The sequence below is a fragment of the Danio rerio genome, chromosome 6 (genome assembly GCF_049306965.1).
Source record: "Danio rerio strain Tuebingen ecotype United States chromosome 6, GRCz12tu, whole genome shotgun sequence".
Lineage (NCBI taxonomy): Eukaryota > Metazoa > Chordata > Actinopteri > Cypriniformes > Danionidae > Danio > Danio rerio.
This window is the reverse complement of record NC_133181.1, coordinates 9,690,135-9,834,313: the sequence shown is the minus strand read 5'-3', so window position 1 is coordinate 9,834,313 and position 144,179 is coordinate 9,690,135. Positions and strand designations below refer to the sequence as shown.

Genomic DNA, 144,179 nt, shown 5'->3' with positions numbered 1-144,179 from the left:
CATGTTGAATTTTATGTATAACAGTGCAGTGCTACTGCTCCAGATTTTATAATTGAATGCATCATAATACAAAGTTCTGTCTTGAAATTATAAACAGTTGTATGCTCTGCTTTTTAGCAATAATAATACATATTAAAACAAGCTTCATGTTTAACAACCATGAAGGAATAAATACTGTCTGAACTGATTGCTAGAAATATTATAATTAATATTATATCTAAAACATTAAAAATAGGCACATTTCTTACATAAACATCCAACTGAAAAAAATAGGCAAAATCATTTTAAAAGAGTTTATTATATCTGAGTGGTTCAACACTTTTTGCCAAGATTGCTACTTGATCAAACATAAAAAGAGGACTTGATTCACACTCAAGGACTTGATCTGCTGCAGTTCAAACTGAGCACCAGAATGGGAAGAAAAGTCATTTAAGTGACTTTGAATGTGGCATGGTTGTTGGTGCCAGACGGGCTGGTCTGAGTATTTCAGACACTGCTGATCTACTGGGATTTTCACGAACACCCATCCATAGGGTTTACAGAGAATGGTCTGAAAAAGAGAAAATCTCCAGTGAGCGGCAGTTTTGTGGGTGCAAATGCCTTGTTGATGCCAGAGGTCAGAGGAGAATGGCCAGACTGGTTCAAGCTGATAGAAAGGCAACAGTAACTCAAATAACCACCTGTTATAACCAAGGCCTGCAGAAGAGCATCTCTGAACACACAACACAATAAACCTTAAGGTGGGTGGGCTACAGCAGCAGAAGACCACAACGGATGCCAATCCTGTCAGCTAAGATCAGAAAACGGAGGCTACAATTTGCACAGGCTCACCAAAATTGGACAATAGAAGATTGGAAAAACGTTGCCTGGTCTGATGAGCCTCGATTTCTGCTGCAACATTCGGTGGGGTTAGAATTTGGCGTCAACAACATGAAAGCATGAATCCATCCTGTCTTGTATTAATGGTGCAGGCTGGCGGTGGTGTAATAGTGGAGGGGATATTTTCTTGGCATACTTTAGGCTTATTAGTACCAATTAAGCATCATGTTAATGCCACAGCCTACTTGATATTGATGCTCACCATGTCCATCTTTTTATAACCACAGTGTACGCATCTTCTCATTGCTACTTCCAGCAGGATATCATGCCATGTCATAAAGCGCTATTCATCTCAAACTGGTTTCTTGAACATGACAATAAATTCACTGTACTAAAAAGGCCTCCACAGAAACCAGATCTCAATCCAATAGAGCACCTTTGGGATGTGGTGGAAGGGGAGATTCGCATTATGGATATGCAGCCGACAAATCTGCAGCAACTGCGTGATGATATCATATCAATATGGACCAAAATCTCAGGAATATTTCCAGTACCTTGTTGAATCTATGCCACAAAGGATTAAGGCAGTTCAGAAGGCAATAGTGGGTCAAACCCGGTACTAGTAAGGTGTGCCTAATAAAGTGGCCAGTGAGTGTATTTGCAGTATAAGGTATCACTGAGGGTTAAAATATTTATAGTTTGTTTGTTTTTTAATGTATATATATTTTTACTATAATATATATTTATTAACTACAATACAGAAAAATTTGTTTCAACACAAAGATTGTGCTGGAAATTAAGCTTCCCAAAAATAATCCAACTGCAAACCTCTGAATGAGCGTGTGAATACAATATTTGACGCCCATGTCATGTAAATGCTCATTTCAGATTATTACCACAGCCCACCTGCACTGGGGCTTTAATCTTTTATAAGCCTGATTGAAATGAAATTGTTTAGCAGACCAGAATTGTCTTAATTAAATTAAGTGTGTGTTTATTCAAGTGTCTGATGTGGATCGTAATAAAGAAAACAGTAGAAACACTTTTGAAGCTTGGCTTTCCATTAAGCTATCCTAGCAGCGGGTACAAACTAAGATAGCGTCCATTTAATGTACTTGGCCATTTTGTCACCATATTACTTAAGCTGTTGAGTTAGAGCCAAAGGCAACCTCCATCTTTGTCTAGCGAGCTCAGCTGGTAGTGAAGCAAGCTAATGCAATTATGAACTCAATTAAGTCTCTGTAATAGAGTTTCCGTTCTTAATCCTTGACTGAAGTGTCTGATAGTTGAGCCCAGTACACTGAAAAAGTGAATTGATACTTGGTGTTATTTCCTATATAACAATGTACAGTGTATACAGATACAAACAACATTACTAGCCCTCCTTTAAAATTTTTATTATTTTTTTTATTTCTAATATAATATAATAATTTCTAATAACTGATTTCTTTTATCTTTGCCATGATGACAGTACAAATCATTTTTATAGGTATTTTTTTACATACTAGTATTGAGCTTAAAGTTACATTTAAAGGCTTAACTAGGTTAATTAGGTTAAAACTAGGTTGATATTGACCTTATTTATTTTCCAAACTAAAAAATAGAAGACTTTCTCCAGATGAAAAGGAAAAAATAAATACCAAAATGCTGTAAAAATGTCCTTGCTCTGTTAAACATCCCTTTAAAAAGAATAATAATTTCACCAATCATTTTGTTTTCAATTCCATATGTATTTCTGTGTGCAACCTGTGCAAAAATGTTAATATTTGGCTTTGTTTAAATTAATTCTAATGTGTAAACACAACTAACTACCAGGGGAAAATGAGCTAAAAAAATTTGCTAAGTAATATACAATGCAGTTAACGATATAGTACAGTAATATGGGGTGGGGGGTTGTTCTGAGAAAAATATTCTATAGGAGCTGTTGACATGGAATTGACATGTAATTAAACCATTTCGGTAAACAATACAAAGATAAAAATATACCAAGACAAAAAAAAAATGTGTGTAATAACAACGGAACGACACAAGCAGAAAGTACTAAAGTACAGAAATGTATTTAATACTTTATATAAAAGGCTTTTTTGGTGATGACAGCTTAAAGACGCCTCTCAATCCTATATGGAGAATGAAGTCCCTCATTGCTCAGGTGTGATTTTTTTTCAGACTCCAACAAACAGACTTTAAAAAACTTACTAGTTTTGTGGGTCTCGTCTATCAAATCTCATCTTAAATTTTTAGGTAATTGACTGGGCCATTCTACAGCTTGATTTTCTTTCTCTGAAAACATTTGAGAGTTTCCTTGGCTGTGTTTTGGATCATTGTCTTGCTGAAATCTCCACCCTGGTTTCATCTTTATCATCCTGATAATGCAGATGTTGGACTGAAGCAGCAAATATTATTTTACACTGATGAAGGGTAGAGGATTGCTGAATAACCACTGAGAGATCTCAGCTGCTGTCTAGGCTTTCACTGGCTTTCAACACCTGCCTTTCTTCATGTGCTCAATACCTTTTCCCTGCGTCATTTCATTTTATTACACATAAACTAATTTGTAAATTATTAATATTAGTTTAATAATAATAATAATATTGTTTTCTTTTCAAATATGTGATTCTTTGTTTATAATTAACATCTGGTGAAAGTTTAAAGTCAACAGTACTTTTAGAAATATGTTTTCTGAGGAAAATGGTGACGTGTATATATATATATATATATATATATATATATATATATATATATATATATATATATATATATATATATATATATATATATATATATAGTCAGAATTATTAGCCCCCCTTTGAATTTGTTTTTGCGATAATCTACAGAACAAACCATCGTTAAACATTAACTTGAATAATTACCCTAACCTGCCTAGTTAACCTAATTAACCTAGTTAAGCCTTTAAATGTCACTTTAAGCTGTATAGAAGTGTTACATACAATAAGTGTTATTAGCCCTCCTGAATAATTAGCTCTCTGTATAATTTTTTCAACACATTTCTAATCATATTAGTTATTATAATAATTCATTTCTAATAGCTCATTTCTTTTATCTTTGCCATAATGACAGTACATCATATCTTACTAGAATTTTTTTAAAATACTAGTATTTAGCTTAAAATGCTATTTAAAGGCTTAACTAGGTTAATTATGTATTTTAGGATAATTAGGCAAGTCACTGTACAACAGGGGTTTGTTCTTTAGACAATTGAAAACATATATAGGTTAAGGGGGCTAAAAATATTGACCTTAAAATGTTTTTTTAAATGTAAAACTGCTTTTATTCTAGCCTAAATAAAACAGATAAGACTTTCTCCAGAAAAAAACGTATATTATCGAAAATACTGTGGAAAAAATTCCTTGCTCTGTTAAACATCATTTGGGAAATATTTGAAAAAGAAAAAATATTCACAGGAATGCTAATAATTTTGACTATATATTGCTAAACTACTGTTATAGTTTTTATTGCATTTGATAAGTAATAGGCCATGCAGTTAACCAACCAATAGGCTTTTACAGTCAATATTTTCCTACTTTTTTATGTAATTAAACTGTCTTTTAGTGTCATCTTATATCAAACACAACTGAAACAGCTGGAGAGAAAAGTTTGAAAAAGATTTTTTAGGCTCCCCTTCATATCTACATCTAGAAAACAAAGCAGATGTGACAAATGCAATAGGGCGCTTTGATGAAGCGCTCAGCTAGCAGACAGCTACTGCTATTGTTTATCCGTCCTCACATCATCAAATCAAGGCCTTGCTTAAAATACTGCAATTTAGGAGACGTGAGAATTAAACCACATCAAACACAGCAGTTTCCCCTCAAACTCCCAAAGATCTAAGAATAGAGATCGGCGAAGGGAGAAACACAGAGCAAATCTTCATACCCATTTCCTCAAAATGAACGAGACCCCCGGTGCTTTTACAGAGTGGAACAAATAGGTTACTCTATAGCCTCCGGAAATCTCCCATCAGACACCTCTCCCTTGGAGCGGATCACATGATTGGCCACATCTATCACAACGACTATGTTTGTGGGCACAGAAATAGCAGTTTGGCTTAATACAATTCAGACCTTTCAGAGAAGGAACAGAAGATGCACATGCTCACTTACGCACAGGAAAATGTACAAATGCCTCTACGCTAGCGCAAAAAGGCCGTCACGGGACTGAACTTCACAACTTGGAGACTGCAATAAGGAATTCAGAGCAGTGAAAACACTGAAAAGCCAAGAGTCACCAATGTTTGGCTGGTTAGCATGACCTCATTATCTCTGGCTGGCAGATAACATTGCCACACGTTTGGCCATATTATGCTGGGTAATAATTTTATCTCCTAGAATAAGTTTACATCCATCCAAGGTTTTCAAACATATACTGTATAAACTTGAATATATTTGTTACGATCATCTAGCCTGTGCAAATTGCTGGAGAACTATCTGCCACTATATGAAATACAACTCCCAGAAGACTTTGCACTCACACACCAGTTCCTGATTCCCAGATTACACACTTGGAAGCTCGTTATGGACTGATTACTAGGAATATAAAGATGCCTCATTCACACACACTCTTTGTTGAGTCTAGTAAGTGAGCATTTTGTAAGTGTTTCCTTGTTTTGCCTTGTCGTGCTTTGACCTTTGCTTTGTTTTACTGTTTACTTTGTTTTGCCGCCTGTCCCGACCATTAACCTTTACTCTGACTACACTTTTGGATTCTCTGCATGCTCCTGTCTGTCCCTGTTTTGACCTTTTGGCTGCCTGAGGACTCTTAATAAACTGCATTTGGATCCTTAACTCTGTTGTCCTTGACCGCTACATTACAATTGCAGGTAAACCTGACTCCTCTGACCTCTAAAGGGGCTCTAGTGACAGACGCTAGAGGCCATGGTCTTTACCCTCCTGGTTAAGCAACCGATTCCCATACAAAGAATCTGAGCTCAGAGTGGGTTGGGTGCAGTAGGACCAGTGGGTTAAACGTGAGGGCTCGTCCAGGATGGGAGTAAGGTTTAGTGGGGTGAGTGTAAAAGGAGCCCAGGTACCGAAGTGCTATGTACAGTATGTAAACCTCACTAATGACCTCTAAAGGTGCTCTAGCGACAAATGCTAGAGGCCATGGTCTATATCCTACTTGTTAGAGCAGCCCACTCCCATACAAAGAATCGCTGGTTCGATCCCAGCTCACAGTGGGTTGGGTGCAGCAGGACCGTGGATTACACGTGGGGGCTCGTCCGGGATAGGAGTGAAGTTTAGGGGGGTGAGTGTAAAGGAGGCCAGCTAGCAAAGTGCCATGCAGGTAAGCCTAACTTCTCTGATCTCTAAAGTTGCTCTAGTAACATGCTAGAGGCCATAATCTTTAGCCTCCTTGTTAGAGCAACCGACTCCCATAGAAAGAATTGCCAGTTCGATCCTAGCTCAGAGTTAGTTGGGTGCAGTAGGACCAGTGTGTTAAATATGGGGGCTCATCTGGGAAAAGAGTGAGGTCTAGGGGGATAAGTGTAAAGGAGGCAAGTTACCAAAGTGCTATGCAGGTAAATCTCACTCCTCTGACCTCTAAAGGTGCTCTTGCGACAGATGCTAGAAGCCATGGTCTTTAGCCTCCTTGTTAGAGCAATCGACTCCCATACAAAGAATCTCCGGTTTGATCCCAGCTCAACGTGAAGTAGGACCCGTGGGGGCTTGTCCGGGATGGCAGTAAGGTTTAGGAGGTGAGTGTAAAGGAGGCCAGCTAGCAAAGTGCAAGGCAGGTAAACCTCAATCCTCAATAATAAGTTAAAGGATCAAGTCTCACCGAGTCATTCCTTTACAAGTCCTAGCTCTTCTCTAATTGGTCAGATAGCCCATAGTGTTGTGATTGGCCGACTTCTTACTGTGCGTGTCAGAAACAAATGGACATCATCACCTTAAATACTTGAATGTTCTGAATATTTTGTTTTAAAAAAAAGTATATACATTCTATAAATCTAAACCTAAGAATGTTATCATCCTTTGTGTTAACATCCTGTAAACTTTGTTTAATCCTGTGTTTCATTTTTTGCATCAAACTAAATAAATTTGTTACTTCTTAAGCGTCTATGTAAGTTTGACATTTTTCTTCTTTCGTCGTTATTAGTCTCACACAAGTTATTTTTTCCTTAAGTCGTGATAACCCAATTGCTGAGTTCTTTTATTTTTTGAGCAAATAGGAACGCAAAAAAATTTTTTTTTGTTGTACTCTACTATTTACTGCGCTCTAAGTTTACTCAACTATGACGACTTCTGCTGCTGAGAAACCCGGCAATGTGAAAAGGGTCTATTACTATATATATAAGCCTGGAGGCTTCCTCGGCTCTTGTAAACAAAGTGATAAGAACAGTAATGATGAAAGAATGTTTCACTGCATCAATTTAAAACTGTGTCCTCATGCTTTGGAAGTGCAGATAAAGTTGGTTTCACATCAAAATATATGAGAAAAGTGGAACAGTGTGATGCTCTGATCAATATTATGTTCTGATAATTGTTGACTATACTGTGCTGGACTTTAAATAAAGGTTACTTGGAGTGTCAAATTCCAGAGCTCAGGCTTATTTCCATCTAAATGATTTCTTCACTGGTGGTTAGTTAGTTAGTTAGTTAGTTAGTTAGTTAGTTAGTTAGTTAGTTAGTTAGTTAGTTAGTTAGTTAGTTAGTTAGTCTGAAACTGAAAATTCATGAGCGACCATTAATATCGTAAAATTATTTTGTAATAATAATTGACTATTTTAGGAAATTATATAAAATAATTTTGTTAGACTAACAGATTTTAACACCACAAGACAAAATAATTCAGCTACATTTTTGTTGATTATTTTAGTCCATCCCCAATTTTGATCATATTGTCAGACTAAGTCCCAAAACGCACTTGCAGCCAACCAGCAGTAATGTCTAGTAATTATATCAGAGATATTGAATCAAAATGGGTTGAGGTCATTTTGGTGTAAAGGCATGTTTGTATTTGTGCTTTCAAATATCAGTATTGTGTGTTAGAGTTTGCTTAGTATAACTTTTTAAGTTATTATTAGCAAGTCAGAACTTTGTTTGCAAGCACAGCACATCACAAATCAATTTCAATACATTTGTTTCTCTCCTTTTAATTTTTTCTCCATTATCAAATTAGATGCTTACTGTAACTACAGTAGCCAACATTTGAAATTATTCAAACTCTTTCATCACAGTTGGAATTAAAGGTCACACTTTACAATAAGGTTCATTAGTTAATGTTAAGTGAAGCATTTACTAACATGAACAAACAATGAACAATACATTTGCTACAGCATTTATTCACGTTAATAATGAAAATAATGAATCACGTTAGTAATGAAAATACAGTAGTTCATTGTTAGTTCATGTTAACTCATGGTGCATTAACTAATGTTAACAAGCATGGACTTGAATGTTAATAATGCATTAGTAAATGTTCAATTATGATTAATAAATGTTGTACAAGTGTTGTTCATGATTTGTTCATGTTAGTAAATGCATTAACTAATGAACCTTATTGTAAAGTGTTACCAAATTAAAATATATAACAATACAATACCTGTCACATTCGGATGTGAAAATAAGGGATACTCCATGCTTGGTGTAAAACAATCCTTGTTTATTATGTATTAATTAATGTTGTATTAATGTTATAATCTAATTACAAGATTAAGAAGCCTTGTTTAATTTAAAAATGCAATTCCGGTCCAAATTTGTGTCTTAAGACATGACAACAGGCAATTAAATATATATTTTCCTTTTTGTCTGCTCAGCGCTCTTGGAAATTTAGTTTTTAGCCAGGGAATGTCAGGGAAAAGTCAGGGAATTTGAAATTTGAACAAAAGTGAGAAACCCTATATTAAAAACAACATCTTCTCAACATGTCGACAACTCAAACTGAACACAGGCCTTAGTTACAACTCCACTGCTTGTGGTTCCAAGTAAGTGTTGTTTGTTGGCAGCTAATAAAGACATTTAGACTAGAATTACTCAAGCCACAAATTTGAACGTGAAGCAATGCTAGTGATTCCTTTCCGGCCGTTCAAGAATCAATTATTTTGGCAAACAATGGCTCCATTTATTGTGCTCTTTGATCTTTTACAGTCACTGAAAAAAAATCATTGAAAGCATGATAAATCTCATTAGAATGCTCTTGCAAATTTCACAGTAATGAAAAGTGTACAATACAAATGCACATTATATGTTGGAGCTGTGTTTGATCAAAACATGTAAAGGAACATTGTGTTCATGAAGCATCTTTAAATCTGACCTTCTGTTTTCTCACGCTCTAGTTAGTTTACTGTTTGTTACTTTCCTGCAAATTAAAGGCAAGCATTCCAGAAGATGAATCAAATAAATAAAACGCTAATCACAAAAAAACACCCCTAAATATAACAGCATCGCTAGCTTTGAAAATAATACAGAATCCTCAAGAGAGGCAATTTATTTTACAGTGATCAGGCACTCATCTCGGGAGGCACAGGGAAATGTCAAACCCATCAGAAACGAAAAGGCAACACAATAAAAATAAATAATAATACATTAACCATCTGGAATAATCGGTGAACCAGAGAGTTTGACTGCTTAGTTTCCTTAATACAGCCCTTATTTATTATCTTTTTGGAGACTAATTACAGTTTCACCATCTCATGAGGACCAAAAGGACAAAAGATGTGTTTCCTATTATTGTTTCGCAGTTGTTTTTTTATCACTAACACAAGGGACTGAATAGACTTTTCCAGTTTACCAATGTCACGCATGGGATTCCAGACTTTTCCATCATTCAGAGTCACAATAGACTGTCATCTAACACCTGATCAACAGCATACAACATTTAAAGGTGCCCAACAATGAAAATCTGGGTCTATCAAGGCATAGTAGAATGAAAAACATCAGTATATGGAAATGGTCATACTGTGAGTTTCAGACACCACTGTTTCCTTGTTTTCGAGCCAATCAGAAGACAAAACAAACAGTGACGAAACTCACCGGCAATGCCCCGCTTTATTTGCATGTATATCTACTTTAGGTTGTTCATCCGGACCTGACGAGCAGCCACAACATCAAGAGAACACGACCCATATGCAGCTTTGAGAGCATAATAAAAGCTCTGAAATCATTATTATGCATGCCTCAGGCAGCATTGGATAAGTGAAACGTTTTTTTAGTGATACAACAGTGATAATTATCCTTACTTAATTATTCTAAGTGTATATTTTACTCACTACGCATATGGGACTTTTATTTTGAAAACATGTTTACTGTAAGTTACTGGGCAATGACAGCATTAGACATGTTTCAAACTCGGATCAGGATGCAAAATGCAAGCTTTACAGATTACACTTATTCATCTCCACTGCGAAGAGGCATAATATTTAGGTACATATTTTGTTAATTTATCATGTTTATTCTCAAATTTGACGTATGTTTCAACAAACACAAGTATGTTTATGTTGAGGTTGATACTGATTCCTGTGCTTTCTTTGACTGTAGCTTCAAAATAAAATGCGATACAGTACATCTCTCATTAATATTCACTACACAAACCATGTATGGTCAATCATGGACCTTCTGATTCTAGGAGTATTTTATGGAGCGATAAATGAGCTTAAAAAAACATTGGTTTTGGAACTTACATAAGCAATAAACCTACTATTTAGATATCAGAGAACAATTAAACGTATTAAATCAATGCAGCATATGATACCAATAATAAAATACTCTCAATTTAACGTGTACATGAAAACAGTTTATAATTGCAGACTGGCATGTATCATTTTTCAATGCTAATTGTAGATTGTTAAACCCTAAAGGTCGCAGATAAGCCTAAAAATGCAATTACTGCTCAGCCATAATTAAATGTTCACATTCAATTATTAATTTTCAATAGTTTTTTTTTGTAATCAATTATAATTCCTGGTTCTGGAATCAGTTCCTCAGTGCTCTCTTGGTCAAGGATATCATTTGTGCATGCATGGATCAAGAACATATTAAGCAACATCTAAGCGTTTAAGGCACATAACTAATGCGCTCTGCGCTGGACTTTAGACCTGCTTTTAGTTGGTCTATTACACAGTCTATTTAAGTTTCTCAAAATAGCAATGTGTCAACACTGCGCCTCAACACACCTCTTTTCTAGACTGGAACACCCATGAGTCCACAAAGTGGCGCAATTGGATTTGCTATTTAAACAATGTGGTGGAAAACAAGAAAATTAAGGTTATGTTGGTCTGAAAATAGCAACAAGTCAGGGCAAACACCTAATTGCGCCGGGTGTTGAAATTCAGTCGCAGACGCATACTTTTAGAGCCTTCATGGCTGAATAAATAAAATACGCTGTTTTCCACCAAGCCAACACAGGCTACTAAAATATAATTGGCTAATCTGGTATTGGGCAGGTTAAAGGCACCAAAACAAAAACAGCCATTCCGACATGGAATGCACATTTGCAAAGCAAAATATCTGACTTTAGCACTTTTTTCAAATAAATAAATAAGTCCACTTCACATGTTTCTTAAATATCTGCAAACTTATTACGATATTATTATGCTTTAGATGAAACTTACATACAGCATATTTAAACAGTTGTAGCATGTCACACTGAACAAACATGGCTCCCATGTCACACTGTAAGATCTGCTGTTGTATTGTAATGTCAGACTGAACGACAATGCAGATGCGCCAAACCTAAACATGCAAAAAAAAAACGTTTAGTTTTATTATTCCATGTTCTGACATTATACATGACATATGTTTTAATAATAAAATAAAATAAAAAGTTGTTGTTGCGCTGATTGCATCATCAGATTTAGCACTCCTAATGGTTCTGGGTCTTGTGAACTCTTCTAAAGCTAACAGAACTTTATTAGAGGGAAGATTTGGTCACAACTGCCATTAACTGCTATTGGTGAACATGTGCTGTACAACCAACGATCAAAAAATCCAGATTTTTGCCTAGGATTACAGACATCTTTTAGAATTTCCCAAAAAATATCTCAGATGACCAAATTGTGGCTGAAATTGTACAAGTCTGCTTCACAGCCTGCTTACCAAATTTAATGGCACCCTGAGGTGGAGGATTCATCTTAAAATGCAGTAAATTAGATTTTAGGCATTCCTTTATATTATGTATCCATTGTTATTCTCAAGGAGGGGGCGGGGGATTCTATTTAAGTCCTGTTTCCAAGAAATCTCATGAATATTCTTTTCAATTAAAACACACTCCAAACTATCCTCATAGTTCCAGAAGAAAGGCTCTGAGTGGACCCAATTTCCACACAAGTTCAAATAGCAAAAAAAAAAAAAAAACGTACATTTAAATAACTAAGACTGCAACTTCTTCTGAGTTCTCATACTGCCGTAACGGATATTATAGCCTATTATTTCATTTTATTCTCCCTGAGCCAATCAATAAATACACGCTCTATTTTATGAACCAAAATGAAAAATGTTTTTCATCTGTAACAATGGATAAACCACGACATTACTCCCTGATTCCAGACATTAATACAAAACTAAGTGACAACTCTGTCTCTCTCTCTCTTTTCTCCCCTAACACGCTTTCTGTTACTCCATAGATGGATGAGACTCTCATTTGTAAGCCCCCCAAAAAAGTATGCTTTTGTCTATGAATGACAGTGATATTATTTTCTCCGGGTCTGTGTCCTGCATGCTCTATTCTGCCTTGCCTCTCGGAATTGATTTATTCAGATGTGTATCAAGCTGAGCCATTTTGAACACTTCAGTATTATTTTGTGTTCCTTCACCTCCCTCCGCATCTTCTCTTGTTTTTCTCTTTGTTTTATTCATGGGCGAAATCAGTAGCAGTCATGATCTCAGCATAAACGCGTGGCTTATTCTTCCACCTGCTATTTAATGTTTTTTTTCCTTCTCTCTTATATCTCCATTTTATGCCTGACCTGCTTTTGTGCAGGAACACCAGAGATCTGGATTTGCATTCAGCTTTGACAAGTACCCGTGAAATCTACTATGGCCTTCAAAATCTCATCTTTTTATGTGCTTCAACCTCACACATGAGTTTCAAAAGATGAATGTGGATAAATAAAAGACTGTGTTGTGCTTTTGACTGCAAAAGGCTTCTTCTGATCCGTCCACAATGGGTATCACTGATGTCTTTGCACTTTTACAACTCTATACTCTGAAAAAATGCATTTATCTGAACTTACAGTAGTTTAATTAAGGACAGTAAGTGAACAAATCAAATAACACTTCAGTTATATATATATACCAGAGGTCGCGTTAGACTTTCTAATTGTCCGACATTTTGACGGAGAGTGTTGTAAAAATTCCGTCAAAACCTATAACTATGTCATTTAATTTGCATATTTTCTAGTCACTTATTTTCATTCATATTTTAATAATGAACTTGCACGAGGAGAATATACTGTAGGCTAAATTATTATTATTAGCACTCATATCACCGAAAAAAATACTGCAACACGCGCTCCTTCTGCACCAATCTGCGTTCGGTAGTGCCCACAACACACTCCAAAGCACCTGACCTCCTTGCTGCCGCTTGGTTGGCCGTAACAGCTGTCGGCGACTGAGGATTTTTGTCTGTTTGTTCTTCATCATCCACTGTATCACTTCCTCTTTTTTTCACCTTTATTATTAATATTACAACTATTTGTCTGTTTAAAGAAACTTCTCACACTTTTTGCAACTGCACACAGCGGTGACAAAGAGGAGACAAAACAAGGGCAATCGCCATCAGCTGGACAGGAGTGGGAATTACAGTTAGGTACAAACCACAATAGATCACCCTCAGCATATTCTGTCAAAATGACGGATCACCTTCTGGTGGAATACGGAAAATATTCGGTTAATGCGACCTCTGATATATATATTCACACACAGAGAGAGCTTATTATAAATGAGTACACTCATTTAGAGAATGAATTTTTCCATTTCTCAGTGAATATAGATACTATATTTTGGTTCATTTAAACAAAATTGTCAATAAATCGTTAAAATAAGAATGTGGTCACCTTTAGGAACAGAAAGATAATATATTTCAATTTGAATGAGGTATTGCAAAAAATAATATAGTATAGTAATATAGAAATTGTTACACTGTGATCTGATCTTAAGTTGTGTTATTTTATTTCCAATTTTGGCTTTGGTACTATCTAATCTAATGTACATAGACAAATATCTTATTGTAACATGTTAAAGAAGAGATCTATAAGAGGTGTATTCATTTATGCTGGGCACTGTATAGAAAGATACATACATGTATACTGTACATAAATTCATACATACAGTTGAAGTCAAAATAGTTTGCCCAGCTTTGATTTTATTTATTTATTTTATTTGTTCTTTTTTCAAATATTTCCTAAAGGAAGTTTAATACAGCAATGACTTTTTCACAGTATGTCCTATAATATTTTTTTCTTCAGGAGAAAGTCTCATTTGTTTTATTTGGGTTAGAATGAAAGCAGTTTTTGATTTCTTTAAAACCATTTTAAGGTCAATATTATTTTAATTCTTTTCGATTGTTTACAGAACATTTCCCAGTGATAGGTTGCAGCTGGAAGGGCATCCGCTGCGTAAAACATATGCTGGAAAAGTTGGCGGTTCATTTCACTGTGGCATCCCCAGATTATAAAGGGGCTAAGCTGAAAAGAAAATGAATGAATGAATGTCTACAAAATAAAGCACTGTTATTCTAAAGAGTTAGGATGCAACGGAGCTGAGGTTCCAAGTGCAGTTTATTAAGAATCGTTAGGCAGGCAATATTCAAAACAGGCACAGACAGGAGTATGCAGGCAATCCAAAAACATAGAGTACAGGCAAATGGTTGGGACAGAGGGCAAAACAACACAAAACAATAAACAAAGCAAAGGTCAAAAAAATGGTAGGCTGGACAAGGAAACGCTTTGAAATGATCTCTTATGCTGCTTTTACACGAATGAAGTGTCAAGCGTGAGTGATTTACATGTTAAGTCAATGCAAAGATGCACCCTGCTTTGCTATACGCGCGAATGAGGCAAAGCGAATGGCACGATTTGTGCGAATGAATCGACGTGAGTTGAGTATTTCGCGCGTTTGACGTGCTTAGCATCTGTTGTTGGTGTCCTGAAGGAAAATTCTTTTACCGACACCAGATAACAGTTCATCAAACTGGGCTCAGTTCAGTCCGAAGCACTGCTGAAAGCCTCTATTAACCAGGTATAATTTTTGGAAGAGTTGATGAACTTACAGTGCTAGGTGCTCCACTGAAATGATCTGGTGGACTCGGACATGGCGTAGAAAGAATATATGCTGTTTTTCAGCCTTTATAAAGTACATAAAGAACAGATACTATAGCAATAAAAACCATGCTAGCCATTTAGCAAGCTAGAGTCACAGTGAATGAAGCGAGCACATTAAAAATGTTCACGAGTCTATTTTAGCGTGAATAATATGATCTATCCATGCGTGCCGCGTCTGGTGTGAACAGCATTATGCGCAAGAGAAAGCTCCTGATTGGTTAATGTGACATGAATGTCCGCATAAGTTTAGATTTTTCAACTCCAGCGATTCGCACAAAACGCAAGTCAAATGTACAAAACACTTAACTCGCGCCACTTCAGTTGCGTAATTCGTGCCGCCTCATTCAAGCATGTTGTGCCGCAGGATGTCTATTCGCATCTTTGCATTGACTTAACATAAGCATTAACTTAAATCACTTGGCGTTTCATCCGCATCTGGGGTGAACGCAGCATTACAGATAAATAAGACTCAGCAATGATGTGTGTGTTTTTTGTTTATAGTTCATCTGATTAGTCCTGAACAGCTTCAGCTGTTGTGTGTTTGCAGTCAAGGAAAATTTGTGCCAGGTGTTTGAGTGAAGTGCATGATGGGATCTGTAGTTCATTGAAGTGGCAGATTTGTAGTTTTTCAGTGATCTGCAAATGCTAGATCGCTGGTGATCGTGAGTTATATAATGACTTGCCTAATTACTCTAACTTGCCTAGTTAACCTAGTTACGCCTTTATATTTAATATTTAAATTAATATACAGGGGGGCTAATAAATCAGGAGACCTAATAATTCTGTCTGTACATTCATACGTGTATTTAATGTATATCTATACTGTACTTGCCAATCTAGTTGTCTGTGCAGATCATCCATTCCATACAGTTAGCAGGTGAATATTTGAGTAGACCCACTCTCTGTTGTCTGATTTGCCCTTGCCTGGATCTGTTCCTACCCTAAATCATTCATATTTTGTCCTGAAGAGGGAAAGTAAAGGGTGATGGACGGATAAAGACAACCCCTGAGGTCTACAGGCATGACGAAGTCAAGATTTATAGTTAAACAAGAGCTATATAAAACTCAATAGTCACAGCCGGGTCAAGTTGACAGATGAGAACACAGACACGCAGAATCAGGTTAGATATACCTTGAGGGAGTCATCAGATGGGTTTGTCTGTTATTGCTGTCCTGAACACAGGCAGAGCTAGGACAAACCACAGATGCACTCTTGTGGTTTGGAGGAGCATGGCCCGTCTGTACAACTGCAACACAATCTACTGCTCTCGTCTCAAGGGCGGACTCCAAATTTTTCCTGGAAGGGTACATTCAACGTATTCATATAAAACCATCTTGGCAAAGGAGACTGTGATTTATGGTTTTTGAAATGTATTTATGACATGTTTACTTTTAGAAGTAATGTATCTGCTCCAAGACAATGTGTCAAAATGATGCTTTATATTTGAGGGGTTATTTATACTATGCAGTAAATTCTTGTGTTATATTAAACTCATGTTTTTTTATATGTATAATAATGGTAATTCATTTAGATCAGTAGTTCTCAAACTCTTTTCATCAAGTACCACCTCGGAAACAATTGTCTCTCCAAGTACCATCATAATGAGCAGTATTGAAATAGAGTAGCGTAGTAGGCCCAAAGCAGCTACAGCTCTGTTCATTTCCAAAACGAGCCAGATAAATTCCTACTATTTTATTGTTTTAATTCCTATTCATTTTTGTCAGGCACTTTACTTGTTATGAATAGTTTGAATATTAACCTTGTATTTAAAAAAAAAAAAAATTAAAATAACGAAAAAAAAATAAAAACATCAAAATTAAAATGAAAATGTGCTTTTAAACGTTAAAAATAATTGGTTACTGTTTTTAAAAGCTAAAAAAAAATTCTGTACTTATATGTAAAGTATTAACATGTAGTAGCCTATTTATCAACAGCTGGAAATGTTGCCTGGACCTTATATATATATATATATATATAGGCTATATGTCATCATATTCATATATAAAATAATTTTTTATAGATTTTTTAAATATATATAGCATGTACATATAATATATTTAATTCCTCCACGTACCACTAGAAGGACCACAGTTTGAGAACCACTGATTTAGATCATTTTAGTCACTAGTTAATTTTTTTTCATCACATTATCTTTCAGAAGTAATTCTAGGCTTATATGGTACAATTCCTAATATTAATTAATGCTGGAAAGTTTTATTTCCATTTTCCCCTTTTTGCAGAGTGATTTTTATGAACAAACATTAGCCTCACCGGCCCTTTTATTAGGTACACCTTACTAATACTTGTTCGACCCTCCTTTTGCCTTCAGAACTGCCTTAATCCTTCATGGCATAGATTCAACAAGGTACTGAAAATGATCCTTAGAGATTTTGGTCCATATTGACATGATTACGCAGTTGCTGCAGATTTGTCAGCTGCACATCCATGATGTTAACCTCCTGTTCCATCACATCCCAAAGGTGCTCTCTTGGGGACTGTGGAGGCCATTTGAGTTCAGTGAACTCATTGTCATGTTCAAGAAACCAGTCTGAGATGATTCACGCTTTATGACATGACGCGTTATCCTGCTGTAAGTAGCCATCAGAAGATGAGTACACTGTGGTCAAAAAGGAATGGACATAGTCAGCAACAATACTCAGGTAGGTTGTGGCCAGCTCAAGGAAAAGTCCTGGTGGTTCCAAACATCTTCCACTTACAGATGATGGAGGCCACTGTGCTCATTGGAACTTTCAGAGCAGCAGAAATGTTTCTGTAACCTTCCCCAGCCTTGTGCCTTAAGACAATCCTGTCTCAGAGGTCTAAAGACAATTCCTTTGTCTTCATGCTTAGTTTGTGCTTTGACATGAACTGTCAACCCTGGGACCTTATATAGACAGGTGTATGCCTTTTTAAATCATTATATAGACAAATCATGCCTTTTCAAATCATTAAATGAATTTAATCCATTTTAGAATAAGGCTGTAACATAAAAATATGTGTAAAGTTGAAGCGCTATGAATACTTTCCAGATGCACTGTATATTAATTAATTACCTTTTATCTTTGGTGAAATATTGCCAGGGTCATGAATCAAATAGTCCTGCAAATTTTGTTCCATTCAGCCTCTGATAACCTTCACTTCTGCTCAAAATCATACATATTGAAGGCACCTAGGACAAAGACTCTACATGCCAATTTTCAAGTGAATCAGACAAAAGTTTGCAAAGTTCCAGTCATTTTTGTGTTTTTTTCCCCTCTATTAAAGCATCATCTTGTGCCAAACTTAGATTGACCTTATTCACGTCTACCAAACTTGTTGAAAATATCTCAGTCAGTTCGATAGTTAAAGCCAATTTAGCCAACGTGGCCCCATGCACTTAATTACTGACATTATGAATTATTGATATGCAAAAGTATGTCAAAAAGTTTGAAAATATGACCTATATGGTGTTTCATAAATTAGGATTAATCTCATCTTGAACCAATCATTCCAGCCACATAAAACATTGAGTCTATTCTAATTTGCATTCAAGTTTTGAGAGATTTAATTTCAGAACTTTAATTGCTGTAGCACCATTATCAGGCTGATCGGGCCGAGCCTTGATGACACTGCATATTGAGTGTTCTGCTTTATGTTGGTCAGCCCGATCACTTTTATGGCAGAATGCTTTTCTTCGAAAATCATTAAAGGTGCAGTAGGTGATTGTCTTCAGAAACATTTCTTGTTGTGCTGGTTTAAAGTCTCTTCACAATCCAAACTTAACGATTAAAGTAAATGATCTAAATGTATTTATATGTATTTTTACATTCTGGGTAAGGGATAAGACAAAAAATGTTCATCCAATTAAAATTTGTCTGGATGATAACTAGTAGCAAAAGATTGATAAAAGATTGACTGGATGATAATTCCCATAATTCTGATAAGTAGCCCAAACTGTCTGTCAATAAATGTAGATTTGTACATCTCGTATTTAAACAATGACAACCTGTGATGCAATTCCTATATTATTTACCATGCTACTCTAAATATTCGGTCTGAAATAGCATGTCAGTATGGCTTAGTAATAAAAGTAATCACTGCACGCCGCTGGCCATCAACTAATAGTCGCTTTAGAACAAAGCGCATGAGAGAGATTGATGATCAGCGATCCTTGCATGCATGAAATATTGCACATTATGACAAGTTTTGCTTGTTACACAACTGAAAACGTGCTAGACATAATACAGTTTTTCAGAATTGTAGTATTGTAAAGTACTATAAAGTTTTCTAACTGGCGAATGACATGATCTAGTGGGTTGTCTGCTGTCATCTTTACGGTGCACGTTCGTGTTTTTAGGAGGCGTGGCTTAGGATGGCAGGGGAGGGACTGTGTTTTCAAAGCTATTATACTAACAGTTATCATTTTGGCAAAATCACCTACTGCACCTTTAAGGGTTTTAGAGTTACACTTTTGAATGTGTCCAGCATTTACATCTATTAATCTGGCCAGGATGCCAAATAAATTGAAATCTGATTTCAAAATAATAATATTCAATGATGTGATTTGTGCACCAGATATGCCTATGAGCAACTTTTGTAATACCTCATGGCAGACATCAATGTTAGATTTTCCAATGTTATCTTACGGCAATTCGGAACTTTTTTTATTTAGTGGCTAATTTGTGTGAATTTGTACAACCTCATTTGTATAATTTAGTACAATTTGCGTATCGCCCAGTGACGGTTGGCTTTAGCAGTGGGGTTTGAATACAGCATATGCATATGGCATTTTAATTTTTAGTCATCCAGCCCAAGCACTTCCTTTGAACTGTCAAGCCATAACAAAATCGCCACTTTAAGATCTGACTTCTTTAAAAATCTGCGATCTTCACTGCCTGATTTATGTACAATATAAAGTGGGTATCAGAGCGGACAAGATGCACTACTTTAAATTCTATTTTTCCGCACCATGTCTATTTTACCACAGAATTTTCAATGGAGTTTCTGAGCTAGCCTGCTGCTACTGATGTGCTTGTGTTTACACGGCCGTTCACCTCATTTTATGCTTGAACAACTAAGTGAAGTTTATTTGTAAACTAACTTTGAGAGGATCAAGTGCTTATGATTGACCACGACTGGTCCCGCATTAGCTAACGCATGATTAACCAATCGAATGATTCCTAACTCACTATTAATAACCAAAGTTTCTCACCTCATCTATATCTTGAAAAATCACCCCTACTCCTCCTCCATTTTCCTTGATAGAGAATGCCATTAGTTCAAATCTCTAACTGGCCAGTCAACATTTCTATGCGGAGTTTACATGTTCTCCCTGTGCTCGCGTGGCCTTCCCCTGGGTTCTCTGGTTTCCTCCCACAGTCCAAACAAATGCGACACTGACCAAAACAAACTGGCACCATAGATGAGCTCTTAATGAGCAGGATATCTCTCCATAGCAATCTATAATTTGTCATTAGACGTAAAAAAGTAGGGGAGTTCTCGAGATCTACCTGAGCTCAAACTCCCCTCTCACCCTGCAAACACCCTGTCACACTTTATAAGTAACTATCAGCTAAGTGTGAACTCTTGAAATGGACTTAAAGGAATATTATTAAACTGAAAATAGTCACATAAACCTTTAACCGGAAGTTCATCATTGGCTGAAAAACACTAGCTATGTATATACTCCATTAGCCACAACTGACACAATGTAAAATAGCTACATTTCCTCGTGATATCCAGCTGAATTTGCATTAACTTTTGGCCCTTCATAGCTTTCGTTCACACCTCACACTTACAGTAAGTAAATACAGTCAATCCTAATCACTTTGTGAATATGTCAGTGCAGCCGAGCGTTTCCTTTTGTAAAAATTACAGTTCAGAAAGTACCGCATAATAGAAGCGGCCCTGTAAATATTCCTTTTAATTCCACCAGATAACATTAATCGTTTTGTTCTACAGCTCACACAAGCATGCTTCCCAGAAAGCCTTTGTGCATGTGCATCTTCCTGCACTTTTCCAAAAGTTTTCAATTAACCACACGGCTCTAAATAAGCACTTCAAAAGGTCAAGTTCATCCAACCAAACTCATTCCAGTAATGAAAGAAAATATCTTCCCAGTGAAATGAAACAGATCTAGAGGAAAGCTCAATTAAAAGAGCTCATCTGAAGAGCACAATAGGAGTGTCGGCGGTGTGAGATGAGGACACCGGGGCTCTGCATGCGAAAAGACAAAGGCCTTTTTAGCCAGGCTTAGAATGTGGCCATCTTAGAGAATTAGTAGAGGAGAATCTTTTAACTGACTACATTCTCCTGCTGGCAGTCATATTAGTGCTGTAACAAAGACAGTCTTGGGAGCCCTATTTTCAGTCCGTTAATTGAATTGTGTGGGAATTGTTGCTCTGAAATGGCCCTGAAATAGCGACTGGCAGCATTGGACACTAACAGGCATGTGAGTTGACACTACAGATTACACAACAAAAGAATTCACAATAAAAACACATTTTTTTTGGCTCTCACAAGACATTTGTGCTTTTCTACACTGAAAAAAAGTTAAACTACTGTGTCTTTCATTTAAAGTACATATTTATACTGGATTAAGTGAAAAATTATGAATTATGATTGTTTTATTCAATGTGCCTTAAAACAAAAAACAACCCCCTAGGTAAACTTAAAAACATTTGTTTTTCTCAAATATAATATATTTTTTCTTTCAAGCAGAAATTTTCTACTTTGTATTAAAGTAAAAAAAAAATATTTAGTGTCTCTATACCAAAAATTTTTACTTTGTGAGAATGTACAGTTGAAATCAAAATTATTAGCCCCTCATTTTATTTATTTATTATTATTATTTTTTTATATTTTGCAAATGATGTTTAACAGAGCAAGGAAATTTTCACAGTATGTCTGATAATATTTTTTCTTCTGGAGAAAGTCTTATTTGTTTTATTTCGGCTAGAATAAAAGCAGTTTTTAATTTTTTACCATTTTAAGGCCAATATTATTAGCCCCTTTAAGCCATATATTTTTTCGATAGTCTACAGAACAAACCGTCGATATACAATAAATTGCCTAATTACCCTAACCTGCCTATTTAACCTAATTAAGCCTTTAAATGTCACTTTAAGCTGTATAGAAGTGTTTTGAAAAATATCTAGTCAAATATTATTTACTGTCATCATGGCAAAGATAAAATAAGTCAGTTTTTAAAAACGAGTTAGTAAAACTATTATGTTTAGAAATGTGTTGAATAGAATTTTTACATTTTATTGTGATTCATGTTTTTATTTTTTTCATGTTTATTTATTCTTTTGAAATGCATTATAGGACCTTGATCTTTCTCCCAGCAAACGTAAATAAACAGAAAACACAAAATACATAATCATTTTTTACTGTGAAGCTTGCAGGTTTCTTGCCATGCTGTTATAATACAATATTTACATTTATGAATTATGTTTTGAATTTACGAATTATTTTTGCACATTTATGAATTGTGTTATGAATTTACGAATTATTTTTACACATTTATGAATTGTGTTTTGAATTCACGAATTGGTTTTGCACATTAATGAATAATGTTTTAAATTTACGAATTAATTTAGAACATTTATAAATTGTTTTGTGATTTTACTAATTGTTTTTGCACATTTACGAATTGTGTTTTGAATTTCCGAATTGGATTTTTTGCACACTTATAAATTGTGTTTGAATTTTCAAATTGGTTTTGCACATTTATAAACTGTGTTTTGAATTTCCAAATTCGTTTTGTACACTAACGAATTGTGTTTTAAATTTCCGAATCAGATTTAGACATTTATGAATAGTGTTTTAAATTTCCAAATTGGTTTTGCACATTTACGAATTGTGTTTTGAAATTACGAATTGGTTTTAAACATTTATTAATTTTGTTTTGAAGTTACAATTTAGTTTTGCACATATACTAATTTTGTGGTTTTTGTAAATGTGATAGTGCTTCGCACGTATTAATTTTGTTTTTGTAAATTACTATTGAGACTGATCCTGCTCCATAAATAAAGCATATTAGGAATCAATAGGCTTTTTTTCATACATACGACATATATCTTCATATTGCACATCTCTACTTACATACATTCACTCATCTGTGTAAACACTGATTAGTTTAACCCCTTGTCCTTTCTTTGTCTTTACCTTTGAGCTGTCGGAAAAAACAGCAGATTCCACTCCTCACCGAAGAGCCTTCTAAAATCTCAAAAATCCCGCTGCTGTTGATCTGAGCGCCGTTTCGATCCCTCAAGCTCTGAAATGAATCACTGCACAGCTGGACAGAGAACAGGGCTGTAACAGGACGTGCTATTGACCTAGTCTGAGCTGCGAGCCTGAAACATCTACAAAAAGAAAAGAGAGGGAATGTGAGTGAGTCTGGGGATTAATACTGATGAAGGATTATATGTCACTATTGACTGCTGTTAAATTAATGAGAAAAAGTCAAACCAAAGTGCAACTGTAATCTAATAAAGTAATGTCAACGTTACTGCCTGTTTTAATGGAAACTTTTACAATCCAGGATCTCTGAAATTTAGTCAGGTTAAAGGAATAGTTCACCCCATTTACCTATTTTAGTGTTTTCAAACCTTTTTGAGTTTTTTTTTTTTATTATTTGTTTGAACACTGAATATCTTGAAGAAAGCTGAAAATCTGAAACTATTAACTTTCATAGAAGGAAAAACAAATATGATGGGAGTCATGGGTTTCAGGTTTCCAGCTTTCTTTAAAATATCTTCTTTGGTGTTCAACAAAACACAGAAACTTAATTATGTCTGAAAGCAAGTAAAGGAGTAAACGATGACAGAATCTCAGTTTAGGGTAATCTATCCTATTAAGTTAGTCATATAAAAATGTCTGAAATAAAACTAGTTTTTTCAAATAGTTTTATTTAGACAATCCAGACTGATTTTGCGGAATATTTTGCAAATATTTAGCAATTTATACAACTTACACACACACACCATGTATTTTACATAATTATTTATCACACATATATATGAGCAATATCACACTCGTAGCAGTGTGATATGGCTGTATGTCAGCACTGGTGTGAGGCGTGCGTTGGCACCAGGCAGCAGGCCGAGTGCCTTAGTGCCCCAACTAGTGCCGATATACAGCCATATCGCACTGCTACGAGTGTGATATTGCGTTTATACAACAGTTTGACTGCACAATTGTGTATATAAAATCAAAATCAAACATGGAGAGTCCAAAAACCCTTTTGTATGAGGAACTACTTTCTTCCACATTGGATTCAAATCATAAGCTGACAGTTAAACAGTTGAGCAAGCATCTTTTAAACTGTTGATCTGTAGTGTCTGCTTTTTGCTGCCTGTATGTGGGCGGAGTAATACACAAGGGTAAAGAGGCTGTACGGGTGCTGATATTACGGAAATATATCACGGCTATCAGCCAATCAGATTCGAGAACCAGACAGAACTGCTGTATATGTGTGTGTGTGTGTGTGTGTGTGTTTGTGTGTGTGTGTGTGTATATATATATATATATATATATATATATATATATATATATATCAGAATTCTGACTTTCTTGACTTTATTACTCACAATTGTGAGTTTATATCTATAGCAATTCTGAAAAGAAAAAGTTGCTTTGGGCTTCCAATGAAGAATGCAATAAAGGCTGTTTAAAAAAAACTTCGCATCAATTAAATAAATTACATTTTTTAAAATACGAAAGTTAAATAATAATAATAAAAAATGACTATACTGTTTTCATTGCACTAGGCGAAAATATGATTTGTCTCCTACTAATTTCTTAAAATCTTAATTATTTATTTAATTATTTATTTTTACTGGTAATGAAGGTTTCAGGTTTGCCCAGATTTGAAATTTAACATACTACTGTGCTGGTATTAGTGGTTGCCAAATAAAAAAAAAGTTTAAGAATCACTCTACATGAGCGTTTAGCTCTTCTGTAATATCCATTTGAAAGTAACCAGGAGTAGCCTATGTCAAACGGGTTATTGAAAACAGAACTGAAGAAAAATGTGGAGAATGTAAAATGTGAACAGGCTTGTAATTAGTGGAAATCGATTGAGTTTAACTGACCTTAAAGGTCTGACAGACTCTTATTCTGAGAACAAGCATAAACTGGGTGTGACAGCAGAGGAGAGTTGTGTGAACACTGTGTGCTTTGCTTTTTCTGCACTCGAGCTGACGGCAGATAATTATGAATGACACGCTGCTTCACTCAGCACACACGCTCGTGAAATGAAACAAGGAGAAGCACACAAGCTCATGCGAGGCAACTCATTTCGGTGTCTGATGGGATACAGGGAGTGAGAGAATAAAAGTGCCAAAGCATCATTCCCTTTCGAGGCAGAATCCGCACTGGCTTATAATCAAGAGCTCGGTAGTGCGTAAGTGAATGTTGCACAGTGACCTTCTGATGCACAACAAAACAAACAAACCAGCAAAAACAACAACCACAACTACAACACTTAAGCTGCAATACAGCTGAATAGTGGGAATTAATACAGGAAGGGGTTATAAATATTTTAGGTAGACCTCTAAATATTCCTTGTGGACATCCACCCTAATTTACAAAGAGGTTTGTTTGTTTGTTTAATCTATTTTTATTTACTCTATTTTTATTTATTTATTTCTATTTGTTTATGCATTTATTTATGTATTGATTTATTTACTTATTTGTTTGTTTATTTACTTATTTATTGATATTTATGTATTTATTTATTTAATTATTTATTTATGTTTTTATATGTTTATTTACTTTTATTCTTATTTATATTTGTATCTATTTATTTATTTATTATTATTATTTTATATTTTATGTATTTGTTTGTGTATTTATTTATTGTTTTTTTATTTATATTTGTATATATTTATGTATTTATTTATTTGCTTGGTTATTTATTTAGATTTTTATTTATTTGTTTATTTATGTATTTATTTACTTTTTATTTACTTATGTTTTTATGTATTTATCTTTGCATTTATTTATATTTATTTACTTATTTGATTGTTTATTTACTTATTTATTTATATTTTATGTATTCATGTATGCATTTATTTGTTTATTTACTTATTTATTCATATTTTTATCTATTTATTTACATATATTTTTTTATTTACTTATTTATTCATATTTTATAAATTTATTTATCTAGTTATTTATTTACTTATTTTTTTCTGTTAATATATTTATTTATTTACAAATGTATTTATTTTTATTTATGTATATATGTATTTATTTTTAATTACTTATTTACTTATTTATTTCTATTTCTTTTTTATGTACATATTTTTTTTCCTATTTATTTGTTTATTTATGTATTTATTTAATTATTATTAATTAATTATATTATTATTATTATTATTACTAACTTTAATAATATTTTAATCAATAATATTTTTTTTCATTCATTTACTTGTCGGCTTAGTCGCTGTATTAATCCGGGGTCGCCACAGCGGAATGAACCGCCAACTTCTCCAGCAAGTTTTTACGCAACGCATGTCCTTCCAGCCGCAACCCATCTCTGGGAAACATACACACACTCATTCACACACACACTAATACACTACGGACAATTTAGCCTGCCCAATTCACCTGGAAACTGGAGCACCAGGAGGGAAACCCACGCGAACGCAGTGAGAACATGCAAACTCCACACAGAAACGCCAACTGAGCAGAGGCTCGAACCAGCGACCTTCTTGCTGTGAGGCGACAGCACTTCCTACTGCGCCACTGCTTGGCCCTAATATTTTTATTTATTTATTTTACACATAAATATATATTAATATATTTATTTTTTGTAATTATTTATTTATCCATTGATTTTTGTCATTTTAATTCAACGTAATTTATTGATTTCTGTATTAACTCTGTAAATGTTTTGATTATTTTAAACATTGTTTTGTTTATTTGTGTCTTTTAATGTGTGTTTATTTATTTACCTTGAAAAAGCTTATTTTCATTTTTATTTCATCAATAAAATGTATAAGTTAAGTGTACGTGTAAAAATCTACATTTGATAATGATTTTTCTCGAAATATCTCTTGTGTTTGGATAATGCACACTGGTTGCGTTTTCATTAAAAACACCTCACATGCAATGGGCTATTAGTCATAAATATATATGCATGCATTGCAGCTGCAGATTTTATAATTAGTAAAGCTTACTAAGGCAATTATCATTATTAGCTTTGCTTATCCCTGGTGAATAACCTCCCTGTAAACAGCATAATGAGTTAAAAACCACTGTGAACATCTTAGCAACCACACAGAAACACGTTCCCAGAACACTGACGCATCATTGAGATATTGTTTAAAATATGGGTTCATATTTTGTACATCTATAAATCTCAATTTTAAAATATATGATGTTTTCACATTTTATAAGGTTGACAATTCATCTCACATGTTCCAATGTGCCTCTGTTGTTGTGTTTAATTCCGCTTAGCGATTGACAAAAAGTCAGAATCACCTGTGCGAACGTGAAGACTGTAGTAGAAAAAGAAATGACTCAAATGATTCATTCAAATCAGTTCTCGCTTATATAGCAGCCTAATTTTGTGTGTGTGTGTGTGTGTGTGTGTGTGTGTGTGTGTGTGTGTGTGTGTGTGTGTGTGCGTGTGTCTCATATCAGAACACAAATGTGTATAACGACATGAGTGTTACACAGGTATTACAAGGAGGTGGTGAATTATGAGGACATTGCTGATGTCCTCTTTTCTCAAAATCATACTGAATTTTTTTTTTTCTTCAGAAAGTACAACACTTTCCTTTGAGGATAACTTGGTTCAGGGGACATGTTAGGGAAATAAGTAAGTAAGTAAGCAAGCAAGTAATAAGTAAGTAAATAAATAAACAAAATAAATAAATATTTCCCAGTTCTGGGTTGCGGCTGGAAGGGCAGTTGGCAGTTAATTCCGTTGTGGCTGTTGGCAGTTCGTTGGCAGTTCATTCCACTGTGGCAACCCCTGATAAATGAAAGACTAAGCCAAATGAAATAAATAAATAAATAAATATATATATATATATATATATATATATATATATATATATATATATATATATATATATATATATATATATATATATATATATATATTTCCCATCTCTGGGTTGCGGATGGAAGGGCATCTGCTGCATGAAATAAATGCTGAAATAGTTAGTGGTTAAATACGCTGTGGTGACCCCTGATAAATAAGAAACTAAGCCGAAGGAAAATGAAATAAATAAATAAATAAATACATACTGAAGCTTACACAAGCATTCCATTGGGCTTTTTGTATGATTTGATTCAGAATCGCTTTTCAAACAAAAGTGACAAAAGATTTGACTCAATTGAGCCATTCACATTCATTCGCGGATCAGACATCCTCATCTGCTTACATTTGAAGGTGTTGTTCATTTGCTAAAGTAACCAAAAATAAATAAATAAATAAATATTTCCCAGTTCTGGGTTGTGGCTGTAAAGGCATCTGCGGCATAAAACATATGTTGGAATAGTTGGCGGTTCATTCCGCTGTGGTGAGAGCTGATAAATAAGGGACTAAGCAGAAGGGAAATTAAATAAATAAATAAATAAAAATTCAATCTTACACAAGCATTCTATTGGGTTCTTATGATTTGATTCAGAATCGCTATGACAAAAGTGACAAAAGATTCACATAATTCATTTGCGGATCCGACATTCTCGTCAGCTTACATTTGAAGTGTTCAATCGCAAAAGTAACCAAAAATAAATAAATAAATAAACGCAGGCCACCAAATAACAATACAGAACTCTTAACAGCAACATTTCTCTAATAAAGTGAACGCTAAGCGCTATTTCCCTCATCGCCCGTGGTGCAGAAAGTGTCACTTTGCACTCTTGATCTGTGCCTGTGATGCTGTATTTACACGGCTCGGTACCCGCTACACCCGCTATAGCCAATCCGCGCCGCCGAAGCGTGTGCCCACCTCTCACCTTCATCATCACCATCATCATCATCCTCAGTTCCTCACAGTCAGAGCCAGACACCAGCCGAACAAGACACTCTCAGACAGACCGCACATGAGAAAGAGAGAGACACTAGCCTACTTAAGCCAGAGCTTCAGCGTTATTTCTCTTTCAGAATGGAGTCCTTAACATGATCAACTAGTGGATCCGGACAGCTGTTTCAGGTCCCTGCTTGGATTTTTATCTCTTTTTATCTCATCTTTGAGTTTCAGCACTGCGCCCGGACACTTTCACTTGTTAAGACTGTGCAACCGCGCCGGTTTCAGAGCACACGCACATTGATGGGGATGATCGCAGCATTGCCCGGAAGATGTGTATCCCTGGTCCGCGGCTGAGATCTGTGTCGCCGGCGCTCGTCGTGGGGTCGGATCCCTCGGTTCACGTCCCCGTGTCATTCCCTGTGAACTGAGATGGCTCTTTGCGCTGTGCTGCGACAGACACGCAGACCGCCGCGGCAGGAGAATCGGACACATGTAGTTTTAATCACGACCTATTGCTTTTTTTGTATATCACCGCTGAAACAACTTTGCGCGTTTCCATCTTCGTTGAGCGACTGTCAAACACCCACCGGGTGGAACTGCTCCGGTAAGAGACATGGACGCGCTTTAACTCTCTCCAGCGCTCGTGCACCTTTCATATGCAAGTTTGTCTGTTTTTGTAAAAGTGATACTAATAATAACAGAGCTGCTGCTTGTTTCTGAGTAAACTTGTTATACGGTTTGATTTTGGGTCACCAAGAAAATGGTCTAGTAGTTCTAGTTTGTGGTTTGTATTGAACGCAATGAGATAAGAGAGCGCGCAAAACATGGTCGAGTTCTCCTCACAGGCGTCACACAAAAACAAACATTGTAATGCCACCAGTGTAGTGACTATTTGAATGATTCGTTCAGACTTGGTGATATCACGAGTTAAGGATTTGGCTTAGCACGAGTAAACTTACTAAATTCTGCCTAGCAGGTATTGAATTAAGGTTAGACTGACTCACTCAAATGATTTTGGAAGCCAGTTAAGATTCGTGCAAATCAGTATCATTAACGTTGTAGAAAGGCTACGTAGAGGTTCTTGTAGGTTCTGTTATAAAGTATATATGATAATGTACAATTGAAGTCAGAATTATTAACCCCCTGATTTATTAGCCCCCTGTTTATTATTTCCCAAATCTTTGTTTAACGGAGAGAAGATTTATTCAACACATTTGTAAACATAATAGTTTGAATGTTTTTTTTTTCTAATAACTGACTTATTTTATCTTTGCCATGATGACAGTAAACAATATTTTACTAGATTTCTTCAAGACACTTCTATACAGCTTAAAGTGACATTTAAAGGCTTAACTAGGTTAATTAGGTTAACTAAGCAGGATAGGGGAATTAGTAAGTTAAGTTATTGTATAAGGATGGTTTGTTCTGTAGACTATCGAAAAACATATAGCTTAAAGGGACTAATACTTTTGACCTTACAATGGTTTTTAACAAAAATAAAAATTGCTTTTATTCTAGCTGAAATAAGTAAGATATTCTCCAGAAGAAAAAATATTATCAGGCACACTACGAAAATCTCCATGCTCTATTAAACATCATTTGGGAAAGATTCTTAAAAAATGTAATTAAAATTATATATATTTTAAAATCGAATGGGGTTCAATAACTTTGATTTCAACTATATGTTATAATAATAGAGAATTATAAATCATTTAAACATATAGATTTAAATGATTCTGTAGGAAACTCTGTGATATTAAAGTCCTGAAAATCTGAATTTAGATGTTCTGCTATTATTATCTATTACATTTGAGCACATATTAATGACCAATGCTGTCAAAAAATTGCCCCTCAAAAATTTGTAATAAAAAAATAATAATTACTTGTTGCTAGGTCTGTATTCTACGCATACATACGTACCTGTTGAACACTATATACTTTAACTACATTTAGAATACTGCACATTAATGAGCTAATATGCATCTTTTGATAGGTTGATACTAGAGACAATTTTCAAGGTATACCGCGGTCTGGAAAGTCAAGGTTTTAAAACTGCCAAAAATGTCTGCTATACCATTCTTGTAAGGTATGTGTTAGATTTTGTTCTTTACTTTTTTTAGTTTATAGGAAAACAGTTATTGTTTTTTTAATCCAGACATTTAAAAAGAACATATCTTAGAGCAGTAATCACAATACCCTGAAACCGTGACGTTTTTATCCAAGGTTATACTGTCAGAATCTTATTGATAAGCCTATTGCCTATTGATACTGTAATGCACAAAGGTGTACCATTGAGAATGTTGCCCATCTAGATCTACTAGGTACACACTCCTGAAAATGAAGGTTCATTATTGGCATTGGTGGTTCTATAAAGAACTTTCAGCACCTGCACTCTTAAAAATAAAGGTTGAATTTGAGTTCCAAGAAGAACCGTCATCATACATACTTTTAAAAATAAAGTTTTTTTTTTTTTTGGCATCAATGGTTTTACTAAGAAATTTTAACATTCATAGAAACTTTGTGTGGTATATTGGGTAAATGGTTTAGTGGCCATGATGTCTTTTTGAGCCTTCTTTTTGGACAGGATGTCAGTGCCTCTCTGAGCGGATTTTGCATGTTCTCCTCATGTTTGTGTGGGTTTTATTTGTGTGTCTTGGTTACCCCAAACAGGCCCGTAGGCAGGGGAGGTTTGGGTGTTTCATTTGTCCCATTCATGAGCTCATTTGTCCTTTTTTTGGACTGCTATGCCATCATAAATAGTAAAACTAACCCATCGAAAATTGCTTTAAGACCAAGCGGAATCCTGGTGTGACTTCATCTAATCAGTTTTGTCCAATGCAAAGGTTTATCTTTTAAGAGTCCAAAATCCAGCAGTGCAAGAAAACATCTGACATAAGTGAAGTCATCTTTCGCTACTGTACTGTTTTTAAATAGAGAAAATGTTTGACAAGTAACTTTTATTCAATAAATTTTGGACCTAATTCTTGAAAGAAAAAAAGACCAATAAAAAAGTGTGAAGCACCAAAAGCGGCCAATATTAAAATGAATTTGAACACTATTTTGGCTATTGTTGTTATCCAATAATTTTTAAATGTGCTTTTTTACAAGAAAGGCAAGAAAAAGTGTGAAGCTTTACATTATCAATATTCTTCTTCTTCTTCTTCTTATTATTATTATTATTATTACTATTATTATTATTATGTTTTAATAATTTTTTTATTTTTTTTATTCACATGGCCAAATTCTGAGAAAAGTTGAATGTTATTTGCCTAAAAAATAATACAAGGCTACAGTTTTTGATTTAAAACTTAACACTGTAATACATTTGTATTTTAAAAATAAACATTTTTATATTTCTTTATTCTAAATATTTAGGAAAAATTCTTGGTATATCAAAAGTGTGGTTATAATGGCCATCTGACGAGCTAATCCAGCTTAAAATAGTGCTTAAAATTTTCATTCATTCATTTTCTTGCCGGCTTAGTCCTTTTATTAATCCGGGGTCGCCACAGCGGAATGAACCACCAACTTATCCAGCAAGTTTTTACACAGCGGATGCCCTTCCAGCCGCAACCCATCTCTGGGAAACATCCACACACACACTCATACACTACGGACAATTTAGCCTATCCAATTCACTTGTACCGCATGTCTTTGGACTGTGGGGGAAACCGGAGCACCCGGAGGAAACCCACGCGAAGGCTGGGAGAACATGCAAACTCCACATAGAAACGCCAACTGAGCCGAGGCTCGAACCAGCGACCCAGCAACCTTCTTGCTGTGAGGCGACAGCACTACCTACTGCGCCACTGCCCAGTGCTTAAAATGTCACCTAAATTCAGAATCTCATTAAATCTCATAAATAGAAAATGAAGAGAATAACTGCAAAAGGGTCCAAAAAGAACCAAAAATCAAAACACTACAGTATACTGTACAGTTAGTCAGAATTATTAGCCCCCCTTTTAAATATTTCCCAAATGATGTTTAACAGAGCAAAGAAATTTTCACAGTATGTCTGATAATATTTTGTTTTCTAAAGAAAGTCTTATTTTCTTTATTTTGGCTAGAATAAAAACAGTTCTAAATTTTTAAAAACCATTTTAATGTCAATACTATTAGCCCCGTTAAGCTATATATTTTTCCGTTAGTCTACAAAACAAACCATCGTTTTACAATAACTTGCCTAATTACCCTTTAAATGTGAAGCCTTTAAATGTCACTTTAAGTCATCATGGCAAAGATAAAATAAATCAGTTATTAGAAATGAGTTATTAAAACTATTATATTTAGAAATGTGTTCAAAAAAATCTTATCTTTGTTAAACAGAAATTGGGGAAAAAAAATAAACAGGGGGGCTAATAATTTAGGAGGGCTTATAATTCTGATTGCAACTGTGGGTGAATTAGACAAAGCCAAGAGTGTATGGATGATTCCCAGCACCAGAGGTTGTACAAGTTTGTGCGTTCTGGTTTGTGGCAGGAAGGGCATCTGCTGGTAAAATGTGCCAAAGTTATGAGAGGGGTCTGGATGCAGACCTGGTGCAGTGCAATCTGAGCTGCATCCAATGCTTTTTAATAGGCTCGCCTAACCCTACCCCTCACAGTGACGTCACTCGTTACATTTGTGCATTGCGTCTGACACTGTATCGCTGAGTGACGCAATCTCAGCTTGCATCATAAAGGCTGCATCCAGATACTATATTGGCTGTTTACTCCACTGTGGCGACCCCTGATAGAGAAGGGAATATACTGAAGGGAAGTGACTGAAAACCTTCACATGCTACAAAAATAAATTTGATTAAATAATAAAAGTTCTTTTAGAGAACTGTTCAATGAAAGGTAATTTGTGGAACCAAAAATGACATCACTTCAAAATAAAATAAAAAGTGATGAATTTTCTGCACAAATATTCCATTAAAGTACAAAAAGGTTTATAAATATGATTTATTTATTTATTAAATAGTCTTCACATTGGATTCCAAAAATAGATAAAGGTATACGCCAAATAAAAGGTTTATACTAGAAAGATTTAATGCTTTCGTTTCAACAATTAATGAAAAGATTTATATCCCCAGAAACATGTTTAAATATCTACAGGTAAGAAGTTTTATACATTCAGAAATCAAACACATTCAAAAATATCATTGTCTGTCATAGAAGATCACACTTTAAACATTTAAGAGATAGGGGTAATCTATCAATGTTTTATAATATACTCTTAAAAGGATTCAAAGATAACTCCTTATTCTACTTATCAGCAAATGATCTTCAAGAAGACATATCTAAAGAAGCATGGAGAGATTCTTGTTTATTTGCTCAAAATAATAGCATTAACACAAGTTGTAAATTACTTTAATATAAATGGCTCCTATGAACTTACTTTACACCAGCTAAACTGCATAGATTTAACTCAAATATTCCTGATAGTTGTACAAAATGCAATGAAGAATCACTGCCTTTATCATTGTGTATGGGAGTGCATTGAAAGCCAAAATTTTTGGAAAGAGATTTGTATCATGATTGGTGAATTAAATGAAGATGATGTACATTTGGTTCCCAAATTATTACTTCATATATACCCTGTAAACCTGGATCTGAACACAAGCAAACGCAAACTATTAGATTTTAGTTTGCTCCAAGCGAAGCGTGTTACCGCTTTAAATTGGAAAAAAGGCCATCCTCTGTCCAGTGGATTAAAGAAATGACTAGCAATCTTGTTCTGGAGAAGCTGATATATGAACAATATGAGATTTTTATAAAATCCTTTCAACGCTTTTCGAACCAGGTGGACCATGCAACATTTTTTGATGTTTGAGCTTTCAAACCCTTGTTGGTGTCTTTTTGTACTGTTCAGATGTCTTAAATTTCAGCAACAATTAACACATTTGTTTAACCAGTAACACTGGAAAGCTGTGGAACACAAGATACAAATACGCACTGAACTTTGTTATTATTTATTTATTTTTAATTATATACTGTTATTATTTGAATTTAAGTAATTTATTTACATATTTATGTTCACATTTTTGGGCGACGCAGTGGCGCAGTAGGTAGTGCTGTCGCCTCACAGCAAGAAGGTCGCTGGTTCGAGCCTCGGCTGGGTCAGTTGGCGTTTCTGTGTGGAGTTTGCATGTTCTCCCTGCGCTCGCGTGGGTTTCCTCCAGGTGCTCCGGTTTCCCCCACAGTCCAAAGACATGCGGTACAGGGGAATTAGGCAAGCTAAATTGTCTATAGTGTATGAGTGTGTGTGGATGTTTCCCAGAGATAAGTTCCAGCTGGAACGGCATCCGCTGTGTAAAACATATGCTGGATAAGTTGGCGGTTCATTCCGATGTGGCAACCCCGGATTGATAAAGGGACTAAGCCGAAAAGAAAATGAATGAATGAATGAATGTTCACAGTTTTTAACCATTTGTTCTTTCACTTTTTGTTCTTATTTATTTATTTACATTTACATTTAGTCATTTAGCAGACGCTTTTATCCAAAGCGACTTACAAATGAGGACAAGGAAGCAATTTACACAACTAAGAGCAACAATAAATAAGTGCTATAGGCAAGTTTCAGGTCTGTAAAGTCTTATTTGAATGTATTTTTTCTGTAGTTCAAACAAAATCCAATAAATATATTTTATTCACACACAAAAAAAAGTCCACAAAAAGCTCCCAAAAGTGGTTCTTTATGGCGCTTTTGTGAAAACACCATTTAAAAGAGTGCAGGTATGGCTTTAGACTGGTCATCATGAGTCATGGCTCAGATTTTCAGGACACCTGCAACTATTGAGTTACCAGCAAAAATGTGAACCGCAATGTTTAACTATAGGCATTTGCGCATGTGAAATCTGTGAGGGCAATCATCTGGCCCCACACAAGTACATCTGGTGCTGCTTTACTCTATATATCGGTGGAGTAAATGTGGCACTGAAAAAGAGCGCTTGTCAGAGATACTTTGGGAACAAAGGGCCCCGCTGTGCAATTATCTCCTCTTTAAATAGCTGTAGGGGGGCAACGGTCTACAAGAAATCTATCTGTTGCACAGACCTATGGTGGCCTGTGTGAGATGATTCAGGATCTGTTTTTGTAAAGCAGTTCTTATAGCCACGCCTTTAAGGCGTATCATTAAAGTGCAGGAGAACTGTTAATTTGTTGTTGACATGTCCCTCTCTCTCATTGTGTACTGTATATATGCGCTGGGATGGGATTTGTCGTATCGATTCCTTCCCATCACGTAACCCCACTACAGTGCTGTCACACGTGTTGAAAGCAGAGCTTGATAAAATAAGCTGTCAGATAGACAAGGTGCCAGATGGCTGTTTTTCAATACAGATCTATGAGAGTCCATTACACTACAGAGCTTTTTGTTGTAAGCTTCTTTTCTTTTTGGCAGCCTTACACAGTCATGCACATGAGTTTAGGCTGGTCACTCCGCTGGTGTAATATTAGGAACCTCGAGGAACTAATAAAGTCAACGTGTTAGGCTTGTTTTGGCACAAACAGAATCATGCTTTTTTAAAGCATGTTTCAGTCTTGTTTTTCAGTAAAAGGATGCTTTAAAAAAGATCAATTTGGTTAGGAAATATATTAAGAAAGCTTGCTTTCAGATTAAATTATGTTTTTTACCCCATTGGCATGGTGAAAATCTGACCACATAAGAATATTTTTAAAACAAGACAAAACTATTTGCCAAAGGGAAAGAAAAAGGAAACTAATTTGACATAAAAAAAGAGTCTGATAGTCTGCACTGAAAATGTGGGATTCCTCTTGGGATCATTCTCAAATAATTCTGGATATCTGCATGTTTTCACTAAACTGTAGAGTTCTTGGAGACAAAAAATCAAAAGATGCTTTTACCCCATTGGCATGGTGTAAATCTGACCACATAAGGTTGTTCTTAAAACAAGATAGAACCATTTGCTCAAGGGTAGAACAAAAATATTTGACATAAAACAGAGTCTGATAGTCTACATGGAAAATGTGGGATTCTTAAATAAATGTTTTTTCTCTTGGGATCATTCTCAAATTATTCTGGACATCTGCATGTTTTCACTAACGTGTTAAGTTCTTTGAGAAAAATCAATTTCAAATAATGTTTTTTACCCCATTGGCATGGTGTAAATCTGACCACATAAGGATATTCTTAAAACAAGACAGAACTATTTGCCAAAGGGAAAAAGGAAACTAATTAAAAAAAAACAGGTCTGATAGTCTGCACTGAAAATATGGCATTCATAAATCGAGTTATCTCTTTGGATCATTCTCAAATAATTCTGGACATCTGCATGTTTTCACTAAACTGTAGAGTTCTTGGAGATGAATCAAATTCGAATTCTTTAGCTGAAGTCAGAATTATTAGCCCCCCTGAATTATTAGCCCCCCCCTGTTTATCGCCCCCAAATTCCCTTGCTCTGTTAAACATTATTTGGGAAATATAAAAAAATAAAAATAATTTAAAGAGGGGCTAATAATTTTGACTTTAACTGATTATCTTTTTTAAATCTCTCTCTATACATTTTATGTTTCTTTTATTAAACCTTTCACCTATTTGCTTGGCTCTCACACAGCAAATCAAATAAATTTATTGAGTCCTAAACTCAATTTGCCTTAGGGGAAAAAAAGAAAAACTTGATTCAAGATGGAAAGGAGTCCGAGATGTACTTTCGGATTGAAAATCTAATGACATTTTTGGACTGAAAATGGAGCGATGTCTTGGGTTCATTCTCAATTATACAATAACAATTTATCAAAAGAAATTTTTTGTTCCTTATTTATAGTTTTGTAAATATTAAACTGTTTTAAATTCAAAATTGTAATATCTACATCAGTGTAAAACCCATGACAGGTGGAAAAACATATTCTGCAGTTGTGTACCTGGGTCTGGCCTCTTTTGGTTTTAGCAAACGAATCCCTCTTTTTAACAAAAACTTTCCTCCTTTCCCACGGCTGTTGCAATTTCTAGTCAGAAAATATTGATGATCTGGTTATTTCTATGATCACGGATCATAAAGATGTCTTCACACGCGTACCTGTTTCAGACAAATTCTCTTAAAAGTGTTTCATACTCAACTCAAATCAAATGCAGCGCCACGCGAACTGTTTTTGTCGACTCAAAAAAAAAAAAAAAAATGCGCTCCGCCAACCGAAATCATGTCTCGCGCACCCAAATCGAACCTCCACAAACACAGCGATGACGTCAAATTTTTCTGTGCACACTTAAGTGAACTAGCAGACGTGTTGAGTACAAACCAAGCTTGATATTGCAAGTCATACCCCCCGGCCCCTAATTTGGGATGCTTTTTTGGCCCCCATGACACACTAATTGAATAGCCCTGCAATATAGAGTTATTATTTTTTTATTTGAAGAATGTGGGTATCAAGAAAGTCCCCATTCCACCATAGTTTTATTTCTTTTCTCCTGAAGTAGAAAAAAAACTGTAATGCAGGTTTTGAACCATGTTGAGTCATTAATGACAGATTTTTCATTTACATTCTTTTTTTAACCAGTGCACTTTTGTACCCCATTCAAAACCAAGCCTCATTATCTTCGAAATTCCATGCGCTCATGCAAATGTATCTTGTTTTAATGATGCTTATATATATATCTACACCAAAACAAAAGAAGAAGAATGTGTTTGCGCTCTAAAACTAGACATGCGTAACTTTCATGCCGAGCACCTGACTTTTTGTGGGCCTTTCATCTGCAAATTTCTCTCTCCTTCAGACTGTGAAAAGACCACAGGGATTAGTCTAATCCTGCACCTCAGCGCTTTATTCCTCATACCTTAGACACTCCAGTACGTTAGAGACTATTTTGATTGTATGCGTGTGCGTAAAGAGAGAAAGAAATAGCAAGATTATGAGAGGGGAAGGTCTACAGGGAGAGCTTGTCTGAGCTCCTGGGCTAATGAGGAAGTTGTGGTGCCCTATTTTAGGTTTCTTGGGGTTTTCCGCTCGCCTCTCTCGTTTTCATCCCTCCTTTAATGCCATTATTGAGATTTAATCCAGTAGAGCACAGGAAGGATGCCACGACTCAGTCAAGAAAAAGGAGGAGGAAGAGAGATCTCGCCTGTATTTATCCGTTCTGCCATCATTAGTTGGCTCGGAGGAGGTATGACTAATGTATGCCACCGGGAAGATGTTGCAGGGCTAATTGAATGGCTAACGCAAGAGTGTTTGTGATAAAATAATAATGGCGCTTGGCTCGATCGGAGAGAACGAGCGAGTTGGTATTGAATGGTGGAGTGTGAGTTGTGTACCTGTAGGTGAGCGGGAGAAATAAAGGACAGTAATCGGAGACGTTCCCCCCAGAGTGCACACTCATAAAGCTGAGTGCTTAGAAAGAGCAGCGTGTTTAAATATGCATGATGGCAGATGTTTCTGTTTTTCCTTCTCAACATTGTTATTTCCTCTGTTCTACAATTCCGAAACACTGAAAACAGGCCGTGGTTTACATGCGCGCTCACTTGAACAACGTACAAGCAGAGAAATCTAGACATTACCAGAGATTTGGAATCTAAACTGGTAAATACGCTTCAGTCTAGAAGCTGTGAAAAAAACAATTCATAGTGTAAACCACTTATATTTAGTTACTTTACTTTCAGAAAAGTGAGTAAACCCATTGTTTTAAAAGCGACAAGTTGACTTTACCTAAAAAAGTGAGTAAACCAAAGACTTTTTGTTATGAGGGGACAAAAACCAAACATGATTGACGCTAGTGGACCAATGGTAAATATAGTGCCATGGGTAACTTTATTCATCATGGGTCCCGGCAGCTGAATGAACCGCCAACTTATCCAGCATAAGTTTTACACAGTTGATGCCCTTCCAGCTGCAACCCAGTACTGGAAAACATCCATACACATTCATTCACACACATACACTTAATCCAATTTAGTTTATTCAATTTACCTATAGGACAGGGAAAAAATGGCACCTGGAGGAAAGTCAAACATACAAAGGGAGAACATGCAAACTCCACACAGAAATGCCAACTGACCCAGCCGGGTCTCGAACCAGCGACCTTCTTGCTGTTAAGTGACAGTGCTAACCACTGAGCCACCGTGTCACCCCCTAATTTCTCTAATAATATTTTAAAATAACTAGAAACCATGTCTTTATATTAAATTAATATTATTTTTACATTTTATAATGAACTTTTTACAGTAAAAACTAAAATATAATTTATAACAGAATGGAGTTACACTAGTTTTTACCTTGATTTGCTCACCGATGTCTTCTGCAAAGTCCTGCATTTCCGTCGAGTAACATTATTTACAGTATTTAAAAAAAAATCTGACATTTAATTGAAATATTTAATTTCAGTTTGCCTATTTTGTAGCTTTAGAAAAAAAAGGTTATTTTAAAGGTTTTTGCCTTAACCCTCTCCATCCTTTTTACTCTCTTCTTAGATGGGTTGGTGGGCCAAATCATAGATTACAATGGGCCAATTTTGGTCCCCGGGCCCTACTTTGAGCATCTCTGGTCTAAGTAGATAACTTCAAAGATAACGATAAAGGTAGAGTTTTAAAAATGTATAATCTAAAAGTTCTGAAGGTAAAACAGCAGCAGAGTTCAGATCACAAATGTATCAATAAAGATGTAGACAAACAATACCATTGGTATCACTTTCAGAAAGACAGCCAGTCAAAATCCATTGGAAATAAAGGGCTATTGCAATTTAAAGCTACAGATAACTTAGTAGAGAAGCTTTGTAGGAAAAAATTGTAAAAAACAAAACAAAAAAACATGGAAGTGATGCAAGCCAGGCTGGCAAATTGAAGTAAAAATAAATAAATAAATGTCTCAGGTAGGGTTGGGCCGATAGACGATGTCATCGTCCATCGCCGATGGCCAATAGACAACATGTTGCTAAGCCGGCGTCGCTGATCCTCCGCCCCGCCCCTTGTCGCAAACCCACTCGCGAAAAATACACAATCAGGCCCCATTTACACGAATACGTCTTAAAGAGTTAAAATGGCATTTTAAAACAAAAATGATCCACATCCACATCATGTTTTACCTAGCATTTCTGAGCAGCCCTCCGTCCGCTGAAAACGCACATCCCGTGACCACACACACTTTAACTTTCCGGATGATAACATTATGAAGTTTCTCTCAATCTCATAGTTTCAGCTCCTAGACATATATTTTTAAGAACCAACTATGATTAGTATTCTGTGAAATAAGTAGATGTTTTTGATCACAGAATTCTTCAAAAACTTTCATACTGGTTGCATCAGTTTTATGACTCTCCTTTTGACTAGATTCTGTTTGGGCCCAAAGCCACGGCTTTATGTTGTTTAAATAATGACACAACTATCTGATGCATTTGCATCCAACAGCAGCCAATTATGAAATATATCCTAAGGGTGCAAAAGATTTAGAATGCAGCCCACAAATCTGGAGGGGGCTGGAGTGGACAGCTGCGCAGAAACAAACATCAAATTCAATGTTTGAACAATGATCCCCACACACAATATGCAATGAATTTACACTGTTGTGCAATGTTGGTATATTTCAAAGTTATAAAGTTTATATAGAAATGAGAGAACATTTTAACGTTGAAGTCAAAATTACTAATATTACTAGTGGTGTTATTTTTAAATATTTCCCAAACTATGTTTAACAGAGCAAGCCAAATCAGCGACCACTCAAAGTGATTTTAAAACTTATTTCAAGCGATCTGATGGCAAAACAAGGTAAACAGAAGCTGGAGATATATTTCCAGAGATCCATACGTTTACACATAAAAATGTAAACTATCTATAAAATCACTTTTTAGCAAGACATGTCATACTCTTTGTGTTTTTAAACTTGTGTTTAGAAACCCAAGTAAAATAAACTTAAGTCATACATTTAAACCGGAGTTTTCTTTTAAAAGAGAGAATGCAGCCTCTGAAATGACACAGCTTATGGAAGTTGATGTGAGCATATTTCTAAATATTTTCTATTGTGTTCGACAAGAGAAAGAAAATCATGCATGAGGGAGAATAAATGATGAAATAATTACATTTTTGGTTGAGCTGTCCTATTAAAGATCTTCAGAGGAGAAGATTCACAGCTTCAGTGAGATTATTTTGGCGGTTTAAGTTTAGTCTCGGTGAGATCTGATGCGTGGCATAGGTTTTAAAACGCAGTAAACTGTCAAATCACTTACCTTGCGTAGTGTTATTCTCAATGGCTCACACATTGCATAGTGAAGAAAAAAGGGGCTGCTTGGCATAAGCTACTGGCAAAGCTCTTGAGTAGAATTTGTGGAGATATAAAGATTTCTTTAAGGTTTATTGTATGCATGTCCACAAAAATGATATAATAAAAATCACTTGTGAAAGTATATTGTTGAAGTACATGATGTGACTGAAAATATGAATTATTGCTTTGGTCAGATATAATAAGAGCATGTAAATAAATACTATTTAAAAAAAATAAAAAATAAAGAGAACACCTAAACAACAAAATGTAACTCCAAGTGTTCCCTTAATTTTTTGAGCAGTATATAAGATAGGCAGGACAAGAATTATGTAATGTAATGTGTATTTATGTAGCGCACTTATCACATAAGGCCATACACCCAAAGTGCTTTACAATCATGAGAGGGGGATATGTCTCTTCACACCACCACCAGTGTGCAGCATCCATTTGGAAGATGTGATGGCAGCCACAGGAGTAAGGCACCAGTGCACTCACCACACACCAGCTATTGGTGGAGTGGAGAGACAGTGATACAGCCAATCCGGTAGATGGGGATGATTGGGAGGTCATGATGGGTAAGGGCCGATAGACAAATTTGGCTAGGACACTGGGGATATACCCTTACTCTTTATGAGGAATGTGATGGGAATTAGCCGGCTTCTGGAAAATGACTGAAAACTATTTTATTATACTGATAAGCTATTAGCAGGGCCAGACGGAATCTGCGGACGTTTTTTGCTATTTCTGCAGAGAATTTTGGTAAAAATCTGCAGATTTCTGCTAAATTATTTTGGGAGTATCCAGCGAGGAATTATAACTAAAACCTTAATTTATTAAATAAAAATTAATACATTACTGAATAAAAACTGAATAAATTCAGATTTACACATTTACTCAAGTAAATAAACAGAATTAATGATGGGCAAAAAATCTGCAGAAATCTGCGGAATTCTGCGTGTGCCTAGCTATTAGGTACTGTTACTATTAGCTTGATTACATTCACCAAAATTTACTAAACAAACAAAGATTTAGGAACATATAGAACTTTCTGATCAATGTACACTTAGATTTTGCGACATTAAATGTGGAACTAATTATATCAGGCAAACCAAATTGAATGTGTTATCACAACCTAGAGTTCTGTTTTAGATATAAGCACCTTATATAGTGTAAAACATATATTTATATATAGATAGTGCTGTGTTATATCTAGTCAATTCCACAATGTTAAGCGGTTGAAAAACAAAACCTCAAACTTTCCTAAAAATGGACAGATTTAACCTTGTGTAATTTATTGGAAAATTTTATATCCATAATAAAGTCAGAATTATTAGCCCCCCTGAGAGACAATTTTCTTTTCAACACATTTCTAAACATAATAGTTTTAATAACTCATTTCTAATAACTGATTTATTTTATCTTTGCCACGATAACAGTAAATAATATTTGACTAGATATTTTTCAAGACATTTCTATACAGCTTAAAGTGACATTTTAAGGTGGTTAGGTTAATTAGTATAACTAGGCAGGTTTGGGTTATTAAGCAAGTTATTATATAACGATGGTTTGGTATGTAAAAATTATAGCTTAAAGGGGCCAATACTTTTGACCTTAAAATGGTTTTTAAAAAATGAAAAACTGCTTTTATTCTAGCCGAAATAAAACAAATAAGACTTTCACCAGAAGAAAAAATATTATTAGACATACTGTGAAAAATTCCTTGCTCTGGTCAACATCATTAGAAAATATTTAAAAAACGAAAAATAAATTTGAAGGGGGGCTAATAATTCTGCCCTCAAATGGATTCATTCAAAAAATCATAATAATAACAGAATTGAAGGATTCCAGAGGTACAAAAGCAATAAATACCGCACATTTGCAAAACACATGACATCTTAAAGGGTAACCAATGTCAATGCTCCATTTTCGAAGTGTTAAAAAGGTTGCTCTTCTTTGGAGAGTGTGGAATTCATGCAGAGTCCATAATTGTTAAATCAGTAATAGAATTTTCTGCATTCCAGTACAGGGGTTATGCCCTTGAACCATTTCAGATATTACCGTGTACATTTTTGTCACCGTGAACTCTCTGCCAGCCAAACTCACAATGTGGCGTGATTCTCCAGATAAAATCTTGAGCGAATGTGATTTGTCTGGCTGCGCGAGACAGACAGGAAACACTGTTCATTCGATCGGTACTTATGGCCAGCTGTCGCACACACACACACACAGCCATATGGTAGTGAAACAGAGCTGGATACTCAGGGGTCTACAAGGGGCTTCATCCTCCACAGGTGTACAGGAGTTCAGTCCTTATTAACCTTGTGCACGCAGACATAATATTCCAAGGGTACCTCCAAAAAAGTCACAGACAGAGAGCTGCGTCCTTCGTATAACACGGGGTTATGTTCCTGCTTGTCTATTTTTGAAAATGAAAGCCAACGAGCTCAATGGTAGATTAATGATGAGTGTATAAATACTACGCTAATGGCCAGGCTATTCTTACTGGACCATCTGTTATGAGAGACAGAGTAGTGCTCACTTACATGCATTTGTTACCAGCGTGGCTATAGCATCAACAAACATCCATGACTGAACCCAGGAGGTGTGACGGAGCCTACAAATCACGACACAAATACTGAAATTGTAGTAATTGAAATTGTAGTAAAAGAAACTAAACTAAAGTCTGACATTTTCATATGGATTTTATTTTCTGTATTTGTATCTGAAAAAATACGTCCCACGTAGAAACCTGGAGTGCAATGCATATTAATAATTGTGGAAAAAAACAACTGCCTCAAAAGAATTCAGAATAGATTTAAGGAGTAATGCTTTGTTTTACTTTCTCTCTTTTTTTTCTTTCTTTTTTTTTTAAGAAAGAGGAAATATTGTGTAAATCCAATCCATTGCATGGAGAGGAATGAGAGCTCGCCTCCTTATCAAAGAGATGTGCAGGATTATGCTGAAATATAAAGTTTATTTCAGGAAATCAGAGACAGTTTGATATTTTGCTTGCAATACTGCAGCCACATAACACAAATTTACGTAAATGAATCCTGAACAGAGACTGAAAGCAGTCAAAAGTATATACACACATAGACACATACAGTTGAAGTCAGAATTATTAGCCCCACCCCCCTGAATCTTTAGCCCCTGTTTATTTTTTTCCTCAGTTTCTATTTAACAAATAGTTTTTTGTAACCATTTTATAAACATAATAGTTGTAATAACTCATCTCTAATAACTGATTTATTTTATCTTTGCCATGATAACAATACATAATATTTGACTAGATATTTTTCAAGACACTTCTATACAGCTTAAAGTGATATTTTAAGACTTAACTAGGTTAATTAGGTTAACTAGGCAGGTTAGGGTAATTAGGGAAGTCATTGTATATTGATGGTTTGTTCAGTAGACTACTGAAAAATATATAGCTTAAAGGGGCTAATAATTCTGACTTTAAATGTTTTTAAAAAATGAAAACTGCTTTTATTCTAGCCAAAATAAAAGAAATAAGACTTTCTCCAGTAGAAAAAATATAATCAGAAATACTGTGAAAAATTCCTTGCCTTATTAAACATAATAACTAATAATTCTGACTTCAACTGTACACTCTCAAGCATGGGACAGGGGCACGGCAGGCATTGAAACCAGCACATAGTGCTTAGAATAAAAAAATGAAGATTTATTTTCTGAGGTTACAGCCAGAAGTCAATTTAATTAATTTGATTGACGTATGATTATCAGGTTATTTAGAGTTCTGACAATTATAAAGTTCTTAAAACCTAATTAAAATAAGTACAGGTTACATATAAAGCAACATGTAAATACAAGTTGATTCAAGTAATTTTAAAACTTTTTTTTTGCCTTTGTTTTAAGCAATGTTAGAATTTACTCAACTTAGTGGTCGATCACACCGAACGCGCTTTATACGTTGAGAGGCGCCTTTTTTGAATAGTTTACTAATGTCCGCAAGTTTGCTTATGCGCCCTGTGCGCCTCGCATTTTAACCACCTGCTGCGCTCGTAGTTGAAAAAAGTAAACTCTGAGCACGTTACGTCACTCGCGTCCAATCAAATGAAGGCAGAGGCGGGGTTTCCGCTGAGGCACCTGCAATGTTTGTGTTGTCAAAACGACTACAGAGACTTTTGAAGGTGGAGGAGAGACTTGTGATTGCTGTTTTGAGTTTTGAGGCGCTGTATGACTTCACAAATCTTAAATATCACAATATTATTAAATATTAAAATTATATTAATATCAACAGCAACACTCTGCACATTACCCAGCTGATTCAGTCGTTGCCTAAAAAAATGCACCGTGGTGGGGTCAACTTTTTTCCGGTTAAAAAACAACATAATATTTGGGACAACTTTCCCTTTAAGGTCTGTAACTTTGTTTTATAAAGAACACATCTTATAGTAGGAAAAAGTAAGAATGAACAATCTGGGTCAGGTGGACTCGAAACTTACATCATTGTTCAGGGTTTGGTTAGTCATGTGGACAGCAAGGAGATGATTTTGCATGCGGTTTTGCACATCAGTTTTGTTTTTTACAAGATACTGCTGGTCTCATAAATAATTAGATAGCCTGTTCATTTCTAATCTGCCAATAACCCTAGGGGTTAGAAGTCTATAATGCCCAATCAAACAAAAGCATATAGTGCATAGAAAAAATAAAACATATAATTGAGGGTATAGGAGAAGCTAGCATGCTAATCAGCCTATGGCATTCGTAATACATAGATTGAGCTTGCAAAGCATAATTGGGAAATATCAACGAATGAGCAGTGTTTAGTTTCATAATCCTCAGCTCCAGTAATTTATGTAACATAATTAACAAGAAAATAATGCTCATAAAGATTATAAAGCGATTGCGTGGGATTTTTAATCATACATTAAATAGAGAAACTATTAAAACTTACTTTAACAATGGAATAATTTTAGGTTACTGGTGGACTAATTTGTATTTTTTTTGACACATATTGATTAGGAAGCACATTTGTATACACATTTGAAGTCAGAGTTATTAGCACCCATGTATATTTATTTTTCCAATGTATGTTTAATAGAAAGATTTTCGGACACATTTCTAAACATAATAGTTTTAATAACTCATTTCTAATAACTGATTCCTTTTATCTTTGCCATGCTGACAACTATTGGTGTAACAAATCACAAATCTCATGGTTCGGATTACAGTACGGTTTTTGAGTCATGGATCGGACCATTTTTTAGATCAGCAAAAAAAAAAAAAAAGGAGGAGACAAATGTCATATGTGTTCAATTTATACTAAAAATAGCACTGCAAAAACCATTGGTTTTAACAAACAGAACTTAGAACCTGTAAATGTAATAAAAAAATAAAAATCAAGAAAGAACCAGCTGAAAAAAAGGAAACTATTCAATATGAAAAATGATCTTTGCTACTGTTGCCAATAATGCTAAATATAGAAATCTAACATCTTGTACAACAGATCATATTAATTTTCAATTAATGATTCAACGATTCACACATAAAACTTCATGTTTCCTTATAGCTGTATTTTTGAAAACTTATTCAGTGACATCATTTTGATGGTGGTTTGTTGACACCCATTGGTTACACAACGTAATTGCTACAACATTCACCATCGTCAAGTCCCATAAAAGGTGATTTTAATCTTTAACATTAACATCAGTGTTTATATCTGAACTATAAACTGTTCCCCCAGTACTTCTGTGTAATTTCATTGATTGCAACTCACTGGACAGGTGTAAAAACTGAATCTCTCTCAATCAAATGCAGATGAATGCAGTGCTTGGATTGATTAACATGCAAATCATTATCATTTATCATTCATGTTGTGCGGGTTTGAATTGAGATCATGATCTTTTTTTAATGTTTAATTAGGCAGCTTCACAATGAATGCATTATTGCAGGCTAAACAAACAGTGACAGAAAACACCTTTAATTAATACCCTAAAGCCGCCTTTCCACTGCAAACGACATTTGGACACGACTGTCGGATTACGCCCCCTTGTGGCAGTCGCACAGAATTTATTTATTTAGTTTTTTACCAAACACAGGTTGTAGATTTATCAAACTCAAGTTAGTCCTGTCCTGTTAGTCCTGTTAGTCCTATTAGTCCTGTCACCATACTGAATTTTGTTACTGAAATTTATAAAAACCGTCATTTTCCCACTAACATTTAAGCACTGTTGAAAGCAACACTACTGATTTGCCAGTGTTCACCGGTGCTCAACAGAAATGATCATCAGTTCTGATCAGTTCGATGAAGGTCATCAGTTCACCGCTCTTTACAGATGTTTACAGGGAGCAAACACAGATGAGCGATCCGCTGATGAATCGACTGATCTTTACGGCATTAAAACACTCCAGTGTTCAAGCATCTGCATTTGCACTTGAGAAGAGCAGGAAACTGATGACCTTCACGGCCAATCACAGTAATTTCTGTTGAGCACTGGTGAATACTATGGCAAATCAGCGCTGTTTAAGAAATGGCGAGAAATGGACGTTTTTAAAACTCCAGTACCGGGACAACACTATGACAGACTGCATTGTTTTATCGCTCACCGGGTTACATTGGCTGAAGCAAGCAGAAAAGCGTCCCCAATGGTGTTTACCTGGTGCCATGAATAGAGGCCTAGGAGGACACTCTTTAAGAGATTGTAGTTTTGTCTGATGTCTAATATGCTTTTAATTGTTTAAATTACACTGAACCGAATGATATTAAAGTGATGTTTCTACCACATCTGAACTTTGAAATCGCGGCAATAGCTGGAGGTTTGTAGTCCATGGCATGTTGTTGCATTGTTTACAGTTCTGAGCCTATACTTACAGGTTTCTTCCCACCTTAGCCTCACTTTCATGTTTTGAAATGGTGGCTGCATAAAATAAGTCTATTGTTATAAATGTTGGTTGAACCTACAAGTTAAAAAAAATTTTTTATTAATCTGCGGGTCACGTGCGGACCAACCATGATCTGTTACACCCCTAATAACAGCACCTAATACTTAATTAGATATTTTTCAAGATGCTAGTATTCAGCTAAAAGAGACATTTAAAGGCTTAAATGGGTGAATTAGGCAAGTTTAGAGTAACTAGGCAAGTCATTGTATAATGATGGTTTATGTAGACAATCGGGGGGAAAAAGTGCTTAAGGGGGCTAATAATACTTACCTTAAAATGTTTTTTTTTTTATTATTAAAAACATCTTTTATTCTAGCTGAAATAAAACAAATAAGACTTTTTCGAGAAGAAAAAAATATAGGAAATCCTATGAAAATTTCCTTGCTCTGTTAAACATTGTTTGGGAAATACTTGAAAAAGAAACAAATAATTACAGAAGGGCTAATATTTTTGGTTATAGGCTACCGAGCAGTTACCTATTTAAATAACCTAATTATATAAAATTCTCTTAAAAGAAAAGATGTGCAAGATCTTACATTAATTTCAGTGTAGAAAAGAATGCTTTTTTTAATGATTCCTTTGCCCCACAACTCAAAAATATTGGCCATCACACAGAGTAAGTTAATGTGTGTGTTCATGAATATACAGCGGTCTGGTATAGCGGTAACTCACATTTGTGTGAGCTTTAGGTAATACTGCTGCAGATGTTCACTGACTCTCACACCCTGCGGGTTAACGATACTCAAACCGCTTGCATATTCATTTATTCATTTGGCAGATGTTTTGGTTCAAAGAAACTTTGCCCCGAGTTCATTAGCAGAGCATATGCAAGCCCAGATTTCCTGTGAAGTGGTGTTTGTCAGCAAATGTTCTGATATCTCTGGTGTCAGCTTTGGTATGCTTTCAGATCTGCCGTTGTCATTATATTTCCTTTGCCACTTCCTGTGTGATGTTCACTGCTGGCCAAACTAAACCAAATAATGCAGCTAGCTGAACTATACCAACACTCTCTTACCTTGAAGAAAAGTGAGCTAAGCTAAAGCCACACTGCATACAGCTTAATGAAAAGTGAATTACAAAATCAAAAATAGTAAACACCGTCAATATGAGAACCAACAAACAAGGATGAGTTTATTAGCAACTAAAGCAACTAACAAAGGGCAGAAACTAATGTAGATTAGGCATTTTGTGCAGAATAATCATTCATTCAATTATTTTCTTTTCTTTTTAGTCCCTTTATTAGTCCGGGGTCGCCACAGCGGAAGTGAACCGCCAATTTTTCTAGAACATGTTTTACGCAGCGGATGCCCTTCCAGCTGCAACCCACCTCTGGAAAACATTCATACACACTCATTCACACTCATACACTATAGAAAATTTTGCCGACCCAATTCACCTGTACCGCATATCATTGGACTGTGGGGGAAACCAGAGCACCCGGAGGAAACCTGCACGCGAACATGGCGAGAACATGCAAACTCCACACAGAAACAGAAATAGTTTTAATAACTCATGTCAAATAACTTGATTTATTTTATCTTTGCCATGATGACAGTAAATAATTTTTGACTAGATATTTTTCAAGACACTTCTATACAGCTTAAAGTTACATGTAAAGGCTTAACTAAGTTGGCTAGGGTAATTAGGCAAGTTTTTGTATAACGAAGGTTTTTTCTGTATCTTGTTCTGACTATCAAAAAAAAAATAAAAACATTTTTGCTTAATGTTGACCTTAAAATGGATTTTAAAAAAATTTAAAAACTGCTTTTATTCTAGCCGAAAAATAACAAAAAGACTTTCTTCAGAAGAAAAAATAATTATCAGACATACTGTGAAAATTTCCTTGCTCTGTTAAACATCATTTGGGAAATAATTAAAAACTAATCAAAAAGATCAAGGGAGGTTGCGGGCTAATAACTCTGACATCAACTGTATATATATATATATATATATATATATATATATATATATATATATATATATATATATATATATATATATATATATATATATATGTGTGTGTGTTTGTGTGTGTGTGTGTGTTGAATGAGCTGAGCTCATTCATAGTGTTTTAAAGCCTAAATGACTTGCACCGTGACACAGTTTTTAAAGTCTGAATTAGAATTAATTAGATCTGAAAAAGATTGTTTACCTGTTTAGCTTGATATCATTAAATAAATTAATTAGTTCATTTACTTTGTCTTGGCTTAGTCCCTTTATTAATAAGAGCAACCCAACAATGGAAAACACCCATACAATCCCAACACCAAAAACCCATGCCAACACAGGGAGAACATGCTCAATAAATAAATAACATAGCTAATAAACAACACATATTAGGGAAATGGTATACCAAAAAAAAATCACTTAAACGCAATATCACCAACAATTTCACATAGTGTATATTTTTCCAGAATCTTGCAGCCTTAATATGCATTATGATATATTTGGAGATGAAGAAAAGTCAAAATATGTATTTTGAAAAATGTATTTTATTGAGTGCGCTTTCTTTAACATCACTGTTGAATCTACTGTTGCACCATGGCAGAAATAAGCAGTTCAGATCAAACTTGACACCTTGAATGTTGCCTGATTTGCCAATGAAAGTTAGTTTTTGCTAATGAGTCAATTTAAGTGACTCACAAATGAGTCACGCACGCAAACTGTAAAGCATCTCACTTACACTCTGAAATAGTTGGAGTGGTTACCAAATTAACATCTGACTCACTCGCTGGACCACAAGCCATTACTTTCAGTCATATTCGATGCGAAATAAGACACGCAACTTACTGTAATGGACAGAGATGGTCTTCTGCTTGCGTACATTGACCTACAAACAGTATGTTGATGACTGAAGCCACTTTTATAATATCAGTTTAGTGCTTTTTCATATGCCAGAGTGTAATGTCTGTGAATAATATTCATGAAATGCTTATATCGGAAAATGTTTTTACTTAATTTACTTAATTAATTAGTATGCCATGCACTGAATGTTAATAAACTGATGGACCTTTTACAACTTGCAAGTGTATATAAACAGTCAACCCCCAAAATTAGAAATGCCCCATGGTAAATTCTGACTTAAAGTTACTTTTATTCATCCAGCTATTTTTTTTTTTTTTGACTGGAAACGACACTTCTCCCCAAAAGTAAGATGATTTACAAGAGACATTGCATATATAGATGAGTACTTTTACTTGAGTACATTTTAGTGCTGTATCATTACTTTTACTCTGCTATTTTCCTTCAACCTGCAATCACTAGTTTATATGTTTATTTTTTCTTGTCTATAGAAATTGGCTAAGGAGAATAATCAGTCCCATGATTTCTATCCAATCAAATTGCACAAAAAATACAAATTTGAAAAATCGCTGCATACAGACCAACTTTTTTTACAACTAATTTGAGTAGTATTTAAAACAGAAACATTTAGACACATTTCTTTGGCAAGTTATGGTACTTTTACTTGAGTATGTTTTTTCTGTATTCGCTACATAACAGATAATAATACTAAAAAAAAAAAAATAATAATTATAATAATAATAATGACAATAATAATAAATAATAATAATAATTCCTTACATTTATATAGCTCTTTTCTGGACATTCAAAGCGCTTTTTACAATTTTTGTAAATTGGGGGGGTTGATCTCCTCATCCACCTCCAGTGTGCAGCATTCACCTGGATGACGCAACAGCAGTCATATTGCAGCAGACAGCACACCACACTCCAGTTGATTGGTGGAGAGGTTATAATTATGATATGGGGATGGTTAGGAGGCCATGATGGACGGGCCAGTGGGCAAATTTGGCCAGAATGCCGGGGTTAAACCTCTACACTTTTTTGAAGGACACCCTTGGACTTTTAATGTCCACAGAGAGTCAGGACCTCGGGATCAGAACATCAAAATGTTTATGTTTTATGTTGTTTATAATTGTTTAAATCAGGCAAAATAAGAAATGCTGAACAGCTTTTATAGAATTCCAAAAGCTTTTGTCCATAAAGGCGGAAAGTTAAAAAAACTGGCTAAAAAAACGGAGAAAAAGGCGGCATGTGATGAACTTTTTTTTAATACATCCATGTGTACAAACTATTTTTAAACGGCACCAACAAAGATTATATACAGGCTTTGTGTATAAATGTGTTAATGTGCTTTATAAAAACCAGATAAAAACACCACCACACTTATACAAAATCCAGGAGAATATAAATAATGTACCCGGCCATGAAATCGCTGCAATAAAATCTCTGTCTTGTTTTACAATAATCTATGTCTTTACTAGCATTTAGGCAGAATAAACGACCGTAAAGTGAACATCGAGATGCGCAGCAGCAGTGAAAGTTTGTTGATGGTAAGTTCATCGACAAAACAAAAAAATAAATGCAACCCTTGTGACAAATCTAGACTGTTCTTATTGTAAAGCTCCCCCCCTCCCCCTTACATAAATAAATAAATAAATAAATAAATAAATAAATAAATAATAACGTAGACTATGTGTTCATGCTTTATGCTTTCATCTGTTATTTTCTGATGTCTGGAAGATATCTGCATGGGGGGAAAAATATGGTAATTTATAATAAACTTGTTTTTGAACCACATAGTAAAGTGTATAATGTGTACTACCCTTTGGTAATGAATGCCTCAGAATGTAGTATAGTAAACTGATACACTAATAAATACTCTAACATTAGTATAAACTATATACACTATACTAGTGTAACTGCTGTATTGTGATGGTGTATAATTATAGCCAACCCAGGCTCATTGTGGAAACCTAGTCCCGCGGACGTTTCTGGAAACCGCGGAATACGTCCCGGCGGGTACGAACAGCTGCAGTTTTTGTTTTTGCGAATTCGCAAGAGGCCGCTGTTGTGCGCTTTTTCGCATCTCAGATGCCTCTCGCGAGTGCGGTTCGTGCCCACGCTGTTCTCGCGTGAAGCCACCAGAGGCCGCTGTCCGACTGACCAGATGATTGACTGCGCAACCGGCCAATCGGTCGACCCGCCCTCCTCCTTCCCTGAACCCAATCAATTTTACCGATCGACCCGCCCGCCCGCTCGCTTCCCTAAACCCGAGTGACAGTTTACAAAAGCCGTTTTTTTTACCGCGTTTTCGGATTTCACCGCATTCTCACCCTGTTACGAAACTCGTTCACTTAATTTTTGGGATTCTGTTTTTGTCTTACCTGATTGCTGGAACCGCTCTTCCCCGAACTCAAAACCGGTCGCCGTGGTTAACTCCTCTCTGCATCTCGAGCCTGCCGACGTACACGGTGAGCTGAGTGGACAAACGTGTTGCAGCGGGAAAGCCCTCCACAAGGAGATAAGCAGCCGGCCGGCCAGCCAGCAAGCGGGAAAGGGAACAGCGTCACACCGCCCCGCAGCGTTCGCTTGAAAAAAATAAAAGCGGCCGTACGTACCTCCCGGGACGTATTCCGCTGTCTCCAGAAACATCCGTTGGACTACGTTTTCAGAATGAGCTTGGGTTGATTATAGCATAGAAAACTGAAGCCTATTGAATAATTTGTTTATAACTTCAGTTGTGTTGTACCACAGCAACAATAAAAATACTACGACAGTTTAATTCAAGTAACTATAGTATGCTTCCAAACACTACAGTTACTATAATATTTTATAGTACAGTGTTTACCGCCTCAATGACAGTCAAATATATTTGAGTTCAGTAGTAAACTCGGCCCTCTTCATGATATAAGATTCATATGTGCTTATTTTCTATTTATATCTTCTTTGAAATATGGTATAAATTTCCTGTCTCCCATTCAGTTTTTTACTTCCTGCCCTCCATCTGAATTCCGCACGTGATTGAAAACCTATAGTGTCAACATCAATATACTGGGGCATTAGGACCCACACAGACCACAGATCGAGTGTCCCCTGCTGTTCTAACTAACAGTAGAAAGTTTTATTTGTCTTAGTTAAGCTAGAATAAAAACTAATTTTAATAATAACAATATATATATATATATATATATATATATATATATATATATATATATATATATATATATATATATATTATTATTATTATTATTATTATTTATTTTTTTTTTTTTTTTTAAGGTCAACATTTTAAGGTTAGGGTTGGAAACATTGTGCATTTCAAGTTGTGCTTCATACAGGTGAGTGGGCTTGACAAACCTCCTGTAAAAATCCTGTAGAAGCACTCTTCACTTTATTTAAACTCTTATCTTACAAGGACTCAATAAGGAAAGCGATGTTTACTATAAATGTACCACAGTCACCTTGCACTGCTTTTTTTCAACCTTAAATAACTCTTCTGCACAATAATCCCACCTTTAAAACCTCTCTTGCACAATATCCTGTACAACATTGTTCAGTTTTATCTAAAAGTACTTATATAGTCTGTCTTTTGAGTATAGTTATCTTATAGTATATGTTAGTTATGCATCTTTTTTTTTTACATAGCTTTTATGTACAGTTTTGTATATATTTATGATTGATTTATGTAGCACCGTTGTCTTGCGAGACACGACATTTCAATCCTCTGTATGTTCACACATGTAGCGGATTGACAATAAAGCTCGACTTGATTTGACTTGAATAAGAATTTAGGTAACCTAATCATTCTGACTTCAACTATTGCCTGATGATGAGCTGTCTGAGCAGTCTTTCAGAAGGTGTGCTAATGACAGCCACACATGATACTCTTGTATTAAAATCACATATTAATTGCAAAAAAACATTAAAGATTTAGATATATAGTGCAGCCCTAGTAAATTTAGTGATCTAAATTCATCTTAAATCCCATATTCTGCGAGCTGATTTATGATGTGAATCCACCGAAAGACGAATAGAAATGGAAGTGACCCGAGCGCTGGAGTGTCACAACTCCTACTCTGAAAATCTCTATTGTGTTTGCGTTTGCAGTGTCGTCTTCCTCTTCTACTCGGTTCATTATTATTCCACACAGACTTACTTATCCTGAGACTCGGCCTGCTTGTCTTGTTTCAGCAGCGCTGTATCAGTCTGTGCCACATCTCTCTCTCTCTCATACACACACAAAGCAATCTGAGTATGATGGGCTGCGCAGTCAGACACAACTGATCCGGCAATATTTAAATTTGATGCATGTCTCATCTCAGCCAGAGAAATCATACGGCCATCTCGGATCTGAACTCACTCTCTGCCCTCTTATTTCTTAATTTCTCTCTCCTCTGCTCAGTCGTTTGAGCACAGGTCAGTTTGCCATATATTTATCGACATATAAAATCCATCCCAAATTTTTTGCACAACTTCCCAGACAAACTTTCTGCATTCATAAATATTGACTTTTCTTTTAATGCCTTTGGCTTGGCATGAGTTTGTAAAAGTGCTGAGAATTTGTGACTTGTAAGTAAAGTAGATGCAACATTTGTTGAATTAAATAGCTTAAATATAAACTTTGTTCATAAAGGTTATTGTTAACGATTTAGAAAGAAGTCTTTCATTTATTTGATGACAAATCAGTGTTATTTTACAATAAATTTGACTATTTTAGTTATCATTGACATTATTAGCTTTATTAGCAAGATTTGCTTGTTTTACATTTCTATTTTTCTTTTTAATTTAGTTCCATAATATAATTTAATTAATTTATAGTGTTTAAATCAGATTTAATATTTCAATATGTAGATATTCGAAAACTAAAACAGAACATAAACAAAATGTAAACATTGTATTTGCGGTTGTTGCCATGGACATAATACAGAAAATTAATAATCGCGATTTCAATTCGACCCACACGATCTTAAAGGGTCACGAAACCACCTTGACTCAGCAGGGTGTTTTCACACCTCTAGTTTGGAAAAAGACAGGAAAGTGGGTGTGTCCAGCTCTGTTTAGGAGTGTCAAGGGAGGGAAAGAGTTTGCATAAAAATGGGAGTTTTCGTTTGGGCACGTGCTGATTTTCACAGAAGCAAATCAAATACACAGACGCAGGGGAAAAAGACAGTGACTGAGTTTTACATGGTCATCAGAAACCGAATTATTTGCCAAATTATTAATTTGTCGCCTTAAACTGCAGTTTGGCACTTTCATTCAGGAACATTTCCTGCATGCCCCACATGACAAACAAGAGATTCGAGGATGAACTGCTGGACAGTGTAGTTTAATCTTAAATTTGCTTTTCTACAATTCAGCCAATTATATTTTCAAGGTCAGGAGAGAAGCATAAGGCGACTGCACAAGTCCTCAAATTATATATATATATATATATATATATATATATATATATATATATATATATATATATATGTTGCTCAGCAATGTAAACACCTCCAAATGGTGTCACATACTGTATTTATAACATATAATTCACCCAAAAATATGATTTCTCTCTAAATGTATTGATGTCTGATGCACTGTTTGTTTACTAATGAGAGCACGCGCGCCTGCCCGCTAATGTTGTCTACTTTAGTAAACAGAACCTGCATTGGCTGTGAATAACAGGTTATAAAGATGTAACTAACGTTCAGCTTGTTGAACTGAGTGATCGTTTGGGAGCCGCGTGGGAAACATGATTTGATTCTCAAAGTGAGGGAAAAAAAATGTATTCATCTATAGTGTTTAGATCGCTGGTGATCGTGACAAGCCTACTCATATTAACCTTTATTTTTCATCTACTAAATCGTGAGAAAATCATGCTCTTAATAACTTTAAAATAACAAACACTGTACATCTCATACTTATTCTAAAACACTGCTTCATTAATTTGTTTGTTTATTTAATTTTATTTGTAATTTCATTTTTGTACTCTAGTTTTAATTTCAAAAATGAATCCTCATTGCACTTATTAATGATAATAACGCTTTTTAATGATTTATTAAGGAAGTATAATGCTTTGTTTCCTTACTTCATCTTTGTTTATAAGTAGCAGGGTATTTACAGCTACTGTATATTTCTGTCCGTTCGAATACCGCCACTTTGTGCCCCCGGTGGCATTGTTGCAAACTGCTATTACACAGAAAAACATTGTACTAATCCCGCATCGACGTCACATGGGGGGGGGGGTTCTGGTAATTTTAAACTGTAACATACAATTTGTGTATATACCTGTAGATATTGCAATAATTATTTAAGATATTTACACAATTTATATCTGTTTTCAAATTGAATATTTCAAAAATAATAATTGATTCCTGTTATGCAAAGCTGAATTGTCAGAATCATTACAAAATGGATTTAATTTTGAAATCTAAAAATATATATGTGTTTTGCTTCTTAATATTTTTGTGGAAATCTAGGTTTTTTAAGACATTTGGTTGATTTATAAAATGCAAATAACATTTATTTGAAATAGAAATATTCAAATTATGAAACTCAATTATACATTTAATAAATTACATTTTCTTTATGGCTGACAATATATCAGTGTGTACCTAAAACAGCTCATTTATTCACAGAAAAGCATATTTTATCTGCCAATATAGTATACACGCCAATTCTGGGTGGAATACGACAACCACTGGGCTATGTTTTATTTAAAAATGTAACCCAGTGACTTATTTCACACAAATATGACTTCAAACTACCCAATATGTTTTACAGTGTTTACAAAGTTTCTTTTTATGTCGACTGAAATCAAATATTCATGAAAATGCATTCCCTTACAGTGCACTAATATATTCTTTCAATTCATATGCATGATATTTCCTGAAATTAATTTCTCAAAAAACATACTTTATGGATTTCAAGTATACGAATCAATACGTTCAAGTGCACTTTTCTTTACAGCCGTCAATGCGGTTTCATGTTGTAACATTATACAGTGTGACGTGGATGTTCAGCCCATCCTGTTCTTTGACTTGCAGATGGTGGAGCTTATGAAATATTCATCCTGGATCATCCTGTTCCTCTTTGTGTTTGCAGGGAGAAGCCTTTGAGTCAATTTTGGCTCAAGGCATTGAACTAAATAGTCATATGTGGAAGTGCACTCATGTTTGAGGAGGTTTAGGAGTGTTACTTCTTTCTAATCATGCGAATGATGCAATCGTCTGGGGGGCTTACATTTGTTTATTCTGAGAAATTATAAAAAGCATTATTTCACTGTGTTTTTTATATTTTATACAGTTGAAGTCAGAATTAGCCCTTCAGTATATTTTTCCCCAATATGCTTATTTCTCAAGACCACCATTTTAAAAAACGAAAGTGAGGCTGAGGTGGGAAGAAATCCGGAAGTATAGGATCAGAACTGTAAACATTGCAACAACATCCCGTGGATTACAAACCTCCAGCTGTTTCCACAATTTCAAAGTGCAGATATGGTTTAAACAGCACTTTAATATTATTCAGTTTAGTTTAATTTAAGCAATTAAAAGCATATTAGACATCAAACTAAATCACAATCTCTTAAAGAGTAATCTGCTTAAGTTTCCCCCTAAGCTTTAGTTCACGGCACCAGGTAAACACCATGGGGACGCTTCCCTGCTTTAGCCAATTTAGCTGGTGAGCAATAAAACAATGCAGTCCTCTGTAGCACACTCTCGTGTTGTCTGTAATAGTGTTGTCCTGGTACTGGAGTTTTAAAAACATCCATTTCCCACTAACATTTAAGCGCTGCCGTGCGCTTTCCTAAATACTGCTGATTTGCCATAGTACTCACCAGTGCTCACCAAAAAATGACTGTGATTGGCCGTGAAGGTCATCAGCTCACCGCTCTTTTCAAGTGCAAACACAGATACTAAGACACTGGAGCACTTTAAAGCCATGAAGATCAGTCGATTCATCAGCGATTCGCTTGTGTGTTTGCACTCGGTAAACATCAGTGAAGAGTGGTGAACTGATGACCTTCACACAGGCTCAACAAAATTGGACAATTGAAGATTGGAAAAACGTTGCCTGGACTGATGAGTCTCGAATTTTGCTGTGACATTCGAATGGTAGGGTCAGAATTGGGCAACAACAACATGAAAGCATGGATCCAACCTGCCTTGTCTACAGTTCAGGCTGCTGGTGGTGGTGTAATAGTGCGAGGGGTATTTTCTTGACACACTTTGGGTCCATTAGTACAAATTGAGCATCGTGTCAAAGCCACAGCCGACCTGAGTATTGTTGCTGACCATGTCCATCCCTTTATGACCACAGTGTACCCATCTTCTGATGGCTACTTCCAGCAGGATAATGCACCATGTCATCTTCAAATCATCTCAGACTGGTTTCTTGAACATGACAATGAGTTCACTGTACTCAAATGGCCTCCACAGTCACCAGTCTCAATCCAATAGAGCACCTTTGGGATGTGGTGAAACGAGAGATTCACATCATGAATGTGCAGCCTACATCATGTCAAAATCTCTGAGGAATGTTTCCAGTACCTGATTAAGGATTAGGGCAGTTCTGAAGGCAAAAGGGAGCCCAACTTGGTACTAGTAAGGTCTACCTAATAAAGTGGCCGATGAGTGTAGTTCCTAGCCATACTGACCTATAAAATAACAACTTTTCAATTTCTGAAACTCAAAAAAAACTCAAGCTTTTTATAGGGAAATCTTTGGTCATTTTGAGTGAGAGGCTAATGGTCTTATCTGATTCAGTGATTTATGTTAAGCTAAGCTAAAAGTGTTCTCGCCAGACCCAGAAATCGGCTGAATGGATTAAGAAATAATAAACTTTAACTTTAGGTTACTTGTAAAATGAACATATTTTCAAATTAAAGTGGAGCTTTCCTTTAATGCAATCAGTCAGCTCTCTGTTCACCTTCAGTGTCATCCTGGCCACATTCTGCAAGTCTGTAAGCTTTAAATTTTTGGCGGTTCTGACCTTAAACCAGCTCCAAAAAAACAAAAACAAAATAAGTTCTTTTTTATCAAAGCAGCTTTTGTAACAGGCTGTCTGTTGTTTAGGACTGCAGTCATGATATGCTTTAACTTTAATATCCTTCATCCAGCTTGAAACCAAAAGCCCCTTTGTCCCGAGGAAGTAATTCTGTGAGGTTGTTTCACACCAATAATGTGTTTATTCAGTTTTAATGAAGTACAGTGTTTCGTTTGACCGAGGGTGCACTTTGGGGAAAAGATCGTTGGAGATTTTAAAGTGATATGATCCAATTATAAAACACTGAGTTTAATTCGTGAGACATTGCACGCTAACCCAGATCCTGTGACTCAGTCTGGCCGGATCTGTCCTATTATGACCAAAACCAAATTTCATTAATACTAATGCCGTTTGCTTTTAAAAATAGATTTAGAAGAAAAAAGTCTCTTATTTTAGGCAGTTTTATTTTTAAACTCCCAGAGTTCTGGTTAAATTTAACCAGTATATTAAGATTTTGTTTTGTCATTTTTGTTAATAACGTGTATTTTTAACATCATGCAATGTTTTATTGCTCTAAAGTATTTACTGTTGTCAAGTTAGAACTAAACCGAAATTTCAAATGCATAATAGGTCATATATATATATATATATATATATATATAATTTGATAATTTGTTATTATTATTTTAGCATTTTGTTCTAGCATGAAATTTTGTAACAATGCTAATCATTTTAATGTGAACTTTAATGTACACTTTACATTAAGTTTGTGATCTCTAATCTACATTTGTTTGTTTCCCGACAGGGTTTGAAGAACAGGACACTGATCTTTTTCTGTGCGACACAAACACTTGCAAGTTCGACGGCGAGTGTCTGCGAATCGGGGACACGGTGACGTGCATCTGTGATTTTAAGGTAGGAATCAATGCTCCTCAGATACAGTTGAAGTCAGAATAATTAGCCCCCCTTTGAGTTTTTCTTCTTTTTTAAATATTTCCCAAATGATGTTTAACAGAGCAAGGAAATTTTCACAGTATGTCTGATAATATTTTTTCTTCTGGTGAAAGCCTTATTTATTTTATTTTGGCTGGAAAAAAAGCAGTTTTTTAACTTTTTAAAAAGTCATTTTAAGGTTAAAATTATTAGCCCCTCTAAGCTATTTATTTTTACAAAAGTCTACAGAACAAACCATCGTTATACAATAACTTGCCTAAATACCATAACCTGCCTAGTTAACCTACTGTAATCAACCTAGTTAAGCTTTTAAATGTCACTTTAAGCTCTATAGAAGTGTCTTGAAAAATATCTATAAAATATTATGTACTGTCATCATGACAAAGATAAACTAAATCAGTTATTAAAAATGAGTTATTAAAACAATGATGTTTAAAAATGTGTTAAAAAAATCTGCTCTCCGTTTAGCAGTCATTGGGGGGAAAATAAACAGGGGCTAATAATTCAGGAGCGCTAATAATTTTGACTTCAACTGTATTACCATTTGCGTGCTATTTTTAGTATCACAATTTGATCATGTGATGCGTTTAAGGCACTACACTAGAGCTGGAAATCAATTCAGATGTCCTGATTCAATTCAGTCCTGATTTGCAAACTGTTAATTTGATTTAACTTAATTTTCTATTTAATTCAGCAGATATAGATTTAATACAATTGCTGCTGATATTCTCAAAAATGATCAATGAAGACTTTATTTCAGGTGCATTTTTACATTAAAAAGTCGATTGTAAAAAATAAACGACCGTAAATTAAATGGTAAAAAACTGTAAAAATGCTACAGTAAAAATATGTAACCTGGTTAATTGTACATATCCTTAAAATATATGATGTGTAGGGTTAAGCCTGGTTTATACTCGACGGGTCCGCTAGTTCGCTTGAGAGCGTGAAGCGAATGTGATGTCAATTAAGTACACACAGCATGCCATATCATCTGATAGTTGTAAGAATTACAGGGAGGTTGCCGCTTGACTTTAGTATGATCTCCTTTAGTATGATCTTTAGGGGAGGGATTTGGGGGCATGCCTCTTTGTAAAAAAAAATTAAAACATTTTTTTTGGTAGGAATTATTTACCATGCATTTGTACGAATTAGCAACCTTTTGGAAAAACCTAAAATAGTTACATTTCCTTGTTAAACACAGAATACCCCTAAAATACAGAATCAATTTAAAAAATAAACCACTTTAAAAAAATTATAAATACATTTCCCTCTGGCCCTACTACACACACACACACAGTGTAAGCAAACTGTCGCTAATTAAAATCCACCCCCACATGTTTTCTCAGGGCAAACAAACACACACACACACACACACACACACACACACACACACACACACACACACACACACACACACACACACACACACACACACACACACACACACACACACACACTTTCTCTCGGTCAGAGTGCTCAGCTCCGCTCAGACGTCGTGCATCTGTGTCTTGTTGCAGGCCAAGCTGCATCACTCAGGTAAATAGCATTATCTGTCTGCTCTGACTGTGCGCGGGGGGGAATTTCCTTTGATGCATCTGCTCGCTCGGCCGACTTCGCTCCGCACAAAGATGCCTTGTGCACTTAAGAAGGGTCACGCTGCTTTCATTCCTGCCCTTAATACAATTGAGCGGCACTAACGCTGGTCTGGGGCCACGCGAGTGCATCTAGCTGTGGTGGGACGGGTTATTGGTTAAGTATCATGCGCCGTGAGAGACAGTAGCGGGTGTGTATGGGAAAGCCCTGCTCCTGGTGCCCGAAGCCCTGCCCTACCTCCAGACTCCCAAACTGAAAGTGCAATGGGAGAAGTGTGTGTGTGTGGGAAAGAGAGAGAGAGAGAGATGAATGGATGTGATTCGCACAAGTTCACTTACTGACATGCTATTGATCCAGCTCTTATACTCAGAGAGAGAGAGTGAGAGAGGAATTGAAGGCGGTCATTCGCTTTCTAGACTACTAGAAACGCTAAATGGAACTGCAATCTGATGTTGAAGGGAGCCGGCTGAGATAGAAGGGAAATATGGGCACATTTAGCTAGTGTGAGATTTTTTAGGGTGGACGGGACAACCTGTTTGTCCCTACAATGGGGGATAGTGTTTTATTGCTTGTTTATTTGTTTGTTTATACAGACCATCAGCATTATTCAACCAAAAGTTATTCATTATTCAACCTCTTCCTATTCAAACACACCTGAATCAACTGATCAGAACATAACAAGAAACTATAAAACCGGAAGTTAGTGGGTCAGATAAGGGAGACATCCAGAATATGCATGTTGGTGCGCCTCCCAATAGAGTCTGGCTGCAGATTTGCACTTGCACTTTCAGGCTTGCACTTTCGGACTTCCTCTGCAAGTGACGTCATTTACAATCGACACCTGTGCCCGCTTGCATGAAAGTCCTTCAGTAATTTAACTAAAGGCTCGTACACACCGGGACGCTTTTCGCATTTATTGTCAGAGTTTTTCAGGATTCAAATCCAAGCAATTTTCACTGGCGTTGAGCAGAAGATTGTGCAAAATCACTCCTTGACGTTAGATGACGCTACACAACTTTAAGCCTCTGACACCCGCTTGTAACACAGTAGAAGACAAAGTTGACACGCTTGTTGCTATGGATGGTTCAAGCAGCAGCTGGGTGTGCACGATCACATTGACGCCCTTTATTTAGTTACGTTAAACGTCGACGGAAAAGCCGAGCAAAATACATCATTACTTCGTTATGATTAAGAGCGTTGCAAACAACCTTCTTATCTGTCACCTATACCAAAGTGCCTCTTTCGTTTCTGGCAACATACGGCTACCGGCGCCGCAATGGCTATAGTTACGTGAATAGATCCAAATGAACCACGAATGCTTGCCTTACAGCAGCTCTGCAGTACACGTCATCTGTGCTGTTTTCTTTCGGTTAAGCGAGTCGAGACGTTCCCCTATTGAGTCGATCTCAACATGATGTTTGGAGGACCTATAAAACTGGGCTGGGATCATTTAGAGACTTTAGACTCTAGAAACTGCGATTTCATATGGATGCACTCATATATTACACATATATATTAGTTTATTTATTAAATTGTTTTATTACATTATTTATCTACAGTTCCGAGTCGTTTATCTAAAACATTTTTATGTGGGGGAGAATGCTTGCATTTTGAGTGTCATTTGTTCAAGGGAGCTGATTAGTTCTCTTAAATGTTTTAAGAGGAAATTGTTACTAAAGACTAAAGAGAAATACCTAATGGCAGCCTTAAGTTCCTTAAGTTGTTCTTTTTTTTCACTTTTTTTTTTGGTTCTTGCAACTCAATTTTTACTAAGAGTACCCTTAACCTTCAAACTGGGGGATTTTTTGGTTAAGGACTTTCATGACGTCACTTGCAGAGGAAGCATGGGTGCCTGAGAGTGCAAGCTCGAAAGTGCAAGAATGAAAGTGCAAGTGCAAATCTGCAGCCAGACCCTTCTCATGCCTTCAGGAACATGGTTGGGAAACACTGCTCTATGCCATTCTGTCACATTGTTGTTGGGTCCACTGTTGGTTTGGTTTAGTACAATACAATATGCATTTATTTTTATTATCAGAGTCAGAAATTAAAATAGCGCTCCATACCCTACCACTTTTTGGGACCATTTCACTAGGCTACTGTAGACTTGCTGTCACGATCAGCTGTGATCTAGCAGTTGCAGATCGCCGAAGAACTACAAATCCCACCCTGCACCTCACACACACCCGTTCTCTCACTGATTGTTCACACACAGCTGGAAACTTGTCATAGACTGATTGCCGGGACTATTAATATACCTCACATTCCCACACACACTGCTGAGTCTTGGTCGCTGTTAGCATTACGAAATGCTTTCCTTTTGTGTGTGTGTGTGTGTGTGTGTGTGTGTGTGTGTGTGTGTGTGTGTGTGTGTGTGTGTGGTTGAATTTTATTGGTTTCACATGTGAGTGGTCACAGCATCTTTAAACTTTTCTTTTCGATAAAACAAAGCTAGATCCACTCCTCGACCCCCCCCCCCCCAACTCCAGCCCACCCAGATAAACACCCACACTACCCCCCTGTTCATGCCTTCCTCCAAATAACATTGAAATCAAGACAAAAAACTAACAGAACTAACTAATATGCTGATTTGAGGCTCATGAAGCATTCATATTTTTCTTGAAACTATGATAGTTGTTGTTTCATCATTTCTAACATTATAAAGAGCACTTTTAATCAAATGTAAAGCATCTTTGCTGAGTAATAGTGCTGTATTCTGTTAAGAAAAAATCTGAAGCTACATTTTTGAAATGTAGAGTGCGTGTGAATTTGAAACACCTAGTTATCTCCTGGGTATAGAGGCTGTCAGTAGTGTGCAGTATTTTTATCTGCATAAGAGTCAAACGAAATGCTTTTTCTCTCTACAATTTATCCTTGCACTCTGGCCATCTGTCTTGCAGTTTGTGATCAAATGACTATGTGCGAGTGCCAAAGCACTATATAATATGTGCTCTGACATGGCACTGAGTCTGTCATGTTCCAATTTAGGAAAGAAAAACACTGAAAAACATACACTGACACGCTATAAATTACACATCTGTGCATGTAACTGTCGCACAGTAATGGATCTGAGAGAGGAACTGGTTGGAGCTCACGTCAATAATGGCAGGATTGCAAACTGACTGCTTCAAAAAAACACATTTGATATGAATTATGTTTAATTTCCTCAACACTGCATTATTGTTGAGGAGAAAATGACGTCTTTTTAATTCAAACATTAAGGTAAAGCTAAGGTCACAGTCTTGAGTTTCAAGGAACGCAAGCATTTTCATATAAAGAAAATGTGTGTCAGTGTGAGTCGCTTTGGATAAAAGCATTACCAAATGCATAAATGTAAAAGAAGGTTATTTTATATTTTTATTCTTGTTCAAAAGAAAAGATACTTTTACTACAATAAATAACATTATATATTGAATTGAAACTAAACTGTTTCCTTCCACCGTTTTCTCATTCTCAAGTTTTGAAGATTGTAGTTTTAACGCAAAATTATAGTAAAATGCACATAAATAAAATATTCAAGATCTTTGAGTTTGCTAAAAAATTACATTCAGTACTAAAATCAAAAGGAAAGTGACTCTCTAGAATCATAGGTGAGGCATCCGACTTAGATGAACAAATGAGTTAAAACATCAACACTATTGACTGGGTAAACTGAAACCTGCCTTGTCCAATCAAGGAGCAGTTGGCAGAATAGAGGCCAATATTTATAAATATAAAATTATATATATATATATATATATATATATATATATATATATATATATATATATATATATATATATATATATATATATATATATGGGAAGCAAAGTGAAGCATCTAAAATAAAAAAAATCTACAGTATATTTTTGACCAATACAATGTATTTTCATCTGTTGCTAAAATCCACGCAAGCAAGGTTTGTGGTCCAGGTTAAGGTACAAGGTCAACTTTATTTGTACAGCACCTTAAAAAACATGATTATTGACCAAAGTGCTTCACAGACAAGACAAAAATAACGAACAAGAAAAGAAACTGAACAGTATATGATTAATAAAAAATAGGAACTAAAAATTATTTGAACTAAAATCTGTCAAATCTGTTATCCTAACAGTCCTAAAAGAGAGGGAAAAAAACTAATTTAGGGAAGAGATGAGGTTTAGAGCCAAACAAAATCAGCTCTGTTTTATTTTCATTTAGTTGTAAGAAATTTGTATGCATCCATCCCAGTGGTCCAGTGTCATATAAACACCAATAGAAAAATAAATTTATGAATGGATGCAGGTTTGCATCTGCATCTATTTTTACATTATTAATTACTGCATTGTGAAACAACATGAACTACAAATCTTTAGTTGTCATGACATTTTTTTTATAATACTTATTTTGTATTTTGCAGATCTTTGAAAGCGATGTGTTTAATGAACAGTGGAAATATATATTGTAAGGGATTTGTTTTGTCTTTTATACATTTTCAGTATATAACACTTTACAAGAGCTTGGAGTTACATGCTTTTTTGCAGTGTTGTAAGAGAACACTGATAGTGTTACATCTTTAACAGCCCATTAGTGTTGGAAATTTCGAGAGGGGTCTGGCTGCAGACCTGGTGCAGTGGAATCTGGGCTGCATCCAATGCTTTTTAATGGGCTCACCTAACCCTACCCGTCACAGTGACGTCACTAGCTCCATTTTAGTGCATTGCGTCTGACATTGCATCGCTGAGTGATGCAGTCTTAGCTTGCATCATAAAGGCTGCATCCAGATACTATTGGAAATTTCAACACTTGTAAAAGTGTTCTGTGGCACGGTGGCCCAGTGGTTAGCACTGTCGCCTAACAGCAAGAAAGTCGCTGTTTCTAGTCCTGGATGGACCAGTTGCCATTTTTGTGTGGAGTTTGGATGTTCTCCCCATGTTGGTGTGGGTTTCCTCTACAGTCCAAAGAAATGTGGTACAGGTGAATTAGATGAACTAAATTGGCTGTAGTGTATGAGTGTGTGTGTGTGTGTGAATTAGAGAGTGTACGGGTGCTTTCCAATACTAGGTTTTGTCTGGAAGGGCATCCGCTGCATAAAACATGCTGGAATAGTTGGTGGTTCATTCCGCTGTGGCGACCCCTGATAAACAAAGGACAAAGCCTGAATCTAAAAGTGATACATTAACACTTATGTGGTGTAATCCATACATACAATTTCAAAGTGTTCAATCAAACTCTATTTGTGTTTTGATTTCTGACTGATTTCAAATTTGTAGTGTACAATAATATTACAATAAATTGTAATGTATTGTAATGTAATGTGTATTTATATAGCGCATTTATTGTGTATGGCAATACACCCAAAGCGCTTTACAATCATGAGGGGGGATCTCTCCACACCACCACCAGTGTGCAGCGTCCACTTGGATGATACGATAGCAGCCACAGGACAACAGCGCCAGTGCGCTCACCACACACCAGCTATTGGAGGAGTGAAGAGACAGTGATAGAGCCAATTCAGTGGATGGGGAGGATTGGGAGGCCATAAAGGGCCGATTGAGGGACTTTGGCCAGGTTACACCCCTGCTCTTTATGAGAAGTGCCATGCGATTTTTTAATGACCACAGAGAGTCAGGACCTCGGTTTATCGCTCATCCGAAAGGCGCCGCCCACTGACAGTATAGTGTCCCCTTAACTTTTAATGGGGCATTAGGACTCACACAGACCGCAGGTTAAGCGCCCCCTGCTGGCCTCTCTAACTCCACTTCCAACAGCAACCTAGTTTTCCCATGTGGTCTCCCATCCAGGTACTGACCTGGCTCAGCACTGCTTAGCTTCAGTGAGTAACCGGTCTAGGGCTGCAGGGTGATATGGCTGTGGAGTTCAATTTCAATATATTACCCTCATTTTCTGTTCACTTTTATTCTATTTTATTATTTAATTATATGATTTACTAATATAAACATAACATAAAAGTGAAATAAAATAAAAGTGAAAAGAGAAAATAAGAAACAAATATATTGAAATAGTAATTATTATTACTATTATTAATTAAATACTTATTATTAATAATAATTAACTACTTATTAAAATGAAATATTAAACAGAATGCTTAATTTAGGAAGAAATTACATTTAAATCAGAGAAAGAAAAGCAGCATTTGTCATGTGTGTAAATATGTGTGTGTTGCAGTGACACATTGACCCTACTATCAACTGCTTGTCTATATGGCCACTTGGGGCCTGCAGCTTCAGCAAAAACAACAAAAGCACACATATTTTCCTGGCTGCGTTTTAAAAACAGCATTTCTACTTGAGTCTTTTCCTCCCCCTCATCCTTCTCTCCACCTCAGGCACACACTAACACAGATAAACACAAACATGCGTTCAGAATCCTCAGACGGAGACCATCACCTTAGCAGAGCTCTAATGAAGCGATATGAAGGACTGAGTGCTTCAGCTCAACAAAGCTAGCGATAGCTTTCAGTAGAAGCCACAAACACTGTAGGAACCTCCGGACACACACAGCAACATGCTAACCGCTCAGCTCTATCCTTCACTCCTTTCTCAGTCTACCATTCCTTTACGAAATGTTAAATGCTTTTTTAAACATGTCTTGGAATATCACTTAATATGGACATGTTCTCATTAGACACTTACAGTACAGCAGGTTATAACATAATTATATTTCATACAGTATCATGCTAATTTTGTTTAGGGGATACAGTGACCCCTTTAGATAATCAAAAGAATTGCACTTTATTTAACATTGTAAATCTTCAACAAAAGCATTACAGAGAAACAAACGAATGTCCTAACACTAAAATCGGTCACTGTACTAATTCAGCTTTTTAAAAAGGAATCGTTGACCCAAAAAATTATAGCTCTGTCATTATTTACACATTAAGTCATTTCCAAACCTGTGATATATTCAGTAGATCATAGCAACATATCATTTTTAGACAGGAGCCTTAAAGGTCCATGTATTTTTAATTTAATTTATTTAATTCAATTTGTTATTTCGATTTTTTTATTTTAAATAAAATTACATAAATTTTATTACATTTAATTTCATTTTAATACTATTAAAAAGTTAAATGTATTTAATTTAACTTTATTGTATTTAAATTAAATAAGTTACATTAGTTTAAATGTATTTTATTTTTTAATAATAATTTTTTTTAAATATTGTATTTATTTATTTATTATTACAATTTAATGGGTTTGTAAATTTACATAAGCCAAGTCCTTTGCTTGAACCGTTATATCATTAACACTTCACCAAAGCAAGCTTAAACTGTTCAAGATTTTTACATTTACTCAATTTGTTAGAAGATTCAGATGTCAGAGATTTGTGTTTGTCTCTTATTATATTGGATATTCATGAATGAACCGTTATATAAGGATATAAAATATATTGTAGCAAAGATGCCACTTCCAGTGCTTGAAAACATTTAAAATGTCATGTTGACATAAAAAGATGAAGAACACAAAGCTATTTAACAAAGAATTATATAAACATACAAATTATAAAAAATTAAAAATTAAAAAAAGCAACCCAGGCTCATTATGGATACTTACCCCTATATACATTTCTGGAGAGTGCCAAATACATCCCAGGAGCTAAGTCTTATTGCAGTCTTTACGAATTCACCAGAGGCCGCTGTGTATGCTTTTTCAGATCTCAAATTTCTCTCGCAAATGCAATTTGCACCTGCTCTTCTTGCATAAATCCACCAGAGGCTGCTGTCGACTCACTGACTGACCGACTGACCAATAACCCCAACCACCCCCTTACCTAAACCCACCCGACAGTTCTCCAGTTTTTAAAAGCAATCCAGAAAAAAGAAAAGGCCATGCAGCCACCTAATTTTTACCATGTTTTCAGATTTTACCACGTTCTCACCCTGAAATTTATTTATTTTATTTTCTGCCACTGGACAAACTGGTAAGAGTGGAAAAGCTGTCCACAGGGAGATAGGCGGTCAGCTGGTAGCATGAAAAGAAATAGAAGCCATCGACAGCAACATACAGTACCTCCCCGTATTATTAGTTTTAAAGATGAAATGCGGCCACACGTACCTCTGGCTACATAATTTGCTCTCTCCAGAAATGTATACGGGGCTACGTATTCACAATGAGCCTGTGTTGAAAAAACACACTTCTCAGATCTCTGACAGCACCACTGACTCTAAACAGTAAACAGTTGGGTTTGTCACAATTTTTAAGATCCATTGGCATTTTTACATTGTGGTCTGTGCTATTTGCAGTGCGATTCTGCATTTGCATGTGTTGTAAGCATTTGCATGCATGTGTGTTGTCAAAATGATTAAGACGTTTTCTAAATTTGATACCGTTTTTCTATTTGCATTTGTTTTCTTAACTTGTAGTGCATTTGAACTCTCTCATTGTTGTATTAGCCTGTGCACATCATGAATTATACAAGAAGCATAACAAGAACTAGATTTAAATCCCCACCATCAAATGATAATCTATTCATTAAAAGCAAATTCGCGACTAAAATAATGAACAAATTTACAACCATGGAAAATTTTGTTTTAAGTGAAGTATATTTATAAACTAATTTCGAGAGGATCATGTGCTTATGATTGCTTGCAGCCGGTCCCGCATTATCCAATTTATGATTCATCAATCAGACGATTCCTAAGCCACTTTAAATACCCTAAGTTCCATATAACAGCCATCTTCATTTTAAAGAGTCCCCCCTTTCCACCCTTACTCCTTGTCCTTTCCTAGATTGGTGGCACGGTGGCACAGTGGTTAGAACTGCTACCTCACAGCAAGAATGTCACTGGTTCTAGTCCTTACCAAGCCAGCCAATGTTTCTGTGCGGAGTTTACACGTTCTCCCCATGCTCACGTGGGTTTCCCCCAGGTTCCCCAGTTTCCTACCACCGTCCACAAACATGCAACTCAAGTTAATTGACTTATCTAAATCAGCACTATAGACTTGCTCCTAGTAATGCTGCGTTCACACCAGACGCGGAACGCGCGTCAAGCGCGAGTGATTTACATGTTAAGTCAATGCAAAAGCACGAATAGACATCCTGTGGCGCGATACGCGCGAATGACGAGAATTGTGCGAATGGCGTGGTGCGCATGGCGCGATATGTGCGAATGGCGTGGCGCGAATTGATCATTTTGCGCGTTTGACGCACTTAATGCGCGTTTCGCGCGAATCACTCGAGTTCGAAAATCTGAACTTCAGCGGACATTCGCACCGCGTTAACCAATCAGGAGCTTGCTCTTGTGGGGGCGTGATTGTGGAGTATCTTGTCAGACACAGACAAGAAGTTCATCAAACTGGGCTGGGCTCAGTCAGAAGCACCGCTGAAAACCTCCATCAGCCAGGTTCAGTTTCTGGAGGATTATATGAGCTTAAAGAGCTGGATGCACCTCTGAAAGGATGTAGTGGACTCAGACATGGCCCTAAACGTATCGACGCTGTTTATCATCCTTCATAAAGCACATAAACACTGTTATTCTCTTTATAAAATCCATGTTAGCCATTTAGCTATGAAGCTAGAGTCACGGGGCTGACAGAAGCTCTGCCCATCATGCAAATGCGCGTCTGTTTCCTAAGTGAATTTGACACGCGAATGAAGCGGGGTTTGACACGCAAATAAAGCGAGTAACCTCAAATGTTCACGCGGCTATTTACGCGCGAATAGAGTGATTTATCCGCGCATCCCGCTTCTGGTGTGAACACAGCATAAGTAGTAATCTCTTAAGAGCAATAACTATCTGTTCATTTGCTACTACAACAGGGGAGTTCTTAAGATCTACCTGAGCTCAAACTCCCCTCTTACCTTGAACACGGGAGGGAGCCCCGGGCTCGAGGATCTAATGAGCTCAGGGCTCTCTCCCAGGACAGCATGCTTAACAAGCCTTATAATCAATCATCAGCTAAGTGTGAACTTTTGAAACTTGTTTTAAATGTGTTTACAATTCAAAGTGTTTGAGTAAAATTTAATTTCAGCTTTATTCTGTAAACTACTGATGAAATCTAGAGCAGTGTTTCCCAACCCTGTTCCTGGAGGCACACCAACAGTACGTAGTTTGGATGTCTTCCTTATCTGACCCATTAACTTCAGATTTTGGAGTCGCTTCATATGTTCCTGGTTGAAAATAAGTACTGTTGGTGTGCCTTCAGGAACACGGTTGTCGGAAACAACTAGAGCAAATTTTCATAAAATAAAATAAATAAAACTGCTGCATTGACACCAATGCCATTTGGGTAGATGAGATACTTCATATATGAGAAAAATTATTATAAGGGCTGCACAATATATAGAAAAATGTTCGTCTTTAAAACAGTTTTAATTTATCAGACAGATATGGCAGTGAACTTCTCTGTCATCGGCTGATTTAAATGCATGAGCATTAATGGATTCTCACTGGCTGTCATTGTTTTATCTATTAACAAAATAGCCTTTAATGCAAAATTAATGACAAAATAGACAAAAAAAAAAAAAAAAAAACTTAATAAAAAGAAAATAGTATTCTTGTTTGGGTCAGCTTCCACTAATATTGATCATTTGCTTTGACTTTGTTTGTCAAACATTCCAAACTGTTCATGAAATACTTATTTTTATTAGATGTTTTCGTAAAAATGAAATGGAGCAGGCTGCTAAAGATGGCTGGGTCTGAAAGCCAGGACACAATGAGGGATGCAGTCCTACAGAGCAAGAAAAAAACGACGTGAGAGATAGATGAGAGCAGTTACAGTAAATGGAAGAACAGGAAGAAAGAATTTCTCTTAATGACATGTTTTAATATCCTCGTCAAAAAGCCGCTGCTGCCTGAAGATGTATGAGGAAACAGAAGTTGCGTCATCTTTCCTCCCTCTCTATTCATCCTTCACCTGCTAGCATTGATTTTCTTATTTCAGGCTTTCATTTCTCTGCATCTTTCTATTTTGTGCTTTCTCTTCTCTTTTCCTTTTGTCAATCTTTCATCACATATTTGAGCTCTTCTTTGTGATGTTGCCTATTTTGCTAATGTAGACGGTGAACATTGAGCTAGTAGAACTGATCTGTTTTTGTTTATGTTTGTAGCTACCATTACATGGAAGTGTGTGTGTACTTGATTATGTGGTTTAGAAGGACACACAATTGTATAATGGCATGGTTATATACTAGTTCATCTTTATAAAGGTGGTTTACAAGGACGTGTCATGTGTCCTCATAATTCAAAATGCTTAAAAATTATACTTAATGTTTTAGGGGTAGGTTGAGCATTTTTTTTTACAGTATAAAATACATTATGCCTATGGGTAGGTAAATAAACCCATAAACCAACACCTGATCTGAATAAAAGTTTCTTGTTCTAATGTAGTTTTATCAGTTTATATAGTTTTCACTTCCTTTGTTTCACACATTTGTATCAAATTAGGCAATTGAGATTGTTACATATTAATCTTTTTATAAGAGTTGCAATTTGAGCTAGTACTTGTCTGACTGGCTTTTGTTTTAGTAACTGATCTACACTCACCGGCCACTTAATTAGGTACACCTTTCCAACTGCTTGTTAATGCAAATTTATAATCGGCCAATCACATGGCAGCAACTTAATGCATTTAGGCATGTAGACATGGTCAAGACGATCTGCTGCAGTTCAAACTGAGCATCAGAATGAGGAAGAAAGGTGATTTAAGTGACTTTGAATGTGGCATGGTTGTTGGTGCCAGACGGGCTGGTCTGAGTATTTCAGAAACTGCTGATCTACTGGGATTTTCACGCACAGCCATTTCTACGGTTTACAAAGAATGATCGGAAAAAGCGAAAATATCCAGTGAGTGGCAGTTCTCTGGGCGCAAATGCTCTTTGATGCCAGAGGTCAAAGGAGAATGGCCAGACTGGTTTGAGCTGATAGAAAGGCATCAGTAACTTAGAAAGGCATCAGTAACTTAAATAATCAGTAACTTAAATAATAAGCTGGGCTACAGCAGCAGAAGACCACACCGCGTGTCACTCCTGTCAGCTTAGAACAGGAAACTGAGACTACAGTTTGCACAGGCTCACCAAAATTGGACAATAGAAGATTGGAAAAATGTTGCCTGGTCTGATGAGTCTCGATTTCTGCTGCGACATTCGGATTATAGGGTCAGAATTTGGCGTCAACAACATGAAAGCATGGATTCATCCTGCCTTATATCAACAGTTCAGGCTGGTGTTGGTGGTCTAATGCTGTGGGGGGTATTTTCTTGGCATACTTTGGGCTCATTAGTATGACCACAGTGTACCCATCTTCTGATGGCTACTTACAGCAGGATGGCCTTAACAGGATGGACTCAAATGGCCTCCACAGTCCAACAGCACAGGGCCAAATGTGTTAAGGGCTTAAGTTAGAGTGAGTTTGCCTGATTCAGCATGTAGAATCGCCATCATATGTTGGTGAAAGAGAGTGCTCTGATTGGCTGTTCATCTACAAATCAGAGCGTAAAAACAAAAACTAAAATGACAAAACCACACACAGAAGTCAAGAGAAAATACACAGATTTCCACTGTCAGTCCATTACATTTCTTAAATATTTGTAAATGATCATTTGCATGAGTGAATTCCTCAGTGGTGAGCGAAAAGTTATGGAAAGATTTATCTTTTCACACAGAGCACACACTCATTTTCATCCATTTGGTGTGTTCATGCACAGCTCTTGACACAACCGACACAAGCCAATAACACAGTCAGTTTTTGTTGGCACTAATTCTTTGACATCAGCTTGGGTTTTAGACTGGATTTACTTAAACTAGCCTGATCTCACAAGGAAACGCAACTATTTTACGTTTGTCAGTTAAGTGGCTAATTCGTAAGAACTCGTGACACCCAACTCCCACTCCTAAACCCAACCCATCATTGGTAGATGAGCAAATCTGTATAAATTAGGCTGTATGAATTCATACAAGTTAGCCACTAAATCAAAACTTTACAAATTGCCGTGAGAGTGTTGGAATTACAGTCAATAAACAATAAGAAAGAAATATTTTAACAACACTTTTGGCGAGGTTTTGGTCTTTATTTTTAAAGATTTATTTTTTTATATACAGTTCAAGTCAGAATTATTAGCTCCCCTTTTGTCTCTCTTCCGTTTAAATATTTCCTAAATGATGTTTAACAGAGCTAGGAAATTTTCACTGTATGTCTGATAAAATTTTTTCTTCTGGAGAAAGTCTTATTTGTTTTATTTCGGCTAGAACAAAAGCAGTTAAAAAAAAAAAAAAACATTTCTAGGACAAAATTATTAGCCCCTTTAAGCTATTTTTGCTTTCGATAGTCTACAGAACAAACCATCATTATACAATAACTTGCCTAATTACCCTAACCTGCCTAGTTAACCTAATTAACCTAGTTAAGCCTTTAAATGTCACTTTAAGCTATATAGAAGTATCTTGAAAAATATCTAGTCAAATATTATGTACCGTCATCATGACAAAGATAAAAGAAATCAGTTATTAGAAATGAGCTATTAAAACCATTTTGTTTAGAAATGTGTTAAAAAAAATCTGATCTCCGTTAAACAGAAATTGGGGAAAAATGGGGGGGGCAAATAATTAATAATAATATAGCAATAATATAGGCAAATAATTCAGGGAGCTAATAACTCTGTCTTCTGTATATATTTTTTTGTGATAAGACAGTAGTAGTAGAAGCAAAGTTGGTGTGAGAGATGGGGACGGAATTGGGAAAAGTCCTCAAGCTGGGATTTCAACTTGGCACAAACAGATTTTGGTCTTTGTTAAGTCATTTTTTATTTTAGATTACTGGATATTGGTTACTTAATCTCAATCTTAATCTCAAAAATAAAACTACAGAGCAAGTAACTAAGCAGTCTGTTGGTGCAGGGTAAATTTGTCTTAAAGGTCCAATGAAGTGTTTTAAATGTGAATTTTGATTCAATGTTTGAAGTAATTTCAACCTAAACAAGAAGAGGGGTTGGGACATAGTGTGTAGCTCCTCCCCTTTAAATAAAACAGCCAATGGTGTTTTGTTTAATCAACACTCTCCCAGTGAGAGTGGCTGAGCTCAAACGCATCAAATGTAAAGTGTCTTGAAGGGGGTGGGGCATGTCAGATCTAGAAAGCATTTGATTGGTCAAATTGAAGTTTGAAGTGACGAGAATAAAACAGTTGATTCATTTAGGCGGAAGTGACAAAGCTTTACATGTTTATATCAGTTTTATGTCTTCTAAATGCAAATTTTTTCACTGTTTTGGAGCACACAAGCTTATAGATATCCTAAAAACTAACAATACTGCTACTAACATCTAAAATACCTTTAATTTCATAGAACTTTTTCACATAATTGCCAATAATTAATTACAAATGCAATTACAAATGCATTTAACTAAACATGAAACTGAAGACAGCTGATCAACTTCAGAAATGCGACATCGCTGCAGTGTACATTGAAGTGTACATTGAAATCCCCTACTCTGGTGTATAGCTGGCTGCCTGTGATTTATAAATCACAGCAGAGATGTGAAAGTTTGAAAGAGTCACCCTCTCTTCCATGTTTTTGTCCTTCTCACTTGTGCTCTCTTTTACCCTCAGGCTATTTGTCAGCAGTTCTGTGTTTGGTGTGTGTGTGTGTGTTTCCAGTGATTTTACTGTGTGTTTGCTGTGTGTCAGTTGTGTGTGCGGATGTGTGTGTATACAGACAGATGGATGACCTCTTGTTTAATGGCTGATGTAAATAACCTCTATCTGCTGGTGTGGGCTTGATATATGAGTGAAACGAATTCACCTTCTGTGTTCTTGCCTTGGGGTGACCCGCGTCCTCCAGGCATCACAACACAGCTGGCCATAATCACACCACTGCTCTTGTGTTCCTCAGCCAGGGTTTGTGTGTGTGTGTACAGGTATATGTGGTTTACAGGGACATGAAGCTGTATAATGACATGGGTATGACTTAGTTGTACTCTATTAAGGTGGTTTACAGGGTCACACCTTGTGTCCCTATTATTCAAGATGCTTAAACATCATATTTGAGTGTTTTGATATTCAAATTCAAGGATTGGGTTTTGGAGTAGGGCCATATCATAAGCAGTTTTTACTGTATAAAATATATCACGCCTATGGAGTGTCCCTGTAAGCCATAGGTATGTGAGTGTGTCAGGTTTGCAGGCAGGTGTTTCACCAGCAATAGAGAGCAACAGTCAGGTTGTAGAAGTAAAAACTCCATAAGAAAGTAATTGAAAGGAAAATGTCCATGGGAAAAACTTTAGACAGGGATATTGTTTTTGCTTTTGTTCCACCCACAATAATTCAACTCATCTTTAAAAAGTTTACTATTTTAAAACATGATGCTGTACAGAAAATTCTATAAATCAGAGAATTACAGTGAGACTTGCTCCACAATCCAGTCAATCTCACTACACTCTTAACATACTTGATATATATTTTGCAATAAACATGAAATATACACTGTAAACGTAAATGTAAAAAAATAAATGTAAAATTTACACTAACTTACTGGCAAGTTTGGTTGATGCCTGAATAATAAAGGAACTAAGTCGAAAAGAAAATGAATGAATGAATGAATGAATGAATGAATGAATGAATGAATTTCGGATACAGTGATTTAAATAGGATTTTGAAAAGTGAGGAGGGTATGTCCGCCTTGGAAATTATGCCTCAGCTTGGATGTAAACACTTTTTTTTTGGATTGATAATGTACTACTGAAGACATTCTTTTTGATTATTTAAGCAATCTAAGGGGCTGCTCGCGTATTCCAGGCACGCCTAGTTAATACTTTAATCAGCTTAATACTTTGTATGGAATATACACATTTCGGTAGACTATATCAGACCAACACAGAACACCCAAACACTGCAGTGCTTTTTAAATTTTGTCCATAGAGAAAACTTGTATCAGAGCAGCAGCAATGTTTTGTCAGTCATCCCCTGAGAACGGTTGATGATCACCTAGAAACGACAGATGTGAGTGCTACAGCAAAGCGTGATGAAAATGGGGAAGGAATGTGTACGGCTAAATCATGAATAGAGAATGACTTTAAATAAGGAGGAAATGTTTACCAAAATGGAGTTTAATAGTGATAAACATTTGACTTTAGTAGGGATGCACCGCTACAACTTTTTTTTTGATCCACTCATCATACCAAAATTCAGAGTATCGACCAATACAGATCCAATCCCAGCACTGTACCTTTTTTTGTTTTGTTTGGTTGTTTTTTAACATGACAGTTTCAATTGCTCTGGTGATAACCTCTAATAATATATCTTGTTTAGTAAAAATAACAGACCTATAGGCCTACTGTATATGACAGACACACAATCTAACTAAAAACATGATACTTGCTGTAAACTAGGCAACATTATTTGAGCATTCGTTTAGACATTGATATGATCTGATGTTGACCTGCTTTTTGGTTTCCCTTTTAATATTAAGATCTCTCTTTGAAATCTGTAATAGGCTATCACTATTGACTAGAATATCCGATCCAAGTATTGGGATCGGTGCATCACTTGGCATTCGTATTCTAAATGAAATTTTTCCAGTCTGACCGATTAGTACAGGCCAAAACATGACAAAACATGGTCATTTTCAGCAGCAGTAATTAGCAAAATATACAAGTTTCATTCAGCTGAGTGACAACTGCTCTCTACCATAGCTCAGAAACACTCTATAGTCTACAATATAGTATAGTGATTCAGTTTACAACAACTTCATTTATTGAAAACATAAAAAAAAGTCACATTCACTGTCTCGATTTAAAAAAGTACCTCGCCATCTTGCTCTGATCAAAGATACATGAACACACCAGATATTGCAACCACAAACATCCCAGAAGGTCTTACTGTAAATTCCCCAGATCAGCTTTAACCCATCGGTTTTGGCAACTGACCATATTCTAAACTGGATAATCCACAGCTAGGTTTTCATTACATGATTCTAATGCACTATACGTCACATTAAGCAGTGTAACAGTGTAATGCACACCTAGCTTTGGATTATCCCTGACTTCTTTCACCCTTCGGTAGCTGCGCGCAGATCCCCCAGAACAGATGTCTTGTGTTTCAGAGGCCGGTGTAATTAAAGTTGGTCCTCATCTGATCTGACCATTAAACATGCATCTGTGACACCTGTGCCTCTTCTTTCTCTCTGTTTGCAGTGCAGCGGTGACTATGCTCCAGTGTGCGGATCGAATGGCGAGAGCTATGAGAACCACTGTCTCCTGCGCAAAGACGCCTGTAAACTGCAGACAGAGGTGCTGGTGGTGTCAGACGGAGCCTGTCCTGTCGGTACTAGAGGTGACTGTCCTTAGTGTGTGTGTATGTGTGTGTGTGTTTGTCTCCAAGGTGCCTGTTGGACTGCAATCATTAACACTTTACAATAATGCTATATTTCTTAAAACGAGAATTACTTTAGATAAATTAATTCACAACAAACTAAACTAAACTAAACTAAAAGCACAACAAAACTAAAAATTAAGATTTACTCTGAATACGATTACAATCTGTGTTTTGGTTAACTCATAATGTTTTTTTTTTTTAACTCGACACTGTTTTGGCATGCTTTAAATGTTCATTTCTGCATACCATCTTATTAATATCTCTACAGTTTTTTTATTGTTTTGAGGATATAAAAAAATAAATAAATAAAATAAAAAAGTACAAATAAAAATAAAAGTAAAAAAATAGAGTTTTTAGTAACATTAGTTGAAGGTCTGTGACATGACATCATGAATGTGAATAAGATTTTATGTATGTGTATAACAACTGTAATTAAGTGTCATTCACTCGGTTATCATGCATCAGAGGTAGAAAGAGTACTGGAAAATCATTCTTCAGTAAAAGTACCATTACTTGTCTAAACATGTAGTGCAAGTAGAGTAAAAGTATCAGTTGTAAATATTATTCAAGTATGAGTAAAAAGTTGACCTATCAAAAGTGCTCAAGAAGAGTAGTGAGTATTACACTGTAAGAAGCTAATAATTGTACAGTTAAAGTCAAAATTATTAGCCTGCCTGAATTATTAGCCCCCTGTTTATTTTTCCCAAATTTGTTTTTAACGGAGAAGATTTTTTCAACACATTTCTAAACATAATAGTTTTAATAATTCACTTCTAAAAACTGTTTTATTTTATTTTTGCCATGATGACAGTAAGTAATATTTGACTTGATATTTTTCAAGACACTTCTATACAGCTTAAAGTGACATTTAAAGGCTTAACTAGGTTAATTATGTTAACTAGGCAGGTTAGGGTAATTAGGCAAGTTATAGTATAACGTGGTTTATATAGTATAAATCAGACTCTGACAATTTCCTTGCTCTGTTAAACATCATTTGGCAAATATTTAAAATAGAAAAAAAAATTCAAAGAGGGGGCCAATTATTCTGACTTCAACTGTACATGTAATTTGTGACTGTGTGCATACGTAATATTCTGTAGTGCATTTAGTTATTGCTCAGAACATCACAACATCATTCTAATTTTTTAGATTTAGGTTGTGACATCAGGTAACTAAAATTCAGTGTGTAGCCAGCGTCCAGACAGTTATTTTGATGTCCAATAATGACGTGAAATGACGTTGATATTTTGTCGAATTTAGCTCGTGTTAGAAAGTGACTAAAATCCAACATCGGGCAAACATCTTAAACCAGCGTCATACGTCTGACATACATACACTGACATTTGTCAGGTTTGGCAACCGAAATCTAACATCTGATATACGTCAACCTGTAACATGATTAGACGTCGTTATAGTATCTGGTTGATTTTAGATTGGATGTTTTCGAATCCCCATAAACAAGAAAGAAATAAAGAAGTGACTGCAGGTTGAAGGAAAGTAGTGGAGTAAAACTACTTCGTAAATTACAATTCCTGAGAAAAAACTACTTAATTATAGTAATTTGAGTATTTATAATTTGTTACTTAACACCACTGTAATGCATAGATGACACTGTTTGTTATGACAACTTGAGAAACAAATACGTCACAGCCTGTTTTTGTCTATGTCAACTTGACATGACCAAGACAACAAAACTTGTCATAAATCTGTTATAAACATGATTGTCATGAACCATTATAAATTATAATGTCATAAATTTTATAACAGCGTCATTAATATATATATATATATATATATATATATATATATATATATATATATATATATATATATATATATATATATATTAATGGCGCTGTTTATATATTATATATATATATATATATATATATATATATATATATATATATATATATATATATATATATATATATATTGCCTCAACTACTGTGGTAAAAGCTAAATTTGTTATTAAATGTAATTAAATATTAATGACGCTGTTAAAAATGAATTTTAACTTTTTTTTAAAATGGTAATTTTTGTAACGGTAATGACACCTTTAAAGACACATTTCTATAACAAATACAATTTGTTCCACTGCAAATGTGGTCAGAAAAAATATTTATGACAGTTATGCCTCATGACAATTATGTTTATGACAGATTTATGACCAGTTATGTTGTCTTGGTAATGTCATGACAATGAAAAAAAAAACTTTTTGCAAAGTTGTGATATATTTATGTCAAGTTGTCATAATAAACAATGGCATCTTTACATTTAAAAATGACATAAATAAGCAAATGACTCTTAATAATAGTTGTCATAAACATGCATAAATCCTCATTCACATTCAGGACATGCGTCATGTCATGATTATAAAGGGATGGCAGTCTTATGAACACTCCTTTAAGTAAAGTGTTCCCAATTTTTTAAATATTGTATAAACAACTTCATACTGAAATGTAGACAAAAATTGTCTTTGAGTTCAATGTTACAATATCATTATAAAATTATCAAGTAAAGTAAGTAAATAAAGTCATACAATGTGAATAAACTTTTACAAAATTGCAAGCCTTTTTACATACAGCAGTTAAAGTATAGGTTTGGTGGCACGGTAACTAAGTGGTTAGTACTGTCCCCTTGAAGCAAGAAGGTCTCTGGTTTGAGTCCCAGCTGGGCCAGTTGGCCTTCTGTGTGGAGTTTGTATGTTCTCCCCCTTGTGTTTGCGTGGCTTTCCTCCAGGTGCTCTTGTTTCCCCCACAGTCCAAAGACATGTGCTATAGGTGAACTGGGTCAACAAAACTGTCCGTAGTGTATGAGTGTGTGTGAATGCGAGAGTGTATGGGTGTTTTCCAGTACTGGGTTACAGCTGGAAGGGCATCCACTGTGTAAAACATATGCCAGAATAGTTGTTGGTTTATTGCGGTGTGGCAACCCCTGATAAATAAGGGACATACTGTAGCAAAAAAATAAAATGAAATTAATAAATGATTGAAGCCGAGTTGTTTTGTACATTTAAATAACTGGTGTTTCCTCAATTAAATAAACACCTTAAATAAACAACAGAACGCTGTTAGGATAATTCCATTTTCATGCATAGATGTTAAAGCTTTGATAATAAGTGGTACTATAATCAAAGATAAATTTAACTGCAGACTCCTATTAGCAGTGAGCAGTGATCTGTCCTTGTGCCCTCGACGCTCAGAGGCGCAACATTCCCCACTCAAACATCCATTGAGTCTGAGTGCCGACTCGCGGCTCTCCTCGTGTTCCTGGAGGAAATAACAGCGATTATGAGCTGAAGTAATGATCATTCACTAACGGCCTAATGACTCTGAGAGTGACGAATGCACCTGGCGTCGACTGAAATACACAACCACACAGTTGAGCTCGGCTTCATGAATGTTCATGCTGATGGTGACACTTTGGAAAGGGGGATTTATAATAATATAAAGAAAACAGAAGGGGTTTATTTTTTTAAAACAAGAAACAAGTGTAAATATAAGAAAAATATACTATATACAATCAATTCCATCATAACTTGATGTTATAACAGTGATCATAACATTATTTATCAATAAGCAGAACTTTTTGGACTCTCAGAAGCTATGATCAATTCATAATTGATTTTTTAAAAAGATTTTTAAAGGTCTTCCAGTCTGAACGCAGCTTTCGTGATACTAGTGAGATGTAAAAAATAAAAGTAGTTTCGCCCAAAAAAGCAGAAGCATGGAGTGAAAGCTCAACTCACACCTGCTGCATCAGTTACACTGCAGCTTCCCGTACATGTGTATCACGAAACAGGCTGCAAAGCTTTAAATAAAAGCTCCATTTATTACTGCAAAGCACGAATCACGAATCTTCTACTATTGCAGAGCCATTTTGCACAGGGTTCAGTTTGCATTTCTCAGTGAGACAGTTTTGCCCTGACATCCTGACAGCGTGACAGATGATCTGGTGATGGAAGCCAATTGTAACCCATCTCACCTGCGACAATATTGGAGAGAAAGAGAAACAGAGCACATGCTGACAGCAGTCCAGATACCGATACTCCAATGTTCGCTGAAATTCAATCCTTAAATAACACTTAATACTACACACACACACATACGATTCGTGTTTATTCTTCCTTCCTCCACCCATTGTTTTTTTCCCCCTTTCATTTCAGTCTTTTTCTTTACTATCTGATCAATTATCTGAAGTGTAGGAACACAGCTCTTCAGAAAAGCTCAGGGGAACATTTTGCAGTCGGGCTTATACTGTTATAAAGGCAGATGACTTTGTTTCACCTCTTTTCATTTTTCTCTCACACACACACATCCACAAAAAGACAGACTTCGACTCATTAGAGGTGACTTCTTCCTGAGAGGACACACACACACATGCTCGCACACACACACACACACACACATGCACTATTCTGGTCCAGTAAAAATGTGTCCTCTTTTTGTCCTCTGTCTCTAGATTAGCCCACTTTTAGTCATATAACATTTAATGAGACGATGATTATTTAATCCACAGATAATTAGACGATAATAAAAATTGGCAATAGGTGTAAAGAGTTTAAAATTCAAGTGTATGGTCGAAAGATACTTTCAGTTATCTGATGTTGTTTGTCCTCGAGGACCATTTAATAAGCCTCATATACTGTATTTACAGTAATTTAAGTTCTGTTGTTCTGTAGAAATGCTGCTCTTTTGAGCTGTGAGGGCTGAAATCTTATTAAATGATTTCTGAATGATCACATGACACTGAAATGACTCTGCTGAAATGAACAGGAATAAATGACATTTTATGTTTTTATATTTTAAGAGACAAGAGACCTCTGAAGGTTCTATTTCAATTTACAACAACAAAAATTACGTGAGCACAAACTTTTTAATTATAGTGTATATAATTTGTTTGGAATTGAGAACATTAAATGAGGTCATTCATTTTCCAAATGAACCATGCTGAGTCCAAATAATATCATTTCTTGTTTGTCACACTTTGAAATAATGTTTCGGTTTACAAATATTAATCAGAAAAAGTTGGGACAGTATGGAAAACGCAAAACATAAAGTGGTGATTTTTAAATTCACTTTGGCTTGTACATCATTGCAGACAATACAACAAATCTTATTTAATGTGTTCCTTATTATTATTTTATTTTATTTATTTTTTTCCCCCCAAATTAAACACGTTTTCCAACTTTGGTTCTTGCAACACTACTCAAAAACAGTAAATCATTTACCATTTTGTAATGTTACTATTCCTTTTCACAACACTTAAAAGACATTTAGGAACTGACGATACTAAGTGATGAAGTGTTTCAGCAGTAATTTTGTCCCATTCGTCCTGCAAATAAGTCTTAAGGTGGGCAAAAGTACAGGGTTTTGGTTATCTCATTTTGCACTTCAAAATGTGCCACACATTCTCTATAGACGAATTACCATGTTTGTAAACATTCAAAATGCGTGCGCAGTGTGGTTGCAAAAAAAAACAGGAGCACTAGCATTTACAGCGAGGGAATGACATCCGATGCGGTACAGAGTTTGTTGTTATCTTAGAAATAAGTTATATTGATGACATATTATATATATTATTTACATAATGTTTTCAACGTATTATAATAACTTGTCCCCAAGTGTTAAGCACAGTTATTCGTAAGAATTAATGTTAAAGTGAGCGACATTTATCTGAAAGGTCCATTTGAAGATTCTGTTTGATCCTTCATTTAATCGCCAGATGCTGTCCGTCATGCAAGTGGCAGCTATATGTAAAATTTAACACCACGTACATCATCGCAAACGGGATTACACTGAGTAAACTAATATCGCTACTCATGAAAAGACCGGTATTGCTATTAACATGACGTATGCATATAACAAGGTACAGTATATGTCAAAAGCATCAGTGCAATATCAGACAGCACCCGTGAGAACATCACAGTTATATTGTTAGCAGATTCATTCATGTAAACGAGTGTGTGCAGGGCTGGTGAGCGGTCCGTGTATCTTTTGGTCACTCAGTTATTTTATAAAAATCTATTTTCTTTTGATAACGGAATTTTGTTGAGACATATTTTTCTCATGCATTCATATATATTTTTTTGCTTGTTAGTTTGTTTACTGTTGATTTCAAATGCAATAAATCTGTTTGTATAAAACTTGTAGTAAAGGTGCTTTTAGATGGTGGGTGCGACTAAATTTTGGTTGATGTACCTACATTTTTAAAGTTAGGAGCACTGACAATAAAGAAGAGGGTACTTATTTACACATGATCTGGGAATGTTGTCTAGTTTACCCTCTGGTGTAAAATTTTAAGAATAATGGAGGATTGGCTAGGCTGTGAGTTACCTGTGGAGCCACGGCTATGCCTTCTTGTTGATAAATTAGTGATACCTAATATAGGTAAAAAAAAATGCTTTATTCTTCTCAAGATTGGATGCATTACAGCTGCTAGGATGATACTACGTAACTGGAAATGTCCCAGAATGCCAGAAATGAAGGAGTGGATTAATGGGATGATTGAAATTGGATCATATGAGTGTATGCTGGGGAGATTGAACAATGAGGGAGAAGTACATAGAAATTGGGATAATCTTTGGCAACATTTAAAATTAGGATAAATGAGTATTTACATTCAAAGGTACCACAACCTTAATTTCCATATATACATTGTTATTCTTTGTTTAATTGTCTTGGGTGCACGTGGCTGAATATGTAACATGTATCTCATGTATGTGTAATGTAAAGTGTGTTCTTTTTTCTTGGCTGGTGAACAATAAAAAGTTAAATTACAAAAAAAAAAAAAAAAAAGTTAACAGAAAGGTTCATTTCAAGCCCTGTCATATAAAGGAAGAGATCGCAATGACATATGATGACGTGTGCAGGTGCTGTAGTGCTGTCATTATTCTTAGGGGTTAATTTCGAGGCCCTTCCCCTTCACACTCAGTTTTAAGGGCCAAGGGAAAGTGGAAGGGGTACAAAAATAGAATTGGGATTTGGCCTAAATGTCCTGTTGGAATTGTATTTTGAATTGTAAATGCACTGTTACGTCAATCACAGCTCTTTACTAATACAGTTATTTTTCGGTAAAAATACAATCTAACAGAAATGTGGATTGTGACATGTAATCCACACCCCGGCAGTGAAGCAGCCATGTCTCTCTCTCTCTCTCTCTCTCTCTCTCTCTCTCTCTCTCGTGTGTGTAGCAGAGATGTGGGCTTGTTCAGAGGCAAAGGCAGTAATCAGTGTCAAATAAAGTGGGCTACATTTCCACACAGACCACAAATCACTGTGTGTGCACACATCTGTGTGTGTGTTTGGAGACAAAGAAAAAACACAGGTCACACTGTTCTCGAATTGATCACCCATTACTCGTAAAAAAGAGAAAGATAGCAGGAGCGGGCTATAAATCAGACCCTCGTGTGTGTGTCTGTGTGTATGTAAGTGTGCAAGTGTGAGTTTGTGTATTGCATGTGCATATGTCTGTGTGTGCATGCATATGTGTGTGGTATACGTGTGTGTGATAGCAGAGCTGTGTGTTCAGATATTCATGTTTGTGTGTGCGTGTATGCCTTTGTGTGCATGTCTGTGTGTTTTTGCATGTGTGTGCAGATATGCATATCTTTGTAAGTGTGTGTGCTTGTGTATACATGTGTGTGTGTGTGTGTTTGTATATGCATGCCTATGTGACTATTCATGTACATGTGACTGTGTGTGTGCACATACGGTATGTGTGCATGTCTGTGAGTGCATGCATATGCATATGTGTGTGTGTGTGTGTGTGTGTGTGTGTATTTTCAGATGCAGATAATCATGTATGTGATTGTGTGTGTGCATCTAAGGGTGCTTGTGTTTGTTAGTGTGTATGCAGCATGTGTTTGTGTATGCAGGCGTATGTGTACAGTATGTGTGTTTGCAGATGCAGATATTCATGTATGTGTGATTGTGTGTGAGACTGTGTGTGTGTGTGTGTGTGTGTGTGTTTGTGTGTGCGTGCGTGCATGGGTGCTTGTGTTTGTTTCTGAGTTTCTGTGTAATGCATGTGTTAGTGTATGCAAGCGTATGTGCAGGTATGTGTATATGTTTGTGTGTGTGTGTGTGCTTGCAGATGCAGATATTCATGTATGTGTGACTGTGTGTGTGTGTGTGCGCATGCGTGGGTGCTTGTGTTTGTGTGTGAGTTTCTGTGTTCCATGTGTTTGTGTATGCATGTGTAGGTATGTGTATATGTTTGTGTGCGTGTGTGTGTTTGCAGATGTAGATATTCATGTATGTGTGACTGCGTGTGTGTGTGCACATGTATGGGTGCTTGTGTTTGTGTCTGTGAGTGTGTGTATGTTGCATGTGTGTGTGTACAGTATGCATATGCATGTGTGTGTGTGTGTGTGTATGTATGTGTCTTTGCAGATATTCATGTGTTTGTGCGTGATTGTGTGTTTGTGTCTGTGAGTTTGTGTATGTTGCATATGTTTGTGTACAGTATGCATGCGTATCTGCAGGCATGTGTGTGTGTGTGTGCGTGTGTTTGTGTGTGTATTTGCAGATGCAGATATTCATGTGTGTGTGTATGTGTGCTTGTGTTTGTGTGTGAGTTTGTGTGTGTTGCATGTCTTTGTGTATGCATGCGTACATGTTTATGTGTATGGTATGCATATTTGTGTGTCTGTGTGTGCACATCTATTGGTGCTTGTGTTTGTGTGACTGTGTGTGTTTGTGTCTGTAAGTTTGTGTATGCAAGCATATCTGTATGTCCACATATGCATATTTGTGTGTGTTTGCAGATGCTGATATTCATGTATGTGTCACTGTTTGTTTGTGTGTGTGTGTGTGTGTGTGTGTGTGTGTGTGTGTGTGTGTGTGTGTGTGTGTGTGTGTGTGTGTGTTTGCATGTGCATTTATTCAGGTATGAATATGTGTGTGTTTGCAGATGTAGATATTCGTGTGTGTGAATGTACATGCGTGTCCGTGTGTATGCATATGTGTGAGGAAGGGGCAAAACTGGAGGAAGATGGAATGGGAAAAGTCATCATTAGGATAATCAATCGGGAGAGAGAGAGAGAGAGAGAGAGAGAGAGAGAGAGAGAGAGAGAGAGAGAGAGAGAGAGAATGAGACAGACAGAAAAACACTTTGGCTAATTATGGAAGATCAGGGCTGCAGTGGGGATTGGTCTGATCAGCAAAGGGGAGAAGAAATGACCTGGAGAATAAAAACGCAGACTGAAGATGAAGATATGAGATGCTGAATGCTCAGAGCCTCTCTCTTTCTCTATTTCCGAGAGCAAGGTGTCACAGGTTGAGAGTAATGTGAACCTGTAATTGAGTCCCTCATTAAAAGCACAGCCTCATGAATATGAAGGAGCCCAGGCTCATCTGCATACCTCAGACTGTTTGTGTTACGTGTGACCCAGCAGGGGACGCAGAAGTTTAGGAAAGAGAAGAGAGAAGAGAGAAACAGAAAGGTTAAAGAAAAGGACAGCGCAAAATACACTGATGAGCCAAAACATTATGGCCAGCTGCACATGAAGCACTTATATTTATATAGTTTTCGGTTTTTATTTAATTCTGACTGTTCTGATTCTGATAGTTTTAAATTTAAAGTGTTGCATTTACATGACTTTAGCATGAGTATTGCTCACTAATGAAGCATTTATAGTAAAAACAATACAGTAATTTTAACAATACAATACAGTGTTATGAAATATTATTACAATTTAAGAGAACTGTTGAATGAAAGTATGAAGTATTAAGCAACATAACAGTCTTCAAAATCAAGATTCTTTAGAAATCAATCAAATAAAATGATTTTGGTGCTCAAAAATTGTATTCTACGTACAAAAAACAAAAACAAAATTAATATAGTTGTTGAATGAAACGATATTAAAAGAACAAAATTTTATTTGTAATTAAAGGTGCAGTATGTAAGTTTGTCACCCAGTGGTTGAACTAGGTATTGCACCCCTGGTTTAAAACCCTTGCAAGCGCAGGTTGCCAGATTGATGACACCAACAAAGGCTCATTTAAATTGTGTTCTATATAAAAGCAATGGCGCAAAATAGAAGGAATATTTTACATATTAAAAGGACTTTTGTTCAAACCAACACCTCCAATTTTTATTTTAGAAACAGCTAAACAACAGAAAACTGACAATGATCATCTCATGTACACCTTGCGTTTTTTATTCAGTGTTAAATGCTAATAATGTGAGTTTGAATGCCATTTTACATGACATTTATTGCCATACTACTGAAAGCAGCAGCAGACAGTTCACCTCAGATCTTGAAAATAAAACTGTTTGAAATTGAACTTTAGACTCAAAACCAACACATATCAGTGATTCAGCATCTACATATAATAATGCTAAAGAGTTTTAATATGTATTAATTAGATTATAAACCTTACAATTGTATTGGAGTGCAGTGAGTGCACTATTCTGTGCTTCTGAATGGCTGTATTTCATTTTCTGTCGTGTTTCGTCAGGTGCAAACAGTCAAACTGCTTATCACTGCAAATCTTGTCACATAGCATGTTTTTAGGACACGCAGTTTCAACGTAATTAGCTCACCTAATGTTTACGTTTGTAATGTTTATGTTATTTGCTAATTACTAACCACCTCATGTGGATCTGCATCTTATTTTGGAGTCTGCTTCTGTCCACTGGAGGTCGCATTTTGGTCGGAGACGCACATTTCAAGAGCCTTTTTGACTGAATAAATGTGCTGAAGCATAATTGGCTAAACTGACATTGAAACAAAGACTGACTTTCCAGCACATAATGCACAGATAAACAAATATGTTCACTTGGCATGTTTCTCAATTATCTGCAAACATATTATGGTATTATTATGCTTTAAAAGAGTCAAAAACTTACATACAGCACCTTTAATACACTCTAAGAAATAAAGGTACTCGAGCTGTCACTGGGGTGGTGGTACCTTTTCAAAAGGTACAAATTTGTACCTAAAAGGGCCTTATTAATACCTCAAGGGTACATATTGGTGCCTAAAAAGTACAAAAGTGTTGCTCTTAAAATTTGTAAGAACTAATAAATAATTTTGAGGTACGAGTATGGACCCTTCAAGTACAAATGTGTACCTTTTGAAAAGGTACCACTCAAGTAACAGCTCTCGTACCTTTAGTTCTGAGAGTGTACAGTTGAAGTCAGAATTATTAGCCCCCCTTTTAATATAAATATTTTTTTTCCTTTTTAAATATTTCCTAGATTATGTTTAACAGAGCAAGGAAATTTTTACAGCATGTGTGAAATTATATTTTTTCTTCTCGAGAAAGTCTTATGTGTTTTATTTTGGTTAGAATAAAAGCAGTTATTAATTTTTTTAAACACCATTCCAGGGTCAAAATTATTAGCCACTTTAAGCTATATATTTTATTTCGATAGTCCACGGAACAAATTTTAAATAAACAAAATTAAGAATTTTAAATGAACAAATTAGCCCTTTAGAACTGAACATTTTAAGATAGAAATATATCTACATAACACTGAACTGTTAAAAAAAACTAATGATTAATAAGTTCCTTATTTCATGATTCAAATTTGTTTTTTATGGTTCTGAATTGCATTGAGACCTTAAGCTGTTCTTTGTTGACTTTTGATGTTGACAATTTAAGTGAGTTTTATTGACATTTTAGTAGCTTGAAACAATATATTATGTAAAAAAATAACATTAAGAGAGAATTAAGTCCGTAATATAATGGAAAAGACACTGGTAATTTATTTTCACTATAATTTACAACACCAACCCAAACAAAATATCACTTTACATTATTAAAAAATAATAAAACTCCAAGTTTTTAACTTTTCTACTTAAAAAGAAGTGATTAGAGGACAAGATCCCACAATGCAATTCAAAAGCATAAATAAATGAGAAAAAAACATAAATTACAAACTATAGAAAACTGGCTATTCTTACTTTTGTACATACATGCTAATAACAGAAAGATCAGGAAATGTGTTATGTGTAATAATGAGGGCAGCTTGGTGGGAAGAAGAAGGTTATTGGTTTGAGTCTTGGCTAGGTCAGTTTGCATTTCTGTGTAGAGTTTGCATGTTCTCCTTAGTGTTACTCTGGGTGCTCCGGTTTCCCTCACAGTCCACAGACATGTGGTTCAGGTGAACTGGATGAACTAAATTGTCTGTAGTGTATGAGTGTGAATGAATGTGAGAGTGTATATTACTAGTACTGGGTTGCAGCTGGAAGGACATTTGCTACATAAAACAAATTCCGGAATAGTTGTCGGTTCATTCCACTATGGCGACCCCTGATAAATAAGGAACTAAGCTGAAGCAAAATTAATAGATACTATTAATGAAATTAAATGGTGGCCACTTGAAGAACAAGGATTAACTAAATAAACCATTTTAAATATTAAATTAATTATCTAGTGATACTATCTAGCTTGTATGTCTATTTTTAGCAGCTGAGATATGAAAATCAAGATAAAAGTACAAGTATCCAGAAAAAAAAGTGTTATTGCGGTGGAGCAGGAAAGACATGGTTCGGAATTAAAGGAATAACACATTAAAGCCTGGCCGTCCCGTGGCCATCTCAAACGAAGATTTATATTTGTTCTGGGCGGGGAGTAATTGGTGGGGTGATTGATGGGAGGGCACAGAGCTATAAGCTGCTCCTCTCCATCATAACAAATTGATGAATGTCAGATTTTTCCCAAAGCTGCCGTCGAGCCCAGGGGCGGATAGAGAGAAACACTAGGAGCGAGAGAGAGCCGAGTACAGTCTAGTCATAGCGGCTGTGCCCTTGAACTTGAGCGAGAGAGAGAGAAAGTAGGGTTATCTGGGGCTAATTTCGGTGTTCACCTCGAATGAAAGCACAAGAACTCCATTATTTACATTCTGAGAGGTACAGATGCGACTGGAGGGCAGATTTATAAGTGTTAAAAATGAGGAAAATGAGGTGACAGCCAAACTTTTATTCTGTTTTCCCTTGTCCTCTGCCTCTCTAATGTACACATTTGCCTCTATAGTTCTCTTCCTTTCACTCATTTTAAATTTCAGCTCAGTTTAAAATGCCCCCAATATGCTAGTTTAAAGGTTTCTTAATTATTTTTATATTATTATTAAACACATTTATTCAAGGTCAATAACACTTCCTTTTTTATATAATATACATTCCAAGAACTCTATCTGAAATGGTTTCTTCAAAAATCCAGTCTCTCTAAACCTCTTCTCTCTGAGAGTCTGCTTTGATTGGTCAGATGGCCCAAACTATTATTTTCTTACTTTATCTAGTTTCTAATCAAAGTATATTAAAAAAAGCATCAAGAAAAACTAAATAATAATAATAATAATCATCACAATAATTATTTGCTTAGCCCATAAGCAAATGTTTAGCTATTTTTAGGGAAAAACTGTTTTGAAATTTTATTAGTTTTTCTGATAACAAGACTTTTTTTGCTACTTGATTAATTATATATATATATATATATATATATATATATATATATATATATATATATATATATATATATATATATATATATATATATATATATATTTGAACTGATTAATAATAACTAAGTAATAATAACAATATTATTTTCTTTAAAAACAGGTTTATTTTGCTTAGCCCACTGACAATTTGCTATTTTTAGTTTTGACATTTTCACTTGTTTTGTTTCCAAAAACAAGACAATGTTTTTTGCTTCTTGATTAAATACTTTCAATACATTTAAACTACAAAACAATACAGAACCTTCAAGTAAAAAAGTCTGCAGTGTGGTCTAGCATTTAATCAGCAGGTGATGTAAACAAAAAAACAAAAAAAAAGCAGAGTGTGCTTTGCTCTGATTGGTCGGATGGCCCAGTCTGTTGTTGTTGCACTGCAAAACTATTATTTTCTTACTAGCACAGTTTCAATTGTTTCTAGTCAAATTGTATTCAAAAACAATTATCAGGAAAAACTAAATGATAATATCAATAATAATAATAATAATCAAATACTATTTTATTTTGCTTAGGCCACTGGCAAATTTTGCTTGTTTTTAAGGAAGAACTTTTATTGACTTGTTCTGAAATGTTGATTTTTTTTTTTTTTTTTTGGAAAACAATACAATTTTTGCTTCTTGATTAAATATTTTATATACTTGAACCAGAAACAATACAAAACCTTTAATGTAGGAACTTTTCCTTTGGAGTGTGGTCTAGCACTTAAACAGCTCGTAACGTAAAAAGAAAAGTCAATTACCATATCTAAATTTCAGCTCTTTAACAGAGTGCTTGTATACATTGATTACAGCAATATAGAGAGTCCTCATCCTTTACAAGTGCAAGTAAAGTGGATTTGCTTTTGCACCACAGAAATCACTGTTTTCTCAACATTTCCACGACACAAACCAAACACTTTCAGGTCTCTGAACTTTAACTACAGTGTTTGAGGGTCAAAACAGACATTGCTCTGGCCATAGTTTGCCATTATGCAAATGTGTTGCAAAGTTTCTGCAGACTGGAATCACAAAGAACTTCTTTCAGGCAGTTCAGGATACGTTTCTTTCTTTATGGAGACAACAATAACCCCATTTATCCTTCACTTTTGATCTTTGAAACTTTACAGACCTTTTACATTCACACGTAACAGTATTGCGTACTACTCAAAAGGTCAATCTTTTAAGTCCTGGGAATGTTCTAGTGTACAGTACGTTAGTGTTCCATTAATGTCTTTTTTAGGGATAAGGGCAACCCCAAATGCTTTTTGGGATTTTAAAGGGAACCTATTATGCAATTATCACTTTTATAAATGGTTGAAGCACAGTTGTGTGGCAACAGTCTGTCAATAGAGCAAGTCTCCAATGGTAAAAATTAAAAATTTAGATTTTTTCACTTGTTATTTTCGAAAAAAATGTTATGTCAAAAATATTAGTAATTTATCTGATACAAATGAATAATTCAATTCACTGAATTCTTTTATCCTTAATGCAACGCAGAAGTTACATTCAGGAGGTGCCCAACAATTTTCATTTGCTGACTCAAGCTTTTATACGCAGCTGATATTAACAGGTGGAGTTTAGTGGAATTTGTCACTTGTCAATTTTTCTCTAGTCGTCCATTGGCCGCACCCATACATACATCCTCGTTTTCTATGTATTATAAAAAGCATAATGCTGCGTTCACACCAGACGCAGAAGAAGCGTCAAGTGCGAGTGATTCACATGTTAAGTCAATGCAAAGACGCAAACAGACATCCTGCGGCGTGATGCAAACGAATGTCATGAATTGCGCAAATGGCACAGTACAAATGGTGCGAATTGCGCGAATGGCACAGCACGAATGACGCAATACACGTAAATGGCGCAGCACGAATTGAGCGTTTTGTGTGTTTGCGTGCTTAACGTGAGTTTCATGCGAGTCGCTCAAGTTTGAAAATCTGAACTTCAGTGGACATTCGCGCCGTGTTAACCAATCAGGGGCTTGCTCTTGTCGGGGCAAGTTTATGACGCAGCGCCTGTTGTTGATGTCCTGAGAGAAAATCCACCCGCCTACACCGACAACAGTTCAACAAACTGGGCTCGGCTCAGTCAAAAGCGCCACTGAAAGCTTCCATCATCCAGGTTAAGTTTCTGGAGCAGTTTATGAGCTCACAAAGCTGGGTGCACCTCTGAAGAATCTAGTGGACTCAGACACGGCTACAAATGAATCTACGCTGTTTTTTCAGCTTTCATAAAACACATGAACACAGTTATTTTCTTAATAAAATCTATGTTAGCCATTTAGCAATGAAGCTACAGTCACCGGGCAGATAGTCCTGACGTGTTTATTGACGGGTCTGCATCTGTGCTTAAGTTATGAATTATAAGTTGAGAATGAAGCGGATTTGACGCGCAAATGAAGCGAGTAAACTCAAATGTTCACGCGTCTATTTACGCGCGAATAGCACAATTTATCCACACGTTCCATGTCTGGTGTGAACACAGCATAAAACTTCTTAACTGCACATATTCTGTGTTCAGTTTCAACCCATCTCTGCTCACAGAAATTTTAGCTGCAGAGCTCAAGTTAATTTTAGACATTCAGGTCTTTGCATTTCTATCAGCTTCATCTAGTTCTGCAAAAATGCTTCATTAGTATGCAAAACATATCACACTCGAGAAGAAGTTTGGTTAATATCACTGTAAGCAGTACAAATACAATTGTTTAATAAAAAGAGACAAAAATAACAAAAAACACATTCCTTTTTCCCAACACACACTTTATAAAATGACATTATCCCTTTGTACATGCCATTGGAGAAGGAAAGCTCCGTCCATTAGTGATGATCTCTCTATCATTAGCATAAACAGCCCTGAGTGAGAAGCAGCTGTCTGTCATTCGAGTTTTCACACTGTACCTGCCAAAGAATTTATAAATATAAATTGGGTGCGCAAATGAAACATTTATAAATATTTATATATATAAATAAATATATTTATATATATATATATTTTTTTTTTTTTGTTTTCAGTTTTTCACAGAGATAACTGTAGTCCTGTTTTGAATCTGCCATTATGCTAATATGCAATATGTCAATGGTTTGTCTAAATAAGTCTTTGGAAATGGGGGGAAATGGGAATAGGGCAAGTCAGTGTCGACAACTCTATTTCAAATCATTTTTAATACATTGTGACATGAATCCTTGATTAGACTTATGCGTTTTAGATGTGCGAATGACATTATATGATATTTGGTTTGTCAGTTGCATTCAGATTTGGTTCAAAAACCCAACTGAATCTGTTTGTATGAATGTGGCGCTTCTATGACTGACCATCTGTTTTTCTGCTTCGTAGATGCTGGCTCCGGATCAGGGGATGATGGTGAGTGTTTTCAACTCATCTCTAATTAATACAGAGCATTAGAAATATGATCTCGAGTCTCACTTTGCCTGTTCAAATCCACACACACACACACACAAACACACCCACGCACATAGATTCACATAGTGAGTTGGGATGACAGCAGCTTCTGTCCTTTTCTGATAGATGTGAATATGCCAGCGGTACTTATAAAGTGAATCTGAGATGAAGAATTTCACTCTAGAACAGAGCTAATAAAAAAAAAAGATACAGGGATGAGGCAATGGGAAGAAGTGAGAGAGAGAATCAGAAGAAAGAAGAACAGTGGATGATTGGCTGAGAATGAATGCGGATGAATGTGAAACAAGGAAATAGAGATGGTATCTGGAATGAAATACTTAATTGCATAGTAATATTAATGAAAAAGCCATTATTTTGCAATATCATTCTTTTTTTCTTTCTGTATTTTGTGTTGTTTTCTAGAGAAAAATATTAAACATTGTTACATTTATATAAGATATTTATATAAGATAGATATATATATATATATATATATATATATATATATATATATATATATATATATATATATATATATATATATATATATATATATATATATATATATATAATTGAAGACAACGTGATCGAAGATTACAGGTTTTGTTTTCTGAAGAAAATGCATAAAATTTAAATGACTAAGCATTTTTTTATTGTTTTAAGCATGAATCTGCTATGCTAATGCAAACATGTTTGTAGCTCTGCCTTCTTTTAAAAAGAGGGCTATGAGCAAAATCTCATTTGAATTTAAAGCGACAGTGACCAAAACTGAGCATTTTGGATCAAAGTCTATAAGGGACAGTTTCAAAGAGTTATAAAAAATTATCTGCGGGGTATTTTGAGTTGAAACTTTACATGCACACTCTAGAGACATCAGAGGCCTTTATTACATCTTCTAAAAAGGGACATAATAGGACCCCTTTAATGCATTATTTAAGCTTATATTGCAATTACAATAAATATTACAGCTGTCAACTTAATTTTAATTACACCAATTGACTTAAATAGGATGTTAAATACATTTTGACATGAATCCTTGATTGGACTTATGAGTTTTAGATGTGTGAATGACACATATTTTATTGTTTTAATCATTCAATTGCGATCAATTAGTCAAATTCCAGATTTCATTCCTAACACTAGTTATTTAGGCCTATTTAAGAATAATAAATACATTAAAAATATATATATACTTTTCTCCTTTTAAAATTTTGTTCACTAGTTTTTCATACCTAAACGTACATAATTTTCATTAAAGTACTTAGCTGTCCATGTTTCAGAAAGCATCCTACTATATAGCAGTCAACATCTGAAGTGGATAAAGGAAAAAAAGTATATATAGATTTTATAAAAATAGAAAGGCTTATACATTGCTACGGTGCGGTATTTAGAAAGCTGTATGCATGTTTTTTATTTGAAATAACAGCCTTTCATATGACTACCATCAATGCTTTAACAGAAGAATCATGTGCCCTTTTGAGCACCACATGAAAAGCACTGCAGATCGAGTTACCGAAAGCCAATTCTACAAGGTTGCTGCTGTATGTAGCAAGAAAGCAGCAAGTGTACAGAGTAAACAGGGAAAACATGTATTTGAGCTTTAAAAGAATAGAAAAGAGGCCTGGAAATTGATTTAAATCACAGGGAAAAAGCAATCGTTAAACATTGATTCACAGGAATGCGCATTGGTGTAGGAGCTGGATTGAAAAACTGGGTTGGAAACAATAAGGTCTATGTAACACTGAATAAACAGGAAATTGGGGAAATCAAGAAAGTTTGACACTTACAAAAAAAAAAAAAAATATATATATATATATATATATATATATATATATATATATATATATATATATATATATATATATATAAATCATTTCTTGTGCTTTAATGGATATCTGTAATGCTGCGTTCACACCAGACGCGGAAGCATCATCAAGCGTGAGTGATTTACATCTTAAGTCAATGCAAAGACGCGAATAGACATACTGTGGCGCGATACGCGCAAATGAGGCAACATGAATGATGTGATTCGCTCGAATGAAATGGCACGAGTTGAGCATTTTGCGCGATTGACAAGATTGACGTGCTTATCGCGTATCGCTCAAGTTTGAAAATCTAACCTTCAGTGGATATTCGCACCGCGTTAACCAATCATGATTATGACGTAGAGCCTGTTGTTGGTGTCCCGGGGAAAAATCCTCCTGCCGACACCGACAACAGTTCATCAAAGCTTCCATCATCCAGGTTAAGTTTTTAGAGGAGTTTATGAGCTCACAAAACTGGATGAACCTCTGAAAGGATTCAGTGGACTTAGACACGGCTCCAAATGAATCGACACGGTTTTTCAGCATTCATAAGCACATAAACACAGTTATTCTCTCGATAAAAAATCCATGTTAGCCATTTAGCAATAAAGCTAGAGTCACCGGACAGACAGAAGCCCTGCCCATCATGCGAATCTGCCTCTGTTGTGAAGTGAATTTGACGCGCAAATGAAGCGAGTAAACTTAAATGTTACGTGTCTATTTACGCATTGCCGCGTCTGGAGTGAACACTAGAGATAACTTAGCACCTACAATTGCATTGATTGAGTAGACTTTGTAGTAAATCACATGCTGGTCTTAAGTGATGTGCTTAATAAGCCTTCTCTGCTCATTTCTAGGCCTTCTTAGCTTATTTTGAGTCAGACTTGTGAATTCAGTGAGTCAGTAAGTGAAGATTAGCTTTGACTGAGTAATTTAACTGGAATTTTTTATCTGACCCAATCATTTCACAATCAGTAAGTTGTTGACTTTGGAACACAGATGCAATCAGATTAGTTCAGTTGGCAAATTTATGAAACGAGTTCACCTGAGGCGATGCAGTGGCGCAGTATGTAGGGCTGTCGCCTCACAGTATGAAGGTCGCTGGTTCGAGCCTCAGCTGGGTCAGTTGGCATTTCTATGTGGAGTTTGCATGTTCTCCCAGCATTCACGTGGGTTTCCTCCGGGTGCTCCGGTTTTCCCCACAGTTCAAAGACATGCATTACAGGTGAATTGGGTCGGCTAAATTGTTCGTAGTGTATGAGTGTGAATTAGTGTGTGGATGTTTCCCAGAGATGGGCTGCAGCTGGAAGGGCATCCGCTGCGTAAAAATATGCTGGTTAAATTGGTGGTTCATTCCGCTGTGGCGACCCCGGGATTAATATAGGGACTAAGCCGAAAAGAAAATGAATAAATGAATGAATGAATGAAAGTTTAACTGAATCAGCAAACTGAACACCACAATATTATATACAGTCAAGTTTGAGATTATTCATACCATAGGGGTGTAACGCATCTTGGAGAATTTAAAAAATATAGAAATTTTGATAAGTATCGATATTGGAATATTTAAATAATCTTTTGGTTAGTATTGATACCAGATCTTGCTTTTGGTTAGTATCGATACCAGCTTACCAACGTGGTTACCTCACAGTTGATGAAATTAACAATTGGATGTGCCAAAACTTTCTTCAGTTAAACAAAGAGAAAACTGAAGTCATTGCGTTTGGGAAGAGAGATGAGGTTCTCAAGGTAAATGCGTACCTTGGCACTAAAAGTCAAACGACAAAAAATAAGGTCAAGAATCTTGGTGTGACTCTGCAGTCAGATCTGAGTTTCAATAGTCATGTCAAAGCAGTTAGTAAATCAGCATACTATCATCTCAAAAACATAGCAAGAATCAGAGGCTTTGTTTCTAGTGAAGATTTAGAGAAACTTGTTCATGCTTTTATCAGCAGCAGGGTGGATTACTGTAATGGACTCCTCACTGGTCTTCCTAAAAAGACAGTCAGACAGTTACAGCTCATCCAGAACGCTGCAGCCAGAATTCTGACCAGAACCAGAAAATCAGAGCACATCACACCTGTCCTCAAGTCTCTACACTGGCTCCCAGTTACATTTAGAATAGATTTTAAAGTATTATTACTGGTCTATAAATCACTAAATGGCCTAGGACCTAAATACATTACAGATATGCTCACTGAATACAAACCCAACAGATCTCTCAGATCTTTAGGATCATGTAAACTAGAAGTTCCAAGAGTTCAGTCAAAGCAGGGTGAATCAGCTTTCAGCCACTATGCCCCTCGCTGCTGGAATCAGCTTCCAGAAATGATCAGATGTGCTCCAACATTAGGCACATTCAAATTAAGACTAAAAACACATCTGTTTAGCTGTGCCTTTACTGAATTAGCACTGTGTTGTGTCCGACAGATTGCACTATCATGTTTTTCACTTCTTCTTCATTCTTTTATATCACATTTTACCTGTTTTTATGTTTTTTTATGCATTTTTATTATTTGTTTTTATTTTATTTACTTGATTCTTTTATTCTTGTTTATGTAAAGCACTTTGAATTGCCACTGTGTATGACATGTGCTATATAAATAAACTTGCCTTGCCTTGCAGTATCAAATATGGTTTAGAATATCAATATTTTTTTGGTAGCGTATCGAAGTTAGGCTACAAAAACAGCTACACTTTCCTTTGACCCAAAAATGGCCATTTTCAGCAGTGTTTAATAAATAATCTGATGGATATTTTCTGGTGACTTATCTTACGTCTTATAAAAGGGGTAAAATACTGTAGGGGTTCTTAAAATCCCATCCAAATAAATTAAATCTGGTATGCAAAAGCATTTTTCTAGCACCAAACGTGGTCTGCAGTTTGAATTTTACTCACACATGCGCACCAGTTTTATGCAGCCGTTAACTCAGCAATTGTTGGACAGTTAGTCTACCATCCTGGTAGCCCTATAACTGATCAGGAATTGATTAACACAAGAACAGTGACTAAAAATGACTCAAAGAGCAAAGAACAGGAAATTGAGGAAGAAAATAAATGAAATAAGACAGATAAAATACAAGAGTGTTTACACAGGAGAGAGAGAAGAGAAAATAAGAGCAAATGTTGGAGAGGGGAGACACGGGGAGTCTGACAGATCGAGGGAGGGAAACAGAAGAGAACAGTGCAGGAAGAGAGAAAGATGTGTAGATGCTCACAAACAGCTCAGTGTGACTTTAAGAAAAGTTTAGCATGAGGAGAGGACTGTTCCTCCTGTAAAATGAAACATGTTTCAATGTCTGAATGATTGATGAGATCAGGCTCATACATTCTAAATCCCACACACTTAGAGTCAGATATGTTTTATCGATGTGGAAACAACACTTCCTTCTTGCTCTTACAAATCGTCAAACATGCATGCAAAAAGAATGACAAAGCAGCCAATGGAGAGCGTTCCAATGTTTTTTTTTTCTGTCCTATTCTACACTATCTGACAAAAGTTTTAGGAACAACAAATAGTAACTTGACTTCTAGTTGATCAGTTGTTATCAGAAATGGCTTATATGAAAGGCAAAGGCCTCTAGATTACGCTTATTTTACCAAAATAAAATATGATCATGCCTCGATTTTTAATTATTTAATTAGGACAGTAGGGTCTGACAAAATTCTTGTCACTTTAAGAAATAATGTACATTATAGAATATAAAGGCATGGTGCAGTGGAAGAATTAATGTTGTGTATGACTCCCATGAGCTTGGAGGACTGCATCCATAAATCTCTGCAATGACTCAAATCACTTATTAATAAAGTCATCTGGAATAGCAAAGAAAGCGTTATTGCAGGACTCCCGGAGTTCATCAAGATTCTTTGGATTCATCTTCAATGCCTCCTCTATCTTATCCCAGACATACTCAATAAAGTTCATATGTGGTGACTGGGCTGGCCAATCCCGGAGCATCTTGATCTTCTTTGTTTTCACGAATTTTAATGTGGAGGCTGAAGTCTATGAGGAGGAGAGCTATCCTGTTAAAGAATTCACCCTTCTCCAGTGGTTTGTGATGTAATGGGCAGCACAAATGTCTTGATACATCAGGCTGTTGATGTTGCCATCTACTCTGCAGTTCTCTGGCACGACCCCATACTAAATGAAACCCCAAACCATGATTTTTTCTTCCCCCTGACTGATTTCGGTGGGAATCTTGGGTCCACGCTGGTTCCAATAGGTCTTGTGCAGTATTTGTGATGCAGTTCAACAGATGATTCATCTGAAAACATCTACATTCAAAATGATCAACTAGAAGTCAAGTTATTATTTGTTGCTCATTAAGCGATTATTATTATCAATTATTAAGTGAACTGTGCTTGTTGCATGCACAAACTCTTGTGACCAACACTGCTGTTAGTATTTGGACAGCCTCAAAGTGTGCAAATGTACAATGTTTCTTCACAAAGTGATATTGCCATGAGGGATATTACAGCGTTTTTAGTCATTTCAGTGCATCAATGTGAATTTATATCATTTTGACAACACTGTCGTCTGTGCTTGAAACTCTTCCATTTTAGTACACTGTTGTCATATAAACATACCCGTACATACAAGCAGAATCACTGTCGATCTTTTACTTGTCGGTCACTGTTTTACTTGTCACTGTCGGTCTTCACATTACTTGAAAAAAAAAGTGGATTTAGTTTTGTTTTAAATACACAATAAATGAGTTATATTTAGAGCTGTCTGGTTCAATTCAACAGGAAACTTCAGAGATGCATCAATTGCTCTGGCATTTTTACATTATGCATGATAAAGTTCTTTTGACAGTTCTAGCTGCACATATTAGCTCAGAAAACACATATTTAGGTTCATGTAATCAGATCAGCTTTAATATAATGATCAAGGCAAACCAAGCGTAACTCACAATACTCAAGATTTGAAGCAAATATTATCGAATGCGGTATGTGATTGTGAACTCAATTTTAGCATTATAGCTTTTAGCAACAGCACACACTACCCTTGACTCTAAATCCAAATGCATGCACACCACAGTAACTTCCCTTCACACTCTATAATGTGTGGCAAATGAGGTCGTTCCTTTCCATCCACTCAAATCATCTATTTTTTCAGGCTAAAAGCTGCTGCTTGACCCATATTTAGCCTTCAGAGCCCTTCTCGGGCAATGTTTACTTAGATCTTTTCATTTGCTGCCAGTGGCTGCTCAAGCACTGCAAATTTGCAATTAGCACTGTCCTAATTGAAGTGTTTTAGTCAGCTGCGCTATTCAAACTTTGATTGCATTTCAAATAAACACTTTACCCCAGCATAAAATCAGTAAGTTGAGGCAGTTGTGGTGATGAAGTTGTGGTAACATCAGATTTTCATGGAGGCGAGGGCTAACGGAAGATTCTCTGGCTGTTTGCCATCGGTAATCCATCACAAATCACTTTTACGGTTATGTTTTTGTTTTGTAGAGGGGCAGCTCGGCTGATACTGCGGGCAGTTGGTTGATCTCCAGCATTAATTAACAAATTATTTAATCATACATCTCATGGCTGCTACTGTCATATACTGTAACTGTATCTAAACGTATGTTTGGGAAAGAAAACGTTAGCTAACTAGTGCCATTTCCCTTAACTTAGCTGAAAATGAGGTCTTATATCCCCTTTTATTTTCACTATTCATCACAACAAGAAGGTCATGTACTATAGGTGAATTGAACAAGCTAAATTGTCTATAGTGTATGTGCTTGAATGAGTGTGTATGAATGTTTTCCAGTGATAAGTTGCAGCTGGAAAGTCAGCCGCTGCGTAAACGACATGAAATCCAACCTGAAGTTTCACACAGAATTTTAAGACATTTTAAGAATCGATTTGATCAAGTAGTTTTTACCAGATGTCGTATTGGGCATACGAGAATTACACATGGTTTTTTGCTCCAAGGTGAAAACCCTACTCAGTGTTTGTGCTGCAAAACTCATCTTACTGTAAAACATATTTTACTGGACTGTCCTACTTTTACTGATTCCAGAAGGACTTTTTATGAAATGAACTCTTTTAAGGACATTTTTGACAAAGTGAAACCAAAAAAAAATTTTTTAGAATTTTTATCATGTATTAACACAAAAAATCTTTTTTAATTTATGTTTTATTTTGTTTGTTAATTTTTAAATTGTATATTTATTGTTGAAAGATTCCTGCCATGAAGATAGCCTTGGTTGCTGACATGGCACTAAATAAAAAATACATTACATTACGTCATCCGCTGCGTAAAACATATGCTGGATAAGTTGGCGATTCATTCCGCTGTGGCGACCCCAGATTAATAAAGAGACTTAGTCAAAAAGAAAATGAATGAATGAATAAAACTGAATATTTATATTATGTATATAAATACAGCAAAATTACATTCCCCCTAATCTGACTGATTTCCTCTCATTTGTTTCTCTCTCACCAGCTAATGAGGGATCTGCAGAGATCAGTCAGAAGGAGACGTCAACCTGCGACATTTGTCAGTTTGGGGCTGAATGTGACGAGGATTCAGAGGACGTGTGGTGAGTCACAAACACACACACAGCAGCTTTTCATGGCCCTGGCGTTCAGTTCTTCAGAAAGCCAGAGGCCTTGAGGAGTACGAGGATGTGTCTAATGGTATGTATCAGATGCAGGCCTGAGTTTCTGCCCTTCCTGGCACCGATTCTGATGGCTGATAAAGTCTGCGGCATTTCACTGTGATGCATTACAGCGCACAGCGGAGGATGGCTGCAGTAAATAATCTCTATTCAATTGTCCTCCTCCTCTGTCTTTCCATCTCCTTTTCGGTCTTCTTCATCTCCTTCTTTGCTCCCCAATTAGTATCTTATCTATAGTCAGGCTTATGATTAAAACAAGAAAAGCTATTTACCAGTAGGGTAAGTAAAATAAACTTCATTTAAGATAAGCGCTTTGTTCCTGTTTTTGAGGAGGCTCGCATTGTTTTACTGGAAATCAGGACAAAAATAAAACATTTTCGCTGTGACGTCAGATCACAGTTGAATTATTCGTTATTTTTGGCGTTTTATTTTTGTAGTACTTTACAACTAGAAAAGCAAAGTTCATAGACAAACTTTGAGAAAGCCCAGTCTGAAAGTTTGAAGTAGTTTAAAAGTTTAAAATATTGTAGGAAGTTTGAAACAGTTGGCATAGAGCTACATAGATGTTAGCATGTTTCTAGTATGGATTAGCATGTTTCTTGCTAGGTGGTTGCTAGGGTGTTCTGAGTGGTTGCTGAGGTAAGTGGTTGCTAGATGGTTGCTAAGGTGTTGCTAGGGTGTTTTAACTGTTTGCTAGGCGGTTGCGATGGTGTCATGAGTGGTTGCTCGGCTGTTGCTTAGGTAGTGCTAGGGTGTTCCAGGTAGTTGTTAAGGTGTTGCTAAGAGGTTTCTAGGGTATTCTGAGTGGTTGCTAAGACGTTGCTCTGGTGTTCTAGGTGGTCACTAAGATGTTGCTAGCAGTTGCTAGGGTGTTTTATGTGGCTGCTAAGGCGTTGGCTAGGCGGTTGCTAGGTTTTTCTGAGTGGTTGCTAAAGCGTTGCTCGTGTGTTCTAGGTGGCCGCTAAGATGTTGCTAGGTGGTTGCTAGGGTGTTCTAAGTGCTTGCTAAGGCATCGCTAGGGTGTTCTATGTGGTTGCTAAGGTGTTGCGAGGGTGTTCTGAGTGGTCGCTAGGTGGTTGCTAAAGCGTTGCTAGGTGGTTGCTACGATGTTGCTAGGCGGTTGCTAGGGTGTTCTGAGTGGTTGCTGAGCGGTTGCTAAGACTTTACTAGGTGGTTGCTAGAGTATTGCTAGACGGTTGCTAGGTGTTTTGAGTGGTTGCTAAGGCATGGCTAGGGTGTTCTAAGTGGTTGCTAAGGTGTTGTTAGGCGGTTGCTAGGGTGTTCTGAGTGGTTGCTAAAGGGTTGCTAGACGGTTGTTAAGGTGTTCTGAGTGGTTGCTAGGCAATTGCTAAGGTGTGCCTATGATGTTTTAAGTGGTTACTAAGATATTGCTAGGCAGTTGCTTGGGTGTTCTAGGTGGTTGCCAAGGCATTGCTAGGCCATTGTTAGGGTGTTTTGAGTGGTTGCTAGGGTGATTTAGATGATTACTTAGATGTTCTGAGTGGTTGCTAGGCAGTTGAAATTTAATTTACCATGGTTCTAGTATGAATTAGCATGTTGCTAGCATGCTTCTAGCATACAGTATATAAGCATGTTATTAGCATGGATCTAGTATGAATTAGCACATTATTAGCAAGTTTCTAGCATATATTAGCATGGTTCTAGTATGAGTTAGCATGTCGCTAGCATGTTTCTAGCATAAATTAGCATGTTGCTAGCATGAATTTAGTATGAATTAGCATGTTGCTAGTATGATTAGTATGTTAGTAAGTTTATTAGTATGTTTCTAGTTTGGATTAGTATATTGCTAGCATGAATTGGTATGTTGTTAGTCTGTCCAATGTAAAGTCAATAGCAGTTTTTTTTTACAATGGAAGTCTATGGGACAGTTGCTAGAGTGCCATAAGTGGTTGCTAGGTTTTGGCTAGTAAGTTAAAAGGTCATCAGTGATTGGTAGATAGGTAGTCTGAGATAAATTAGGTCATAATTAAGTTTTTATGATCTTAATTATGACCGGGCTGTCATAATTATGACAGCCCGGTGGAAAGTTATGAGGCCACAAATTTTGGTCCAATGTTAAGTCAATGTAACTTTTCTGAATTTTCAAATTTTCTGAATTTTCTAAGAGGAAAATAAGTATTAACAAAATCCTGTTATCACAAGAAAATATCTTTTATAACATAATTAGGTGGAAAAAATTTGAAATATAAAAAAGTTTTAAGTCTTTATTCGTTTTTGTTTTCTGGTGATTTTATTTTTTGTTATTCAAAATAAAAAAATGAAAATCATAACATGAAAAACCACCATGAAAAAGAAAAACAAATCTTTTTCTTTATTTTTGTTAAAATTCAAAAGAGAAAATCAAAAAACCCATATAATTTCAATTATTTTTTTTTTTTTACTTTAAAACGAAAATAAATAAAAAAACAACAACTTGTTTTTCGTTTTTCAATAACTTATCTAATATGAAAATCCAATGACCAAAAGATACACTGACCCAAGACATCCTAAAATCACTTCTAAATAAAGACACTTCTTTGTTAACACATTGGTCTAATACAGTAAAATATAATAATATAATAATTAATAATTCCTGCACAGATAAAATGTACCTGCACTAACACTCTGCAGTTCTATTATTAACAAATCTGGCCATTGAAATAAAAGACAATTATGCAGCAAAATAATTTTTGCAGCGCATTTGCATATTCACAGTCGACGACCAAATGCAGTGAATAATCTCTATTTCTCTATTCTATATCCTCCTTCCCTGTCTTCATCTCTTTCTTGCTCCCCTTTTAGCATCTTATCTATAGTCCGGCTTACGATTGTAGCAAGAAAACCAATTTACCAGTAGAGTAAGTAAAACAAAACGCAATTCAAGATAAGCAAATTGTTCCTGTTTTGAGTAAGTTCAGATGTTTTTACTGGAAAACAGACTAAATATATATAAACTTACAGTGATGTAAGCAGAACGAGAAGCTGATTGTAGACAGAGAGAGCGCGTTATTACATTTTGATGAAATAATAATTTACAAACTACTCCCATTAAGTCGTGTGCTCAGTGTTTTGATCCTATTTGTAATCAGCATCGCATGAACATGAGTTATTTTTGTCAGCGTTTCTATTTCAGGTTTCGTTTCAGCCTTGTAATGCATTTAACCCATTGACTAGCATGTTGTCCTGTGGCATTTTGTGGCATTCTGAGCAGATTGTAAATGTTAATTATATTGTCGGCCGACTGCGAGGGTCAGTTCTCTGTCAGTCTGGAAGGATGATGGATTATTTTGGCCCAGCGTTCAGGCGACCCGGTCAGAATAGTGCTGCAATCCCATCTTCAATTAATAGAGCTCCTCTTCCCCTAGCAGACAGATGAAAACCTCACAACCATGGGAGGCCAATTACCATTCAAATATCCCACACGGTAACACACTAACCAGACAGATCAGAGGCAGACAGAGATGTGAAAACCAGGCCGAGCGACCGAGGGAGGAAATGTCAGAAAGAGATGGAGATGAAAAGAAGGAAATGAGGCGGTTAATGTGTGTAAGTGTGTCTGCGTTAAGGTTTATGTGGTCAGGTGTACGGGTTGGTGCACTTAAACATTAAATAAACATTAGTAATAGAAGATTCATTTTACAATGAAATTAATTTAAACTGTTGATGTTGGTGAGCTACTACATTTTTAAGTTCAAATGAATTTACATTTTGTGTCCAGTTTATTATTATTATTATGTATCTTAACGTGAATATAATTAATACATTATTTTGATTTCGATTTCAGAGTGTTGTAAAGTCCAAGAGTCAAAATGCACTGGTAGATTTTCACGAACTCACAGCATATTTTCCATACTGAAATATTCAGCTTTTTTCCATAATAAACACACATTGTTTTCACAACTTAAGGCTCGTACACACCGGGACGCTTTTCATTTGCATTTATCAACAGCGTTTTTCAAGACATTTTTCCGGATTCAAACCCAAGCTACACAACTGGCGCTACACAACTTTAAGCTTCTGAAACTCGCTTGTAACACAGAAGAAGAAGACGAAGTTGACACACTTGTTGTTATGGATGGTTCAAGCAGCAGCTCCAGCTCTAGCGATGAAGAAATGATTATTGATCACCAGAGCAATAAGCAGCTCCACATTCATATCGCCACTGGGCTTCTTCTTCAATGTGCACTTGTATTATGCACTTGAGCGCCTCCAAATGCAATCTACTGTAACTTCAGCAGCTCAATGCACGTGAACAAAAGTGCCAATCTTATTGATGGAGAAGGTTTTGACATGGCACGTCAAAACAAAAAAACGAGCATGAGGCGTTTTTATAAAAATTATGCTTTTTAGTCAAAAAAAAAAAATGCTTTTTTTCATTTAGTCACGAGGCGTTAAACTTTGACGGAAAACGCAAACAAAAAGCATCCCGGTGTGCACAGGCATTTTGATCTACTAGGAACAGGTTGATTTAAATTGCATATTACAAAAATGATCCTTTCACAATATTTAAATCCTCCTGCTGAGTTTTTTTAGAGCCCATATTATACATGAAATAGGGTCATATTTTGCTTGTAAAGGTCTCCAACAACAGTCAAATATGCATGCAAGGTCATTAACACTTTTATTGTCTTTTAAAATGCATTTATTTTTACGTAATTATCCCAGCGTCTCCCATATGAATCGTTCAGCGATTCATTTGTTCCCAAACCCCTCTTTAGCGCGAAGCTAATCTGTGCTGATTGGACTGATGACAGCCTGTTGCGGTTGGTCGACACAGACAGCGTTCCGTGAGACAGAGTGAAATGCCCAGCACAGCTTATCAAAAATATTGAAGTAGTCAGAGTGCAGAGTGTATGTGTGAGCATACCTGCCAACACTCCTATTTCTCCTGAGAGACTCCCGTATTTCAGACCTATCTCCAGCCACCCACCAATTTGTTATTTATCCCGGAATACTCCCGTAATTTCAACCCCCCAGTTCTTAGTATTTTGGTACGATCGATGGAGCCCAACTGTGGTCGCCAACATTGGTATAGGATTCGATCGCAGCTTAGAAATCTTAGAATGAAACGTGAAAGTGTAAGTGCACATGCCCTGTCGTACAGGTGCAGTTTGCTGTCAGAATGCAGTTTTGCTTGTTGATGATTACCTAGGCCTCGTATAACTCTGTCTTTTTTCCTTGTCTTTGGCTAGGCAGAACCTCGGTTTTTAGCACCACAAAGTTTTGAATCTGGTAATCATTAAACATTATTTCTTGCACATGACCACACAAAACAAAACTGTTGCCATCCAAAGACTTGTAGGCCTTTACTTCTCTCTTGTAAAATCACTTGGAGCTTCAATGAGACTGTATATATTGCTTGGCCATTTCATCTTATCCAATATTCATTGTGAGGATGCTATGGCAAATGGACCAGTCAGTCGAACACCGCTCACTTTAACGTTAATTTTGCAGAATAACTGTGCTTATCAGTGAATGATGAGCTGTTATAATACACTGAAAGCATTATGTAAATAATATATGTATAATATGTAATCAATATAACTTATTTCTAAGACAACAACAAACTTCGTACCGCATCGGATGTCATTCCCTCACTGTAAATGCTAGTGCTTCAGTTTTTTTCTGCAACCTCGCTGCCCGCGCATTCTGAATGTTTACAAATGTGGTAATTCGTCTATAGTATAATAATCGGCAGAAAACTGTCAAACTACTTATTCTACAAGCTAGTGCGTTTAAGACTATACATAAAAAGTAGAATAAGATAATAAGAACACAGCGGTTTGCAACATCAAGCAGCATAACAAGTTGTTTTTCACGTCTAAAATTCAATGAGACTGGAAATATCAAGCCAAACAGATAACAATGACTGAGCCCACTCGTATGTAAACAATAAGCTCAATAACATGCACAGTGCGTCTTTCTCTGACTCAGTGCAAGTCATTGCTGGAAGGCAGATTTCAATTTAACAGCTGTTTATGTGCTCCAGAAACCAGCCTAGATGCATCAAAAGGTTAAGTTTTCATAGTAAAACCTCAATAAAAGCTTCAAATGTAAACGTCAGATGACAAAAACAACAGTCTGCTACAATCAGAATGACTGTTTGCCATTCCAGGCTAGTTAGAATGCCAGTAGCTGTAGTGTTAAAACTCGGTTTACCATCACAAGCATAGTGAAGAAAGGAAATAGAGTTTCAAAAATGTGTAGACCATCCTCTATTAAAAGATGTTTGTGCGTGACAGTCGCTGTATGTTTAGCGATTTAATATGCAGGGAATCTTGAAACCAAATATAGCTGCTCCATTTCCACAAGATTAAGTATATCTTTGAGAGTCATGAAATCCCTACTGATCCTTCCTAAGTTGCTTTCATCAATTATATTTTTGGAAAGCTGTGAAAAATGAGAAAATATAGTTTCCATCAGGCGCGGGCTAAAACGGATGAGTGTGCTAGATTGATTTGGAGAGTTGTAATTCTAGACGGTATAGAAATCCTCTCTCTCCGTCAAACTCTCTCTCGTTTTACCTTTCGTTCCCCTTGAAACCTATTTGTATGTGTGTTCTGTCTGATAACCAATTAGCAGCTACATCTGCGAGCGTTGGTCTCATAGCATAGAAATCAGCTCGAACCAACACCAATCAATTCGGAGCCTCTAATCACATTTACCTCAGCTGAGTGGAAATGCAGCGAATCTGTTTTCCTGCTATCAGAATAAGTGTTTTTCGTGTGTGTGTGTGTGTGTGTGTGTGTGTGAGAGAGATGGCTGTGTGAGAGCATCGGTGTGGATAAGTGAGAGTCAGGCAGGGTTCATGATGTTTTCTCTGCTGTGTGTCTTGCCAAACGCTGCCAGGTCTGGTCTGTTATCCTCTGGGCATACAGTATATGGAGGGATTAGAAATATTACAGAGGGGGTTTTATAAATCAATAGCAGACTCCGAGATGAAGTGCTCACCAGTAAATATAGCAGACAGATGAGATGTAACAAATATATGTGGTCTAAGAGCCTCTCTCTCTCTCTCTCTCTCTATGATAATTTGTAAGTGAGTGTGTATAAAAATTTCTGTCATACACACACACACACTTTCATTTTATGTATGTATACAGTTCTTTGACATTCAACAAGTGTAATTTGATACGAAAGCCTCAAACCATATTTGAAATTCAAAATCTAAACCCAAAAATAAACATTTAAAAATTAAATAAACAAAAAAACGGTGACAAAATAATTCAGAAAATATCACTAATTGATATGGTTATGTATCTGTATTTATATGCATTTATTATTATTTTTCAGGTGCAATTGCAGTATTTATATACATTAATTCGGTTTTAGTTGTTGTTTTTTGTCCCTAGTGTTTTTTGACGTTTTATTTTAGTTTATGTTTTAGCAGTTTACTATTTCTTTTTATTAGTTTTTATTTCAAACTGTTTTAGTTTAGTTAGTTTTCAAGGCAGTTTTGGATTGTTTTGTGTAAGTTTTAACCAACCGAGGCTCATTATTGAAATGTATATATTTCTGGAGAGCGTGAAATCCACCCTAGAAAGTATGTTATTTTATTTTATTTTTTTTTGCAGTTTTTGTTTTTGTGAATCCACCATAGGCCACTTTATACACTATTTCAGATCTCAAAATTCTTTCGTGAGTGCCATTTGCATCTGATCTTCTTGCATAAATCCACTAGACGCGGCAGTCGACTGACTGACTGACCAACCGATCCCCCCACCTACCCCCTTCCCAAAACCCAACCGCAAGTGTTTTCAAAAGCACCAATTGACCCAATCACTCCGTTTCATAAACCCAAACAGTTTTCAAAGGCAATTCAGAAAAAGAAAAGCCCTCATGGCTTCCTGATTTTTACAACGTTTTAGATTTTAACATGCTCTCACCCTGTTATTTACTTGATTATTTTATTTTATGCCTTTTTTGGTTTTACCTGCTTTCTTGAACCGTTCTTCACCTGACTTGAATTTCATCATTAAATTCAACTCCTCTATGTATCTAAAGTCTGCCATCGTATGTGGCAAGCCACTGGGCAAACTGGTAACAGCGGAAAAGCCATCCACACAAAGGTAAGCGGTCAGCTGGTAGCGAAAAATTAAACAAGGCAGCGGTGGCATACTACCGGCCCATAACGTTCGATTTAAAACAAAATGTAGCTCTGGCTACAAAATTTGTGCTCTCCAGAGATGTATACGGGACTACGTTTTCACAATGAGCCCATGTTGATTTAACATTTTTTTCATGTAATATTCAGATTTAGTATTTTTTATTTTAGCCTTATTGACATGACCTTATTAAATATGACATGCATTATCTTACGTAAAAAAAAATGCTAACAGTCAAAATAAAAGTTCTGATCTAAAATCTGGGTATTTCTTTCTTCAGGTAAAAACAAAAATAAATAAATAAAAATAAATAAATAAATATTAATAAAAAAAAAAATAATAAAAAAAAAAAATATATATATATATATATATATATATATATATATATATATATAAAGTAAAAATTATATATAAATAAAAATAAATAATATACAGCTAAATCAAAAACAATAATAAAAAAATTTATAATATTATTATTTAATAATAAAAACATACTAATAATAATAATAATATTTATGTAAAAAAAATTATATTTAAACAAAAATGTAACATGACAATAGTGCTTCCAAATGACTTCAACTGTATTATTTTCTTTACCATGTAGAAAAAAATAAATATATTTGTCAGTTAAAAAAAAAAAAAAAAATCATGACATGAACTATCAACTTATCACATGTATATATATAATGTAAATACAATATACAAATACAATTGATCCTTTTTGGTTAAACAATTGTTTACTTACAGCTAGAGCGGTTGCCATACAAGATAGAATTAAAGTTAAATGCTAAAAGTACAATTTCTCACAAGTAATCTCCTCTGAAGTGGCAAATATAGCTAGAAAGATGCATACAGACATAGAACTGGGAGAGAGTTTTTGCTCAGAATAAAATATTTAATCTGAGACCACACAGGCAAACAGATGGCAATACGGAAGTTCATCCAGACAGATAAATATCTCAGGCTGCAAGTACAAGAGAGCGAGAGACGATGCTCAGTCTGCCAGCATCAGGCATTCAGGAAAGCCTGGCAGGACTGCGTGTTTAGATAAATAAATGAACAGATAAAATGCAGGCATAATGCAAAGTAAACCGAAAAAGATGGTTAGAGAGTCTGTCTGCATCTATCTGTCAAATTTGATTTTTTTTTTATTAATTTAATAAAACATAACACGCAGAAATACAACATTTGCATATATTTTATTTTTCATAATACAATCTAAAGTGCTCAACAGATAAGTACACTCCTCACAAATCTCTCATTTAAATGAATACTTTCTATAGAAAGCTTTACAATATTTATCTGTGCATATACATAAGACAGTACTTGAAGCCAAATCTAGAGTTAATCTAACAAAATTACTGATGATAACGGTAATAAATAATAAATAAAATGAAAAAATATTAAATTAAAAAGAGCAAAATTCAAGATAAACAACAAAAAAAGATCCAATTTTGTTGACAAGTTGTAGTTTGTATTTTTTCCCCTAATTTTCATGAATGTAAATTTATTCTCTTTCTATTTTTAAAGATGTTCTGTGACTAAAATGTTATTTTAATAAATATATCCGTTCAATAAATTTATTTTATTCAAACGCACCAAAATATATTACCAATATTCACTGAGAAATGGAGGTGTACTCAAAATAGGGTGTACTCAAATATGTTAACAATTAAATTGAATTATTTTTCATTTAATAAATATCATTAAATATTAGGGCTGCTGGGTATTGGAAAGAAAATCTGACATTGCAATATTTAGTTTTTCTGCAATACAAATTGCAATATGAATATAATTTCACAATGGCTTAAATAGCTCTATTTGAAGGAAATAAAATGAATTCATAATGATTGAGGTGATTTTATAAGAGTGTGAATCATGTATAAAAATAATAAACAAATTACAAGCAAGAATAATTACCTTAGAGCAAAGAAAAGTTAAATAAACAGTGCTTCATGGTTTTGCGGAGAGTCAATCAAGCTTCAGGAACAGAAATGGAAAAATAAAATGGCAAATAAAACTGTTTAGTCTTCATTGTATTAAGATTTAATCTTCATTGCATTATTCTTCATTAAAGTTGCACGTGTTGTACGTTACTGTGAACTAGTTCATCATAAAACATCTGACTCAAAAGTATGATTTATTAGAGAACTTGAGCAAATGTGTGCATGCCTGCCTAAAAATATTCAAAACAAAAGCTAAATATTTTATCAAATGATAGTTGCATTGATTATTACCTAGACATCAAAAAGTTAGATTTTAAAATGTGGAGAATCACACTGTTTGTGTATTAAACCCCCTGCCGCTAGAAGTGAATGTGTCATTTTGCTTGGCAAATAGATGCAGAAATCATCAATATGGCACAGGCAGTACAATAACAACCTCTCTCTCTCTCTCTCTCTCTCTCTCTCTCTCTCTCTCTATAGAGAAAGACTCGAATGCTTTTGATTAGCATCGCTTCTTTTGGGCTGTGCTGTTTAATTCACAGAATTTCTAGACAGTATGTTGTAGACTGAAAACTAGGAGACTTTTTGGTCACATTCATAACACATTTATTTTCCTAATTTAAAATAAATAAATAAATAAATGTTCACAGATTGATATTTTTCTGATCATTTGGGGTTAGTTGTTGTGTATATTGTTAACATATACTTTCTATGTAAATTTCTGTTTTGAGTTTTTACTGCAAATGTCACAAGGAATTACTAATTCATTCATTTTTATACTTTTATTTTTTCACCAAGATTTTTTATGTGTTCTTTATATGAGCAGTTATATTTGCAAAAACAGATGACCACCATTTTTTGTATTTTTCAGAAATCTGTTTTTTGCAATTGAACTGTTTAATACTCAATGTACTGTAAAAACCTGATTTCTGAACATTACTTTTAAAAATATTTTAATAATATTTACTTTTTTAAATAATAATAATAATAATAATAATAAACATCAGTAATAAATAATAATAATAATAATAATAAATAATCATAAATAATAGTAATACTAAATAATAATAATAATAATATATAATAATAATAAATAATAATAATGATAGTAATAATAAATAATAATAATTAAATAATAATTATAATAATAATAAATAATAATATTAATATACATTATACTCTTTAATACACTTAAAAAAATATATGATATCTGAAAATTTACTTTTTAATTTTTGCTAATAAAAACCTTTATATCTTAAACCAGGACACATGGAAGCATAAATGCACATAAATTCAGCCATATTTGAAGGAAAATGAACCTCTCTTATATAAAGCCAGTGACGTTTCCTCTGTCTCTGTCTGCAGGTGTGTGTGTAACATTGATTGCTCCCACATCAGTTTTAATCCGGTTTGTGCATCAGACGGTCGTTCCTATGACAACCCCTGCCAGGTGAAAGAGGTGTCGTGTCAGAAGCAGGAGAGGATTGAGGTCAAATACCTGGGTCACTGTAAAGGTCAGTCTAAACTCTCAGTTTACTCACTCTCATTCTGCTCACCATGATGGGTATACGAGGAAAATTACCCCTCATACTGTACGTGCACAGCCTCTCAGTAACACACTAAATAAATAAATAAAACTCACAGGAGGGTGAATAATTTTGACTTTGACTGTAACCAATTTGAAATATCGTGATTACAATTACGAACAAAATAATCGTGATTATGATTTTTCCTTTAATCAAGCAGCCCTAGAAGCATATCATTTTGGAAAGATCGTGTGACTGAAGACTAGTAATGATGCTGAAAATGGTTATTAGGTGAAATAACGCACATTTTCAGTCCAAACAATGAAAACCTTTGTTACTGTCTGTCATTATTTGCAAAACAGCTCCAAATTACATTAATTATATGAAATTGTAACAATATTTCTATAAGATGTTTTGATGAATAAATGCAGCTTTTTATCTTTAGAAACACAAACACACACACACACACACACACACACAAAGACTTTTTTAAATTACTGAATAAATGGATTTTTTTTTTCAGTTATAAGGCAATATTAATTGACATTAATACAGTACATTAATAAGCTGAATTCTGACTTATAAATTCTTGAAAAGCCAAATAGGGATTTCACTTTGAAGTACTTCTAATGTCAAATGCACTAAAAGAGTTAATTGCTATTATAAATAATAAAATAAACTCCATAAATATTACCCTCTCTAAAAACAAAATATTGCTCCGCTCCTGTTGAACAGTACAGTGTGATGGAGCACATTAAAAAGCAGTGGGTCTCTGGAGAACCAGCCTGCTTTCTGTGTCCTGAACAGGCCACCATACACTAAAACCTCCCAGTGTGTGTGACAGTTTGACTGAGTGCTGTGACCTGCTTCACAGACACTGCCAGAGATACAGAAGAACAGAAAGAAAGATGGTGATTAATTGAGTAAACAGAGGGAGGGTGTGGTGTCACTGCTGTAGCATTGATCCCTCCATTGACTTACACGCGTACCCTTCAAATGCTCTCTCACACACACACACACACACATTAGACACCGTTTAAAGATTAAACATAGCTCTTGCTGCTATAAGACAAGAAATGTTATATTTAAATATGCAAATGAGGCTTTTTATATTAAATATGCACTAATTTGCATACATTTCAAGCACAAACAGTGTAAACATTGGATAAAGTAAGGTTTTAAATATATGTTACGAGTGTAAGGCTTTTTTTACAGAGGTGATTTTGGGAATCTCTTTGCTCCGTAATTACTGTACCAGCGGACAGCAAAGTAAAATGTATATAATTATGCACATTGTGTATGAATAAATCCCTCTGTGAAAACAAAGTATAAGATACTATATTAAAGCTGCTTCCCAAATGGCACACTATACACTATGCACTTACACACTCAACAGCATAGTACATGTATGTAGTGTCGTCCCAAATGGAGCACTTATGTTTTTTTACTAATCGGAAATTCAACCCGTTTTTGTGATGACGTTTGGCGGTTGCCAAATTAGTGAAATAAATGACCAGACTATCAAATTATACCTGCCATGAGTATAACAGCATTCTCCATCGGGAGGCGCTATAATCACCCTCATAGGAGAATTTTGCTTTTACAATCCAAAATAAATAAAGTTATCCAACATGTGCACCCGATAGCTCCGCCTCTTCCGCTACGTCAGCAAACCTGCAGTCATTGAGTGTGTGAAGTGTCCATGATTACACACTTCAGTTTACCGGATGAATGAGTGCATCATCCGGGTAATTAAAGTGCACTTATTATTTTTTAAGTTTTCAGTGTGAACACGCTACTTACACTATTTATGCTACAAAATGGCGTAGAACAGTGCATAAGTATGCGATTTGGGACGCACCTAAGAGAAATGTTAAGATTGGTGTACGTACAGTAAATGCTGCTTAAGTGGAGATCAATCAAACACATAATGTAAATTCCAAACATATATTTCCACACACAAACATGCACAGATCAACACAGGCACACATATACACTCAGACCACTTTATTATGTACACCTTACTAGTACCATATTGGAGCCTTTTTTGCCTTTAGAACTGCCTTAATCCTTCATGGCATAGATTTAACAAGGTACTGGAAATATTCCTGTGAGATTTTTGTCCATATTGACATGATATCATCACGCAGTTGCTGCAGATTTGTCGGCTGCACATTCATGAAGCGAATCTCCCGTTCCGCCACATCCCGAAGATGCTCTATTGGATTGAGGATCTGGTGACTGTGGAGGCCATTTGACTACAGTGAACCCATTGTCATGTTCAAGAAACCAGTCTGAGATGAGTCACGCTTTATGACATGACTTGTTATCCTGCTGGAAGTAGCCATCAGAAAATAGGTACACTGTGTTCATACAGGAATGGACATGGTCAGCAATAATACTTGGGTAGGCTGTGACATTGACATGATGCTCAATTGGTAGTAAAGGGCCCAAAGTGTGTCAAGAAAACAAACCCCCACACCATTTCACCACCACCACCAGCATGAACCGTTAATACAAGGCAGAATGGATCCATGCTTTTATGTTGTTGATGCCAAATTCTAACCCTACCATCCGAATGTCGCAGCAGAAATCAAAACTTATCAGACCAGGCAACGTTTTTCCACTCTTCTATTGTCCAATTTTGGTGAGCCTGTGTGAATTGTAGCCTCAGTTTCCTGTTCTTAGCTGACAGGTGTGGCACCCTGTGTGCTCTTATGCTGCTGTAGCCCATCCGCTCCAAGGTTGGACGTGTTGTGCATTCAGAGATGCTCTTCTGTATACTTCGGTTATAACAGGTGGTTATTTGAGTTACTGTTGCCTTTCTATCAGCTCGAACCAGTCTGCTGGCCATTTTCCTCATCTCTGGCATCAACAATGCAATTGTGCCCACAGAACTGCCGCTCACTGGAGATTTTTTTTTCTTTTTCAGACCATTTTCTGTAAACCCTAGAGATGGTTGTGCGAGAAAATTCCAGTAGATCTGCAGTTTCTGAAATACTCAGACCAGTCTGGCACCAACAACCATGCCACATTCAAAGTCACTTAAATCATCTTTCTACCCCATTCTGATGCTCAGTTAGAACTGCAGCAGACCGTCTTGCCTATATCTACATGCCTAAATACATTAAGTTGCTTTCATGTGATTGGCAGATTTGAAATTTGCGTTAACGAGCAGTTGGACAGGTGTACCTATAAAGTGGCTGGTGAGTGTATAAAACTCAAAATGTTTATTTTTTAAAAACCAAAAAAGTAAATAAATAAAAATCAGGAGAAAGTCTAGTTTCTATTTGTTTGGTTTGAATTGGACCAGTTTATTATTATTTTATTTTATTATTATTTATGGTTATTATTATATATTTTTTTTTACTATAATTAAGGTCATTATTATTAGCCTCTTAACTTTTTTTAATAATTAGAAAAAAAATCAGGTTTTCTTTTTACTATTGTATATATTTTTTCTGCAAAACATCTTATTTCTTTTAGTTTGGCTTAAATGTATGTTTTAAACTATTTTTAAAAGGAATATTATTAGCCTTATAACCATTTTTTTATGATTGGCTACCAAACAAACTTGTAGTGACAAGCGTGTCTCATTGTTAGAACCCATTAGTCTGAGACTGCAAAAACACACCTGTATTTGGCTGATGGTGGGTGTTAATTTGCCACCGCGCAAACCACTCAACATGTCAGCAGAGGCTCATTTTATCTTCCTCCACTATCTTCACACCATTTTCATAATCTCATTAAAGACCGCACAAACGGGCCATTCACAACAACTTGAAAACATAAACTTGATTGCATACTATAACGCCCTATCTTTTTCTGTGTGTTTAGAGGAGAAAGACCAGGTGAGCGAGGTACCGTGGGGTCTTTACATCCCCTGTCCAGAGCGCTACAAGGACTACTGTGTCCATGGAGAGTGCGAGTATCCTAGCAACCTGTCACCCCCCACCTGCAGGTAACCAGACTGTAGAGACAACCTATCAAACTCACCTATCAAACCCACCCACAGACTCTTTACAGCAACACACTGCAGGTGACAAAAATAACAGCTGCTGATTGATTAAATAAAAATGTCACATTTTTGGTTACAGGTTTTTCTTTAAAGGTCCCATAAAGTTCTTTGAAATGTGTATTTTTTATTTCGATGTTCGACGTAATCTCAACTGAAAAATGAAGAGAGGGCGGGACAGAGTAGCTCCTCCCCTTTTTAAAAACTGCCAACAGTGTTTTGTTTTTAATCACAGCTCTGCCAGTGAGAGCGATTGAGATCAAGCGCATCAAATGAGCAAACGAGAAGCCTTTTGATGGGGGTGGGGCATGTCAATAGAGAGCATTTGATTGGTCAAAACTTGATGAGAAAATGAAGTATGAAGTGATGTAAAAAAAAAAAATAAATCATTGATGAATTTAGGTGACAAATTGCAAGCTTTAGATATTCCTATTAGTTTCAAGAGTTCACACTTGGATATGCTTGGCGTTAATAGCAGATTTGGCATGTTGTCCCAGGAGAGAACCAAGAACTTGCAGATATTTGAGCCCAAGGCTCCTGCCTTGTCAGTAAGCATTTAAGAGAGTCCGAGATCAGGTAGGTCTCAAGAGCTCCCCCTGGAAAAGGAGGAGATGGGGTGGAGGGGGGGATTGTTCCAAAACGAAGAAATTCTCTCTATTTATTGTAAGCTTGGATTAAGCTGATTGGATTATTACTGATTACAGATGAAAGACCAGCCATGATCAATCATATCACATGCTCCTCTCAAAATTAGTTTAGAAAACTTCACTTAATATTTCCTAAATTTTGTAACTATTTTAAAGAACACTAGCTAATAGATATCCCTAAAACAAACAGACTGAAACTACCATCTGAAGTGTTTTATTTTAACTTGACGGGACATTTAATGTCGTTTTAAAATGCAAAAAGACATCATCAATTAATATAATACTGCAATGGTTTGCATTTATTTATTTCTACACTGAAAAATGGAATACTACAGTGTTATTTAAAAGTACACTTTTATATTGGATTAAGTGATAAATAATGGCTTTAAGATTTAACCTATTATATTCAATTTGCCTTAACGCAAAAAAAAAACTAGTTTTTTTTTAATTCATATTTTTAATTGAATCCAGCAGTTTTCAAGTTATATGACCACATGAAAAAAGGTACTGCTTATGTAAAACATTAAATATATAAAAACATTATCGTATTTTTAATGACAACAGAGAATCATTGGATTAACGAGGACCAGAAAGGACCTTGGTTTAATGTCTCATCTGAAAGATGGCGCTCATTGAGAGATTATAGAGTCCCCTTCACTATACTGGGACATTAGGACTCACACAGACAGCATGTTGAGCGGCCCTGCTGCCCTAAACAACACCACTTCCAACAGCAACCTAGTTGTCTCATGTGGTCTCCCATCCAGGTACTGACCAGGCTCAAACCTGATTAGCTTCAAACAGTGAGTAACCACTCTAGGGCTGTAGGGTGATATGGCTGTGGCAATGATACTTTGAGAGAAAAACATTGTAGTTGTAACAAATTACAGTATATTTTGTTGGTTCAAGTTGGTTCAAAGCATACTTTTTTTCAGTGTAGTACTAAAATCTGAGAACTGGATGACGTCAGATTCAAAATGCTCGTTTGATTTTTGGATGTATTAGAGTCAAAACTATTTACAAGGGGATTTTAGGAATCCGAGATGGCTCAGTGGTTAGCACTGTCACCTCACAGCAAGAAGGTCGCTGGTTCAAGTCCCGGATGTGTCAGATGGCATTTCTGTGTAGAGTTTACATGTTCTCCTAGTCTTCGCATGGGTTTCCTTCAGGTGCTCCGGTTTTCCCCACAGTCCAAAATCATGCGCTAGAGGTGAATTGAATAAACTAAATTGGTCGTAGTGTGTGCAAATAAGTGTGTATGGGTGTTTCCCAATACTGGGTTGTGGCTGGAAGATCATCCGCTACGTAAAACATATGCTGGAATAGTTGGCGGTTCATTCCGCAGCCCTTGATTATTAAAGGGACTAAGGTGAAAAGAAAATGAATGAATAAATTATAATTATTAAATTATAAAATGGGATTTATTTAAAAATGTGTATTGTAATTTGAAATTTATAAACATAAATTGAAAAAGGAAATGCTTTCAAATGTATTTTGGATCTTTTCTTTACACTAGACCCAAAAAAAAAGGCAAAAATCTAAAAATGGACAGATGCATAAAAACAAGCGTGTTTTGGCCTGCAGTGTCTCGCCTTTAACGGACAGCGTATAATTGATTTGGGAGACGCACAGAGAAGACAAAATTAGGAGAGAAACGAGAAATGAGAGAAGATGATGAAAGTGATGAAAGATGTGAAAGAAAAAAGTATGAAGAAAAGAGAAGAGAACTGATATTGTGTGTGCCTCCTCCTAAAAGATGACTCACTCCTCCTGCCAGCTGTGTGTGTGTGTGTGTGTGTGTGTGTGTGTGTGTGTGTGTGTGTGTGTGTGTGTGTGTGTGTGTGTCGTCTAGCAGGTGTCCCTTTAACCGCCTCCTCCGAGAGGTCGAGGCTCTAATTAAACAAGACTATGTTTTTCCCAGTGTGCATCAGCTCCCTGCTGCACACTCACTCCCACCCCACACACACACTAACACAGCTTTTTTTGCACCTATAAACACTGAATGCCTAGTAATTATCCGCAAACAGTGGCATCAATGTCTTGCTACCATGTGATTACGTGCACACTTTCACTGCCCTCTATTATCACACCGACACACACTTGCCCAGAGTCTATTGATTATGGTCCGTCCATCTTTTTTTTTTTTTTGCTGTAAACTAATATTTGATCTTGTGTGTGTTTTGCAGTTGTCATTCTGGCTTCATCGGGCCGCAGTGTGACAGGAAGGATTATAATGTGATGTACGTGGTACCTGGCTCTGGAAAACTGCGTTACGTTTTGATCGCGTCCATCATTGGAGCGCTCCAAGTGGCGATTATCTGCCTCGTAGTGCTCTGCATCACACGGTAAGCAAAACCACTGATAATGCATATATCATGACACAAACCAAAGAAAAAATATCTACAGCTGTGAGGAAAAAATGTTCGAGACCACTTGGAAATGTTATTATTTACATACACACAGTTAAAGTCAGAATTATTAGCCCACCTGAATTATTAACCACCCAGTATAATTTTTTCCCTCAATTTTAGATATAGAAGATTTTTTGTCAACACATTTCTAAACATAATAGTTTTAATAACTGGTTTTGCATTTGTCTGTATATTTTTGAATAGTAGATATTTAATAGTAGACATTAGGGCTGCTAGATTATGGTAAAAATCATAATCATGATTATTTTGGTCTATATAGTCTATATTTGGTCTATTTGGTATTTATATACTGTATATAATATGTGCCTTCTGTTATTTGTATATAGGAGATTGCAGGGAGATTGCAAAAGACCAGCTTCTGCTTTAACTGGACTGACTGAATAGCCCCTTTCACACAGTGATACCGGTACTATCAGGACAATTTCCACGTGAAAATGACACTTTAGCTACAAAACATATATACACACACACACACACACACACACACACACACACACACACACACACAAACACACACACACACAGTTGAAGTCAGAATTATTATTAGCCCCCCTTTGACTTTTTTTTTCTTTTTTAAATAATCCTAAATGATGTTTAGCAGAGCAAGGAAATTTGCACAGTATGTCTGATAATATTTTTTTCTTCTGGAGAAAGTCTAATTTGTTTTATTTCGGCTAGAATAAAAGCGGTTTTTAATTTTTTAAAAAACATTTTAGGGACAAAATTATCAGCCCCTTTAAGCTAATTTTTTTCCCGATAGACTACAGAACAAACCATCATTATACAATAACTTGTCTAATTACCCTAACCTGCCTAGTTAACCTAATTAACCTAGTTAAGCCTTAAATGTCACTTTAAGCTGTATAGAAGTGTCTTTAAAATATCTAGTCAAATATAATTTACTGTCATCATGGCAAAGATAAAATAAATCAGTTATTAGAAAGGAGTTATTAAAACTATTATGTTTAGAAATGTGTTAAAAAAAATCTTCTCTCCATTAAACAGAAATTGGGGAAAAATTAAACAGGGGGGCTAATAATTCTGACTTTAACTGTGTGTGTGTGTGTGTGTGTGTGTGTGTGTGTGTGTGTGTGTGTGTGTGTGTGTGTGTGTGTGTTATACGTATGTTAATAAATAAAGGTTTAAATGAGCATTTCATACAGACAATTAAAAAAAAATTCAGACAGGTGGGCCTTCAAAATTTAATGAGAGCAAGAAGTGGGCCCTGAAGTGAAAAAGGTTGAGAACCCCTGCTCTAAAGCATGATATACTGTATTTTGTAGTTTGCATAACATAAAAAGAATCAATTTGTTATCATATTTGTTATCTATTAAGCTTAAAAATATGTTCTGGGGTGTATGAAAAAAAAGGGAGAATTATTATTAATTTAGATGTATACTCCATTTGTGCATCACAGAGCATTTGTGACTCAAATGCGCCGAATCAATATTAAATCAAACCCTGATAAATATAAAAATATGTCAATTAGAAAAGCTTATATGTAGTTCATTTTCTGAGCTGAATATCTTTGCAACAGAACTCCAGTTGTCAGATGAACATAATACAGTATCCAGTTGTGGTGTCAGGCACAATCATCTCAGAGACGATTGTAAATGGATTGTATTTTGAGTCACGTTTCTATTGGTTTTGATTCTTCACAACTTGTTTACATTGAGTTTTTTGACTCTATTAGTGCCGCTGTTTCTGGGTGAGTCAAAGTTGTATGGACAAGACCAAGGTCAAGATTTTCTCTAGATAATACATTCAATTTCCAGAACCCTTGACACATGCCACATTGGAGCATTCTTTACTACTGATGCAGCCTTTTAAAAAGCTCTATTCAACATGGTTATACGGAAGAACACAGCACATGATATTTAAAAAATAAATCTGTTTGGGTGTAGAACAAAACAAGTACTACGCCAGTGAATGATTCACTTTTGGGTGAACTATCGGTTTAAGATATCCAAATACACTTAGCTGTATATTAATGTATTAACTGCATCTCTACAGAAACATAAGAGTATGTCTTCGGTGACAACTTTACTGATTATAATGGGATGAAAGTGTTCCTGTAATGTCGCACTGCACACTGTTTCGGTGTATAATTTATTCACAATTCAACAGCTTTGTTTTTCTGCTGCAGAGAAGGACAGTGTGATTTTCTTGATTGTCTGATTGAGTCAATAACAGCTTCTCAGCTCGGTCTAAATGTGAAGCTTACATAAATAAATAATATGGCATGCAGTTGCCTGACAAAGTAAGCTTATAAATGTAAATTCTGCACAGAGTGTTTTGTGAAGGTAAAGTCATACTTTGATCTGAACAAACATGAAGTGAAGTTGCATCCAGTTTCCCAACAAATAAGCTTATTCATGTACATTCTGTAAAATCTAATTGCAATTAACACTGAAATAAATGCTGGCTTCCCCACAATGTCTTCATATCGTCCCAACAAAAATTTGTTAAGTTAACTGAATCGTTTTTACAAATGAAATTTTATTGAACATAAAACAATTAGGTTATCCCAAAAACAACTCAAGAATTGTGTTGATTTAGCTGGTTTTTAAATAAGTGTTATGAAGCGGAAGCTGGACAACGGACGTGTGGATCCACATGCAGTTTTATTAAAGAGAAGTAGTGGACGCAATGGTCAAAACAGGAGCATAAAGGTAAAAGGTAATCCAATAAACAATCAAAAATACAGGTTGAAAGGTCAGGCTAGGCGGCAAAGAATCAAAATGTTAAAGATGTTTGATATAAATCACGGCAAGACAAACAGGAGAAACACTTCCTAATGTTGATGGGAGCAACAAGACTCAGCAAAGTGTGAAAGTGAGTGGTATATAGTTCATGTAATCAGTGGAGATGAGCTACAGCTGTGTCTGTGACTGAGTGTCCAGAGTATTGTCAGCTGTGGCAGGGGTTGATGTGCGCAAAGATTTCTGGGAGTTGTAGTTCAGTAGAAATACTAGAAGTAATCTCCAGCGAAGAAAACACAGCTGGCAATTACAACAATAAGTAGTTTGAACAAGCAAACCCACACTGAGCAAGACATATATAATTGGATGTTTTGTAGGATCAATCAAAAGAACATTTTTTCCAGCCCGACAAGAAATACAGCAAAAGTGGAAGGCATAGGAAGGGAAAAATAATCATAACATATGAAATATTTAAGTATTGCAATACCCGATGTACACTCAAACAACCATGAAGTGTTTCAGTACATGGTATACAATGAGCCTCGAACTCCATTGTTTCCTCAAGCTCCTTTAAATCCCACACAGAAAAAAAATATTCAAAGATGACTTCATGAAGTTACTAAATTTTAAACAATTATTTGGACTGAGTTTAAACAAACAAATTGCTAAATTTAATTCGTTTAAATTCAACACGTATAAATAAGTTTTTTTCACGTATAAACAATTTTGCAGAAATGTGGATCTAAGTATAGGGTTTTGAACATATTCAAGGTGATTTAAAGTTCCTGGATGAGCCTGCATTATTTAGGGGTTGTTATTTCAGAATAACAACTTAATGCCTACCTGTGATCATCTTCTCCACCAGTTGAAATTACTAATTTAAGACATCTACTATTTTGACAAATAAAAAACGATTATTTTACATGTATTTCCAAATATGTCACTGTATCGGTGTGTGTGTGTGTGTGTGTGTGTGTGTGTGTGTGTGTGTTTGTGCGTGTGTGTGTGTGTGTGTGTGTGCATTTGTGAGTGAGCGAGCAAGCAGGCACAGGCATAAGCTGCAGAGCATCAAAGCAAAGCTCATTAATATTCATGACCATTCCAAATAGGGTCAAAACCAAACTTTAGGGATTATTCCTGTGGTTGCAAATGAGCATATAAAACCATTTCTGGAGATTTTTTGAACCCACCTAAACCACATACTTACTACGTAATTATCAGAGAACAACTATACATATTGACAACAATGCAATCCATGCCACCTAAATGTAAAATCTGTAAAATCATAATTGAAATACCGATTTTAATAATGAAAACCAACATACACATGCATATTCATGAAGAGAGAGGTGCGGGGTCTCAGATTGATCGGGGTGCTCATTTACTCTGCAGTGCCTTCTTCACCTTACAGCCTGCCACCGGTTTCTATAGCAACCTACTTTCTAACTGCAGCACTGACTTGGGAAGGTCTTCCTCTTATCAGTCTCCTCTCCTCTCTCTTTCGTCCCTTTAATTTTCGGAATCCCTGTCTCAGTCTCTCCTGTCTGTCTGCCTCTTACTCTCTCTGTCGTTCCATCCAGCTAATCAGAGATGCTCCGACTGAAGCACACGTTTGATCAAACACACTCCTGCAAGGGCGCGCAGTGATTAGGTGATTGTAATGATTCTGTGTCACCGCATTGCATGCAGAGTTTGAGAGCGACAGGGAGCAAGCAAAAGTAGTGGTTCGGGGGAGATTGTAAATACAAAGAGCGGGGAAGGAAATCAAGCACTCTCTGATGAGCGCTCATTCCGACTCTTTGACCTTTTAAAAGTGTACAGCCCGTCTGTTTTTCCTCCATTTCACCTGTAAGCATGCTTTCTGAGGTGTCCAATGTGCAACGGTCATGTTTTGATTGTCGGTTTGTCCTGTAACGAGGCTCCCAGGGACGACTAGAGCTGTGGAATGGACTATGATGTCATAATAGCTCCGTTGCCCTCAGTGTTTGGTCCCCGGGGGGAAATTGCCACTTGCTTTCATATAATCAGCACAAATGGCCTTCGACTACAGTCAATTTAATATAACTCTCCAAAAGTAGCCCTGTAGGATTCTGAAGCAGAGGGTTTATTGATTAAAGACAGCCAAAGATTTGCCAAACAGACTGAACATGCCGCGAAAGTGGGTCGCAGGGATTTAAAGTGCAGCTTTTTTTGGGATAACTTTTGCTTTTACAACTTCAGAGGGTGAACAACTGGGTTAAAGTGTTGTCATAATAAAGATTGGTGTGAAACTGAAACATGAATGGGAAAAAAAAGTTAGGCCATCCTTAGTAATATTTAGTAATTAATAATGGAATGCTATTGTGCCCCTTTGGAACCGAATTCCAGTATTGTGACAGCCCAATCACATGGCATTTTTAAAGAGTCCATTTCCTGGTAACATTTGAGCACTATTTTATTGGCTGTCAATGTGTGTGTCTACACTAGCCAGGCAATTTGTTCTGAAAGCGGTTCCATTGATGCTGTGCCAGGGCTTGAAATTAACCTTTTTGCTTGGTAGCAACGGTGCTCCTAACCTAAAAAATGCAGGTGCATCAGTCAAAATTTAGTTGCAACAGATTTATTGCATTTGTAATCAACACTAATTAAGCTAACAAGCAAAAAAAAAAAAAATTATATATATATATATATATATATATATATATATATATATATATATATATATATATATATATATATATATATATATATATACATATATTTATATATATAGCGGTATTACTTTACTCAGTGCAAGCCTGTTTGCGATGGTATACGTGGTGTTAAATTTTACATAGCTGCCACTTGCACGGCGGACAGCATATGGCGATTAAATGAAGGATTAAACAACTTCTCATGCAAGATGTAGCTGAAAATTCCATCCAACAGACTTTTCGTAGCGGACTTGAAGCCAATGGAAGTCTTTTATCCATTCTTCGAAAAGAGTAAATGGATTAAAATTTACCAAATGATCACTTATCAGATGTGTCATTATTTGTAACTTTATATGGTTTCTAAAACAAAATCTGTCAGTGTTATTTTCATTTTCATCTTCAGCCCGAAGAAGGGGAAAGCATTGCGGGATTTGTTTACTGCAGCAAATTGATTTGACAACTGTTTTAAACTATTCCTGAACGCTGCATTTTGCGTTTCAAGTGCAAAGATGCATTCTGCGTAAATGCCTCCTAAATGCGCGCATATGGTGAACATTTTACAGTAAAAACTGGTCGCACACAACAATTTTATGCACTCGCACAAATGCTCCTAAATATATTTTGAGGTCGCATAGATAAAATTTCGGGCGCATCTGAGACCAAAATGGTCGCAATTTCGAGCCCTGTGTGCCATTACCATTACAGCAGTGGTCTTTTTAATATCACACTGACGCCAAATCTTTTAAGGAAATCGTATATAATTTGGGAAAAAAGTGTGAATAACCACAACAGAATGTCTAAATAGATTAATGCATCATGCAAACTAAAACTCATTTTTAAAATTAGTTTTTTTAAGTGAAAATGTGGTAAATATTAGTCTTAAAGGAGCTAGGGTTGTCTCGATACTGGAATTTCGTATCAATCGATACTTAAATTTCAAAAATGACAATTTGCCACTAACATTTGAGCGCAGTTGAGCTTGTTCCCGAACAGCACTGATTAGCCATTGTGTTCACGTGCTCAACAGAAATGACTGTGATTGGCCGTGAAGGTTCACCGAACTCACCGCTGTTTACTGAGTGTAAACACAGATACAGGGACACTGGAGCATTTTAAAGCTTCGAAGACCAGCTGGTCGGCCACAGCCATATCACGCACTGAAGCTCACTCACTGAAGCTAAGCAGGGCTGAGCCTGATCAGTACCAGGATGGGAGACCAGATGGGAAAATTAGGTTGCTGTTGGAAGTGGAGTTAGAGAGGCCAGCAGGGGGTGCTCAACCTGTGGTCTGTGTGAGTCCTAATGCCCCACTAAAAGTGAAGGGGACACTACCCTGTCAGTGGGCGCCGTCTTTCGGATGAGACATTAAACCGAGGTCCTGACTCTCTGTGGTTATTAAAAATCACCATGCCACTTCTCGTAAAGAGTAGGGGTGTAACCCCGTTGTGAGGCGTTAAACGTCGACGGAAAACATGAGCAAAAAATGTCTCGGTGTGCACGGGCCTTAAGTGGACGCTGCACACTGGTGGTGGTGTGGAGAGACCCCCTCATGATTGTGAAGCGCTTTGGGTATATGGCCATACACAATAAATGCACTATATGAATACACATTACATTACATTACGACTGAACTTGTAAGAATTAGCCACTAAACTGACAAAACGTAAAATACTTACGTTTTCTTGTGAGATCAGGCTGAAAAACCCAATTTTAAAAATGAGTATTAGTTTGTATGATGTATTAATGTATTTAGACGTTCTGTTGTTTATTTGCACTTTTTTTTTAATAATATAAAATTTCCTTAAAAGTTTGGAGTCATTGTGATATAAAAAAGACCACTGCTGTAATGATAATGGCACAGCATTAATGGAATCACTTTCAGAACAAATTGCCTGGCTAACGAAGACACACACATTGACAGCCAATCAATATCCAGCTGACATTAAAGAGTTCAAGCATGTAAAGCAGCCTGCACTTAGAATGAACACAAAATTATCATCTGCTGGTGTGGATGCAAATATGTATTGTGCTTGTGTTTGATTATCATTAGTGTTATTTGACTATCAAGGTATTTAAAAATTTGAGATTTGCTCCACATCCATTTGATCTAGAAAAAGTAATAATTAGACAGACAATCTTTTAGTTTGTTTATCTAAAATCTACCCTTTTTTATGTGACAAATTGCATGTGCCATAGTATTTGGTACACAAAATGAGATGAGAAACTATATATATATATTCAATCTTTCACTCACTTGTACTTAGTCATTTTAGCGAACACTTCAGATACTGTTGGCTGGTTCCTGTTGGTTGTGCGTCTTTTTTACCGACGCCATTATAACGACACAGATCACTGCCTATTCACGAGTCCCGCAGAAAAAGTGATTGACAGGTGGTAATTATGTGTGTATCTTGCCTTTATTCATTTACTGTATGATTTGTTTATGGGTAAAACAAAGACCATCCAGGTCAGGTAGTTTAAACGGTAAGCTACAAATAATTAATTGGTCATTAATTAATTAATTAATTATTCATAATCGAAAATCGAATCGAATCGTGCCTTTAGAATCGAAAATGTAATCCAATCGAGGATTTGGAGGATCGTGACACCGTTAATATTCTTACATTTCTGATCAAATAAATGCAGCTTGGTGAATATAAGAGACATTATTGGTGAATTATAAAAGACATTAAAAGTTTTTCTGAACAGTGACCTAAATGTAAAACACTCTTTGCTTGAACAAAACTAAATCAAGATTTGTCTTCTATCGTGTATGAAACTGCCCCAGAGTGTCACAAGGGGGTAAAACAGCTAAAAACTTTTTAATTAAAATAGGGCAGCAAACCCTTTCACAGCTGCAACGAAATATTTATGGCAGTTAATCTTCTCTCCCGCCATTGGCTGGCAAGGAAAATAAGTTAATTTTAAGTGCAGAAAGTAAGACTTTAAGACCTGTAGGTGATTAGTTTCCTCAGCCCGCGCAGCCAGTAAGTTAAAGGTTCCCTTCACTGTGTAAAAGCCCGTGTTTGGAGCGCGAGGATGGAACTAATTAAAACGGGAACAGCTTTTGGTCTGGTCAGGAATCAGTGTCCCTCGCGAACCCTGCTGCCTCCGAGCCGATTTAAGAGCCAGCGGCGCATTCTGCCCTATGCAAAACATGACATTTAATAAAGCGACGAGGAAAAATATAATAAAGATTCCCTGAGCTTGACGCTTTCCCCTGCCGAGCTGCTGGCGACGAGAGAAGCTGTTAATGAGACAATTTAAACCACAGCAAGTGCCTGTTTGTCGCTATCTGATACCCATCCGTCTCCCACGTCATCTCACTTGATCAGTGCATTTTATACATTATAATTAGAACTGTCGATTTAAGTTAGAAAAGTAGTACAACTCATATTATATTAAAGCTCCTTTTTTTTAACACATTCTATCATGTCTGATTAGAATGTAAATTCTGTGTTCTGAAAATATTTTTAAACAGCATTTATATTGTCATATAGCACAGGTATTTAAGCATGTTAACGAGAGCGAGAGAGCGCCATGTCCGCCACTTAACCATTCATTCATTCAATTTCTTGACGGCTTAGTCCCTTTATTAATCCGGGGTCGCCACAGCGGAATGAACAACCAACTCATCCAGCACCTTTTTACGCAGCGGATACCCTTCCAGCCGCAACCCATCTCTGGGAGAGATCCACACACACATGCATACTCCACACATGCAAACTCCACACAGAAACGGCAACTGAGCCGGGGCTCGAACCAGCGACCTTCTTGCTGTGAGGCGACAGCACTACCTACTGCGTCGCCGCCACTTAACCAATATATACTAATATAAAACTAGTGCATAGCTACATCACAAGCATAAATCACGCCATGGACATTACATTAAGACGCCTACTGGTTTAAAAAAGCCTTTATATCAAAAGAAAATGGACAAATGAGAACCTTTCTGTCATAAACTATAGTAAAACAGCTTGTTAAAGCTGCGAACAGATTGGATACAGGAATAGAGAAAAGAGCACTCTTTAATTATCAGCTGTTAGTCAGCGCTTGCTCTTTTTTTTCCTGGTCATTGCGCCTTTACTGTGTAAATGCAGACGATCGCATACAAGTCACTTTTAAAAGATGATGTAAGCAGGTCAGCAAAAAATCAGATACAGTCACAAAATCGGAATTGATCATCAAGATCTGCAGTGTAAAGCCAGATTTTTTTGTTTTGTTTACTGAAACGGTCCTCTATAAAATATGCTTTTGCATCTCCACAAACTATAAACCACTAAAGCCTAATTTTCTTTATTCTTTATATACCTTTGGGTGGTTTATGCTAATAATCCAAATTGTGACTTAGACATCTGCAGTAATATCTGGACTGGATTGATGTGTGTTTTTTAATATACAATAAATCTCTTTTGTAGCTTTAACAGATCTTATACATGAACCACAAGGATTAAACAGCATCAAATGGCCAGTTTTAATTAAATAATATAGTACTGTGAGGAAAATAAAAGCATCCTGTGTGTGTGTGTGTGTGTTTACAGAAGGTGTCCACGTGGGAATCGGATAGCACGGCAGAAACAAAACGTTCCACATTTCAACTCTGAAAACACCCTGCGGGCCTCCACCAGACTCATCTGACGAACCTTAAACTTCGAGTGACATGTGCTAAAAGACAGCAGAGAAAGGCCCCAGGGAATTGTGGGATCACACACCCCTCCAGACAGGTGATGCTGGGTGTGTTAAGAACAGAGGCAGGACTCCTGGCAGCGTGCTGATCGTCCCTTAAATCCCAACGGACGCAGGAAGGGGACGAGCCACACGGGACGGGCCTGCGGTGGTTTTTCCACCGGGCCTGCAGGCTTGAGTGAGACTCGGTGGGAAAGAGAACAGGCAGTCAGTTTCATCAAAATGTCAGGGTACTGCCAAAAACAGCTCTTCCCTGGGGTTACAACAGTCTGGAGAAGACGAGTGCTTGTGGACGGATGGATGGATGGATGGATTGATGAGTGGATGAATGACTAGAGGTGTGCCACATGTTGCCTTGTATTTGTTGTCATAGAAGAAACAAGCCTTCCGGGGCTCTCTTTGGTTATGTATTATATATTTCCAATAGGTTAACATACTTGTGATGTTTTTTTCTTTGGTTTTTATTCACTGTAATGTAAATAAATAATTTATATCATGTGATTGGTGCAACTGTGTGTATGTCTTGATTTCCAAGGTGCAAAAACAAAACAGGTTACACATTATAATAAGGTTTATTTGTTAAAATTCTATACAAATATTTTTGAATGGCTTTTATTAATATTTTTCTGAATTTTTATCTTTAAATGGAGAAGACAGTGGAGATACCAGACAGGAAACTGAGGGGAGCAGAAAGAGAGGAAGGATCGACAAAGGACCTTGAGCTGGAAATTGAACTCATGTGATATGTGTTGACTCACTTATCAATAGGTTATTGGTGTCAACAAATGGCTTGCGTTTCTACATTTCAAATAGTGGAAAATTAAACAAAAATGACCAAAGAGTTTTGATAGTTTTCCTATTTAAAGCTTGACTCTTCTGTAGTGAAGTGTATACTCAGACCGACATAATAATCAAGAATCTTTGTTGCTGTACCATGGCTGCAGCCGGTGCAATATTACACAACACATGAAAATAGTTCTGAATTGTCTTTCACAAATGTCCCCATGGTTGCAAGATTTTCAGGAGCACTGCACCTGCTGCAGCCATGGTACTGCAACAAAGTCCCTTGATTATTACGCCTGAATCTACACAATTCAGTCTAAAAAACTTCTAATTTTCAGTCTGTCTTAGTACACAACGTCACCACAGTGGAGCCAAGCTTTAAATTGAAAAATTATCATTTTTTGAACAAGATGCTAATGGTCTAATACGATTCAATCATCTATGCTAGGCTAACCTAAAAGTGCTGCCACCAGACCCAGAGATCGGCTGAATGGATTCAAAAACGGTCAAATTGAACTGTTTAACTCTAGGTGACTTGTAAAATGGAGAGGGAGGTGCACGACCAGGTGCAAGCTGGGCCTGCATGCAATGCTTTTAATGGGTACACCCAATCCTACCCCTAATTGTCCCTTTACAGTGACATCACAAATTCTAATGCTGTGTTAACACCAGACGTGGCATGCGCTAATAAATCGCGATATTCGCGTGTACATAGACAAGTGAACATTGAGTTTACTAGCTTCATTCGTGCGGGAAAATCAGTTCATTCGTGATGAAATTTACTTCACAACAGATGCAGATTTTTACTGTTGATTATCAGTTGGCACCATTAACCCTTTAGATAGGCCTTTGCAAAAAACGTTTCCAATTTAATATGCTTGCTATGTCAACTCTGTTCTGAGATCTGCTTATTTTTTATTTAATGCATTTCAAGGTAAGTGCGCAAAAGTCTCTCTCACACACACATGCTATGCTCCATATAAAAGCCAGAAACAAAGCTTTTTTTGCACTGCAACTAATAATCAACAGTAAAAATGACAAATTTACCTTTTGAAAACCAGCAACAATCAAGACCGCATGGTGTCATGACTTTGCAATCACTAAATGTCATTACAATGGAAGTCTATGGAACAAAAATAGCTAAAAACATTACGAAAGAGTAAATATGCCCAGAGTACCGTTCAATTTTTCCTATTTTTTTAAAAGTAAAAAAATCTGTGTCATAATAAGATTCATCACAAAAAATCATTCCGTTTTCTAAAACACAGAGAAAATTGTGACCAAATTAAGGCCCCGTTTACACTAATGCGTTTTAGTTTGAAAACGCATAAGTTTTGCGACGGTTACGCCAACCGTCCACACTACGCCGGAGTTCTCGAGCGCCGAAAACGGAGCGTTTCGAAAACGTTGGAAAGGCCGTTTTCATTCTGAAACGCTGCTGCTCCGTCTCAGTGTGGATGATGGAAAACGGAGACATCTGAAAACGGAGGCGGGGCTGCTGACATTCGCCTCTCTGATTGGGGCTTTTCCTGAATATTAAGTAGCCCACACACAGTTCAGTCCTGCATTTTCTACGTGTAAGTTCAGACTTCGCATGTTTGATCAAGGCTGCAGTCTCTTCTTCTCAGTTTGATATGAACAGACTATACCGAGGACACGGGTAAATCTTCAAAGGGAACAGTGTACTTTATAACTTCATTCACATCACCTTGGCTACGTTGTTTCACTTTCTCAACAATAAATTGTATACATGATTTAAGGAACTGCCTATTTTTATTTTAATATTAACAACTAAACAGACAGCAGAAATGTTGAGGCGTCGTGCTGCATATATGAGCGTCATCTTCACTGTGTGGATATTTATAACAAAACGGAGCCGATAACAACTGCCTCCTTTCAATTTCAGTGAAAATACGAAACACACCCTCTCTTTTGCTGACTATCAGTTTTAATAATCGATAATGGCCATTATAAAAGTATAACATACAATAAGTTTTTACATTATAGGAAATAAAGGCAAGCGATCAGTCAATATACATAATAGGCTACGTGGTTTCATCAATCATTAACTTATCTTTGCGCTCAGCCAAAACACGTTACCTGAGAAAAAGTAAGATTCTAATGACCAAAGTCAGGGAACATGTCGTTAGATAAAGACAACAAGATAAATGAAATATCCCGTTTAATAAATATAGTGAGATATTAGATCCAGCGGTAGATGCTTGATGAGAAGTCCGACTAGCAGAGCTCTCATCTGGGTAAATGGGCTGCAGCGCTTGCCAGAGAGTGTCTGTGTGGTCACGTGATGTGCGTTTTCAGCGTTTTGGTGTGGACGGAGAGCAGTTCAGAAATGCTGGGTAAAACACGAGTGTGGACGCCGTTTTAAAACTAAAACGCACTAGTGTAAACGGGGCCTAAGACTCACAATCACCCCAAAGTGGATGAAAACCTTCCCAAGAGCAACACGTTTATAAAGAAAGCTGATCTAAAACTAGTAAATGACAAGGATCTCTTCAGCAAGTTTTCCTAAAACGTCCTTAATCTTCCTGCAGCACTCACAAATTAGTTTAACCTTCCACGCTTGAAGTTTTTTGTCACTTGTCAAAAATATCAATACAACAACAGATTTAGGAGCAGCCACTTCTCTGCTGATTAGCTTCAGGACTGAGATGCATCCTTTCTCGTCACCTTGTTTTCTCTTAGCACAATCTGACACAAGCAGGAAAGCAAAGTCTGTCTGTCTGCCTCCTTCGGCCCAAAGGGAGTTGTAGGCGGATGAAGCCCAGCAGCCGGTCGATGGCTGTGAGCCGCACCCATTACCCAGCAATCAATGCTGCCACAAGATCCGACAGCAGAGAGGCTGTCACAACCTCAGTCCGGCTCTCTCCTACGCCTCGGAGCTGTCAAATACAATCACCGCCAACAAGTACTGTGCGTGCGCGTATGTGTGTGTGCGTCGAACTGATACCAATACCCTCTGTGACCCAAGTTAGCTTGCGGAATCGGATCCAGCAGTCCTTGGGAGACAGAATGGCGTGAGTGTATGTGTGTGAGAGGAAGCTTGGATATATAAAACTACAAATGATGCATGAAAGGGAATATGTCAGAGTTTTAGGATTATTGTTATTCTCGTTGTTGTTGTTATGATCAATGACCACTGGATGGCAGTGTTGAATAAAGGGAGTGTCTCTTTCAAGTCATTTACGTATGAGACTTTATTATGCCACATCCAAAATAAACGTTTGTTTTGATATAATGAATAAATTTGGAATAAGTAAATACACACAGCAAACACACACACACACACACACACACACACACACATATATATATATATATATATATATATATATACACACACATATATATATATATATATATATATATATATATATATATATATATATACACACACACACACACACACACACACACACACACACACACACACATACATATATACACACACACACACACACACACATACATATATATATATATATATATATATGTAGCGCCACCTAGGTGTATTAAGTTTAAGATAGCGCTCCAGGTTCAATACACTAAACGCCTACAGATATGTTGAAGTAGGCCCCTCTGATATATTTCAATGACGTAATGTAAATAAGGCAGATGAGAATATAAATATTTGCTGTGTTTGAATAAATTACCAGAAATAAACTCTGTGAATAATAAAACTCTTAGATAAATCAGAAAATATAAATAATTTAATTAGAATAGAAATGTAAAAATTGGGAAAAACCCCAGATGTAAAACAAAATACAAAATATAGAATTTATGCACAGCTAAAAGACAATAAAATGACCCAAAGTCAAACCCAGCAATTTACAGTACAATGAAGAATATTAATTAAACCAATATAGAAAAATACCACCTTTCTACACTCTAACAATTAAACTTATAAATCAACAAGTGACTAAGAGTGACTGAATATGTTTCTCTTTGAAAGTGGCTACAATTGTGTCACTAAATTACACACTGAATTAAACCTATATAAACTATTAGTATAAATCTATACTGTAAAACACGCAGCAGTATTTTATGCTCACTGCATCTCCATAAACAACTCAATACTCTGTGGGCCCACACACTCACACATTCATACACCCCCGTTGCAGGCCTGTATCGCTGCTAGTGTACGTTGTGGCCGGGAAAATGAAAATGGCCTCTTCACTCTCCTGAGCACAAATAAAATTAAACAAGATACCTCAGATGAAGATGACCTTGATCCAGATGACAGCAAACCAGTTGACAGCGATCCAGATGACAGCAATCCAAATGACAGCGATCCAGATGACAGCAATATATGACAGTTCTCCAAACTGACAACACTTGTGAACAACGGGCCAACGAGCCGCGATCGATCGGCGAACTTCTGCCGCGGGTCTTTCAAATCCTCACTTTCACTTTTTCTCCCCAGCTGATGAGAGGCAAATCTCACGTAGTATTCAGGCTATTTGAGGTGCTATTTGCTCCTCTTTGACTCTTTCATCCTTGTTTCATACTAATCTAACAGTCTCTTTTTTCTCCTCCTTATTTTCGGTTTAACCGTCTCTCTCTCAGTTCAGCTTTAGTCCTCCGTAACTGTCAGTTGACAATCTAGGCATTTAAAAAATGCTCACTCACTCTGAACTGACTAATAACCGACACTGGAAACGTATATGATGAAAACACACCGCGAACTTAAAACAAACACAAAACAAACTCAAAGTAATCAAAAACGTGTTGTTCACACGCAATATAAATTACTATCTCTTGTTTTTATACTTCGTGAATGTTACGCAATCATAACAGCCGCGACGCGAGTCTCCCCTTCAGTTTCCAAAAACTGCCGGCTGTGTCTCCTCTCTACGCTCCCTCTTCCCAACAGCCAATCACATTTCACACTCCACCCCAGAGGGCGGGACTACACGCATATAAACCAATCATGTAGGAACACCTACCAAACTTGTTAACCCCATGTATTTCAGTGAAGGTTGATCAAACTTGCTATCTTATCATATTCTCAGAGATAGACGCTCATATATTACACATCAACATTAGGATGTATATACACAAATGAATGCAAAACACATTTTAGATTTAATTCTGTTCTAGAACCAATATGAATAAATAAATAAATAACCTTAAGATTACTTTAAAACTTAACTTGTAGAACTTCATTCTACTGGGTTACATGCTCCCCCTTCTAAACATCTCATGTCCTCATGAGATTACCTCATTAAACTTCAATAGTGATCTCAGGCTCAGCACAATTGCTTACTTGAACACAATGAGTACACCGTGCCATAGGGTGGCACCACACTGTATTACAAAACTTTGGTGAACTATCCCCACCTTGTACTTTTACAACCATTCCTCTGTGAACTAAGGTTAAAGACTTGTTAGTGGGTCTCCCCAGACAATCATAGCTCAATCGGTCTATAGGTCTTGTGTTTCTCTTAGGTCGCACATGAACATGCTCTACTACCTCTCTAGTAGTATTGGCTGTTCCAGGATCTCCCCCTTCTAGAGCAGCATCTTCAATTTCCTCAGGAGTCTGCTCCAATACTGCTTCGTGGCCCTGGTCAGTGACTGATGTGTCATCCATCTCTGCAGCGGGTCTTTCCAATTCATCCTGATTGTAAACTGCTCCCTCATTTATTGAAGATTCCTCCTGTGTTACATACTTTTGAGTTTCATCGACCCTATTCGGTTAGTAATACCACAAGTCATCCTCTTCACTGTCTGAGTCATTTCTCAATCCACTTCCTGTCATGTTCTGATTTATTTCCTTTAATCCTCTTCCATATTTTCTCCCCACAGATTCTGTCCTGATCTCTGTTGGAGCAGCTGTATTTTGAATTTTTCCTGAATCAGACAATCTCACATCATCCCCAACAGGTAAGAGATGGTCTCTGTGAAGAGTCCTCACACTTCCCATTCCAGATTCAGGTTTTAAACGATATACAGGTAAGTTATTCAGCTTTTCAACTATCAGGTAAGGAACAGAATTCCACTTGTCACCAAGTTTGTTCTTTCCAGTCATACCCAGATTTCTTGTCAGCACACGATCTCCTACAGCCAGTGTCTGATGTTTTATATGCTTGTCATACAATCGTTTGTTTCTCTTTTGACTTTTCTGTGCAGTTTCAGTTGCCAACTGATATGCTTGTTGTAACTCTGACTTCATTCTTTCTACATATTGTCGATGGCTACCAGCTCCTTTTCCATCAGGTGAAGTTCCAAAACACACATCCACTGGCAGACGAGCCTCTCTTCCAAATAGAAGATAGTACGGGGAATATCCAGTTGCATCATTCTTAGTACAGTTGTAAGCGTGCACTAATCGGTTGATGTGCTGACTCCATCTGTGTTTCTCCGTAGGATTCAGAGTACCGAGCATGGACAGCAGTGTTCGGTTGAATCTTTCTGGCTGAGGATCTCCTTGTGGATGATAGGGTGACGTTCTGGATTTTCTTATACCAAGCATGTTAAGCATTTCTTTTATGAGACCACTCTCAAAGTCTCTTCCCTGATCTGAGTGGATTCGGGTGGGTAAGCCATAGTGAACAAAAAATTTGTCGCACAGTACTTTGGCCACAGTTAGTGCTTTCTGATCTTTGGTTACAAATGCTTGTGCGTAGCGAGTGAAGTGGTCGGTTACAACCAGAACATTGCTTAGACCTCTGGAGTCAGGCTCAATAGATAAGAAGTTAATACATACTAAGTCAAATGGCCCATTGCTGGTTAGGTGGTTCAGTGGGGCAGCCTTCTTAGGTAATGTTTTTCTTGTTACACATCGCCCACAATTCTTAACATACTGCTCCACATAGCTAGACATTCGGGGCCAATAGAATCGATCTCTCAGTAGTTCAGTTGTTCTCTCTACCCCCAAATGACCAGAGTCATCATGCAAGGAGCGCAGTACATGGGACCAATACCTTGAGGGTAAGACAAGCTGTATATTTTCCTTTCTGCAGGAACTGTTGGTGACTCTGTACAGAAGTTTATTCTCAATTTTCAACTTGGGTCCCTGCCGCCGTAACAGAGCAATTGAATCATCTGAACTCCTAGTATCAGTAAGTACTTGTCCAGACTCCAATTCTCGCTTCACTATACCAATTACAGGATCTTCATCTTGAGCCTTACTTAACTCCTCATGGCTCAACTGTTCCATAGGACTGAAACTCAATGAAGTGGGACAAACAAATGCTTCTGGGATACTGTGAGGAGAGACACATAGATGATCCACTAGCCTGGAGGATGACTCATCACTTTCATTAATTCTTGCCAGCTGGCAAATAGCTTTTACTCCTGACTTTGAAATTTCCTTCCATTCTGTTGAGATAGCTGATTCAAAGGGGTAGCGTGACAATACATCAGCATCCGTGTTGTGACTCCCAGGCTTGTATTGTAAGCTAAAGTTGTATGTGGCTAAAGCAGCTAACCATCGGTGACCTGTTGCACTCAACTTGGCGCTGGACAGCACATAGGTAAGTGGATTGTTGTCTGTTTTCACCACAAACTGAGCACCATAAAGATAATCATGGAACTTGTCCACAACTGCCCATTTAAGCGCCAAGAACTCAAGCTGATGAATGGGGTAACGCTGCTCAGATGCACTCAGCTTTCGGCTTGCATAGGCTACTGGCCTAAGTCCACCAGGATGCTCTTGATTCAAAACAGCTCCCAGACCATTAAGGCTAGCATCCACATGAAGAACATAGGATTTGTTAGGGTCGGCGAAAGCAAGTACTGGGGCATGTGTAAGACAATAAATGATCTTGTGAAATGCTGCTGTACAGTTATCATCCCAACGCTCTCCAAAAGGCTCAGACGTTTTGTGATATTTCCTGACATCTGCGGTCTTTTTGTTTTGGCCAGAGGTTGGTGGGTACCCTTTAGTGAGTTCTGTTAATGGCCTTACAATGGCTGAGTAGTCTTTTATGAATCGTCGGTAAAATCCACAGAAACCAAGAAAGGATCTCAGTGATTTCAGATCAGTGGGCATTTTCCAGCGGGTTACCGCCTCAACTTTAGCTGGGTCTGGTGATACTCCAGCAGCTGACACAATGTGCCCCACATAACGTACTTGGGACTGACAAAACTGGCATTTATCAATTGAAACTTTGAGGCCACACTCTCTGAGTCGATCTAAAACTTTTAATAGTCTCTCTTCATGTTCTTCAAGAGTGCGCCCAAACACAATGATGTCATCCAGATAGACTATTACTTGAAGGAGATGCATGTCACCAACAGCTTTTTCCATTAGCCGTTGAAAAGTGGCTGGAGCTCCAGTAATCCCTTGAGGCATACGTTCAAACTGGAAAAATCCTAAAGGACAGATAAATGCTGTCTTTTCTTTGTCCTCCTCAGCCATAGCTATTTGATAATATCCACTGCGAAGATCTAGCACAGAGAACCACTTACTGCCAGCCAAACAGTCCAGAGCATCATCAATTCTGGGAGTAGTGTACTGATCGGGGATGGTGCGAGCATTTAGAGTTCTGTAATCGATGCACATCCTAACTGCTCCACTCTTTTTCCTTGCAATTACAATGGGCGATGCATACTGGCTTCTTGATTCTGTAATTATTCCAGCCTCTAAAAGTTCTTTGATATGGCGTC

General features: G+C 36.2%; 1 protein-coding gene across 1 annotated transcript; it reads left to right on the top strand.

Moving 5' to 3' along the window:
• The first annotated feature begins 29,093 nt into the window (after nt 1-29,093).
• tmeff2b (transmembrane protein with EGF-like and two follistatin-like domains 2b) lies at nt 29,094-135,264 on the top strand. Its single transcript, XM_021476996.2, has 9 exons — nt 29,094-29,675; nt 61,739-61,848; nt 80,583-80,721; nt 97,545-97,571; nt 105,861-105,957; nt 117,452-117,600; nt 121,450-121,573; nt 124,461-124,619; nt 134,621-135,264. Exons 1-9 carry the CDS (start codon nt 29,501-29,503, stop codon nt 134,715-134,717), a joined length of 1,077 nt encoding a protein of 358 aa, XP_021332671.1. The 5' UTR covers nt 29,094-29,500; the 3' UTR covers nt 134,718-135,264.
• The last annotated feature ends 8,915 nt before the right edge of the window (nt 135,265-144,179 follow it).

What these genes read in the sequence shown, in the direction of transcription:
- tmeff2b (XM_021476996.2), top strand. Translation starts at nt 29,501, where the DNA reads ATGGCTCTTTGCGCTGTGCTGCGACAGACACGCAGACCGCCGCGGCAG. An exon ending in CTCCGGATCAGGGGATGATG is followed by an intron (nt 97,572 to 105,860) that starts GTGAGTGTTTTC and finishes CTCTCTCACCAG; the next exon opens with CTAATGAGGGATCTGCAGAG. An exon ending in GAGGATTCAGAGGACGTGTG is followed by an intron (nt 105,958 to 117,451) that starts GTGAGTCACAAA and finishes CTCTGTCTGCAG; the next exon opens with GTGTGTGTGTAACATTGATT.